Source organism: Lithobates pipiens, unplaced genomic scaffold, assembly GCF_037356315.1.
Source record: "Lithobates pipiens isolate NorthernLeopardFrog02 unplaced genomic scaffold, aLitPip1_a1.2 Scaffold_23, whole genome shotgun sequence".
Lineage (NCBI taxonomy): Eukaryota > Metazoa > Chordata > Amphibia > Anura > Ranidae > Lithobates > Lithobates pipiens.
Window position 1 is genome coordinate 276349593 of NW_027507785.1, and position 144179 is coordinate 276493771.

Here is a 144179-nt window from a genome sequence, read left to right on the forward strand (position 1 = left end):
GGCAGGTCTGGAGCATGTTACACATTTCACCCTAAATATGGATGTAACATGCTTCAAAAGGTGAACATATCTTTTAATGGGGGGGGGGGGGGGGGGTGGTAGAGATAATTTTCAGCTCTAAGCAGTTACAGCAAACTGTTTTTTTTTTTTTTTTTTTTTTTGTTTTTTTTTTTTTTCCTGTGGGATAAAGGTTTAATGTAAATAAATTAAATTAAAGTTGACCATTGTAAGTACCCCTGTCAGTAGTAAATACTTTGTTGCGTCCCCCTTAACTGCTACATCTACAGGACAGCTTGTTTTGAAAAACAGACTTACTGGCTGGATTACCAGGTAAAAATAAAGGAATGTTTTGGCTGGGACTGGGCTTTAATTTGAAGGTGTAATCGGCAGTATGTATTAGTATTTAATTTATCACTACAAAAATAGATGATATGCATAATTCTGTCATCTGTATTTGATCTATTTTAGTAGGCTAATTTTAGTAGAGTGAAGATGAGTGTCTGTCATATGTCTTCATTGTTGTGTTTTGTTCCTTCTTCAGGCTATGCAAACTCCTGCTGACGGGGTGTCAACCCCCAAAAGTAAGTCAGCATCGCGCAGCAGCGCCCCCTACCAGAGCTCTAGGTACCCTCTTGGATGCCTAACTTCTGCTCGGCGACGTTTATCATACCGCCGCCTGTCCAAGAGGAGGGTACCACCAAGCACACCTTTCCAGGTAAGTTCTGTTAGCCTATAATACACACTGCAAAATCTCTTTTCTAGTGTTAGGAAGATTTTTTTTATATCTTGGTGAAAAAAAAAAATGTGCTTCCATTGACTCTTTGCAAAGAGAGAACATCGTGGAAGGAGTAAATTCCAACTTCTTCTGAAAACACTTTTTTTTTTTTCTGTCAAGGGAGCAATATTGAGAATGGAACCATGTTTCATGATACTCACAAAGTATGAGCGAAACATGTTCAAAAAGGTGAGCTAAGCCTTTAACCACTTCCCACCTGGCCACTGCACATAAACGGCCAGGTGGACGTCCAGGAACGTCCTTCAGAAGGAGACGGATCACGCGCATGCCCGCGGCATGATTCTGATGCACTCGTGTCATCTCTGATTGGCAGGAGAGCTCTGTGATTGGCCTTCCTGATCACGATGGCCGTGCCCATCACAGCCGTCATATGATGTAAAACGAAGAGCCGGTTGCTAGGCGATCGGCTCTCCTCTCCTCACACAGAAGTTATGGGCGAGGAGAGCGCATCGCTGCAGCCGGCTGGTGATCAGTGAGTATGAGCTTTTTTTTTTTTTTTTTTTTTTTTTTTTTTTACACACTGATCACCAGTGTAAAACATGTACGCAATGTAAAATGCACGTCCCCCACAGATTTAACAGTATGCACATCTGTACATGATTATCTATGTACATATTTCTGTGGTCACACAAACCAATTATTATACACTTAACGGGATTTTTTTTTACCAAAGACATGTAGCAGAATACATTTTGGCTTAAATTTATGACAAAATTTGATTTTATTGGATTTCTTTTAAAATAGAAAAAAAAATATTGTTTGTTTTTCCAAATTTTCGCTCTTCTTTTTTTTTTTTTTTTTTTTTCGCTTGTATCACAAAAAATGGAAACAAAAACGGAGTCGTGAAGAAATACCACCAAAAGAAAGCCTCTGTGCGAAAAAGATAAAAACTTCATTTGGGTACAGCGTAGCATGACCGCGCAATTGTCGTTGAAAGTGTGAGAGTTCTGAAAGTTGAAAATTGGTCTCGCAAGGAAGGGGGTGAAAGTGCCCAGTATTGATGTGGTTAACCACTTCATTATCATCTCTGAAAGATGGCAACCTCGTTCTGATAGGGCATTAATGGACTTCCTCCCAGAATCACAGCCCCCGTGTGCTCTGTGACTGATGTGTCCATAGGACATAGCTGATCACAGATCAGAGGAACGAGGCAACTGCAGCAGCCCCTTACCATTTGATCAGCTGTGTCCAGTTACAGCTGATCACATGTAAACGGACTTGCTGGTTATCAGCATTCCTTTCCTCACACGCGGTGTCTGTGTGAGGAAAGGAGTACTGATTACCGGTAAGGCTGTCATACACAGATAATCGGGGCACTGATTATGATTGCCACCTTATCAGCGCACATTGGTAATGAAGAAAAATTACTTATTTGCAAACTTTTATAACAAACAAACAAAAAAATCGTTATTTTTTGCTAAACAAAAAAAAAAAAAAAACCCCAGTGTTGATTAAATACCCCCAACAAAAAGCTCTGTTTCTAAAAAAAAAAAAAAAAAAAAATTATTATTTCATATGGGTACAGTGTTGCATGACTGCACAATTCATTCAACGTGTGAGAACGTTGAAAGTTTGGCCTGGGCAGGAAGGGGGTGAAAGTGCCCAGTATTGAAGTGAAGGAATACCAGAATTATTCAATAATCAATATTAAAGCGGAGGTCCACCCTAAAGTGGACCTTCCGTTGATTGGAATCCTCCCCCCCCTCCGGCGCCACAATTGGCACCTTTCAGGGGGGAGGGGGGTGCAGGTACCTGTACAGTACAGGTATCTGCACCCACTTCCTGGATAGAGCTCTGCGGAAAGGGGCGTAGATTACGCCCCTTTCCGAAAGTCCCCCGCTGCCTGCTGGGAAACACACAGATCCCAGAGGCAGCGGGTCCATCCTCATTGCGCGGCTCGCGCATGCGCAGTAGGGAACCGGGAAATGAAGCCGAAAGGCTCCACTTCCTGATTCCCATACCCAAGATGGTGGCGGCAGCACCCGAGAGACGATCGAGAGATCGGCTTCGGGTGCCGACATCGCGGGCGCGCTGGACAGGCAAGTGTCACTATTTTAAAAGTCAGCAGCTGCGGACTCCCGCTTTAATGTGTTTAATGAAGTTCTAGCTACTTATCTTAACAAACGTTTCTTTAAAATAAAAAAAATTGGTTATTTTTTTGTGTTTTCCTACAAGACTTCTTTTGTATTGTCCGTTTCAGGAAACCCTTGATCAACAGAAGGGAGCTTTGTTGCTCCAAAAACAATGGACTCTTTACAGTGTGACACCGATGCATAATTTTTCATATAACAAGCTAAAGGAATACTCCAAGCACTTATCTGCCACCATTGCAGCTGAAAAGCAGAAGGGTGTTGCTGTTGATCCGGGGTCAGACTTTAACCTCAAAGCCAGCTTTTCCTGTCTGCCTGGACTCAGGGGGAAAGAGAAGGATCCAACCGCAATATTAGTTCAGGTGAATATGTCTGCACTGCACTATTCTTGTAAACTATTTCTGGGCAAAATGAAAAAATAAAATCAAAATCATCTGCAATATGGCGCGTTTCACCATGTTTTTGCTCTGCTGCACGTAAAGCAAAATACCTAAGGCCCCTTTCACACTGGGGCGGTGCAGGCGACGGCGATAAAGCTGCGCTATTTTTAACGGTATTCTGCTGCTAGCAGGACCGTTTTTAACCCCCGCTAGCGGACAGAAAAGGGTTGAAAGTGCCACTGCAAAGACTATTAATATTATACATGAAGGATTGGATAGTTGCTATGGTAATTTTAACAGATTTTTGTTTCACCATTTTGATTATGTCCCTATAAAAGGATCCATATAGTTTTTATTTGTATTTTCACTTTCTGGCTCCTTTTGGGGTCATTGCCATTATTGCCACTTATTTTTAGTCATAAAACCTAGATATTGCAGGCAGTGCCCTGACAAGGTCATCCAGTGCACAGGGCAAAGATGCCAAACTGCACCCCTCCCCCTTCCTTCAGGGTTAGGATCAGGGTGCCTACATCCCTGCAATAAGCCATTGCCCACCCCTTGTCCCAGCCCCGATTACAGGTATTGGTACCACTTGTAAACACCATAATTTTGATTATTTTACGCTACCTTTGGGATATATTTGAGTCGTGTTATTTAAAGAGGTAGCACTTCACTCCTTTTTTATATTTATAACAGAAAGATATATGCTGATCTGCCAAAAACCCAGAATAGGTCTTCCCTCAATGTGCATTCTACAGAACACTGCAAGCAAACGGGCAAGTTTGTTTTATTCCAGAAGAGAGGTGCCATGTTGTAAATTCCTCCCTGCTCATAAGCATTTTCATTTTGCCTTTAGTTCTGCTTTTGACAGATTTTAAAGCAAGCCATCCCAGTTCCTAGCTGCTTGGGATCTTTGCAAATGAATGACTTCACATTACAACAAAGAATGTAAAGTTGGGCTTTAGTCAGTTTCTAACAGCTGGAGCATCTGTTGTTTGTTTGCATTGGAGAGGTGAAGTCGCCCAAGATTCTGGTGCTTCTTAGGAAATTTAAAGAGACGTTTCTGCACACTGCCTTTTGGCTACAGTTTTGAAGGAGGGATTGGATTTTGATTGCTTTTACTGCTTGTTCAGAATATGTAAGTTTTTACTTTAACGCTTAAGGACCACCCCACATACACATACTGTGGCAGGGCGGCCCTTAAGCACAAAATCACGTACCTGTTTCCGATCCTCGGCTCTGGGGTGCGCTCGCAGTGATCGGCTCCCGCTGTGTCCAATCAGTTGGTCTGGTGGCCGCGATGGCCACTGGGACACGCCAATCATTCACCGGGGAGGCAGAACGGCGGTCTGCCTATGTAAACAAGGCAGACTGCCGTACTGAGGGCGAAAGCTGGAGATCTTGTGTTTCTGCTAAGCTGAAACACTGATCTGTTTTTCTTCAGTCACACCGTTCCCCACACAGTTAGAAAGCACTCCCTAGGAGCACACTTTGCTTGCCCCGATGTTAACCCCTTCCCTGCCAGTGTAATTTTTACAGTGACTGCATATTTTTTTTCTTTATTTTTAATAGCACTGATCATTGTATTGGTGTCACTGGTCTCCAAAAAGTGTCACTTGGTGTCAGAATGTTGCAGTCCCTCTAAAAATCACTGATAGCTGCCATTAGTAGTAAAAACAAAAATATGTAGCAGAATACATATTGGCCTGAATTGATAAAGCGATTTGAGTATAAAAAAAATTATTGCATATGTTTTTTTTTTTTTTACAGAAAGTAAAGACCCCCTTTTTTTTTTTTTTTTTATAGTGCAAAAATAAAAACAAGAGGTGATCAAATACCACCAAAAGAAAGCTCTATTTGTGGGGGGGAAAAGGACATCAATTTTATTTGGGTGCAGTGTTGCAACTGCTCAATTGTCAATTAATTGTCAGTTGCATATGCAGATGATCTCTTATTGTATATAACCAACCCTATAATAACCATACCAAACTTCATAAAAGAGTTGGATAGATTTGGAGAACTGAGTAACTTTAAAGTTGACTATGATAATTCCGAACTGATGAACATCACGCTGGAGGAAAATATGCAAATAGTCTTACAAAAGGATTTCCCATTTAAATGGAAACAAGATGCGATTAAATACTTGGGAATATATATTTCAAGAGATTTGAAGCTCTTGCAAGATATGAATTATAATGTGGCAGTTCATAAGGTAAAAAAAACTTTTAGGAAAATATGATAAAGTAACTTATTCATGGCTTGGAAAAATAAGTATTGTAAAGATGGAGATATTACCAATTTTATGTTGTATATTTTTCAAACAGTACCTATTATACCATCAAGCAAGATTATGAAAGATCTAAGAAAAATGGTAGAAAGTTTCGTATGGTCGCATAAGACCCCTAGAGTAGGTAGAGAAGTACTAATTGGAACAAGAAAAATGGAGGATTAGCATTGCCTGACTTTTTTTTAAATGCCTTCAAGCGGCCTCATTAATAAGAATAATAGGCAACATAATGCGGAAAAATAAACAATGGGTACATTTAGAAGACGATATATTAGGGGTGAAAATAAAATATCAACCATGGATAAAACCTAATTTAAGACCAGAAGAGAAGGAGTTACCTATTTTTGTAAGAACAACATTAAAAACGTGGGACGGTATACTAAAAAAAGGGAAACTTGTCTTCTTTAATAGGCCCTATGACTCCACTATTTGCCAATCCTGAATTTGAGCCAGCTTTAAAAGTTATAAAATATCTAAAATGGAATATAGATGAGCATGAACGGGTAATACAAATTTTGGAATAGCTCCAGGAATTGGGACATGACTATAAAAACAATTTGGTTACAATATCGTCAGTTGAGAGCATTTATTGACCCAATTGAGACAATGATTAACCACTTGAGATCCGCGCTATAGCCAAATGACGGCTACAGCGCGGATCTCCTTTTCCGGGACTACGTCTATTGACGTAGTCCCGTGTACGAGCGGCCTCTGTGATCGGCGAGTCCATGAGACTCGCCTGATCACCGATCCGTGCAAGGGGTCGATCCCGACCCCCTTATCACGTGATCAGCTGTCAGCCAATGACAGCTGATCAGGTGACATAACGGAGCCGGTAATCGGCTAGTATTCCTCCTCGCGCTGACAGCGCGAGGAGAAAAAAAAAAGCCGATCACCGGCGGCCATGATCGGGACATCAGTCCCGATCATGGCCAGCAATGCAAGCGCCCACCTGCCCCCTGCCAGTGCCCACCTGCCCCCTGCAGTGCCACCCTAATAAAAAGTAAGTGCCCCCCCGTCAGTGCCACCCAGCAGTGCCCATAGTGCCACCCACAGTGCCCACAATCTGCCTCAAAGGTGCTGCACCCCAGTGCCGCCCATCAGAGCCACCTATCAGTCCCATCTATCAGTGCCACCCATCCGTGCCATCTTATCTGTGCCTATTAGTGCCGCCTTAACTATGCCCATCAATGCCCACCAGTGCAGCCCATCAGTGCCCACCAATGCAGCCTATCAGTGCCGCCTAATCAGCGCACTTCAATGAAGGAGAAAAATGACCCGTTTGCAAAATTTTATAACAAACTATTAAAACATGATTTATTTTTTTGCATCTTTTTTTGTTTGTTTAGCAAAAAATAAAACTCCGAGCTGTAACTAAATACCACCAAAAGAAAGCTCTATTTGTGGGAAAAAAATGATAAAAATTTCATTTGGGTACAGTGTTGTATGCCCGCGCAATTGTCATTCAAAGTGCATCAGCGCTGAAAGCTGAAAATTGGTCTGGGACTGAGGGGGGTTTAAGTGCCCAGTAAGCAAGTGGTTAATAGACAATTAACCATGTTTGAACAAATAGCAGTATATAAGGATAAAGCGAATAAAAAAAAATTATCTAAGATATATAACTTATCCTTCTGGAGACATTAAGAAAATAGTAGGAGTGAAAATGGGAGGAAGAAACAGGGAATGAGATGCCTGAGAAAGAATGGGAAGAGATAATTGGTAGAATACATAAATTATCCATAGCAACTAAATATCAAGAAAAGAATTATAAAATTGTAATAAGATGGTATAGGAGCCCAGTGGTAATGAATAGAATAAATAAAGGGAATTCTGAAATCTGCCGAAGATGTAAGGTAGAAAAGGGTACTTTAGAACATATATGGTATAGTTGCTGTAAGATAAGAGTATTCTGGGATAAGATAATAGGAATATATCAGAAGGTGACAGGAATAGGGTTAAAACTACATATAAATATAGTGTTATTCTCCCTCACACCGAAAACACTAAAACAGAAGGAGATGGAGTTTTTGCATTATATGACCACAGTAGCAAAGGCAGTAATAGCACGGAAATGGAAAAAAGAAACTGGTCCAACAATAGATTGGATATGTGAGATGAGTGAAGTATATTATATGGAGAAACAAATAAGAGAAGGATATGTGGAAAATCGGATTTCAAAGTACTGGAAAAAATGGCAGGAGTTCTGTACCTCAGGGAAATTGAAAGAATATATGTAAGAGAATGGATTAGGGGGTAGTTGGGTGGGTTTTTTTTGTTTTTGTTTTTTGGGGTATAAATGTTAGTATGATTGAAGATATAAGAATGGATAAATGTTGATGTTTTGTATGTTTTCAAATATAAATAAAAATAAATTTGAAACAAATATGTAGCAGAATACATATTGGTCTAAATTGATAAAGCGATTTGACTGTAAAAAATAAAAAAATTATTGGATATGTTTTTTTTTTTTTTTTTTTTTTTTTTTTTTTTTTTTTTATAGTGCAAAAATAAACCACAGAGGTGATCAAATACCACCAAAGAAAGCTCTATTTGTGGGGGGGAAAAGGACAAACACTGAGTAAATTTTATTTGGGTGCAGTGTTGCACAACTGCTCAATTGTCAGAGCCAACAGAGTGCACTATCTCAAACAATGGCCTGGTCAGGAAGTGGGTAAAACCTTCCCGAGCTGAAGTGGTTAATTACCACCCTTTAAAGCTGCATATACCTTCCCTTTACTTCACCCCTGCTACTTTCTTTAGCCTCTGGGAGCAAAGAGTAATGTTGGAAGCTTCCGGGTATGGGATGCATGTATGCAGGGCTAAGCAACAGGCTCACTTTAACATCGCCCTCCCTAGCAGTGCAGCCTTTCCTTCTCCACACCACTACTAATTCAATGTTTTTTTTTTTTTTTTTTTCTTTTTTCTTTTTTTTCTTCTCCCTACCAGATTACTGGAAAATCCCAAACTCAGCATTCCAAGGGGGGCACAGAAGAGCGGATTGTGTGGACTGGTTGGTTCTGTGGGACATACGCAGAGGAGGACATATTAGAAGTGATACCAGAGACCTTTACCTGTCTTCCACTGTTTCTTATTAACGGGTCAGAGACGTTTACCAGTATAGTGGGCACCTGGTTCCAACAGGCGTTTGACTGCTGTTTTGGTAAACTGGTAATCAGGTCACATGATCTTAGATGGTTAGCAGCTATGTGCGCAGGATATGAAGTACACGGGCATGTGCCCACCACAGAACTGGTATTCTCTGTGCCAGTCGAACCACACATGGACATCTCTTTTGCCATTCACCCGGAGGATTTTAAAACCCTGTGGAATAACATTCAAAAATCTAAGGATGAGGTGACGGTGGAGGAGGTAGAACATTTATTTCAATGTCTTTATTCACATTTCTTCAGACACTTTAAAATCCACTTATCGGCGACGCAGCTGGTAAAGGTGACTGTGGCTGTGGTCTCGGCACACTGTGACGGCAAAGTAAAGGTAAGCTCTTTGTCTTGTGAGTTGTGTAAATGTACATTTTAGTAGCTTGTGTGTGTGTGTGAGGTGTTCAAAGCACCTGTTACAGGATTTCATTTAACTTTAAAGTGATTGTAAACATTGTTTTTTAAATAACAAATATGATATTTACCTGCTCTGTGCAATGGTTTTGCACAGAGCAGCCCGATTTCTCTGTCTCGTGTCCCCTGTCAGCGCTTCTGGCCCCTCCTTCCTGCCCAGCACCCCCACAGAAAACAACAGATTCCTATGGGGGCTCCCAAGCCACTGTTCTGTGTGTCCATACACAAACAGCCACATTTTGGCCCTGCCCCCCACTCTCTCCTCATTGGCTCACTGGCTGTGATTGACAGTAGTGGGAGCCTCTCAGCCAGTGAGGGAGGGAGGAACCAGGACAGTCGAGGCTCTCATGCACATCGCTGGCTCAGTATGGGGGGGGTCTGGGAGGCCTTCATAGAATGCAAGACGTTAAAACATTGAGCTTTAACAACTACTTTAAAGCTAATGTCCAGCTTTTAGTGACGTTTTAAATAGTAAGAAAGGCAGCAGTTGTGTGCGCTGTATGAATTATTTGTAGCCTCAGTTACGAATGATTAGAAAACTCTGGACGACCGCACTCCAAAATGAAATCAATGCCTTTTTATTCATGAAACAAGGTCACACAAAAATGGATCACAGCAAAGCGACAATAACTGACGCGTTTCACACTACCAATAGTGCTTACTTATAGCTAACAAACATGAAAACATATGGCAAATAAATATAGTTCACAGCTAAACACATAGTAAATTAATTAATTTGATCAATTGACTAGGCAACATGACCCAGCCAAACAAATGACTTAAACTCTCAATGTGTGTCACCGAAAACATATAACCCAATATTTGTTCCATGCCTGTATAATAAGCAATATATGTGTGTATGGTATGGTAAATGTATAAATATATAGCAGCAAAAGCTGTCAATCCATAATTATTACGTCATTATCATAACATTAAGTAAGCCAGGGGTTGACAAATTTGTTTGGAATCTAGGAGCCAGCTTAAAAAGTTAGGCGCCAGGTCCGTGACGGCGATCCGGACCTGTCCCTGGCCTGACATGGAGACGAGTGAGGGGAAGATAGCAGTGCCGTCGCCGCCCCCCCCCCCCCCCCCCCGTCTCCAAGTCATTGCCCATAGCTCTTAGAGGGACATTTTATTTATTTTTTTTCAAATGACAATTTTGCATTTTAGTGTAAATATGAGATGTGAGGTCTCTCTGACCCCAGGTCTCATATTTAAGAGGACCTGTCATGCTTTTTCTATTACAAGGGATTTTTACATTCCTTGTAATAAGAATAAAAGTGACACAACATTTTTTTTAAAAGGACAGTGGAAAAAAAAAAAGTTAAAATAAGCAGAAAAAATAATAATTTTTAAACGCGCCCTGTCCTGCCCGCATATAAAATCGGTGTTCGAACCACACATAGGAGGTAGCGCCGTGATCGGTAGAGCGAGAGCAATAATTCTAGCCCCAGACCTCCTCTGTAACTCAAAACATGCAACCTGTAGAATTTTTTTAAACGTCGCTTATGGAGATTTTAAAGGGTAAAAGTTTGTCGCCATTCCATGAGCGGGTGCAATTTTGAAGCGTGACATGTTGGGTATCAATTTACTCGGCGTAACATTATCTTTCACAATATAAAAAATAATTGGGCTAACTTTACTGTTGTCTTATTTTTTTATTAACTAAATTATTTTTCCCAACAAAAGTGCGCTTGTAAGTCCGCTGCACAAATACGGTGTGACAGACAGTATTGCAACAACCACCATTTTATTCTCTAGGGTGTTAGAATAAAAAATATATATAATGTTTAGGGGGTTCTAAATAAAGGGAAGAAGAGGCAGGTAATATAAAACAGGCAGAGGAAGCTTCATTAGCATTGCTGGTTTGTCATACCAATGGCGACCACAAGAGGGCGCCAGATTCCATAAGGAATCATAGGACCGCAGAAGGCCTCAAAGCCGCGGCCTAAATTTTCGGCCGCCGGCGGAACAGCCCAACGCAATCACACTGGGGGGGTCCACAGAGACAGGATACCCCCAGCTGTGCTGCCCCAGGCGCGAGGTCGCTATTTCTAGTCGCCAATGCGACCTGGCGCCCGGGTTTTGTCGAGCCCTGAAGTAAGCCATATATTAGGGGTGCACAAATGGGTTTTTTGGTGCCGAAACCGATACCGAAAATGTAAAATACACTAGGCCAAAAACCGATACCGAAACATATTTAAAAAAAAAAAGACTGGGGACGTGGTACATGATACAATTTATACAATGCAGCCAGAGTGTCCCCCCTCGTAACAGCCACCTCCGTCGCCTGTTCCCGGCCGCGTGCCGTCACGTACAGCCCCTCCCCCTTGTCAGGGCACTTTGATAGACAGATCATCCGTCCAATCCTGCGGGTGATCTGTCTATCAAAGTGCCCGGACAAGGGGGAGGGGCTGTACGTGACGGCGCGCAGCTATTGAACTGAAAGCTGTGATTTTCCCGGCGCTGTGATCAAACAGGTGGTGGAGGCGGCTCTCCTGCACTATAACATGATATAGCTTTTCATGATGGGCTGCACCCTACCCAGGCCCCGCTCCATTTTCGGCTGTTTTTCTCATTCGGCAAATTGCCAAAAAGGCATTTTTGGCCGATATGTTTAGGCGGCCAAAATTTCGGTGAATCCCAAATAAATAAATTGTGTGTGTGTGTGTGTATATATATATATATATATATATATATATATATATATAGTAAATAAAATGAATCCTATTTATACATAGAGTATAGGGGTGTATATAACACAAGTGGATGGGGGCAGACAAGCCAACTTTAACATGGCAAACTACATGTAAAGGACGGAGTGAAAAACACCCGCTTCATAGCTCTCGGTGGGTGTTTTTCACTCTGTCCTTTACATGTAGTTTGCTATGTTCAAGTTCGCTTGTCTGCCCCCATCTGATCATGTTATATACATCCCTATACCTCTTTACTCTATGTATAATAGGTTTTATTTTATTGATTTACTTATATTCATTTCACTTTTTTCATCACATGCAAATATATGTGTGGCTTTTCACACTTTTGCTTTATTATCATGTACATTCCGTGATCGATCTGCACATCGCATATGATTTGTCAATCACTTTCTCCTTTTTCACCTGGTTACTATACACTACATTAATTAATGGTTGACTATATTAAGCCATCTTTTACACATATGTTAAAATGACAATTTTATTTATTTTTATTTTTTTTACTTTTTTCACTCTATTTATTCATTTTAATTTTTTTACCTTTTTAGTTGAAAGATAGATAGATATACCTAATTTCTCTTTTTGCTTATACAGGCATGCAACAAATATTGGGTTATATATTTTCAGTGACACACATTGAGAGGTCAAGTCATTTGTTTGGCTGGGTCATGTTGGTTCCTCAGTTGAATTAACTGTCTAGTCAATTGATTCATTTACTATGTGTTTAACTGTAAGCTATATTTATTTGCCATATGTTTTCATGTTTGTTAGCTATGAGTAAGCGCTCTTGGTAGTGTGAAACGCGTCAGTTATTGTTGCTTTGCTGTGATCCATTTTTGTGTGACCTTGTTTCATGAATAAAAGGCATTGATTTCATTTTGGAGTGTGGCCGTCCAGAGTTTTCTAATCATTCGTAACAAGTATATGCTGTTGCCTGCACCTGAGTTTCTCTATCCCTGGAGGAGCTGTTTCCTGGCTTCGTAGACCTGCCTGGAGCGGTGGTTTTCTCATATTTGTAGCCTCAGCTACTTACAGTAATACAGTGTGTTCCAGCAGAGGGATGAGGACTTCCCGTCCCAGTTCAAAACCTAGTCAGACTGAGTGGCACCTGGTTGGGTGAGTCGGAGAAGCAGGCTGGTGACATCACAAACTCCAACGCAGCCTATCACAGGAAGAATTGTTTTTCTTTTTCCAAAATGGATTAAATTCATTATTTTCCTTAAAATTCTACAAACAATACCCCATAATTACAACAAGAAAGAAGTTTGTTTGAAATCTTTGCAAATTTATTAAAAATAAAAAAACAAAAAATCACATGTAGATAAGTATTCACAGCCTTTGCAGTGACACTCAAAATAGAGCTCTGGTGCATCCTGTTTCCACTGATCATCCTTAAGATGTTTCTACAACTTTATTGGAGTCCTCCTGTGGTAAATTTAGTTGACTGGACATGATTTGGATAGGCACACACCTGTCTATATAACGTCCCACAGTTAACAGTGCATGTCAGGGAGCAAACCAAGCCATGAAGTCCAAGGAATTGTCTGTAGACCTCCGAGACAGGATTGCATTGAAGCACAGATCTGGGGAAGAGTACAAAAAAAATGTCTGCAGCATTGAAGGTCCCAATGAGCACAGTGGCCACGTCCATCCGTAAGTGGAAGAAGTTTTGGAGTCACAGGACTCTTCCTAAAGCAGGCCACCTGGCCAAACTGAGCGATTGGGGGAGAAGGTCCTTAGTCAGGGAGGTGACCAAGAAACTGATGGTCACTCTGAAGGAGCTCCACCATTTCTCTGTGGAGAGAGGAGAACCTTCCAGAAGAACACTCATCTCTGCAGCACTCCACCAATTAGGCCTGTATGGTAGAGTGGCCAGAAGGAAGCCGCTCCTCAGTAAAAGGCACATGACAGCCCACCTGGAGTTTGCCAAAGACACCTGAAGAACTCTCTCAGACAATGAGAAACAAAATTCTCTGGTCTGATGAAACAAAGATTGAACTCTTTGTCCTGAATGGCAAGCATTATGTCTGGAGAAAACCAGGCATCATTATCACCTGGCCAATAACATCCCTTCAGTGAAGCATGGTGGTGGCAGCATAATGCTATAGGGATGTTTTTCATTTGCAGGAACTGGGAGACTATTCAGGATCAAGGGAAAGATGAATGCAGCAATGTACAGAGACATCCTTAATGAAAACCTGGTCCTAATCTCCTCCAGAGTGCTCTGAACCTCAGACTGGGGTGAAGGTTCATCTTCCAACAGGACAACGACCCTAAGCTCACAGCCAAGATCACAAAGGAGTGGCTACGGGACAACTCTGTCAATGTCCTTAATTAGCCCAGCCAGAGCCCAGACTTGAACCCGATTGAACATCTCTGGAGAGATGTAAAAATGGCTGTGCACCGAAGCTCCCCATCCAACCTGATGGAGCTTAAAGTGAAGGGCCACCCTGAAAACCAAAAAATGTTAAAAATGAAAAAAAAATCTAAAAAAAATAAAATGAAAAAAATTTTTTTTTTTTTTACTTACCAGAAATGCCTGTTGCTAGGCACTTTATCCTAATCTTCCTCTTCCTCCTCCGCGGAGATCTTCTGTCTTCGTCGCGGCGTCTTCTGGGTAATGGGTCGCGCTGTGTTCTGGGAACTGTGTGTTCCAGAACACAGCGCGTCCCATTCAGAAAGCGCTGCGGGACTCGCGCAGTAGCTGCGGGACTCCCGCATGCGCAGTAGGAAACGGGCAGTGAAGCCGTAAGGCTCCGCTGCCTGTTTCCCTTAGAGGGAATGGCGGCGCCGAGAGCCGAGGGACGGGTCGGCCTCGGGCGGCCGACATCGCGGGCGCCCTGGACAGGTAAGTGTGTTTATTAAGTCAGCAGCTGCAGTGTTTGCAGCTGCTGACTTTTTTTTTTTTTTTTTTTTAACTGGCCCTCCGCTTTAAGAGGTCCTGCAAAGAAGAATGGGAGAAACTGCCCAAAAAAAAAAAAAGCTTGTAGCATCATACTCAGACTTGAGGCTGTAATTGGTGCCAAAGGTGATTCAACAAAGTATAATGAGCAAAGGCTGTGAATAATAATGTACATGAGATTTAGTTTTTCATTTTTAATTAGCAAAAATTAAAAACGAACTTTCACGTTGTCATTATGGGGGATTGTTTGTAGAATTTTGAGGAAAATAATGAATTTAATCTATTTTGGAATAAGGCTGTAACATAATTAATATATGGAAAAAGTGAAGTGGATGCACTATACCTCTGTTGCAGCTGTCCCTCATTGGCTCTGGCTCTAAGTCCTGAGAAGTGAGTGATCACATGACCACTCATTTTCTCAGTTCTCGATCTGCTCACAGCAGAGAGCAATGACTATCAGTCGCTGCTTTCCGCAGCACAGAGAAGGGGCATGCACAGCTGACTCCGGCTCTGGAGCTACTCTGCCTCATCAGTTGATAGCGGGCAATAGCCTGCTATCTGCTGACTCTGGGTCACAGAAGAGCAAAAGTATGTACTCTCCTGTGACCCCCTCGAGATGTATAGATAAAAAAAGCTTTGGCCAAACTTTTCTCTTCTAAAATAGAAGGTATTCAGGTGTCTCATTCCATCATAAATCCCTAAAAATAAGATGTTTGTTCCTAATTTTAGGATATTGAATGAAGCCATGCAAATTGTCAGGGCCTACTATATAGAGGGTATTGTTTCCATACGCTAAGTTGATGCAGCCTGAGACCGTATTATGCAGTTTGGAAAAAAATGGCACCATAATATATGGCTGTACCTGCCCTATAAACCAGCGGTTCTGGATTTACAGTTGGCCCAGGACCATAAAGAAATGATTGCATGGCTTTGTGGCTTTGCCCACCATTGTAAAGTTGTTCTAAAGGTAAAACATTTTTTTCCTTTGTGCATTCTCTGCTTTTAAGGTAAAAAATGTTTTGCCTATTGCTGCCATTGGCTCCTGTTGTGCTCAGTCAAGTATTCTGAACAGGGAGTGAGGGGTGGGGGGCTGCACTGTGTGTGTGTGTGTGTGTGTGTGTGTGCGCGCACGTGTGTCAATGAACACCTATAGACTGGCTCAAGATCAAGCCCGCACGTCTGCCCCTAGAGCAATCGCAGGAGGAGCCAAATTCCACCACTGGGGGACACCAGAAAAGTAGGTTTGGGGCTGTTCTGTGCAATTGAACAGAGCAGGAGAGTATAATATGTTTGTTTTTTATTTTATTTATTTTTTTAAATTGCCTTTTAAACTTGCTTTTAAATGAGGTGTAAACCAGGACTTGACAAAGAAATTGAGTCCTAGCGCCTGGACTTTTGTCAGTCCACATCTACCTCCCACCTGCTGATTGTGCTATAGCCAAAAGATGGCTATAGCACTGTCATGCAGTTCTGGGAAGGCATCTATATATAATGTGATCAGCTGTGTCCAATAACAGCGGCCCTTTATAATGTGATCAGCTTTGTCCTGCCCAGGAATCCAGCGGTGTCCTCACCGAGCCGATTTTAAATCGGGTGCTTCCGCTGCCATCTCCACTAAGGGAAACCAGCAGTGAAGCCGTTCAGCTTCACAGCCAGTTCCCTACTGCGCATGTGTGATGCTCTCTGATTGGGCTGGCTGCAGGGAAGAAAGAGGGGGGATGTGAGACCGCTTTCTTTGCTTGGTCCAAGTAAAACTGCAAATTATCATGTTGAGATCTGGACTTTGACTCCTGACTCTGTCCTTCCAAATTATTAGGTTTGAAACCATTTTTAATGTGGTTTGGTCTTAATGCTTGGATTATTGCCTTGCTGGAACACATCTTCTCCCTAGGCTCAGGTTTTCTGCCAGGATGGCTCTACAATTTACTACATTCTACCCTCTCAAGCCTTCTAGGGCCTGCTGCAGGAAGTATCTCTGTAGCATGGTGTTGCCACCACCAAGGTTATCTGAGGGGATGGTGCATTTATGATGGTTTACGTTGTATGGCCTGATTGTCAGACTGGAGGGCTGACCAATCACTTGGGAAACATTTGAGCCTCTCCAATCTTAGTTACTGAGGCCTGTTTCTCTTTCAGACAAATATGATTTCTGTTGGTGTCCCTAACTAATCTCCATCTTGCACAAACACTTTTGGTGGAAAGCTTGTTGTTGGTATGCTCTTTCCACATCCTAATCCTTAAAGTGGTTGTACACCCTGTACAACTACTTTTACCTACAGGTAAACCTATATTAAGGCTTACCTGTAGGTGCTGGATAGAGGTTTAGGAGATATTTACGAAAAAGCTGAGCGCTGATGACTATGGCCATGCACACTTTAGAAAGGGCACATTGTGCTGTTTCTAATGGGGGTCATGCCGTGACTGGTGGCTCCCGTGACTCCGGCCAGTCACAGACCCGGCGTCTGTGGCCCCTGGAAGGAAGAGGGGCAAAGATGGACACTCCCAGCTAGTGGGGACAACGGTGACATTGAGGGCTTTGGTTTCAGGTAAGTGATACATAATGGGCTACTATGCCATGCATAGTAGCCCATTATGCTTTACCTTTGCAGGGAAATAGAGGAAGTAAAATCCACCAGGGTTTATTCCTCTTTAACTGTAGTCAAATAATTAGTTAATCTGTAGATATGTACAACAAGTGTTTAACCCTTTCGTTGATTATCGTGTACGCTTAGAGATCTTCTTGTGCATATCTACATATCTGACAGAGCAGCGTGAAGGTATCTACAAATGCTTCCCTACTATCTGCCTAAACCTGATGGAATTTCCCCAAAGCTGAGTAGTAGTAGTAGTAGTAGTAGTAGTAAAGTCTCTCTGTATCTAGACCAGAGTTCCATGGAACACTGGGGTTCCTCCAGAGGTTGTTAGGGGTTCCGTGAGAAAAGAGTGATTTCTGCCTCACTGATAAGTTCCCACTGATCTTTTTATCCATCTATAAGGGGATAATTCTTCCTAATGACCACAAGTGTAAGGAGAATTCTTCCTACGGACCATTACATTAATATATCATTCGTTCTAGTTAGAATTTTTTTAGAAGGAGTTCCTTGAGACTGAAAAGTTATTACAAGGGTTCCTCTTTGTTGAAAACATTGGGGAAGGCTGATCTAGACCTAAGGCTTGGCCATACATGAATCCAGTGTTTTTTTTGTTTTTTTTATCAACCAGTAGGCTAATTGGGGAAAAAACTGAACTGAACAGACTCCTCATAAATGAGGCAGATGGAGGAATCCATCCCGCTTCACTATTCTATTCAGACAACGAGGATTCTTGGTGGCACTGATCAAACAAACATTTTCTAACAAGCCCTTTTGTGAAAAGTCAATCAGTAGATCAACTTCTTATGAACAGGAACAGGAAAAGTAATTTGCTCCCTGCTGAACGAACTGAATTTCGATCCATATGTTTTAGGGATAATCAGTGACTCGAAGAGCCCCTTGTCATACCCTCACCTTTTCTTAGAGCTGCTTGGAGTCGTCCTTTTTATCTTCATGGTTTTTAGTTCAGCTTTTCTCCAGAACCCTTCTTTTTTTTATTTTTATTTTTTTTATTTTTTGTACCCTATAGGAACTCTTTAAATTTTTATATCTGTGGAACCCCTGTAAAATTGAATACAGCATTACATTGGCATAATCTGTAAAGTTGTAGATACAATAAGCAATGTGACGTAGAGTATTTGCTACCCAAGGTTGATAATTTTTGTGCCCCCTTGCATTGTTGGTAGGTGGGTCATGCATGGTCTTTGGGAAGAATGCCACTCTTGGGCTACTTTCACACTGATGCATTTTTGCTGCGTTTTTTTTAACATGCAAAAACTGAAAAAAAATACAATCCCTTTAAACCTTTTGGGACTGTTTACACCACTGCACCGTGGGTGTGGTGCGTTTTGAAAAGTCCACGTTGAAATGAATAGAAAATGTATTTTTGCTTTATTTTTTTGAGTAGTGTCCAAGTTTCACAGGTGCTTGCTGTGTAATAGGCATATGCATATTGGAGTGTTTTTTTATGTTATTTTTTTTTTTTTTTTTTGTTTTTTTTGTTTTTCAATGGAGCAGTGTGAAACCAGCCTTAGAGACTTCTAATAGATAATTTGTGTCCATTGTAACTTATGTGACAGAGAAGATGACCGCCACTGGGTCTGCCCATTGATGGCCCAAAAATATTCAAGCACCATAAGATGGGAAAGAATCCTTAGCCGTCTCTGGTTGAGGGAGGCTGTATTAGGTTGTGCCACAATCCTGAATAACCAGGAGTTGGATCTTCCATTCACATATATTTTATTTTAAATTTGCTTGATACCCCTTGCTACACAGAGATTATCTCTTTCATTCAGGATTTATGTGCACAGATGTATAGGGACAAATACGGCAATGTCTTGTCACACAGGAACCGCCAGGGTTGTGTAAAACAATCTGTACTAACAGGCCTGGGCTGGCCATACAGCACACCGGGCATTTTCTCGGTGGGCTGGGGCCGAATGTCCTAACAAGATCAGACTGTTAATGACCAGGCCACACAGTGGGGGGTAAGCTGTGACCGCGGTCAGGGCGGGGCTTGTGCAGACCGCAGTCGCCGCTCACCTCCCGCTATGCAGCCATGCCTGTGTCTCCTCTCCCGTGTTTCCTGCCCCTCCAGTGATATCATCCTATCAGCGGAGCAGGGGGGTTGGTAAGAGCTGGAGATCTGCACAGAGAGTGGGAGTCTTTTCATATTAACAAGTGGGTAATCACCCACGTTCATATGATCCAGATCTGCAGCTCCTCCCGACCCCTGCCCTACTGATAAGATGACATTGTTGGCGGGGCTGGAGATCCTGAAGAGGACACACAGGCTGAATCCTGCCTCTGCCCTGCTAAAGGTAGGACTGTGTGGTGGAGAGAGTAAAAGGGGGCACTGTGATTAGAGAGTGGGGGGAACATGACTGCAAGGGGCGTTTTGATTAGGGGGCTGTGATTGCTAGGGGCACTGTAATGTAAAGGGGCACTAATCAATATAGTGCAGTCCCCTTTATATCCCCGTGCAGAGGGCTGACTCCTTGAATATCCTGTCACCAAACACCCCTGCAAACTGCCACCTGGTCCCTGGAAAAAATTGGCTGCTCAGGCTAAAATGCATGGGGCTTTTTTTTTTTTTTTTTTTTTTCTGTCCTAATTCAGGCCTCTGTACTAATCAATTTGAATATATGGCTGTATGCAGGTAAACGTGCATGGATGTACACCCCTGGATGCAGACAGTCATATATCTATATGCAGGTTTATGTCCCAAGCTGCATATACAATACCCACATACAGCTGTATCCTGTATTTTATTTGTACAGATGGCTGTACTTGCCATCTCTGGTTCCCTGGTGTTTAAATACAGCAGTATTATACATTCTATGTCCCAGTACACCCATGCGTATGAGCCCTTATTATTTAGCTATTTAAAATAATTGTGTATACCAGTGATGATTTATGTGTGTCCGTATTAAAGAGGGACCTACCTACGTAATCTGTTATTTTATGCGTTTTCATTGTAATTTAAAGCTGAAGTTTAGCCGTGGAATATTTTGCAGAGTTGCATTGGTCTAGGTTGGGTCAATGTAAATATCCATGTTCCGTACCTGGCTGACCCCCATGGAAGCTTGATATGGCTGTAGTAGACACCCACCGGTATTACAGTGCTTAGCGCTATGTCCCCTGCCCATGGGGTTTCTTGATTGGAACAGGCACCATTCAGAGAACCAGAATTTAGCAGTCACTGTAGTAGTGGTGTCTACTACATTGATTTCAAGCTTCCATGGGGATAGGCCAAGTAGCGCACATACATATTTGCATTGGTCCAAGATAGGCCAATATAACTGCAAAATAGTCCATACCTGGAGTCCAGTTTTATATCACTGAAGCCTGGTACACATTATGAGGTTTGTTTTTTCTGTTCAAAAGAAGTCCGGCTGATGTTGAGCAGTTGATATTCAGTCCGTATGTGGAAGGCTTTTGCAGAGATCTATTTTTACTTTGTATAGTTTCTGATGAAAAGAAATCAAATCCACTCAGATTCAATGTTACATGATCAAAAATCCTAAGAACTGCCATGGGAATGACTATTACTTCTAGTAGAGGTCTCCAAACTTTCAAAACAAAGGGCCAGTTTATTGCCCTTCACACATTAGGGGAGCAGAGCTGTAGTTGGTGGGAGTAGAAAATGCCCTGGCATCATTGGGAGTAAACACCACAGGCTGGGTGGTCAATGGGAATAAAAATTATTACATCATTGGTTTCTGTGGAAGGAATGGTGGCCCCATCATTGGTGACTGTGGAAGGAATGGTGGCCCCGTCATTGGTGACTGTGGAAGGAATGGTGGCCCCGTCATTGGTGACTGTGGAAGGAATGGTGGCCCCGTCATTGGTGACTGTGGAAGGAATGGTGGCCCCGTCATTGGTGACTGTGGAAGGAATGGTGGCCCCGTCATTGGTGACTGTGGAAGGAATGGTGGCCCCGTCATTGGTGACTGTGGAAGGAATGGTGGCCCCGTCATTGGTGACTGTGGAAGGAATGGTGGCCCCGTCATTGGTGACTGTGGAAGGAATGGTTGCCCCGTCATTGGTGACTGTGGAAGGAATGGTGGCCCCGCCATTGGTGTCTGTGGAAGGAATGGTGGCCCCGCCATTGGTGTCTGTGGAAGGAATGGTGGCCCCGCCATTGGTGTCTGTGGAAGGAATGGTGGCCCCGCCATTGGTGTCTGTGGAAGGAATGGTGGCCCCGCCATTGGTGTCTGTGGAAGGAATGGTGGCCCCGCCATTGGTGTCTGTGGAAGGAATGGTGGCCCCGCCATTGGTGTCTGTGGAAGGAATGGTGGCCCCGCCATTGGTGTCTGTGGAAGGAATGGTGGTCCCGCCATTGGTGTCTGTGGAAGGAATGGTGGCCCCGCCATTGGTGTCTGTGGAAGGAATGGTGGCCCCGCCATTGGTGTCTGTGGAAGGAATGGTGGCCCCGCCATTGGTGTCTGTGGAAGGAATGGTGGCCCCGCCATTGGTGTCTGTGGAAGGAATGGTGGCCCCGCCATTGGTGTCTGTGGAAGGAATGGTGGCCCCGCCATTGGTGTCTGTGGAAGGAATGGTGGCCCCGCCATTGGTGTCTGTGGAAGGAATGGTGGCCCCGCCATTGGTGTCTGTGGAAGGAATGGTGGCCCCGCCATTGGTGTCTGTGGAAGGAATGGTGGCCCCGCCATTGGTGTCTGTGGAAGGAATGGTGGCCCCGCCATTGGTGTCTGTGGAAGGAATGGTGGCCCCGCCATTGGTGTCTGTGGAAGGAATGGTGGCCCCGCCATTGGTGTCTGTGGAAGGAATGGTGGCCCCGCCATTGGTGTCTGTGGAAGGAATGGTGGCCCCGCCATTGGTGTCTGTGGAAGGAATGGTGGCCCCGCCATTGGTGTCTGTGGAAGGAATGGTGGCCCCGCCATTGGTGTCTGTGGAAGGAATGGTGGCCCCGCCATTGGTGTCTGTGGAAGGAATGGTGGCCCCGCCATTGGTGTCTGTGGAAGGAATGGTGGCCCCGCCATTGGTGTCTGTGGAAGGAATGGTGGCCCCGCCATTGGTGTCTGTGGAAGGAATGGTGGCCCCGCCATTGGTGTCAGTGGGAGGAATGGTGTCCCCGGGGCCAGATAAAAGCAAGCAAAGGCCCACAGATTTGAAGATCATTGACTTGTAGAACTGTGCAGTTGATTTCCACAAAATGTATTTATTATGGTCAAGACTAAAATAACTATGCAGAAAAATGCATTTCTTATAGACTATTTATTTTTATTTTCTTCTTCCTTTTTATTTTTTTTTTATAGTTCTTCAGCAAGGACCATCTTGTACGAGTGCTTGGATTTTTCACAGAGATCGCAATAAACAATATTCAGTATTAACCACAACCCAAGACTGACTTCTGTAATATATGTATAGGACTAAAGTCACACCACATGCGTGGGAATCTGCTCTACAAGCCATCCTGCACTAACCAGCCCCTCGGAGTGGAAACCGGATCTCTACAGGATTACTACACCATCTGCCCGTCTGGATCCTTCATAGGGATAGCTTAAAGCACTTTTGTGTTTTTTATAATTTTATCTGGCAGTTCCAGCATTGTCAGTTTGTCATAATTGTCAAATAAATTTTTTCTCAGTAAGTTCTTGAGTATGTATCATAAAACCAATCCAAGGGTTATGCATGGAGGTATCCGCGCTCTGATGGGACAGGTTAACATACTAAAGCAGCCAGCATTAATTTGATTACAAAATGAATTAACACGTGAGTTCATAAGCAGGGCTGCCTATGGGGTCTCACATCTTGAGTATGTATATTAGGAGTCGCATATAAAAATAAGCCATTCACCTTCACACTTAAAATTTTTACACTAAACCTTTCAACTGATCAAAGATATTAAAGCCCAACTCTAACCCCAATGTGTTTTTCCGACAGAGATGGAAAGGTTTGGAACTTCATTAGGATGTAAATTATTTTTACGTTCCCATAGAATAGATGGTATTTTTATTTTTATTCTTTTATTCTGTGTGATACGTTTAGGCAGGAAGTGAGAAAAAATATCCCTTCTGGGCCTGCAGACTGCAATATAAACCTGACAGATCTCTATAACATGAAACCAATCAGAATGGAGCAGTGCTTTTAAAAGATAACCTCTGGGAAAAACGCAGAGCTGCTAACCACCTTGTGAAAATGCTAGTTGCCTGGCTATGTTTACTCCCTGGTTTCCGCATTTCTCATTCACTGACCTAAAACAAATGTGTCTAAAGTCAGAACCACATATATATATATATGTGTGTGTGTGTGTGTGTGTGTGTGTGTACTCTGGGTTATAGGTCCAAAGTATGGAAGCAAGATGTTAATATGGCAGCCAAGAAACTGGTATTTGCATAACAACAAGTTTTCAGGAAAGCTTTGCTTTAAAGCACAACTTTTTATTATTCAGGCTGGGTTCACACCTTTTCTAATGGATACGGGTTTCCCTGCATGCAATTCACATGACGGGAGACTGACCGGCTCTCAATGGAGGCGGTTCACACATCTCCAGGGCTGCCGCAGAGCGCATTGCCCAGGGGTCCTGTGCGTCTTTTGGCTCAGTTTCCGTTCCGAATTTGGGCCTGATTTGTCACTGAAACCAAGAACAGGGACACACTGGCCCCCTGCTGTGTGCCGCATCTGAAATCCGTGTGAACCCAGCCTAACAGGAACCCAATCCTCAAGGCCACCTTCAGACAGATGAAAGGGAAAATGGGCTGCAGCATTCAAGATGCAGCTAAATAAGACCTCTACATTCCACGCTCCGCCTGCATACAAACTGGACTGATATCTGCATTGTCCAGAAATGCTGTCCCTGTTCACATGGAAGTGTTCAGATGAGTAGTAACATACAAACAGCAGTCCCTGTTATTTATTTGTATAAATCTGGCTGTGCAGTTGCTGGCCACCTCTACCCACTCACAGCATGTTGGCAGAGAAGTTGCTCACCTGTGTAAATTAACTCCAAATGTTCAGTATGTAAATATTAACTTTCTGCTCTGACATCAGGGCTGCTGATGAGGCTGTACAGCTGGCCCTCCTGTACCAGGCCCCATCCGTTCAAAAAGGGGGGCCAGGCACCTGCTGAGCAGAAGAGCTGGCTGTACTGCCTTATTGCTGACACCAATCCTCTTGTGGCTCCCCCTGCAGCGCTGCCAGCTTCTCCTCCTCTCCTTCCCTCCAGCTGCACAGCAGGGGGATTCGTTTTAAGTATCTACACTTCCACCTCTCTGAACAACCCCACCCACTGTGAACCCTCTTTAACCTGTTGCCTGGGCTCTTCTCCTTTCCTCTCCCTCCTGCTGGCAGTAGCTGAGGGCACACAGGGGGATAATTTTAGGATGGGTAACGGAGGTCTTTAAATGTCATATTTATCAGCCTCTTCCTTTCCTGAAAGACCTCTGTAAATGATTGGTACCGATCGCTCCAGTGTTCATTCATCACCAAAACATAGTAAATTGTGTTTACCATGCTTCAGATTGTGAATGAACAGGAAACCTCTAAACCAGGGATATGCAATTAGCAGACCTACAGCTGTTGCAGAACTACAAGTCCCATGAGGCATAGCAAGACTCTGACAGCCACAAGCATGACACCCAGTGGCAGAGGCATGATGGGACTTGTAGTTTTGCAACAGCTAGAAGTCCGCTAATTGCATATCCCTGCTCTAAACGCTTTGTATTCATTCATCTGTACATCTGAGGCTGTAGAAAAGAGGATGGAGTGATTTTATGTCCTCATTCCCTTTCTCTGTTCAAAAAGTGTGACATCACCAAAGCTCTCCTCCAACAGGGCAGTTAAAAAAAATATATATATAATTCTAAAAAAAAACTATTACGGGCTTGGTCACATGTGCTTTGCTCTCTAAAGAGCTGTCAGCATTTGAATCTCTCATCAGAAAACATTTGATAGGGGGTGGCCCTTTTAGGTAGGTTGTACGGGGGGTCTCATGATTTCAAACAGCAGTCTGTGTGGCACAACCTATCTTTCTCTAATGCCAACCTCTTTCAATACAATACATAAACCCAAAGAGAGGCGCACATTGCAGAAGTATGCCAGAGCTCCAGCAGCAATCCAAAATCAATAAATATTGAATGTTCCAGCTTTGGCCTAGTTGGGATGATAAAATCATGTGAAGGTATTGTACTTGCTCTGTCTAGTAATCAAGTATTTTAGGGAATTTGCTAATCTCATTCCCTGATATACAGATGACCACTAGAGGGAGAATTTACAAATTGTATGTAAAATACAATAAAACAAGGAAAGCGCGAATGGAAAAATGTGAAAGTTGTGTTAAAGCCCTTTCACACTGACGGCACGGCCGCGTTGGCTAGCTCGGGGCTTTTTAACCCCCACTAGCAGCCGAATAAAGGTTTAAACATGCCCGCTGATTTCAAGATGCCCCAAAGATGCTGCTTGCAGGACTTTTTTTTACCATCCTGCCAGCGCAGCGCCCCAGTGTGAAAACCTTCGGATTTCGCGCTGGGACTGCAGATGAGGCATTTTTACAGCCGCTATTTATAGCACAGGAAATACACCTCCAGTGTCAAAGGGGTCTTACAATTCTTTTCGGATGTTACGATGGGTTCTGACATGCATCTAAAACCTCTTTTGCTCCCTCTGCAGGTGTATAATTAATCGCTACTCTGAGATGTCATTTGGGGAATGCATATCACATTATTCAAGATTTATGACTTTGTTTTATTGAAAATGTAACTGCTGTGCAGACATGCTGAATATAAAATAATGTACAAAATAAACTGTAATAACTTGCTGTGAATGTTTATTTATGATTTTCTATAACACTTTACATTTCATCTGATCTTTATTGCAGAGCTAACGATTTTGTTGTGGTATTCTGTCTTATAAAAAGGTCAAGTGGGTTCTTGCATCTCTACATATGTTCTTCTAGTCTCTCCTGAAAAGGTTTGTCCGTCGGACCATTTTTATTGACCATCTCTGGACTCGCTCTATGCATACATTTTTGTATGTGAGATCTCCAGAACCAGGACACATCATTCTAAAAGGTCTAACTAAATTTGGACGTTTTTTTCCTCCTGCTAGTATCCCACTAGTGATAGCTATGGATCTATATAGAAGAATTAGGACCTCCTTCCTCCTGCTGGTGAGCCCTTTAATTGGGCTTTCACACGGGCTTTCCAATCAGGTCCGCCTGTCAATTTTTCAGGCAGTCCGATTCGATCCTATTTTCCATCCGTCTAGTGGATCATTCTGATCTCCCCATAGAGGAGAGCGGGACTCTGACAGGTCCGTCTCAGCACAGTGAGCAGAGACGGACCTGTCATCTGCCTGCTCACTGGGGATCAGCAGAGCAATCCCCCGCTGAGCAAAGCTGAGTCCCTCATAGGGACCGCCTGTGTAAAAGGACCCTAACTAGAAATCGTATATTGGAATCTGGTGATCCCTAATAATCTATATAAGGGAATCAGGACCTCCTGATAGTGATAACTATAGAGGTATCAGGAGCTTCTGATCAGACCTTACACCATTATTATTGACCATCTGAAAGCTTTCGCTATCAATGCATTTGTGTGTGGGAAATCCTCAAAACCAGGTCACACTATTCTAAAAGGTCCGACCTGTTGGAAGAACAACATGTAATGTAAAGTACTGCAAACTATATATAGTGTATGCATTATACCTATTTATCCAGCAGGTGGTACTGTAGTTTATATCTATGATAATGTATTTAGAGGAAGTGTTCTCTCTCGAAGTGTATGTAGTTGTATGCTCCTTGTTCCTGTTTTCTGTCCACATGATGTAAAGCCATGATAAGGATATCCTTCATGAGAGTAAAGGTGTTCTGCTGTATACAAGAAGCTTCCAGCCCATGATTGCCAATATGCTGCACAATAGGTTATGGGTCCAGGCATTGGAAAGAATTCTACAGTGAATACTGTACACAAGCTACTGAAAGATGACAAGTGGTTCAGATGTGAAATTTGCAATAGCAAAGCTGAACAAAGCCGTTTACCAGCTGTGGAAGCAACCTTAAGCTTATTAGAAGATGACCAGCTTATCCGTGTAAGAACAGAGAAAATGGCCAAAGTTGTGTGGACTTCATTACAAAAACTTTATGAGCATTCAAGTGTAAACAGCTATTTCTACTAAGAAAGCTTTACAAGATGAGACTAGTAGAAGGCCAGCAAATGTGTAACCACGTGAAAGCTATGCTAGAGCTCATAGAACAGTTACGCACCATCGGAGAGCACATCAAAGATAATCATATTGTTGCCCTGCTCCTCTGCATACTTCAAGGGACATATACTGCTCTCATTAATGCTTTAGAAACCAGACCCGAGTGGGAGCTGAAGCTCGAATATGTCAAAGGAAAATAAGTCGATGTATATGACAGAAGGAAAGAAAATACGCACACATGATAACAAAGCTCTCAAGATGTACAAAAGTACAACAAAGAAAGCAGAGCCTGTTTTCGCTGTAACAAGACCAGTCATTTAAAAAAGGACTGTTCTATCTAGAAAGCTAGAGCTAACCACAATAAAGAGTCAAAGCAGCCATAAAGGAAACTGCAAACACATCAGGGAGTGGCACCTTTAAAGTGACACAGAGTGGCAAGTCACGCGGCTGGTGCATAGACTCAGGTGTGACAAGTCACATGACTAGTGATGAGACCTTCTTCACAAACATTGATTACAGTGCAAAAGACAATGTTTTCCTAGCAAACGGGAAAAGCATCACTGCCAAAGGTAAAGGCCATGACAGGACTTCCTGAACTGCATTACACCACAGGGCAAACAGAGTATCCTTGTAAAGAAAGTGCTGTATGTTCCAGAACTAGAATGCAGCCTTCTATCAGTGAAATGTTTTGCAAACAACTGTCTCACAGTTACGTTCCAGAGTGACAAATGCACAATTCACAATAATAAGCAATTCCTTACAAAAGAAAAACTGGATGATCACCTATACATTAAAATGGTATATTTTAGAGTTTATTTTATAGCGCTGCACTATTTAACAATTATTATAGTCTATATTAGGTGTGGTGATTCACTGAGAGTGTCGCAGCAGCTGTGGAGATATAGTAATTTATTATTACTATTCGCATTTATATTTAGACTTATGCTAGTATTCGGCGCTTATTGCTTTTTTTCACAGGAACAGATATCTACTGACTTTCATTTATGATTATTCCAGTTACACAACTACTTATCTGATGAAACAGAAGAATGAAACATCACAGAATCTTCAAGAGGTGGGGAATACATAAGAAAAAAAAGCGACCGCATACCTGAAGAGACCAGGAATAGTACACCACACAACCACACCATACACTCCTGAACAAAATGGTGTAGCAGAAAGGAAAAAAATTGCACTCTTATAGAAATGGCCAGATGGATGTCAACCTACCTCACAGGTACTGGGGGGAAGCATTTATGACTGCAACTTATCTACAGAACAGACTACCCTCAAGAGCCATTAAAAGTACTCCATTCGAAATGTGGCATGGATCAAAGCCTAGCATAGGGCACATCAGAGTGTTTGGATGTAAAGCATATTCCTATATCCCAAGTGAGAAGAGATCCAAGCTGGAGAACAGAGCCATAGAGGGAATTCTAGTAGGCTACAGTGAGAAAACTAAGGGTTACAGAATCCTACACCCAAAAAGTGACAATAAGCCATAGTGTTTATTTTGATTAGCGCCCATCAACAGAAACGCAGATCCCTGAAAGCTGTGAATTTAACCACTTGCCGACCGCCGCACGACGATATACGTCGGCAGAATGGCACGGGCAGGCATATGGGCGTATATATAAGTCCCTGCCTTCCCGCGGGTGGGGGGCCCGATCGGGCCCCCCCCCGGTGCCTGCGGCGGTCAGCATTCGTTCGGGAGCGATCCGGGATGAGGGGGCGGCCATTCATTCATGGCCACCCCCTCGCGATCGCTCCCGACGAATAGAAATGCTCCGTGACATCACTTCCTCTCCTCACAGGAGAGGAAGTGATGTAATCTCTCCTCCGTGTCGGTATTTTTTGTTCCGGCACCGAGGAGAGAGGATCGGTGAGTTGCACCAACACACCACACGTACAGTAGAACATGCCAGGCACACTCACACCCCCCCCCCTTTACCCCCCGATCACCCCCCCAATTACCCCTGCCCCCCCCCCCAGTCACAGTGACACCAATTGCATATTTTTTTTTTGCATTGGTGTCATTTGTGACTAATAACTGTTAGGGCAGTTAGGGTTAGCCCCCTTTAGTTCTAATGTGCCCCCCTAACCCCCCCAATAAAGGTTTAACCCCGTGATCACCCCCCGTCGCCAGTGTCACTAAGGCTGGGTTCACATTGCAGCGGTTTATGAGAACGAATGTGATTCGCACTGCAGTGCAAATCACATCCGATCTCTGTGCGATTCGAGTTCAGCCATACAGATAGTATGGCTGAATTCGCGCCGCACCCGCCGCAAATTCGCACGGGACCCTTTTTTTGGTCCGCAGCAGAATCGGATCGCATGGGTGTTCACACCATGCGATCCGAGTTTGCAGATCGCACTGCGATATGCGAACTGATCTGGGGGTGTCATTAACATTTCACTGACACTCCCAGCAGTTCGCATAGGGCAGTGTGAACTGCCGCCGGGAGGCATGCGATGCGGGAACCCGCCGCGGATTCGTGGCGTTCCCGCATCGCTCCAGTGTGAACCCAGCCTAATAAGCGATCATTTTTCTGATCGCTGTATTAGTGTCACAGGTGACGCTAGTTAGGCAGGTAGGTATTTAGGTTCGCCGCAACTTTTTATAGCGCCAGGGACCCCCATATACTACCGCATAAAGCCCCCTGATTGCCCCCTAGTTAACCCTTTCACCAGTGATCACCATATAACTGTTACAGGTGACGCTGGTTGGTTAGTTATTTTTTTATAGTTTCAGGGCACCCGCCATTTATTACCTAATAAAGGTTTAACCCCCTGATCACCCGGCGGGTGTCATTTGTGACTGTAATAACTGTTAGGGCAGTTAGGGTTAGCCCCCTTTAGTTCTAAGGTACCCCCCTAACCTCCCCAATAAAGGTTTAACCCCGTGATCACCCCCCGTCGCCAGTGTCACTAAGGCTGGGTTCACATTGCAGCGGTTTGAGAACGGATGTGATTCGCACCGCACTGCAGTGCAAATCACATCCGATCTCTGTGCGATTCGAGTTCAGCCATACAGATAGTATGGCTGAATTCGTGTCGCACCCGCCGCAAACTCGCACGGGACCCTTTTTTTGGTCCGCAGCAGAATCGGATCGCATGGGTGTTCACACCATGCGATCCGAGTTTGCAGATCGCACTGCGATATGCGAACTGATCTGGGGGTGTCATTAACATTTCACTGACACTCCCAGCAGTTCGCATAGGCAGTGTGAACTGCCGCCGGGAGGCATGCGATGCGGGAACCCGCCGCAGATTTGTGGCGTTCCTGCATCGCTCCATTGTGAACCCAGCCTAATAAGTGATCGTTTTTCTGATCGCTGTATTAGTGTCACAGGTGACGCTAGTTAGGCAGGTAGGTATTTAGGTTCGCCGCAGCTTTTTATAGTGCCAGGGACCCCCATATACTACCGCATAAAGCCCCCTGATTGCCCCCTAGTTAACCCTTTCACCAGTGATCACCATATAACGGTTACAGGTGACGCTGGTTGGTTAGTTATTGTTTTATAGTTTCAGGGCACCCGCCATTTATTACCTAGTCTCACTAGTGTACCCCTAAATTTAGGGGTGTCTACTTTCCAAAATGGGGTCATTTGGGGGGGCGTTTGTGCCATCTTGGCATTTTATGGCCTTCAAAACTGTAACGCCCTTAGAAAGCCTGAAGGCGGTGTTTGGTTTTCGGGGCCCCGTACGCGGCTAGGCTCCCAAAAAGTCCCACATATGTGGTATCCCCGTACTCAGGAGAAGCAGCAGAATTTATTTTGGGGTGTCATTTCACATATGCCCATGGCATGCGTGAGCAATATATCATTTAGTGACAACTTTGTGAAAAAAATAAATAAAAAAAAAAAGTTTGTAATTTTCCCGCAACTTGTGGCAAAATATAAAATATTCCATGGACTCAACATGCCTCTCAGCAAATAGCTTGGGGTGTCTACTTTCCAAAATGGGGTCATTTGTGGGGGTTTTGTGCCATCTTGGCATTTTATGGCCTTCAAAACTGTAATAGGTAGTGAGGAGTGAAGTCAAATATTTACGCCCTTAGAAAACCTGAAGGCGGTTCTTGGCTTTCGGGGCCCCGTACGCGGCTAGGCTCCCAAAAAATCCCACACATGTGGTATCCCCATACTCAGGAGAAGCAGCAGAATTTATTTTGGGGTGTCATTTCACATATGCCCATGGCATGTGTGAGCAATATATCATTTAGTGACAACTTTGTGGAAAAATTTTTTAAAAAAATTAAAGTTTGTAATTTTCCCGCAACTTGTGGCAAAATATAAAATATTCCATGGACTCAACATGCCTCTCAGCAAATAGCTTGGGGTGTCTACTTTCTAAAATGGGGTCATTTGTGGGGGTTTTGTGCCATCTTGGCATTTTTTGGCCTTCAAAACTGTAATAGGTAGTGAGGAGTGAAGTCAAATATTTCCGCCCTTAGAAAACCTGAAGGCGGTTCTTGGCTTTCGGGGCCCCGTACGCGGCTAGGCTCCCAAAAAATCCCACATATGTGGTATCCCCGTACTCAGGAGAAGCAGCAGCATTTATTTTGGGGTGTCATTTCACATATGCCCATAGCATGTGTGAGCAATATATCATTTAGTGACAACTTTGTGTAAAAAAAAATAAAAAAAATTTTTTTTTTGTCATTATTCAATCGCTTGAGGCAAAAAAATAAAATATTCAATGGGCTCAACATGCCACTTATCAATTTCCTTAGGGGGTCTACTTTCCAAAATGGGGTCATTTGGGGGGGTTTTGTACTGCCCCGCCATTTTAGCACCTCAAGAAATGAGATAGGCAGTCGTAAACTAAAAGCTGCGTAAATTCCAGAAAACGTACCTTAGTTTGTAGATGTGACAACTTTTGCGCAAACCAATAAATATACAGTTATTGACTTTTTTTTTACCAAAGACATGTGGCTGAATACATTTTGGCCTAAATTTGAGTTTATTGGATTTTTCTAATAACAAAAAGTAGAAAATATCATTTTTTTTCAAAATTTGAGGTCTTTTTCCATTTATATCGCAAAAAATAAAAATCGCAGAGGCAATCAAATACCATCAAAAGAAAGCTCTATTTGTGGGAAGAAAAGGACGCAAATTTTGTTTGGGTACAACATTGCATGACCGCGCAATTACCAGTTAAAGCAGCGCAGTGCCAAATTGTAAAAAGACCTCTGGTCATTTACAAGCAAAATGGTCCGGTCTGAAAGTGGTTAATATGCTAAGCAAACCAGAAGAAAAGATTGACCAAAGCAAATTTGTGCAGGAGTCAGAACAAGAGGTGGAACACACAATGCCTAAAATCAAGTTCCCCACCAGATCCTGCTGAACTGCCTGAAGTCAGAAGATCCACTCCTACTACAAAGTGGATACAACCCCGCAAGCTGTCATACACTGTCAAAACACACAGCATACTTGAACCAACATCCTGGGAAGACATAGAAAAACTACCAAACTGTGAAGCCAATAAATGGAGAAAGGTAGCAGAAGAAGAATTAGTCACTTCAAGAAAATAAAACCTGGATACTCACAGAGATAACTCCTAACCGAAAAAATTGTAGGAAGCAAGTGGACTTTCAAATTAAAGTCAGACGCAGAAGGGAATATCCACAAATACAAAGTAAGACTAGTTGCCCAGGTTTACTCCAAGAAATTCGGTGAAGATTACAATGAAACATTTGCTCCCGTCATAAAACACTCCACCATAGCGCTTCTTATTGTTTCAGCCGCGAAGGGCATCCAAGTGAAACACCTAGACTTTAAAACTGCTTTCCTATATGGAGGAGATATTAAGGAGGATCTCTACATGGAGCAACCACCAGGGTTTGAGCAAGGAGACAACCTAGTGTGTAAACTTCAGAAGGGCATCTACGGTCTTAAGCAATCTGCAAGGATGTGGAATGAGAAAGTGAACAAAGTACTTACCAGAAATTGATTCTCAAGAAGTAAAGCAGACCCCTGTCTCTACTCCAAGAATCAAGGAGACATATACATCCTTATCTATGTTGATGATATAACCTGTTTTGAACAAGAAGGGGATTACAATCAGTTCACAAGCTGAAAGAAATGTTTGAAATCAAAGAGCTAGGGAACATTAGCTAATATCTGGGAATCCAAATAGATAGAGAAGATGGAAGTTACCTTCTCAACTGATCTCAGAAATCTTGGAACTATTCCATATGCAAGATGCAAAGGAAGTGAAAAGTCCTGTGAAACCAGGCTATCAGAAGAGCAATGAAGCAGAAAACTTGCTACCCAACAATGACATGTATCGCCAAGCAAATGGTAAGCTGCTATTTGCTTGATGAAGGAGCATGCATGCTCCTCCCCACGCCTCCAAACGGAAGTGACGTGCAACGCTGTTCTGAGTGCCTGGAAGTGCTGGGAGCCACCAGCATTAGCCGAACCACCAGCTGCCTCTCCACCTGCGAGCTGACCGCCTTCCCCTATGAGTGGATGAACCTCCATAATCATTCCAATGTGCTGACACATCTATGATCTTGTGAGTTCCTAATTGTCTACCCTGGAATAAAATGTTTTAATATTGCTGCACTTAGATTGGCGCTGCTCTTCTTTGTGTTTTGTTTCCTGCAGAGCACCTTATAGCTTGTTACAAGCCGGCAGCCATCCTCAGTCAGCACATTTGAGATCACCATTATACTTTCCTGGTGCCTCCATGGCAGTATACCTGTGACAAGCTCCGCCTTGGCTTCTCCTTCAGGACCAGTGAATATTATAAAAGAAAAGGATTAGTGCACTACCAGCATTCTCCTTTTTTTCCTCATACCTCATGGTCAGTGAATAATGGTCGAACGTCCCTTACCACTGCAGTCGGCAGCTTCTAGCTGAGTTCAAGCCTTTCCCAGGTGATGTCCCTATTCTTGGGCAGCTAAATGTGCTGATAAGATAGGGAGTCCCTTCTGTGGTCCTTTTGGGACAGCAGTTGTCTCTTAACTAAGAGCTCCTATCTGCATTTATATACTGGCATTTGCTCAAGCCTAAAGCAGAGAAGACAGTTAAATCAATTTTTCACTTAGCCTTCCATTTCTACCTCCTGTCATTTATTTGCTCTCGCTTTCCTTTCCTTGTGTTCCTCTCTCTCTTTTTTGCCTTCTTCCTCCCCCACCATCTTCTACTCCTTGTGATATTGTACTTTCATTCCTGGTTACTATAGTGGGCGTTGCGCACCTTGCGGCGGCTTTGCTAAGTCCCTCAGCGTCTTCCTGCTTGCTCTGCGCATGTGCGCACTCCAGGAGCCGGCTCGGTGGGCCAGGCTGAGTCAGACGGGCCACATAGGTCCTAGAGCCGCCGACCGTGCATACGCAGTCTGGCCTGAGGTTGTGGTTGCCATCTTGAATAGGGGCAAATTTAAAAATGTTTGCCCTTGTTTGTCAAAATCATTTTTAGAGGGTTGTATCTTCCACAGATGTCCCTCCCCTCTACATTGTTTATTACTGGGGGCTTTCAGCATGGCAGTCTGTTGTCATCTGAAGAGGTTTCCTATGCGGGGAGCTCCTGGAGTGGACCCTGTTTTTTGCCAACGGTAAATGTAATTTCTTTCCTTTTCTTTAGTCGGTTATAATGTTTCCTTGCTCCAGCTGAAGTACCAGTCGCTAACTTCTTTATCTTTCTCTAGCTGCTTTTTCTGTCTGTTTCCCTAAATAAGCAGTACGTCACCCAAACAAGACCCTCTCCAACTTTTAGGTAGGGACCATCGTCCAGGTGAGTTAAAAAAAAAAAAAAAAAGAGCATTTACATTTATGTATTTCAGCCTTGTACGCCAGAAGAAGTCTAAGCGGACAGCAAGCCGACATAAACAAACCTATGAAGGCCCCAACTAGATCAGGATACCATGCAAGCGGCAAGGGTTCTTCCATGAAAATATATAGTTCTTCACATTCACCAACTCTCAAATCCCCGAATGCCGTGCTTGTGAGGTCATCCCATTACTAGCCAATTGATCTGCAAAAGCTGTTTTAGAGTCTATGCAGCAGACAGAGAGTCAGAGGGTTAACAGGTAAGCTGTCATATTCAAAAGATGGGCAGGGGATACATAGCGGAACGAGCAACAGCAGTTCCATTGCAGCAATTGGCTCAATCTCCTCCAGAGAAGTTAATTCCTGGACCATCCTCGAGAGAATCCTCTCACCACGCAGCAAGTATCCCTCCTAGACATCTGGATGATGGGGGGCCATCTGAGATACCTCAGAAGAGCTCGAACTTCAACTTTTTACTAGTTCAGCCTTATGTCCAGGCTGTAAAGCCAGCTATTGGCTGGGAGAAAGCTGACACTACATCTGAGTAAGAGGTACAGCTGGTGGCAATCTCTGCTGTGACAACAAGAGATGGGCCGAAGATCCTTTAATAATCAAATTCTTCAAGACAGTCAAGAAGATAAGCCCACCTATTAAAACAAATCTTTCCCACTTGGGATCACTCTGGAGCCCTTATCCAAACAGCCTTTTGCCCCATCTGATTTAACATCCTTGTGGAATCTCACCTGGAAACTTTTTCTTTGTGGCGATGGGATTGGGCTGGGGAGTATCAGAACTTCAGGCTCTGGGATCAGAAGACAATAATATTATTTTTTGTATTCGGATATAGTGGAACTTCGAACGGTGCATGGATTCATCCCTGAGTTCTCCTGTTCCTGTATCTCTGAGCCTTGGGCCCTGCCAATCTTTTCAGATCTAATTTTTACCTTCACAAAGATGATATTACTTCGGTACTAAAACACTATATTCAAGCCACAACTCCCTTCTGACTTTCATCTAACCTATTTGTAATACTCCAAAAAAAAGACAGGGGCAAAGAAGCATTATCTGGGGCCCTTCGGCCATTCCAGAACGTATCCATCATGCCTAGTCATGTCTGTTAATATCAGAGCTGTACCATACCTGTTGTGGAAATTTTATGAAGATGTATTTTAATATGTATTGTCACAGTGTCTCCCAGTGTTAGTTCTCCTGCAACACGCTCTAAAGAGCTGACTGGGGCAGACTGACGCTGGTTGAGATTAGTTGGTGGAAAACTTCCTGTTGTTTGGAGAGAGGTGTTTGCGGAGTGGGGATATGTCCACCAGTGAAGGGCCCCTGTGCAATGCACAGAACGATCATCTGGGGGGAAACACATTATTGGTTTAGTGGATGTGCGCTCATGTCACCCGTATATTCCTGATTAACATATTTGAGGTGCCATGAAATACACCTGCAGATAAGCTCCCATCAGCAGGAACGGTAGTCATCTTTCGTTGGTTGTTGTATAAATTCATTTATCCTGTGTTGTTACATCCTTATTTTGTCATATCCTGTGAGGTCACATCCCATGTAGGAGGCAATTGGCAGTTTGTGGCTTCCTGTTTGTGTGTGTTTACTGGGGAAAGGGGGAGACATGGGTTAGTTTAAAGGTGCATTATACCATTATGGTGGAAAGGCACTTATTAGTGCAAGAGTATAGTGGGTTTATCCACCACAGATGGCGAGTCAGGACCTTATTGAGCGAACAGAACCTCCTTTACAACGGCAAGATGGGGGAGAACAGATCCCAGTCCAGGACATCATACTTTGTTGTCCTCAGACAAAGGGGTACGTTTTCTCTATCCGATGTTTTAAATTCTTTATTTATGGATTGCAGGTAATACAAAGATAAACTGTAAAAGACATCGATCACTCAGTTTTCCAGTTTAACAAACGTACATAGTCAACCAGCACTTTGAGGGGGGTCAGGGGAAACCGATCAGTTTGCGATAGCCGTGGCCCCAGCCTTGGCTAAACCATCACTTTTTTTTAGTCAAATGATCTGGCACCCCAGTGTTCTATCCGATGTTTTAGGTAGGTTCTGCTTTGCCAAAGAACACATTTTTCATCTTTTGGCATAAGTAAAGTAAAGGAAAACCTGAAAACATGGCCCATTGGGGGTACTTGAGGACTGAGGTTGGGAACCACTGACCTAGACACCCACTTAAAGGATGTTAAAGAGTCACACAGCGCTTGTATGTAATGCAAAGACCACTGCACATCAGACATCCAGGATCTCAAAGCTTCTCCAGCACAGGCTGGAGCCTCCAATGATGTCATATTTGATGAAACATGTAGTACGTGACCGGAAGTCGTGACGTCACCACACATGCATGCAAGTCGAACAGCATTTTGGCACCTGCCTGAGTTTGAGAGCCTGTGCTGGAGGAGTTTTGAGATGCCTGATGTTCTGTGGTCTCTGAGATTCTCCTTGGAAGCGGAAGATCCTCATGAGCGTTGGACTTTTATTTTGGTGCACTGGATGTTCTTTCTATATTTATTTAAATGTTTTTTTAATTTAGGCACAATTTGTGCACAGTTATTTTTTGTATATAACATTTATGCTTTGTATTGCATGTGTGATTCAAGGTATTTCATTTTATGAGCGCAGCTAAATTTGTTTTTCATTTTTATTGTTTTGTGTATATCTAGTAATTTTTTTGCCGCTGCTCACATTAGTATCTTTTGCTCTGCAATCTGATGTGTTTTATAAACTTCAGATATTGCGCTGATCCAGAATCTACGCTCTCTGACACAAAATAAGTGATGTCACCTCCTGTATCGCTGTGCTGCTCTTCTAGGCCACTTTTCTGGGCCACTGTAGCATCCAAATTCTGACTCCTGAATCTTGTTAAAGGAATGAAAAAGCCAACAGCTTTTATTATACAATAGTTTTTATTAACAACATCATAAACAAATCTGCTGATCCTCTGGCCAGTGAGACATTCCATGGGGCATGGGGAAGTGGGGACAAATGATTACATGGCACTGGCTGCAGCATGAAGAACAACTAACAAGTAGAGAAGTCACACCTGAGCAAGCTTTGGAGGAGATCTAAGGAAACAACCAATCAACTGACCTATCCTTGTGGAAGAACTGGTTGGGCTTTGGAGGAGGACAAGGTTTTGTAGCAGGAGCAAGATTTCGAGGGACTGTAAGAATACAGAAATATGTCCTAAAATGGGCCGTGTATTTTTTCCAATTGACTGAGCTGTTACAATCTCTATACAGTATATATATATATATATATATATATATATATATATATATATATATATATATATATATACACACACACACACAGTATCTCACAAAAGTGAGTACACCCCTCACGTTTTTGTAAATATTTTATTATATCTTTTCATGTGACAACACTGAAGAAATTACACTTTGCTACAATGTAAAGCAGCTGTTATAACAGTGTAAATTTTATGTCCCCTCAAAATAACTGAACACACAGCCATTAATGTCTAAACCGCTGGCAACAGAAGTGAGTGCACCCCTGAAGTGAAAATGTCCAAATTGGCCTCAAATTGTCTATTTTGTGCGGCCACCATTTTTTCCCAGCATTGCCTCAACCCTCTTGGGCATGGAGTTCACCAGAGCTTCACAGGATGCCGCTGCAGTCCTCTCCCACTCCTCCATGACCACATCACGGAGCTGGATAGCGACCTTGCGCTCCTCCACCTTCCATTTGAGGATGCCCCACAGATGCTTAATAGGGTTTTAGGTCTGGAAACATGCTTGGTCAGTCCATCACCTTTACCCTCAGCTTCTTTAGCAAGGCAGTGCTCACCTTGGAGGTGCGTTTGGGGTCGTTATCATGTTGGAATACTGCCCTGCGTCCCAGTCTCCGAAGAAAGGGGATCATGCCTTGCTTCAATATGTCACAGTACATGTTGGCATTCATGGTTCCCTCAATGAACTGTAGATCCCCAGTGCCGGCAGTACTCATGCAGACCCAGACCATGACACTCCCACCACCATGCTTGACTGTAGGCAAGACACACTTGTCTTTGTGTTACTCACCTGGTTGCCGTCACACACGCTTGACACCATCTGAACCAAATAGGTTTATCTTGGTCTCATCAGACCACAGGACATGGTTCCGGTTCCAGTAATCCATGTCCTTAGTCTGCTTGTCTTCAGCAAACTGTTTGCGGGCATTCTTGTGCATCATCTTTAGAAGAGGCTTCCTTCTGGGACGACACCCATTCAGACCAATTTGATGCAGTGTGCGGTGTATGGTCTGAGCACTGACAGGCTGACCCACCCACTCCTCTATCCTCTGCAGCAATGCTGGCAGCACTCATACGTCTATTTCCCAAAGACAACCTCTGGATATGATGCTGAGCACCTGCACTCAACTCCTTTGGTCGACCATAGCGAGGCCTCTTCTGAGTGGAACCTGTCCTGTTGAACCTTGACCAATGTGCTGCAGCTCAGTTTCAGGGTCTTGGCAATCTTTTTATAGCCTAGGCCATCTTTATGTAGAGCAACAATTCTTTTTTTTTTTTAGATCCTCAGAGAGTTCTTTGCCATGAGGTACCATGTTGCACTTTCAATGACCAGTATGAGAGAGTGAGAGCGATAACACCAAATTGAACACACCTGCTCCCCATTCACGCCTTAAACCTTGTAACACTAACATGACACCCAGGAGGGAAAATGGCTAATTTTCACTTAGGGGTGTACTCACTTTTGTTGCCAGCGGTTTAGACATTAATGGCTGTGTGTTAAGTTAAATTGTGGGGACAGCTAATTTACACTGTTATACACACTATATATATATATATATATATATATATATATATATATATATATTTATATATAAGCCAATTTCCGAAGCAGGGAGAGGAGCTAATCTGCAAATCGACTGACCTTACTAAACACCCATAATAATTTGTTATCTGTGCTTGTCCTAATTTAAAGTCACAAGGAGCCATATTATGTCTAGCCCCAACCACAGCTTCATCATAACTGACACATAATGCACAGGTAAGAATATTTCTACTAGTTTATGGTATTTACACCAAGCTATCCTATAACATGAGGAGAGCCCAAACCCAATTTTTTAAAATCTATAATATGAATATGACTGTTAGAACCATGTGATCCCACAATAGAATTTTCCTTAGAAAAGGTAGTTGTTTTTTCTCAGACATTGCATTGAATTTATCTTATGTGGTGCAACAGTGCTTTATGTAGTCCTTTAGGTTGGTTTATTTCACTATATGTCTAATACTGCCCTGAGTTGAACTGACAAGATGCATTCCAATAATATGTAAGTTCATCCAGCACTATGGTCGCCTTCACCAATGAAAAATGTGATAGGTGCACGTTAGAGACAGACTTTCACCTATAGTTTGAACTTTGATTGCTGTCTGTGTTTTTGTTCTGGCAGCAAATCGCAATAGCTGCAGCTCCTTTACCGCCTTTTGGATTAAAAACAACACAAGTGTTATCAATTGGATATGATCCAAGAGCGGTAGAGCTTCGAGTATACCCATTGCAACCAGTCAGGGTCCAGCCATCATCACATGACACCGTCACCTGCAATGCAAACATCAACAAGGTTAAATTTGTATTATTACAGTCAGACAAAAAGATGGCTATTGCTTATCGCTAAAAAATCTCCAGGAATTGTTGGTAACATTTTTTCTTTTTTTTTTTTAAATCTTTATTTACGGATTGCAGGCAATACAGAAACATACTGATCAAAACATGTTACTCCTCTTTCCTTGGTACCGATTAATATACATAATACAGTAAACAGATCAATTGGTAAATTAGTATGTGATAGCATTATCACTGTGAGTATCCTACGGCTACGACACCGGCTCTCCCATCCAGCTGGCTGCCCAGCGGTATATTAACGTCTGGGTCCCTCTCCAAGATAGGGCCCCGTCTGGCCGTCTCAGAGAGGTCCCCAGCGGCGCTGCACCTTGTCGCCATTGGGGAGAACCCTGGGCCGCAGCATCTGAAAAGTTGCCATTCCTCGGTAAGGAAGATGAGGAAATATTGTGGCCAAACCTTGGCAATCACAATTTTTTACTTAAGTTGAGGGGAAGGGAAAAAGTGGGGGGAGGGGAGGGGAAGGGGAAAAACGGGGAGGGGAGGGGAATGAATGGGGAAGAACAGAGCAAGAGGAAAACAAGCAGTGGGGAAGGGGTGGGGGAGCAAGGTGGACCATAGCGGTCTATGTGAGGTGGAAAGGAGGGGAGACTCCAGTGGTTCCCGCTAGCCGGGTCTTCCCTTCACTGTCCACCACGGGACTCACCGATAAGTCTTATATTCAGCAGAAAACCTGAAAAGATTCCAAGGCAACCAGCAGGCATCGTGATCCTCCTCCCTATCCCTTATGGCCGCCGTCATCTGCTCCATACGATAGATATCGCTAATCCTCGCGAACCAATGTGTTACCGCCGGTGAGGACTGTTGCTTCCACATGCTAGGAATGCATGCCCTGGCCGCGCTCAGGAGGTGTTTCAAGAGGGATTTACGGTATCTCTTCCCAGACATAGGGGTCAGGTTAAGGAAAATCGCAGCTGGGTTATCCCGAAGGTCAACCGAGGTGAGGTCATAAGTGATCTTTAGGACTTGTCTCCAAAACTGAGTTAACTGCGGGCATTCCCAAAAGATATGAATCAACGTACCCGCTTGCGTACCACATCGCCAGCACATGGGGCTGTGTCCCGGAAACATGGCAGCTAGGACCGTGGGGGTCCTGTACCAGCGAGTCAAAATTTTGTAAGTGATTTCTTGATACTTACTGCATAAGGAAGACTTGTGAGCAAAAAGGAGTGCACGGTTCTTTTGGTCTGTCGAAAATTTAACACCGAGGTCTCTCTCCCACTTTTTAATGAACGACGGGTTCCCCCTGTGAGAAATGCTCCAAGAGGATGCCATATGATTGTGATAGTGAGCCGCGTATCGGACCCTCTCCCACGCACATTTCCTCAAACTGGGTTAAGGCTCTACGGAAATGGCCACTGGGCGGCAATGATTTGAGGAAGTGTGAAAGTTGGGCCAACTTCCATCTGCCCAACGCAGTGTTCCCCAACGTCTCATAGAAGCCCGAGGGGTTGTTGGTAACATTTAAAGCTAAACCCCAGCCTCTCTTGCACAGTTATGTGCAACAGTAGCTGCAGCAAAATAGAGTCCACCTCATTTCCTGCCTGGGGAACATCCAGCATCATCTAACTGTTTCAACCACAGCCTAACTCTTCTCCCCACCCCCCTTTCATCCTTTCATTCACTGAATTTCAATCAGGGAGGGTCAGCATAATATGTGGGCATTGCCTTGGGCAGTCTGCCTAGTAATGCCCACTCTTCCAAATTGACATCCATCCATTACGGCATTTTGATATTTGACCTCCCAAGATACAGCCTACTGCTTGCATCAGGACTGAGGGCTCTTGAGAGGACTACTGAGGCAGGGGGCTGCCCGCACAAGCAGTGATCTGCCTGTCTTGCATAGATAAATACAGACCAAGAGATAATATCACTGAATCTAATAAGGGTGTGTAATGAAAGAGAAAAAAATAAAATAAATCATTAGTGTATTTATGGGGTGGGGGAGGAACCAGCGAAGGCAAAATATAAGCAAAATAAACTTCAGCTTTAAAGCTCGCAATGCTCCCCACATATGCCTAAAACGTGCACTCCCGCATTCTCTTCACTCTCTACTTCCTCTGGTGGTGAGTAAATCCTGAAAGATGCAGAAAGCAGTGCCATTTAATCACATGACATGGTGCCATTCTCTGCAGCATCATCCTGTCAAATGTGGGGGGTGGAGCCTTGACACCCTAGGCTCACATGAAGTAGGTTGATTGATACTGGGCGTCACTCAACTCTGAATAGGTGTGACACGGGATGAGTGTGAGATAGGGGGAGGATAGCATCTGAAGCTGTTTTTTTTTTTTTCATATTGAAGCACTGCTATGGGATACATATGTTTTTATTTGGCCCTAGCTGCTATTGGGCTTTAAATTATGCATAAGAAAAGTATGGAGAAATGCTACTTCTTAAAAAAATGGCAGCTGTCTGATAACCTGAACCAGAATAGGCATTAAGGAAATCTGGAGAGCCTATGTTAGTAACAATAAAATCATAGGAAACAAAGAATCTGGATATAGGCCAGGCAACTAGCATTTTCTGAAGACACCATGACAGCTTTTCTTTATTATGTAAAGTAGCATAAAACCTTCATATTATCAAAATGCTCTGTTTCGTTAAAAAAAGAATATACCATTGCAGGACGACGTCAAGTGTGACAAATGGCGTAGGGAGGAGCGGCGTGCTGACGTCACCGCGATACATGGAAGTCCCGGAATCACGGGCTGTTGCAGAGGGCCGGCTTAATTCTTTACTCTGCCTTGATGCATTTACTCTGCATATGGTGTTTTTACATAAATGTAAGTGCAATATTTTTTACCTTTTTTAAAATAATTATCGTATGGTTTTATGCTATGGAAGCTTTTTTATCATTCTCTTCTGGGAAATATCTGCCATTAACCTCCTGATTGAGCCACATATTCCTACAAAGGACTGGATATCAAGCCACAGGCGCATATGATCTCCTATAATTAAGAAATTCATAGGAGTTGGTAAGCTGTGTGGAGGTGGAAGACAGATCCTTTTCTTTCATCACTATTCTTGGGTGTCGTGTACAATACTTGCACCAAGGATATCGATTATCAATTTGAATGGACTATCAATTATTCACTATTTGATTAGTTATTTTTCACTTATTTATATATATAAGGTCACAGCATTATTTGTGTCACTTGTTTAGTTTACAGCGCGGCTTGAAATTGGAAAGATATTATCAAAATGCTCTGTTTCATTAAAAAATAATATACCATTGCAACAATGAAATCAATTACATAAAAAGAGTAGTACCTTTTCGGTAAAGCCCACAGGAGCATGCTCTTTGACTTTGCAGGCGATACTAGGCGCATGACAGCATAGAGCATGAGAGGTAATCTCATTTTTGCCAATACACACAGGATCCTTCTTACCAGTGTGGTGCACTGGCCTCACATGATCACTAAAATGTCCGTTCAGAAAGTGAGAGCTGCAACCTGTGAAAAAGAATATTAGTAGTTACTTAACTTGTACACTGGCTGGCGGAGCCCATTCAGCATAATTCCCAATGTCTCCTCCTCACAGGTGCAGTGCATAGTCTGTCATTGACATGAATATCTGTGCGCTGCTTTACTAATGTATACAGCGGTGCTATCGTAAATATGAGTACAATGTATGACTGTATTAAAATATAGAACACTGTACATACAGTAGGTACCCCCATAACACCCTCTGCATTCCTCTCCTGCACATACTTCCTGCTGCCATTCACTGCTTACTCTCCTCCTGTCCTCCTGCATATATTCCCCCCCCCCCCAGCATACCCTCCGCACTCTTCTCCTGCACATACTGCACCCCATCATGCAATCCTCATATGTACTGTGCTTCCCGCCATCATAGCCTTCGTAATTATCTCCTTGCACATCATACTATCTTCAGTCATACCTTTTGCAACACAAACTTGCAGTATTCTGTATAGTATAATTACCTCCAATGATTGTAAGTACCATCTAGTGGCCATAACGTGGGGCTTCTTTTTTAATGTCACACCACTTTTTTAAACTCAATCTTTCTAAAACTGAGCTTATAATATTTCCTCCTTCCAGGTCCCCCCCCCCCCTTTGACTTTACCATTAAGATCAACAGCACAACCATTGGTCTCTCCATACATGCCAGGGTGCTGGATGTAATCCTTGACTCTGACCTCTCCTTTAGCCCCCACATCCAATTACTGGCTAAATCCTGCCGCCTTAAACCCTGCAAAATCCCCAGCATTCGACCCTTCCTGACTAATGACATCACAAAGCAACTTATTCACTCCTTGATTATTTCCTGCCTTGACTACTGCAACTCTCTCCTTAATAGCCTACCCTTACGCAGGCTATCCCCCCTTCAGTCTATTATGAATGATGCTGCTAGACTAATACACCTCACTAATCGATCCGTGACTGCTGCCCCGCTCTGCCAATCCCTTCACTGGCTTCCCCTACCCCACCGTGTAAAATTCAAAATGCTAACCGCAACATACCACCCCAGCTACATCACCAACCTCATCTGCAGATATCGCCCAAATCGTCCCCTCCACTCCTCCCAGGACCTCCTGCTCTCTAGCTCCCTTGTTACCTCCTCCCATACTCGCCTTCAGGACTTCTCCAGAGCCTCTCCCATCCTCTGGGACTCCCTGCCCCGGTATATCCAATCAGCCCCTACCCTGTCCACCTTTAGGAGATCCCAGAAAACTCACTTATTCAGGGAAGCCCATACCACACCCACCTAACAACTGTCACCGAGCCGCCCCCATCAAATCATTCTCTGCAGCTATTAACTTTTTTACCACCACCCCCTGCCTTTAGAATGTAAGCTCTATGAGCAGGGCCCTCCTGTTCCTTCTGTATTGAACTGTACTCTGAACTGTATACCCCCTACCTTGGCAGATCAGATAACTGCAATAAAGGAGAAGGCCGATTCATAGCTGTAGCTTGTCTTGTGTGTTTACTGAGACAAGCAATGGCAAGAGAAATGCAGAGAGGGTGGGGGGACATGTCAACCTCAGCATTCCGTTCCCTGTGGACCTATGCAGCTCCTCCGGAGTTACCATGGACCTCTTGGCTGCTTCTCTGATTACTGACTGTCAGTTTAGATGGACGGCCATGTCTTGGTAGGTTTGCAGTTGTGCCATACTCTTTCCGTTTTCAGATGAAGGATTGAACAGTGCTCCATGAGATCTTCAAAGCTTGGGATATTTTTTTATAACCTAACCCTGCTTTAAACTTCTCCACAACTTTATTCCTGAACTGTCTGGTGTGTTCATTGGCCTTCATGATGCTGTTTGTTCACTAAACAACAGCTGTATTGATACTGAGATTAAATCACACACAGGGGGACTCTACTAATTATGGGACTTCTAAAGGCAATTGGTTCCACTAGATTTTAGTTAGGGGCTGAAAACAAATGCACGCCACACTTTTTCAAGGCACTGTGTGTATATGTATATATATATATATATATATATATATATTATATATATATATATATATATATATATATATATATATATAGAGTATATATATATATCACTATATATGTATGACTTTGCTTTAGATTATTAGTTAGTACCTGTTAGAACATGGTCCTCCTCCGAGCAGCTGGCGGTGGACATGGTGTTTGTACCATCAGGAATACTGGCATTAATCTGGCAGTTTGCTTTTGGCCAAACACAGCATCTTGCAATAGCATATACTCCGTCACCTCCAAATGCATTGTGGGCAATGCAGGTCTTCTTACCAGCCTTATCCTGTGTGTTAAAGAAAGACAGTCATTATGATGAGTTCTATGTATCTTCCATAACCCTGACCTGTGCAACAAATTGGAAAGCGTAGCTATCTGAATGGTGTCCGCACAACAAACAAATATCTGGCTTGTGTAATACAAAAGTCCTAAATGCAGTAATACAGTTGGTGAGATTAATGTTTACTGAATTCAGATCAGTGGATGATGAATTCTGATTAGGTGGTAGAGGATACTAAATGCACATATTGATATTCACTGTCATGGATATGGGTTATCTGAAAATGATCACATGGTGAAAAATAGCTCTAGGATATATTGGGCACGTTTTGGCATTTGGGGGAAGGGTGTTGGCATGGTTTCAGCAGCAGCACCGCTCAGCTGCTTTTTGTGGCTTTGCAGATTTTAAAGTGGTTGTAAACCTCAGACAAGAAATATGAACAAAGCATATCCCTCTATAGCAGTGATGGCGAACCTTGTCACCCCAGATGTTTTGGAACTACATTTCCCATGATGCTGAGCTACACTGCAGAGTGCATGAGCATCATGGGAAATGTAGTTCCAAAACATCTGGGGTGCCAAGGTTCGCCATCACTGCTCTATAGTGTGTACTTGTCTCTATCCAGAGCATTAAAGTGATTATAAAGTCCTGTTTTTTATTTTGAAAAATAACAAACATGTTACACTTACCTGCTCTATGCAGTTGGTTTTGCACAGAGCAGCCCAGATCCTCCTCTTCTTGGGTCCTTATGTGCTCCTGGCCCCTTCCTCCTGTTGAGTGCCCCCACAGCAAGCAGCTTGCTATGTGGGCACCCAAGCCAAATCACAGCTCCCTGTGTCCATGCAGACACGTGACCTGGCCCCGCCCCCACCCCCTCTCTCCTGATTGTCTGAATGATTTTGACTGACAGCAGCAGGAGCTAATTGCGCCACGCTGCTGTCTCAGCCAGCGGGGAAGAGAGTCCCACCCAGCTTAGACACTCCTGCAACATCGCTGGATAAGGAAGGGCTCAGGTAAGTATTGGGGGGGCTGCTGCACACAGAAGTTTTTTTTTTCTTAAAGCATAGAATGCATTAAGATAAAAAAAACCTTCGGCCTTTACAATCCCTTTAAGGCACCTTTCACACGGACGATCTGTTCAGGTCCGCCTGTCAGTTTTTTAGGCGGACCTGAGCGGACACTTCATGTGTGAAGTCTATGGAGAGACGGATGTCAGCGGTGACATGTCTGCTGACATCCGACCCTCTCCGACTCAAAAAAATGTGACGGAGGAAAAGCCTATTTTCCATCCGTCTGCAGATCCGATCGGATGGCGACGGACTCTATGGTCCATCTTCATCCGATCCCCCATAGGGGAGAGCAGCGCTCTAACAGGTCCATCCCTGCACAGTGTGCAGAGACAGACCTCTCATCTTCCTGCTCAGCGGGGATCGACGGAGCGATCCCCCACTGAGCAGAGCAGGCTCCGTACACGTCCGTGTGAAGGAGCCCTTAGTGTCATTTCTGTCTGCTGCTTCGTTCCTCTGCTATCAGCATAAATCACGTCTGACAAGTTTTTCTGATACCAAAAGAAAAAAGGTGGAGGGATCTCCAGCTGATTGACAGCTTCAGTTCTGTTCATGTGCGCTGTGTGAAGGGGGTATGTCGCTCCCCTCCAACCAGCTCCCAGAGCTCTCCTCACTGAGCTCTACAGAATGTATCTTCAGCTCTCTGCCCCTTTTTCATAACTCTCAGACAATTTTTATAAATTATGGACTTCCAATGGCTGTAGAGAAGACTGCAGATAGAATGCAGTTTAGTTTGGGTACAATTGTTATAAATTTGGACCTCAGCATCAGTCTGACTGGACTATACGATGTTCAGCCTGGCCACAAGGGGCACTGTCTCTTCTGGTGGGCAAGGAACTACAGTTTGGTTGGGCGCTTTAAGTTTACTCTCTCGGAGCCTGCCCAGTGGGAGTGTCACTCTTGCTGTGCTTGCTGGGAGAGGGTACTTAAGATGCGGATGTCACGTGGTTCGGGGTTCCGGTCCAGAAGAATGTTCTGACTTCATGGTCCTGGTCCTCCTGACTAGCTCCCAGGAAGGCTATGGCCTGGGGTGCGGATCCATCCAACTTATTGTCTCGGGGCTGGCTAGCCCAAGGCAAGGAAACTAAAGAAGGATTCGGAGGTGGTCCAGTGCCATCCCCGGTAGTTGGAGAGGCCCAGTAACTTCGTAGCTATCCGGGGGGGGGGGGGCTCTTCAGAAGAAGGTCACGTACGGGTTGGTTTCTTAGCAAGAGCCTGGGGGGGGGGGGGGGGCTGAAGTATCTAAGTGAATCCAGTCTCGTGGGTATCGCCAAGCTGGCTGAAAGATCCAGGTATCACCACAAGTTTTAGTTTCCTGAATGTTCTACAACACCGTCTGTGGCAGAGACGTATTCCTGTATGTTCTACAACAACGTCTGTGGCAGAGACTTGTTACTGAGTAAAGCACCTTATTGGCTGCTAGGCCTTGTGAGAGAGGGATTATCCAACTTGAGTGAACATCCGGTTGTGAATGGCTATTCTCTGAATTTAGTCAACGTAAGAAAGTCCTTCATTATTGACTTTGACACTAAGAGTATCTGAACTTCCTTCCTAACCTTCTGATCCTATTTTAAGAGACTGTTCGTTGTCTACATTTTTTGCAAATAAAAATCCCTTTATGCGGATCTGTCGTCAGTCTCTAAAGTTACTGGGCCATCTACCACGGGAAACCCCTAGACACACAAATCGAGGTGAAGAAGGTAACGGTAAGCCCAATCAAACCAGCAGCTCCTTCCGGGGGTTAGTGCTACATATATATCATTTTTGGGGGTTCTAAGTAAGTAGCAAACAGGCTTGGTCCTTAAGTGGTTAAACAGGAAGCAGTTGTGACACAAAGATGCTTGCAGGATCACCAGGTATTATCAAGATTTAAAATCAGGCATGCCTGTTATGCACATATACAACAGTGCACATAGCAAAGATATGTAAGCTCTTTTAAAGAGGAAGTAAACCCTGATGGGTTTACTTCCTCTTTCATTCCCTGCAAAGGCAAAGCATAATGGACTACTATGCATCGCGATGCATAGTAGTCCATTATGTGTCACTTACCTGACACAGGAGCCAGCGAAGTCACCGCTGTCCCCTGTAGTCCGGCGCATCCATCTTCTCGGTGGGTCTCGCCGCTCCGCCGCTGTCATTCGGGGAAGCTGCGATGATGTCACTCCCGCGCATGCGCGCGGGAGCCGCCACTCGCGGCATATTGCCGTTGACTGCGGCGCGCTCAGTGCGCCTGTGCGCCGCTGTCTAAGGTGCATGCGCCGTAGACAGCGGTGCCTGTCTTTCGCCAAATATACACGGTTTAGGAGATATTTCTTGGACCTACAGGTAGCCTTAATCTAGGCTTACCTGTAGGTCAAAGTGTGTTGTAAGGGTTTACAACCACTTTAAGCAGATATTTCATTCCTTTTGTTTCATCCTGTTTTATATATTGCATGTGTGTGTGTTCATACTTTACACAGCTGTCTGGAAAATGATTACGCAATGGAAATTGATAAACATCATATCATATCTATATATAAAATAAACCTATAGAGATCCTCTACTATGGATATAGCTAACAGAATTACTGCAGTGGAATCTTACCACTGGAATCTCAAATGATTTAAGGAGGTGGTATGTGATTTAGCCAACCGATGGTTATGGAACAGAACAGTGGTCTCCAAACTCCAAACTATGGCCCAGGGGCTGCATGGCTTTATCCAGCCCTTGGGGCACTATTCCTTCCACTGACAACAACAATAGGGTGATAGTTCCCCCACTGACACCAATGATGGGCACTAATCCTCCCCCTAATACCAAAGATAGGGCACTGTTTACTCCCAGTGACCCCAAGCCATTTTCTACTCTCACTGCTCACAGTTTGGCCCTCCTAAAGTCTGAAGGACAATAAACTGGCCCTTGGTTAAGAAACTTTGAAGACCCCTGGAATAGAAGATGAGGTTCAGAAACTACATGACTTAGTGTACTCTTCCCACTGAGCATGTTGAGGCTTTAAATTACTAAACCTTGAAAGTCTCAAGTTAGCCGAACCATTTCCTAATCATACCCTCTGCAGATAAAATTCCATTCCATGGATTGTTTGAATATTCTTTACACCTACCTCCACTTGCTCCCCTTTCCTTTTTCCATTTTTAGAGAAACTAGAGCAACTGAACATTTCCTCGTTCTCAGTACATTGGACAGAGGTCGTTGCTGTTCGGGCAAAGCCTGATATTTTGGACCAAGCCGTTCGACATAAGAGCTCCTCATCTAAAAAAAAGAGGTGAGAAACAGTTATATGCCTCGGTCGCTTATGATTGGTGGTGAGCAGTGATGGCTTTCAGGTGAAATAGCTCAGATGGGTTTGGATTAGGATCCGAACACTGCTGAGCTCTTCCCTGATTTCAGTTAGGCAAATGTAATCTATGGGTTAGCCTCATAGCAGTAGGGAATTAAAAATATGTGTAGTCTAATATAGCAGTACTTTAAAGTGATTGTAAAGTCATTTATTTTTAAATAACCATCATGTCACACTTACCTGCTCTGTGTAATGGTTCTGCACAAAGCAGCTCAAAGCAGCTCAAACCTCATCTTCTGGGGTCCTCCGCCAGCACTCTCGGCTCCTCCTCCCTTCCAAATGCTCCCATAGTAAGCTACTGCTATCTTCGGGGAAAGGGACGGGCTTGATCCCAAGCCAGGCTGTCTGTGCCTATTGACACACACTCAGGGCCGGTGCTACCACTAGGCGGAGTAGGCAGCCGCCTAGGGTGCACTACCACCTAGGGCGCCACCACGGCTTCCCCCCGGTGAAGCTCCAGCCCTGTGTGAGCCCGGTGCCGGGCACATCCGCTGCGTACAGACAATCCTCCAATATGTCCCGCTGAGCGCCCTGCTGTCACATCTCATCACACAAAAATATCTCACAGCGCCGCTCCAGGACTCCTTTACTCCAGCCTGTCCTTCTGGCACGGCGCTGTGTGTTTGTGTGACTCTAAAAGCAGAGGAGGGGTGGAGCTTGGTGAAGATGGGGGCTTTGATAGAGGTGCAGCATCTGTTAGCTGATCTCCCAACTGGCGGGGACACCATGGAGCAGCTGGATGGTGGTGCTGGTGGGGCTGGCAGGGACACCATGGAGCAGCTGGATGGTGGTGCTGGCAGGGACACCATGGAGCAGCTGGAGGGTGGTGCTGGTGGGGCTGGCAGGGACACCATGGAGCAGCTGGATGGTTGCACTGGCAAGGACTCCTAAGCACTACTGCCCTCCCACTGCTGAGGAGAGCCCTGATGTTATGGTCAATCAAACCATGAAGAGGTAAGGAGGAGGATGGATCCTCCCCGATCTACATCAAGCTGTGTGTGGGGGATGGGGGGGTTAGTAGTGCAGGAAGTAGGAGTCAGTGTTTGTGTCAGGTAAGTGGGTCAGGTAGGTCAGTGTAGTGGTCAGGTAGGTGGGTCACTGTACATGTCAGGTAGGTCAGTGTACGGGTCAGTGTATGGGTCAGGTAGGTAGGTCAGTGTATGTGTTAGGTAGGTCAGTGTAGTGGTCAGGTAGGTCAGTGTAGGGGGTCAGGTAGGTCAGTGTACGTGTCAGGTAGGTCAGTGTAGTAGTCAGGTAGGTGGGTCACTGTATTTGTCAGGTAGGTGGGTCAGTGTAGTGGTCGGGTAGGTCAGTGTATGAGTCAGGTAGGTCAGTGTATGTGTCAGGTAGGTGGGTCACTGTATGTGTCATGTAGGTAAGGAGGAGGATGGATCCTCCCCGATCTACATCAAGCTGTGTCTGGGGGATGGGGGGTTAGTAGTGCAGGAAGTAGGAGTCAGTGTTTGTGTCAGGCAAGTGGGTCAGGTAGGTCAGTGTAGTGGTCAGGTAGGTGGGTCACTGTATGTGTCAGGTAGGTCAGTGTAGGGGTCAGTGTATGGGTCAGGTAGGTAGGTCAGTGTAGTGGTCAGGTAGGTCAGTGTAGGGGGGTCAGGTAGGTCAATGTACGTGTCAGGTAGGTCAGTGTAGTAGTCAGGTAGGTGGGTCACTGTATTTGTCAGGTAGGTGGGTCAGTGTAGTGGTCGGGTAGGTCAGTGTATGAGTCAGGTAGGTCAGTGTATGTGTCGGGTAGGTGGGTCACTGTATGTGTCATGTAGGTAAGTGTAGAAGTCAGGTAGGTCAGTGTATGTGTCAGGTAGGTCAGTGTAGTGGTCAGGTAGGTCAGTGTAGGGGTCAGGTAGGTAGATCAGGGTATGTGTCAGGTAGGTCAGTGTAGTGGTCATGTTGGTCAGTGTATGGGTCAGGTAGGTCAGTGTAGGGGTCAAGTAGGTAAGTCAGTGTATGGGTCAGGTAGGTAGATCAGTGTATGTGTCAGGTAGGTCAGTGTAGTGGTCAGGTAGGTAGATCAGTGTATGTGTCAGGTAGGTCAGTGTAGTGGTCATGTAGGTCAGTGTAGGGGTCAAGTAGGTAAGTCAGTGTATGGGTCAGGTAGGTCAGTGTACATGTCAGGTAGGTCAGTGTACGTGTCAGGTAGGTCAGTGTAGTAGTCAGGTAGATGGGTCACTGTATGTATCAGATAGGTGGGTCAGTCTATGTGTCAGGTAGGTAAGTGTAGGGGTCAGATAGGTCAGTGTAATGGTCAGGTAGGTCACATGTGTTACAAGGGTGGGTCTAAGGGGTGGAGTCAGGGGCAAAGCCAAGGGGGCAGCAAAACAAGGTTTCACCTAGGGTGTCAAAAATCCTCGCACCTGCACACACTGCACTGCTTGGCCCCACCCCTTGCTCCTTCCTCACAGGATTTGATTGACAGCCTCCATGTCCAGTGAGAAGAGAGAGCAGTGGCAGTGCCACTGCTTTTTGGGCACAGCACTGGATTGAGATCAGGCTCAGGTAATTATTTAGGTGGGGGCTGGGGGGAAACTGACCAATGAAGGTTTTTTACCTTAATGCATGGAATGCATTGAGATAATAAAAACCTTAAGCCCTTACAACCATTGTAAGAAGGGGTACAGAAAATAAAATACATGAATGTGAAGAGTGTGAAAAAACTGAACGGCTTCTTGTTCTGGTCATTGCACAAAACACTATACCTCCAGCAGTCATAGTATGCAATGGGAATATAAAAACTTTGTGTTATCAAGAGAGAAGTTTGATTTGGCAGCTGCTGAAGATTAAAGTTCAGATGTCTCTCTCAGACTGAAAATATATATAGAACAACTTGCTTTATTTATTGGCTTTGGAGTAAATCTATTGGGGACATGAGCAGTGAATAACAATGTATACAGCAAGCTGTTACAAAGTATTTGCAAAGGTTTAAGCCAGAGTCAGGTAGCTTTTTTAAAATCTTTAAAGAGGACCTGTCACCAGGATCTCTTTACAGACTGTGGCAACGGGGTCAACATCAATCACCCCATAACATTACTGTATGTGCATTTAAAGTGGAAATTAAGCTTAACACTATTCTTAAAAATGCTCCCTCCCCATTCTATCCTACCTATCCTGTCTACTATGCGTAAAAAAGATGTGTATGCTTACCTGTTTTTAGTTCTGTTCAATCTGGTCACGTGTTTCTACAGCTCCGGCTCCCCTGGGTCATGGAGACTCGGAGTGTTCAACATTGGCTGGGAATGCTGAGTCGTGGATCAGCCATTGTATTCTGACAATGGAATTCCTCTGCTGCCAAAATACACTTATCAGCAGCTGCATCCACTGATCAATGAGAGTTTTCCCAACAGTCCCCTTCCACAGAAGTCGATCGTTAGATCATGTTCTGTTGAGCCAGAACGACCATAGATGGATTAAAATTCAGCTGGTCCCTGCTGAACCAGATAAATTCGATTCATATATTGGCAGCTTTAGCCTGTGTGTACAGGGCCATATTATAAATGTTTAATCAGCAGTCTACCTACCATAAATAATAAAGAATTAGGACTGAATGAAGAGTTCCAAGACCACAAAAATTCTGTGCATGTTTTTATAAGCCACAGAACACTAAAGTGAGCCCTGATTAAACTGGCCATAAGCCAATGGAATTTCATTCAAACATTTGTTCATTAGAGCATTCAGTAATACCATTTATGTTGTAAACAGGTAAAACATATGTAGGAGGATTTGTTTCATTTTTGCGTATCACCTCAGTCCAGGCACCTCAATGGGTATATGTAAGGGTTTACACAAAAAACAAACAAAAATATTGCGCTTGGGGCAAAACCTAAAAGCTGCAACTAAAAACCATCAAATATCAATTATGGATTAAATCAGAAAAAAAAATATATAAAGTTGCGCTGAGTATACGTGAAATCTATAGTGTAAAGAGTAATTAAATCCAATATAGAATATATATAAACATGAATCAAAAAAATACACCATGTAAGAAATTCAATCAAAAAAGTCCTTATACGAAAAAAATCCTGGATATAACTAAAGTCCCTAAGTAATAGAGAACAGGGAAATCAGTCCTTCTCAAAGGTTTGATGAAACCTTCCTGGTTTTGCCAGTATCACTTCCAAACCGGAAAAAAGTTGGACTCTTACTGCAATGGATGGACTCCAGACCAACACAGCGGGGCTCCCTGACAAGGTTACTGTTAGCAGCCTAGGAAGCAGGGACCACGTCCAGCAGCAGACAAAACTGGGCGGACAGCCAGCACTTTATACCGGCTAGGAGGGGAGACACCATTAGTCCCGAGGAGCAAGAAAAAGGAACCTGAGCTGTGGTCCCGTCCCCCACTCATGCACGCTGGTCTTGGAGGTCAAAGCAATGGGAGACTCATCTTTCGGAGGCTCTTCCTGCCCCCATGGTGTCACAAGGTTTGCTCACTGAAGAACATTCGTATATGATAACCTATCGGAGAGCTTTGCATAACTCCGGAAATTAACTGTGATTGGACGGCCACCCTGCCTATCTGCTTCGTGTCGACCGAGAGGAAAGCAGGACGATCGGCTGGTTCCAGAATCCTTCGGCCCGTGACGGTAATCTTCGGAAGATCCGAACGTACTCACGCCCTTAGTGGCGTGTGAGAACAGAGTTACGCATCTGTGATCCCTGCAGAGGGTTTGTCTGCCAGCGCTAACGAGCCCGTTGGTCCGGAGTCCATCCATTGCGGTAAGAGTCCAACTTTTTTCTGGTCTGGAAGTGATACTGGCAAAACCAGGAAGGTTTCATCAAACCTTTGAGAAGGACTGATTTCCCTGTTCTCTATTACTTAGGGACTTTAGTTATATCCAGGATTTTTTTCGTATAAGGACTTTTTTGATTGAATTTCTTACATGGTGTATTTTTTTGATTCATGTTTATATATAATCTATATTGGATTTCATTACTCTTTACACTATAGAGTTCACGTATACTCAGCACAACTTTACATATGTAAGGGTTTACAACCACTTAAAATTCTATCTGACATTGGCCAGCAGGACAAACAGTGGGGTAAACCTCCCCAGCAGAGAAAGCACACAAAAAATTCCCCAATAAAAAAAAATGGCAATCTGTTTATCCCACAGCAACCAACCTGATTCTCTGTAGTAAAAGAGAACAAAACAATTTGATTGGGGTCAAAGACAATTCTTCTCTTAAACCCGTGGACATGTGTAGCAAGGGCAACAAAGTGGGCAAGAGAGGAAGCAATGGATGCCATGATGTTTTTAGTTACAGTGCCTTACCGCTGGCTAGTTTAACAGGTAATCCAGCAACTCTGTTTGGAGTGATTAGTCTCTGGTCATCAGGGAACCAAGCTTCATTAATGGCGTTTTTAGTAGAGAAATGGATCAGCTGCTGTCGCAGTTCAGTTACAGTTAAGTTTGTTTTGCCATTTAGTATCATTGCTGCAATACCTAGAACACAAATTTACATAATGATGACCAACAAATCAATTTGGCAGAAGAAATAGAAATGATGTCAATACATAAATAAAACATCAAATGTGCACTTTGTATGCCAGAGCTATAAACTATTTTAGCCACACCTGGAGACTTAAAGGGGCTTACCACTTTTAGTAAAATATCTCACTGTCAGACCACTGGAAATTAGGAGACTGGCACACACAGTAGTTTCCCCGGAGCACTATTAGACACTAGGAGCTCTTGCCTTGAAAATGTATTGCTTTTTATAGATTTCCAAAGCTGGAAAATTGTTGACCTTCTGAGGGAAGACCTCGATTCTAGACACTGCTGCACCATTTTACTAAAGCTGGCCATACATGAGTCAAATTCCAAAATAATTTTCTTTTCGAAAATCGTAACTAATGCCTCGTACACACGATCGGAATTTCTGACAACAAAACTGCGGAATTTTGTTCGAAGGTTGTTGGCTCCAACTTGCCTTACATACACACGGTCACACAAATGTTGGCCAACAATTACGAACATAGTGACATACAAGACGTACCGTGAGCTGATAAAAAGGAAGTTCAATAGTCATGTGATATCTCCATTACGAACGCTAGTTTTACAAGACCGAGCACTTCCAACTTGTACTTGATTCCGAGCATGCGTAGACTTTTGTTGTGATGGGGTTGTGTACACACAATCGTAAAGTCCGACAACAAAAATTTGTTGGTGGAAAATTTGAGAACCTGCTAGTCAACATTTGTTGGCGGAAAGTCAAATGTTCGATGGAGCATACACACGGTCTGACTTTTCGCCAACAAGCTCACATCCAACATTTGTTGTCGGAAAATCTGATCTTGTGTACGGGGCATAAGAGTTTTCATTCGAATTTCCCACCATTAGTGGGCTGTAATAACTGACGATTTTTGTGCAGCCATCAAATTTGAGTGATCGGGCATGTCAGATTTGTTTTGAAAAATTAACGAATTTCTAATTAATGATGGGAAAATCGTGCTAGAAATATAATTGCAAATGAAATGCGCATGAGCTGTGACCTGGAAAGAAAGAAGATTCCCGGCCACAAAAATTCTTCTCTGTAGCAACATGAGGTGAAATTAAAGGCTTTGTTGGAATTTCTAAATCAATGGTGGCACCATCAGATCACAAAATGCACCAATGTTCTGATTTTCTAAAGAAAATTAGTTTGGAATTTGATCCATCTGTGGCCTGCATAATAGTGGAAAGGCCCTCAGGTTAATCTTAATGAAACTGTATATTTTGTTTGCTTTAAAAAGCACCCAAAGCATGCAGTATTATGATATCTTTTTTTTTTTTACAGACTTTAAGTTGCTCGGTCAGATTGGTATGACAATATTTATTATAATATAGTGTTAGTTATTGTTGTAGAATGGCACAGTCCTCCACAATGGGAATACCATGAAAATTAGGGTTAGGTGGCAAATATCAGGCCCAAGCCTAAAAGACACAGAGACATATTAAAAAAAAAAAAAACACAAAACAAATGCAGTAATCCAAGCTACTAGTCCGAATTTTTCTACTGATCTAAAATTCCATGAGTTACTGTAATTTGCATAAAGCCTTTGCACTTTGCATGGCCCAGTGTATTTTGTATGTGCCCATACCTGCTACATGCGCTGCTGCTTGTGAAGTTCCACTTTTAGATGTAAAGCAAGTACTGCAATCACTAGAGGCTCCTATAATATCATCTCCTGGAGCAAACAAGTCAACGCAATTTCCAAAATTTGTACCAAGCACCCCCATTGTTACTGGCTGGTCCTCATAATTAGTGGCTCCAACTGTTATAACCTGTATAAGACAAAGGTGTCCAACAATCACATTTTCTCACAGAATGAAAAATTACAAATCGATTTGTTACTCTAGAGCAGCAATCCTCATCCAGGTTCTGTGGGACCCTGGGGTTCATCCAGAGATGCTGGGGGTTCCTTGAGCTATGACTGATTTACCTCCTATTTGTAGGTGCGTGCATACTTTCAAAGCCAATGCCACTTGGCGGAGCCAGCTGCATGACGTCAAAGATATTTTTAGCTGTCTGTTAGGGTGGCATTCTGATCACCACTGTAAGTGCTGAAAGGCTTTTATATTTTAAATTTGTCCATAACAAATTTTTTGCTAGACATAGCTAAGCATAGAAGTATAAAAGTGGTCCTGGCTAATCCACGCAGTTGATTTTAGACTGTTGTAAAGCCCTTATGCAACCAACAGACATTAGAATATAGCAATAATATAGTAGTAACATATTAGAAAATGCTAGTAATGCCATGTACACACAATCAGAATTTTGGTCGGAAAAAAGCTCTGATGGTTTTCCTGACGGATTTCCGATGGGATTTCACTCAAGCTGTCTTGCATACACGCGGTCACACCAAATTCCGACCGTCAAGAATGTGGTGACGTACAACACTTATGATGGGACTAGAAAAATGAAGTTCAATAGCCAGTGGCCAGTAGCTTCCGTCTCATAGTTATATCTGAGCATGCGTGAGTTTTTGCGCGTCAGAATTGCGTACACACAAACGCATTTTTGGATAGGAACTTTTTCCGACCGAAAAATTGAGAACGTGCTCTCAATCTTTTGCTGGCCAAAATTCGGCCAGCAAAAGTCCGATGGAGCATACACACGGTCGCATTTTCCAACCAAAAGCTCTCATCTGTGTTTTGCTGGCCGAATTTCCGATTGTGTGTAAACGGCATAAGGCAATGGCCTTAGTAGGCTACTGGTTATTATGATATATTGGACAACAGTATGATAATCCTGCAAGAAAGTCCTCATTTTCTTTTCGACTAATTTATAAGCCTATTAAGGGATAAATCTTTGATTTCTAGTGAAGTAATCAAACTTCATTCTGTACCACATTACATCAGTATTTCATACCTCTGGCTCAGATGCTGGGGAATACAAACAGGCATCATCCCTATAATTCCCAGCTGCTGCAATGATCATCACACCAGATTTGATGAGTGTACGACTGGCCATATTGAGTGTTCGGCTATATCCCCCAACAAATGGGATAAGGATAATCAGGGGGCTATATGGCTGTTCAATCAACGTCTTCCTGATGTACTCCAGACCTAAAAAGCATACAGAATTCCTCATGTTGAAGTTGAATTTTTATGATAAGTGTACTGGTAGTATATTTATCATACGATACATAAGAATAAGGCTCCATTCACACTTGTACTACTCCAAAGTTGTGCAGACTTTGGAGTGCAACTTCGATGCAACTTTGGATGGGGTCAACTTGGATACGACTTTGACCAGTGATAATGGACAACTGTTGCACAACTGTTGCACTATATAACATTCAGGTACAACTCTACTTTTAAGGGTTAACATTGAAGTCTATGGCCCCCTAAGTTGCATGAAAGTCAGACTAAAGTAGTGTATGAACTACTTTGAAGCCGCTGCAACTTTAAGGCTCACACTTGTGCAACTTGTCATGAAACTTTGGACATCAAAGTCCTGCCTGGAGTTTGCTTGTTCTCCAGGCCTATGTGGGTTTTCTCCCACACGCCAAAGACATGCTGGTAGGTTATTGGATCCTGTCTTAATTGGCCCTAACATGTGTTTATATGAATGTAAGTTATGGACCTTAGATTTTAAGCTCCTTGAGGGCAGGGACTGATGTCAATGTATAATAAACATGTAAAGCGCTGCATGAATCGACAGCTCTATATCAGTAACTGTAATAATTAAACAAATAAAAAAGGTCTTATATTGGATGATATTAGGAAAATCAGACCAAGGACTTTATTTGCCTTACACCAGAAAAGCCACAATGCTTTCTGCATCTCTGGCAATACACAGTTGTCTCCCTCTTTGGAGCCTTTAGAGGTAAATTACATAGTCTAACGTTAATTCTGCATTTTAAAAATCCCACCTCTGATATCAATATTTAAATTGGAAATACATTTTGCCAGCTAACTGGATGAACTGTTTCTTGCCCACATCCCTGGTACAGACAATGAAAAAAAAAAAGGTACCTCAAAAGTTGGGATTTTAAAGAACCAAAAACAGTGAATAGAGTATTATAAAAGTACAAAGTTTATTCATGAAAAATCTGATAAAATGGATCAATAAAAACAAACACATAGCATATGACAGCATGGGAACAAACCAAAGGATAACCTATTAATCAACTGCCTATGGATGTAGGACAAAAGAAAATTCAATGCATTTCAACAGAAATAGTGGAGGTCTTCTTCAGGGTCAAAAGATTATACAGTTAGGCCGCGTACACACGGGCGGACTGTTCGCCCAACCTTGTCCGCTGAACAGTGTTTGGGCGGACAGTCCGCTCGTGTGTGGGCTTTCAGCGGACAGTTTCAGCGGACAGTTGGACGGACAAAGTCTTTCGGAAATTCCGAAAAACTGTCCGCTGAAACTGTGTTTGAGCGAACAGTCCGCCCGTGTGTGGGCCTGTCCGCTGTACTTTCGAAATGAGCGGACTGTTCCCGCTCGGAAAGTCCGCCCATTTCGAGCGCGTGTACAGGTAGGCGGGGCCCGCGAAGGAGACGTCGCAGGCTCCGCCGCCTGGAATGGGCTTAAAGGGGAACCCCAACGCCGAAAAAAATCGGCGTGGGGGTTCCCCCAAAGTCCACACCAGACCCTTGTCCGAGCACGCTACCCGGCCGGCCAGGAAAGGGGGGCGAGCGAGCGCGCCCCCCCTCCTGAGCCGTACCAGGCCGCGTGCCCTCAACATGGGGGGGTGCCTTGGGGAAGGGGGGCGGCGCGGCCCCCCCACCCCAAAGCACCTTGTCCCCATGTTGATGAGGACAAGGGCCTCTTCCCGACAACCCTGGCCGTTGGTTGTCGGGGTCTGCGGGCAGGGGGCTTATCGGAATCCGGGAGCCCCCTTTAAGAAGGGGGCCCCCGGATACCGGCCCCCCACCCTATGTGAATGAGTATGGGGTACAATGTACCCCTACCCATTCACCTGTGAAATAAAGTACAAAAAAAACACAACACAGGGAAAAAATATTTTATTGCACAGCTCCGGGGGTCTTCCGTCTTCGGGGGTCTTCTCGCCGGACTCCTCCGCTATGTGTGTGTAGCTCTTTTACTAGCGGAGGAGTCCGGCTTTCTTCCTCCCCGCCGCCGGCCTCTTCTCCCGACTTCGGGGGTCTTGTCCCCCTCTTCGGTTCTTCTGCCGGGCCACCGCGCCTTCTTCTAGCTCTTTTACAGGCGGTGGCCCGGTCTTCTGTCGCCGCTGCCTTCCGTTCTTCTGTCGCCGCCTTCGGTTCTTCTGCCGGGCCACCGCGCCTTCTTGTAGCTCTTTTACAGGCGGTGGCCCGGTCTTCTGTCGCCGCTGTCGTCGCCGCCGCCGCCGCCTTCCGTTCTTGTTCTTCTTCTTGTTCTTCTTCTTCTTCCCCAGGAGATGTTGACTCGACGAGCTCTCCGGCCGGAATGCCAGAGCCGCGCTGTGCGGTCACTTATATAGTGACAATGGGGCGGTGTCACATGGTATATGTCACATGGGTTGGTCACATGGTGACCCGCCCCCTTATGATGTCATAGTCCCCATGTGACATCAACCCATGTGACCAACCCATGTGACATATACCATGTGACACCGCCCCATTGTCACTATATAAGTGACCGCACAGCGCGGCTCTGGCATTCCGGCCGGAGAGCTCGTCGAGTCAACATCTCCTGGGGAAGAAGAACAAGAAGAAGAACAAGAACGGAAGGCAGCGACGACAGAAGACCGGGCCACCGCCTGTAAAAGAGCTAGAAGAAGGCGCGGTGGCCCGGCAGAAGAACCGAAGAGGGGGACAAGACCCCCGAAGTCGGGAGAAGAGGCCGGCGGCGGGGAGGAAGAAAGCCGGACTCCTCCGCTAGTAAAAGAGCTACACACACATAGCGGAGGAGTCCGGCGAGAAGACCCCCGAAGACGGAAGACCCCCGGAGCTGTGCAATAAAATATTTTTTCCCTGTGTTGTGTTTTTTTTTGTACTTTATTTCACAGGTGAATGGGTAGGGGTACATTGTACCCCATACTCATTCACATAGGGTGGGGGGCCGGTATCCGGGGGCCCCCTTCTTAAAGGGGGCTCCCGGATTCCGATAAGCCCCCCGCCCGCAGACCCCGACAACCAACGGCCAGGGTTGTCGGGAAGAGGCCCTTGTCCTCATCAACATGGGGACAAGGTGCTTTGGGGTGGGGGGGCCGCGCGGCCCCCCTTCCCCAAGGCACCCCCCCATGTTGAGGGCACGCGGCCTGGTACGGCTCAGGAGGGGGGGCGCGCTCGCTCGCCCCCCTTTCCTGGCCGGCCGGGTAGCGTGCTCGGACAAGGGTCTGGTGTGGACTTTGGGGGAACCCCCACGCCGATTTTTTTCGGCGTTGGGGTTCCCCTTTAAGCCCATTCCAGGCGGCGGAGCCCGCGACGTCTCCTTCGCGGGCCCCGCCTACCTGTACACGCGCTCGAAATGGGCGGATTTGCCTCCGCCTTACGTGGGCGAGTCCGTTCATTTCAAAAGTTGAAAATGCAAATTTTGAGCGGACTGTTTGCCGAAACTGTTTGACGAACAAGGTTGGGCAAACAGTCCGCGCGTGTGTACGCGGCCTTACAGATTTTTTCAAAATTAGTCCTATGTGCTGATGATTTGAGGACTGGTCATAGCTCAAGGGCAAAGGAAAAGAACGCTAAAGGTGTGCCAACAGGCAAGGAGTGCCAAATGGGGCCCCAATCTCAGACTGGAAGAACCCAAAAGGGGTCGGTCAAATGAAGGACCGGTAACTCTCGGTAGTGGCTCCAGAGATCCTAATTACACAGAGTATATGGGGGTCACTGAATGTAAGGATGGTATAATACCCAAAAGAAGGTATGAATTAGAATTATAAGTATTTTTGCTCGATGCAAAGTGCAACAAGCATCAAGACTAGGGAGAGGACCGGAGATGGAGCATTGGTTACAGGTACTGCACCAATCCAGGTAGAGACATCTTACATCAGACTGTAGCGTTCTATCATATCTTGTAATTCAGCAGTGCAATATGCGAATGACATCTCCCACAAGTTGCAAGAATATATACTGTAAATGACCCTAATAAGGTTGGTGAGTAGATATGATAATGACAGGGTTTTAAACCCCCGTCAAGAATTTCGGACATTATCAGAAGAGATATACTTACCCATTAGACTGCCACTAATTGTTCCTTTACCCTGACAATTCAAAACTCGCAGGCTGCGGAGATTGACACCTTTGGCAACACCTGCGTCTCTTCCATTTACAACTCCAGCCATATGTGTTCCATGACTTTCACATTTACTGGCCTGCAAAAAAAGTAAATAAATATCTGACATCACAGAAGCTCAGTTATTCTGTACAGGGTTCTTACTAAACCAAAATATTAGCACTCTATATCATTTAATCAAGGATTAAATCAGGCAACAAGTAAATTCATTCCCATGAGTAATGCAGTTTCTCTCTTTTGATCAGAACTACTTCTTATACAGTATGTAGTGACTTGTACACAGGGCTGCTGTTAGAAACCATAGGGGGCAAATGATTTTATACATTCCAGGAATCTTCAGGAGGGGAGGGAGGGTTCTCAAGTCAGCCTATGTTGAGCCTATGCCGAGCTAAGGGCAGATGGATTCCAAAAAGTAAATGCTACATGCATCATCTGCCCTTACTCAAAATGGCCACTGCCAGAAATGCCAGGGGGTGTTTTTCAAAATGATTTCTCAGCAAAATAAAGCATTGAGATGTCAGGGCTGGGTTCTTAGCAGCTCTCTTCTCTTTGCTCAGGCTGCTCAGCTGTCAGACAATTGTCAACACTCATTATTTCCACAGTGGCTCACCTGCTTATTACCTGCTCATCAGTCCTGACTACTTCCTGGTTTTCCTGAATCCTGAATGTACAGCGATTCAGCTCAACATCACACCAGAACCTCTCCAAGCTACCCGTATCAAGCGAGGAGCCTGTGGGACTCAGTAGAACTGCCAGGACTACATACTTATGGCAAGCATGACTTCCACTTATATCTTGTAAGTGTTTTTAATCATGTGCAATAAATAATATTGTTTTAATACCACAGTACCTGAAACGGTAATGTCCCACCCCTACCTCTTTACAAAATGGATAATGGTGGATAAGGGATTGCCATGATAACCCAATGAGCTTGGATTTAAAGAGAAGGGGGGGAGGAAAATCTCTACTTTATAATGTGCAAGTTCCGAAGAATGTTCATGTTGTATTTTACACTAGCCCGATAAAGGATAACCTCTAATGGTTCCCGTGCTTTCTTGCAATAACTTAATGCAAACCCAGAGGAATCTATCATTTGAATACAGAACGAGAACCTGTTGTAGTGTGCAGGGCAAATTTAGAGTTGGAAACTTCTAAAGTTCTCTCCACTAGAAACCCCAAAAAGATACATGACATTTGTTTCGGGGGTTCAATCTGCCATCATCTGTCCAAAATTACAATGTAATTTCTTGGGATAAAATATGGATTGCCATTGTTGTTTAGTTTTTTGTCATATCTATGAAATGCATTCTATTATAACAAAGAAGGAAATGACTGACCTGTCGGTAGAATCTGGTGCCATCTTCCTCTGGTACATTCTCAAACTCTGTGACGAGAACCTTCCCTTCAATCTCCCTGTGATTGCTTTGTATGCTGGTGTCAAGGAGATATACTTCCACCTGATCTCCTGTATCTAAACGGAAAAACATGTTCATGGAATAGTTAACGCATTCCAGTTTTCAGTGGCAGCCAGTGATCAAAATAATGACATGTTTACCTTGAATTTCTCTATAGTCCATTGGGGGACAATGCAAAACCTGTGGTAGTATATGCCCTAACTATTGGATTTTGCACTTCACAAAAAGTTGCTCCCCTATAGGCAGCACCCTTGCTCTAATCAGCTCCTCTTCACTCTAAGCTTAGTGTCTGTATCAGGTAGATGCTAAACTTCTATAGCCGTAATACTTTTTAAATAGCTTGCATTCAACCTTGCAAACTGTCCAGAAAGATGATGAAAGCACCCATGACTGCAGAGTCCGCTGACAACACAGCGTTGGAGGGGATACCTTGGCAGGTAAATCTGCCCTAATGTGCTAATTCACAGAGCATACTATTACATTATGACATAAAACTCTCGGGGAGCCATTTTTTTTAATGTGTTACTAAACCCACAACAGTAAAATCAGCCTTATCAAGCATGCTTGTTATACTCACTGTGGAACCTAAGGGGTTAATCATCTGCATTGTGTAAAAAAGCTGTTTGATACTGTTTGCTTTGATCCACCCCTTCTTCCAGAGTCCCCAATCTTTCTGCTGATAGAACAGAGTCGTGGGGGCAAGCTGCACATGCTCAGTTTGCTGTGTATTGCTAGAGTTTTTTTCCTTGGGAGGGTGCATGTGATCAGCACAGGACCAATAAGTGCTGTCCAGATAGAGGGTCAGGGGTTCTGCAGCCTCATAGGACAATCAGGTGAGAATGAAAATTCCTCTAAGCTTTACCAGACACTGATAGAAATCACAAGAATGCTCTAACTGCTTCTGAGAAAGGGTATTTAGCAGTTTATATTTACTAAAATAACTGCATTTCCATGTTCTGTGTGAGACCAGATATAGTGAATACAGGGTCCTGGGTTTAGTAACACTTTAATGCAGAGAGTTAACACTTTAAATCTTTGGGGGGGCAGATTTAAGTAAAGTTATAATTAAGATTCTTACTTGGGGGGTTGAATTGGTTTGCTACATGTGGAGTAGAGACAATCCTATCAAGGTTCCAAGGGACACTCTGGGCAAACACATAGGAGTCCTCTTCAATGTAATCAACATGCGGCAGCTTCAGAGCCTAGAACAGAAATGAATCAATGCATGTTTATCCCAACAATGTGCTATCAAAAAAAGTCTAAATAGAGCATTTACTACAATAATCTGCCCTTGGGGCCTGTAGTAGGGTCGCAAAGAATCACAGGCAGCTACAAAATATGTTATAAAACAGTTTTTACAATGTCATTTTATTTTTTTGCCATCTTTGGGCTCTTAAATATTTGTGAGTCCCAGGCCTGCAATAACACTGTAAGTAGAATGTTAACAACACAAACAGAAGAACGTCAATCCAGAAAGTTAGGATTCCTTCCTAATGACCAGAGACAATTGCTTTTGAAGATCCAAAAGAAACGTTCTCCTGTAATGCCGTGTACACACGACCGGTTTTTCCGTCAGAATAAACTCTGACGGTCTTTCGAACGGAGTTCCGATAGAGTTCCTATGGAGTTCCGCTGAAACGGACTTGCCTACACACGATCACACCAAAGACCGCGATGACGTACAACACACACGACGGGACTAGAAAAAGGAAGTTCAATAGCCAGTAGCCAATAGCTGCCCTTGCGTCGTTTTTGGTCCGTGGGAACAGCATACAGACGAATGGTTTTCCTGATAGGAATTGTTCTATTTCTAGGTCTGTCAGAATTTTTGAAAAAAAAAAGTTTGATGAAGCCCACGCACGATCGGAATATACGATGAAAAGATTCCATCGGACCTTTTCTGCCGGAAAGTCCGGTCGTGTGTATGCGGCATTAGAGCAAATTAGATCATGCTTTATAAGGGTTTTTTTGTCCTTCCTTTTGTCTAACTTTGGTTTTAAGGTTCTAAGGATGAAAATGTATTTGCTTTGTCTTTCTGTAAACTCAATCCACATTGTTTTTTTCAATCTGACTATCTCTATAACTATGAAACTATGGAACTCAGGCACTCAGCAGCCATCTTCTTTTTTCAGCAGGCTCATTACTGACAGACTATGCAGTCTAACATCAGCTCAGTATAGAAAGCAGACTTTGGTGGAAAGGACCTGGTTTTTATTTCTTGATGAAGGTTCATGTAGACGGGTGTCTTTTTCTTGCATTTCGCATGCACTCGAATTTATTTCTTTGGAAGCAGCAGGTCTATTTCGATGTGTTTGCATTGCAGGCAAAGCAGATCAGATGCCCCCTTTTGAAGCGATTTGCAGCCGAATACTTGCATTTAAGCAGCATTATATTCAAGCAGTATGTGACAGTAATTCCCATCTACCTGAGACCTAAAAAGAAGCCTTTATAAAAATGTTTTATTAGTCATAAGTGACCATTTTTTTTGTAAATTCAACCAGTTTTGAATGATTGCCTTGTGATCTGGTAAGTCCATGCCACCAATACATAAGTACAGTCCTATACAGTGGTGTATTTGGGATTTGTGCTGCCCTAGGCCTGACTAAACTCTTGCACCCCCTAATTTAAATATGACCCATCCCTTCCTGTCAAGGCCACAACCCCTTCCTGTTAAAGACCATCCCTGAAATTTTCCAATTGGGACACTAGTTCTGAGGGCTTTGGGGGGCAATGGATTCCTTTAATTTGTAGAGATTTCCTCTCACTTCCTGTTTGGCTATTGGGCAGGAAGTGAAGGGAAATCTCTGCAATGGGACAGGGATGGCAAAAAATAAACTGACATAACCCTCCTTTACTCTTTCCAAAATGAAAAAAAAGTGTTTTCTATAGTTCTACTTTAAGCACAAATTTCTGCTAAGTTTATGGAGAGGACTAAGAAAATATAACCATGCTAGTGATGCAGTAGAAAACATATATAGCACAGTGATGAAGGTATGTGGTCCAGGCATTGAGCAAAGAAACGATTGAGGCAGGAACAAATAAATCCATCTGTTTATCTTTCTCATCAGCAATCAACAGAAATAAAATGAAGATTCCATAATATGTACAACTGTAACACACAAGCAAAGGATTTCAGGAGAGTCCTTCTACCTACCTGCCAGGTATAGGTGACCATGTCAGTGTCCCTTGTGTTTGCACCATCCCTAAATTAAAAGTCCTTTGGCAGCTAGGTAAGTGCCATGCAAGTTTCACCCAAATAGTGTAGCTTTCCTTCTACCCTGGGTACCTCATGCTATATAATTTAGTCTGCTACTGTATAAACATTAACACCTACCTCCTATATAGATTACCAGTAGCTGATATCTATGGTAAGTCAAGATAATTTATGGAAACTCCTCTGCCAAATGGAAAATAAATAAGATTTCCTAATATTTAACTGCCATATGAATCATTGCAAGCTTGAAAGCCCTCAGGGGGTTTCTAGTGTATACAGTATATACTGTATATTAGATTGTAATCACCCAAAGATTTGTAGGAAAGTCTTACTACCTACCTCCTAAATGTAGCTGACCATCTCAGTCTCCCTTGCATCTCCACTATCCCTACTACCCAGATTTGAAGCCCTGTGGCAGCTAGGTAGTTGACCTGCAATTTCCAATCAACTGGTGTGATTTTCCTTTCAGCCTGGTACTTAAAGCCTGCCTGGCAGGGACTCTTTTCATGCTGCCCCCCTGAAAAGTGCCGCCCTAGGCCTGTGCCTTGTTGCCCTAGGCCAAGATACAATGTTGGTCCTAAGGGAGGTATCCTCGAAGGCTAAAGCCCGCCGGGTTGAACGAAAAAAAAAAAAAAATTGACGGCTTGCTGTACTAACACAACAAAGACAGGTTGTTGAGGTTCTGTGTTGGCCTAGGCCTGACAAGCCTAACTCTGAAAAAAATGGATTATCAAGAAACTAGTACATAATAGAAATTGTGCAGGAGGTCAAAGCCCTTTCAAGTAGTGAATTTCTTCAAACATGCACTGGTGGGGAGTCAATCACTGTCATTTAAAACACATGCACCTGAAGAATTAATTTGCCGTAGATGGTGGGTAAATGTTAGATTCACTGCTTTAAAATTATACCCCTTAAAATGAATCAATAGCCAAAACTTTTTTTTTAAAATAATTTTAGATATAATAAGGAAGGATTAGAACTTTTGTCAGTTTTTATTGCTGTCCACTGCTCGGAGATTTCTCCTCACTTCCTATCCCAAGAACAACATTTCCACCAGACAGGAAATTAAGGAAACTAACTCCCCAAACTGACCAAAGAAAAAAGTAAAAATACTTTTTTTAGTTAAGTGGGAGAATACTAAAACCCACTAAGATTTTTAATTGTGTTCTGTTTTCTTCACTTCCTGTCTGGTAAAATGTCCCCAGAACAGAAAGTGGGAGAAAATCTCTCTTGAAAGAGGTCATAACTCTTCCCTACACTAAACTAATACAGTTTTGGCTATAGATACACTTTAAAGGAAAATTAAACTCGGTCAATCTTATAAAGTTCATAAACTGGTCTTAAAGTGATTGTACACCCTTACATATACCTAGTGAACAGTGGTGGCTGGTGCTCCATTTTTTGGGGGGAGCGGCAAACAATGGTGGCAAAAGGGCCCTGCGCCCTAAGCCCACCCTTTTTTTAAGCCAATTAGAGCCTCAGTGTCAGAAACCATGAAATCAGGCTGAGACAGAAGTACAGTTAAATCACACTTAATAATAATAAAAGTAATAAGAACAAACTTAGTCAAAACATAGCCAAAGTTCAGTAATCGGAACGGATAGTCAGCCAAGCCAGAAGTCAGGGATCAATGTAGTGGAACAGCAAGCAGGATCTGGAGCCAGAAGGAATGTCAGCAAATCAAGTCTTGAACAGGATCGCAGGAGATAGTTTCTGTGATGTTGACTAAGGCCAAGGCAGAGAACCTCTGGACTGAACGGCTTAAATAGGCAGGACTGATGAGCAGGATATCATCAACAGCTGAGTATAGGAGAGATAGGAGCTGGAAATTAGCCGACAGCTGAGTGGCCAGCTCAGAGAAGGAAGGGCTGAGCCCAGCCCTGACACTCAGGTCCTAATCAGGTGCTTAAAAAAACACGCCCCATCAAATCCTGCATATAAATTAGGGGCCGGGCACATGAGTTAGGGATGCGGCGCCCCTGCGACCCTAATGGAGCAGCCACTACTGTTAGTTAAGTGACTATCCCCAGGTGATACACAGAGATTAAATAAATCCCCCTACATACTGTAGGTTGTACCTGTTTATTTGTAGTCTTCTCTTCTCTACATCTGATCAAAGTGCTGAATTTACAGCTTGTCTGAGAGTTCCAAAAAAAGTGGTTGGATAGCTAGGGTTACACTCTGCAGAGCTCAGTGAGGAGAGCTCTGAGAGCTTATTGGAGGGAAGGGACACACCCCTCTACACACAGCTCACAGGGATAGAGCTGAAGCTGTCAATCAGTTCTAGACAGAAATTACACGTAGTGCTTTTACTTGAGACAAGTACACACTATAGGTGGATATGCTTTGTTCATATTTCATCTCTGAGGGTTACAGCCACTTTAAGCTTATCATTAGTTGTATGGATTTGTTTTAGCAATAAATATTTTAAAAAGTGCTCTTTAATGATTCAGTCTTTGAAGAACATACTGAATTTCTAATAGGAGACTCTAGCAGTCGCTGCCTATGTTTTGGCTTTGTCTGAGGCCGCGTACACACGCGCGGACTGTTCGCCCAACTTTGTCCGTCCAACAGTTTCGGCAAACAGTCCGCTCAAACTTAGCATGGACGGACATGGCCACACACGACGGACGAACAGTTTGCTGAAACCGTGCGTGATGACGTGAACGGCACGTACGACGGGACGAAAAATACGACGTCCTATACACTGCATTATAGCTTTCGGCGTGAAAATCCTTTCTGAGCATGCGCGCAACTTTGTTTGATGAACAAGCCTACACACGAGCGGACTGTTCGCTGAAACAAGGTTTCAGCGGACAGTTTTACGGAATTTCCGAAAAACCTTGTCCGTCAAACTGTCCGCTGAAACTGTCCGCTGAAAGCCCACAAACGAGCGGACTGTCCGCCCAAACACTGTTCAGCGGACAAAGTTGGGCGAACAGTCCGCGCGTGTGTACGCGGCCTAAGTGAAACACCATACTAAGTTGTATGAGCTGGAGGAGGAGGGGAGAGTAATTACGATTCATTCACAGCAAAGCGGCAAAATACCTGGATGCAAGTGGTAACTCAGACTCCTAACCAATAATCCTTCAACTGATGCTACACTTCCCCTTCTAAACTGAACCATGCTTATTATTTAATAATTGTGGCCTCCCCCCATTCTCTTTGCCCGCTACCCACTAGTCTAGGGGTGTCCAAACTTTTTCTAGATTTGATGAAGTGAACATGTGTGAGGGCTGACCATTTTACCTGACATTATTTGAACCATTAAAATTTGGTCTAAGTGTGTTCGTTCGAGCACTAATACAGTGCACAACAAGAATTCTCTTGCCTTTGTGGCTGTGTGTAAGTAAAGAGATGAGCTTGGGCGTGTTATTTGGATATACCGTATTTATTGGCGTATAACATGCACCTTCACTTTAAGAGGGAAGTTTCAGGAAAGAAACTTACATTTTAAATAAAGAACTGTGAAGCAAAATAAGGGTCATTGCCCATCTTCAGTCTCACAAGTGCCATGAATGCAGCACCCCCATTGCCATGAATGCAGACTCACCATTGCCATCAGTGCAGCCTGATTGATGCCCATACATCTGCAGCTTCGGAGGGGACAGGGAGGAGGCGAGACAAGAGCCAAAACATACAGGAGAAACTCCTGTTTTCTTAGCGGCCTCTTTAATACAAAGTCCCGCCTCCTATGATGGACAGAACAGTTGTCCAATGGCAGCGCAGGAGATGGGACTTCCTACTACAGAGGCTGCCATGTAAAATGGAAATTCTCTTGTGTGTATGGCACTCATCCCACCTCCTCCCTGTCCTCTCCAAGGCAGCCAGCGTATATATATTTTGTGGCCTTGGCACTAGGAGATCGTTGGGGCCACAAAAGATATATGTGTCCTAATAACCAGGCAGGCCGTTCAAAACCAGAACGCGGGCTGCGATTGGCCCACGGGCAGGACTTTGGACATGCCTGCACTAGTCCAACCACCATCCAGCTGTCACCACTATAGGCATTTCCTTTTTCACCCAGTCTTCTGTATGAATGGCCGAGCCGGAGCCATAATGTCACTCCCGCATTTTTATGTCAACGGTGCATGTTTAGAAGATATTTACTGTACTTATAGGTAAGCCGTATTATAGACTTATGCCCCGTACACACGGGTGTAAATTTCGCCAGAAAAAGTCCAATGTGAGCTTTTGGTAGGAAATTCCGACCTTGTGTATGCTCCATCGGACCTTTGCTGCCAGAAATTCCGCCAGCAAAAGATTGAGCGCAGGTTCTCAATATTTCGGTCGGAAAAAGTTCAGATTGGAAATTACTGATCGTCTGTACCAATTCCAACATGCAAAATTCCTACGCATGCTCGGAAACAATTTGATGCATGCTCTGAAGCATTGAACTTCATTTTCTCGGCTTGTCGTAGTGTTGTACATCACCGCATTCTTGACGGTGGAAAGTTCGGGGAACTTTTGTGTGACTGTGTGTATGCAAGCCAAGCTTGAGCGGAATTCCGTCGAGAAAAACCATCCAAGATTTTTCTGACGGAAATTCCACTAGTGTGTACAGGGCATTACCTATAGGTGAGTTAACTACCACTTTAAGAAAATTTATAAAAACAGAATACATTCTGTTTTAACTTTAGACTTCAGCAAATTCAGAGAAGTAAAGTAAACACACCTTGCCCTATGTGTTTTTGGTTACAAGCCATGTACAGTTTATTGCTGTGCACTCACATGTTTGTTGTCACCACATACAAATATTGTCAAGCATACGTGACCCAAGCAATCATTGACTAGGGTAATAAATTGCAAAACTCTATGCAAATACAGAAGGAATTTGTTTCTACTACTGTAAAAGGATGCCCTAGTCTGCAGCTTTTCACAGCACCAAACTAACGGGATACAGTGCCTTGAAAAAGTATTCATACCCCTTGAAATTTTCCACATTTTGTCATGTTACAACCAAAAACGTAAATGTATTTTTTGGGATTTATATCATAGAAGTTAAATAATCAATGAATTTCAAAATTGTGCATTTGTATTCAGCCCCCCTGGGACAATGCTATGTAGAACCACCTTTTGCTGAAATTACAGCTACAAATATTTTTAGGTATGTCTCTACCAGCTTTGCACATCTAGAGAGTGAAATCTTCCAATCCAATTCCAATCTTCTTTCTTTGAAAAATAGCTCAAGCTCTGTCAGATTGGATGGAGAGTGTCTGTGAACAGCAATTTTCAAGTCTTGCCACAGACTCTCAATTGGATTTAGGTCTGGACTTTGACTGGGCCATTCTAATACATGAATATGCTTTGATCTAACCCATTCCATTATAGATCTGGCTGCAGGGTCGTTGTCCTGCTGGAAGGTGAACCTCCACCCCAGTCTCAAGTCTTTTGCATACTCTAACAGGTTTTCTTCTAAGATTGCCCTGTATTTGGCTCCATCCATCTTCCCATCAACTCTGACCAGCTTCCCTGTCCCTGCTGAAGAAAAGCATTTCCACAACATGATGCTACCACCATGTTTCACAGTGTGTTCAGGATGATGTGCATTGTTAGTTAACCACAACACATAGCGTTTTGCTTTTAGGCCAAAAAGTTCAATTTTGGTCTCATCTGACCAGAGCACCTTCTTCCACATGTTTGCTGTGTCCCCCACATGGCTTCTTACAAACTGCAAACGGGACTTCTTATGGCTTTCTTTTTTTTTAATTTCACTCTTCCATAAAGGCCAAATTTGTGGAGTGCACGACTTATGCCACGTACACACGACCGGATTTTCCGGCAGAAAAGGATCAGAAAAGAATCATTCCGTCAGATAGTACCATCGTGTGTGTGCTTCATCTGACTTTTTTCTTAAAAAATTCAGACGGACCTAGAAATAGAACATGTTTCAAATCTAAAACTGTTTGTCTGTATGCTGGTCTGACAGACACTGATAGAAGTCACACTGTACTGCTGATGAGAAAAGATATTTAGCAGTTTATATTTACAACAAGTATTGCATTTCCATGTTCTGTGTACTGTTGGGAGACCAGATATAGTGAATGCAGGGTCCTGGGTTTAGTAACACTTTAAAGCAGAGCTGTTGCTTATTAAAGTCAGCTAAAACCTTATTTAAAGCTGCAGCTAGCACATGTTGTTTAAATAAAAAGTAATTGCCACAGTCAGTATCTTATTATCCCCTTGCCCTTTGGTTTATACAAAAAGTTGAGTAAAATCCGCAACCAATGCTGACAAATAAGGTTACTCACCATCTCTAACAGATCGCTGCTCATCCTAACCACAAACCCCTGGAATAGTTCATTGAAGATATAAAGAATCTTAGTCAGATAGCTGTGCTTTGCTGCCCGGGTCTGCAGGCGACGGATCACCCTTTCTGTCTGCGACTTATGTGTGTTTTCTTTCAGCACCACAACGTATTGGCCAGACATTCTCCAGGATTCCTGTAATAAGGAAGGAAAGACAATTTGTTATAGCACTATAGGGACAGTCTAAGCCCTTGTACACATGGTCGGAGAATCCGTCGGAATGTGTCCTATCGGACCGTGCTGTCGGATATAATCCGACTGTGTGTGGTATGCATCGGACTGATTCCGTCCGAAATATCCGTCGGACCCAATTTTCCAACATGTTGGAAATATTTCCCGACCAACTGGTTCGATCGGACATACTCCGATCATGTGTAGCGAATTTTGATCTGACCAAGTGCCACGCATGCTCAGATCAAATTCCTACATCAAAGCTATTGGCTACTAGCCTGAATGTAGTCCCATCGTAACGAAATTACGTCATCACGTTCTGAAAGATCGGATTTTTCGACAACTTAGTCCGACCGTGTGTATGCAACAGTTTCAGACACAATCCGTCGGACTAAATCTGACGGACAAAATCCGACGGATTTGGTTGGCAGAATCTCCGACCGTGTGTACGTGGGCTAATGGCTAATATGTACTGTAATTGTACTGTCATTTTTCTATAGTGTGTTTATGAATGCGTATTATTTTTCACTCCACTGCTGAAAAAAACATCCAGTGTGGATGAGGCCCTTCTTTACATAACATACACTATATTGTCAAAAGTATTGGGACAACCGCCTTTACATTTTTCACCTTAATGCATTCTATGCATTAAAGAGGAAGTAAACCCCGATGAGTTTTACTTCCTCTTTTGCTCCCCGCAAGGCCTGCAAATTAAAAGCATAATGGACTAGTATACATCGCATGCTAATCCATTATATGACACTTACCTGCAAACGAAGCCTGCACTGTCCCTGTGCAGGCCGTGTCCATCTTCTCCCCTCTTCCTTCCAGGGCCATGGATTCCGGCTCTGTGACTGGCCAGAGCTGTGTGACGTCACTCCTGCGCATGTGTCAGTCACGGCAAACACTGAGGGAAGAAACGGCAAGGTGGTCCGTTTCTTCACAGCGCATTCGCCAATGACGACATTGGCGCACTACAAGTGAAATATCTCCTAAACGGCGCGCGTTTAGGAGATATTTCCACTATCTATCGGTAAGCCTTATTCTAGTCTTACCTATAGATAAAAAGTACGACAAAAGGGTTTACAACCACTTTAAGGTGAAAAACATTTTTTAATGCAGCAGTGCCCCTGAGCTCCCCTTAGACTTACCTGAGCCCCGAAATTTGCGCAATGGGAACGAGCACACCAGCTCAGACCGGTGTCTTGTTTACTGATTGGATAGATTGATAGCAGCGTAGCCATTGACTCCCGCTGCTGTCAATCAAAGCCAATGACGCAGGTGCCAGGGGATGGGGCCGAGTCCATCATTCATGTCTATGGATACAAATGCTGGACTCGGGAGCATGCCCGCAAGGTAACCTCCTTGGAAGAGCGCTTCTCCTAGGGGGTTATCTGATGCGGGAGTAGCCGTGAGACCCCCAGAAGATGAGGTTCGGGGCCACTCTGTGCAAAACAAGCTGCACAGTGGAGGTAAGTATATGTTTGTTTTTGTTTTGTTTTAAAAAAAAACCTTACAATGACTTTAACCACTTCAGCCCCGGACCATTTGGCTGGCCAAAGACCAGAGCACTTTTTGCGATTTGACACTAACAATTGACGGTCATGCACCATGGCTCCCAAACAAAATTGACATCCTTTTTTTTCCAAAAATAGAGATTTCTTTTGGCGGTATTTGATCGCCTCTGCGGTATTTATTTTTTGCGCTATAAACAAAAATAGAGTGACAATTTTGAAAAAAACACATTATTTTTTACTTTTTGCTATAATAAATATCCCCCAAAAATATATAAAAAAGCTATTTGTTCCTCAGTTTAGGCTGATATGTATTCTTCTTCATATTTTTGGTAAAAAAAATCGCAATAAGCGTTTATTGATTGGTTTGCGCAAAAGTTATAGCGTCTACAAAATAGGGGTTAGTTTTATGGCATTTTTATTAATAATTTTTTTTTTACTAGTAATGGCGGACACATCAGACAATTTTGACACATTTTTGGGGACCATTGTAATTTTTACAGTGATCAGTGCTATAAAATTGCACTGATTACTGTAAAAATTACACTGGCAGTGAAGGGGTTGACCACTAGCTGGCTAGGAAGGGGTTAAGTGTGTTCTAGGGAGTGATTCCTACTTTTAGGGGTCGTGGCTATGAGTGACACATCACCGCTCCCGATTACAGGGAGCTGTGATCAATGACAGTGTCACTAGGCAGAACGGGGAGATGCTTGTTTACATTAGCATCTCTCCGTTCTTCCTCTCTGTGAGACGATCACGGGTATCCAACTCGCGGAGCTCGCGGCAGGGTCGCGCGCACTCTGCCGGCGCGCACACGATCACACGGAGACAAATTCCTTTTGCCCAGCCGTGCCATTATGCCGACGTATATGTACATGCAGTGGTTGGTAAGTGGTTAAGGAACTCTTAGCAACCTGTGGATGAACCCCAGGGTGCCACTGAACTTTGATTAAGAATGGCTGCTCTATATCATGTTCAGGTGTCCCACGGCGGAAGTCATCAACATTTGGCAGATGTCCCCTTTTTTTGCTCCTGTGTACAGGTTCTATAACTAAATATATCCTGTCCTGCTAGATCACTTCAGCCTGACTGCTTTTGCAAGTATAGTTATGTAAAGCATTATAAATAAGTGCCTATAATGTTATATACAGTGTATTACTGTTTCAGTAATACACTCTCTAACCCTGCTCTGCACATGCTCAGTTGCTCTCTATTTTTAGGCATTGCTGAGTTTGTAGAGGTCGATCTGCTGATGGCCTTAAAGCAGAATTAAACCCTCCTATCCTTCAGGCCTCATTCACAACTCAGTGTTTTGTAGCTGGAAACTTTTTTTATTGTCATAGAGATGAATGGAAATACTCCATTCGCACGTTTTACCACACATTTTTGCGCAATTTTCTGCTCAAATTACAAAATTAAGAAATAAAATAGTAATAATATATGAACAAATAAATCTAAAATAAATACACAAATAGCTAAAAGTCATCATAATTAAATAAAATAAATGAATAATATGTAATAACACATAAATAAACAATAATTAACCCCTAATCTATAAAAATAATAATAATAAAAAACACCCCAAAAAAACAATTTTTTACATGATTATTTATGAATTTATTTATTTTGTGTAAGCCCTTGTACACACGGTTGGAGATTCCGACAACCAAATACGTCGGATGTTGTCCGACGGATTTTGTCCGAAACTGTTGCATACACACGGTATGACAAAGTTGTCGGAAAATCCGACGTGATGACGTTATTTCGTTACGATGGGACTACGTTCAAAGTTGTAAGCAAATAGCTTTGGTGTAGGAATTTGATCTGAGCATGCGTGCCACTTTGTCCGATCGGAATTCTCTACAGATGATCGCAGTATGTCCGATCGGAGCATTTTGTCGGAAAATTTTACCAACAAGTTGTAAACAGTCAGATGTAGACCACACACAGTCGGAATATCCGACAAAACAGTCCGATCGGACACATTCCATCGGAATCTCCGACCGTGTGTACAAGGGCTTGCTTAGAGTTAGAGTGTTATTTATTATTATTATTTTTGTTGTATATTTTTTTTATTAAGGGTTAAGATTATGGGTTAATTTTTTATTATTACTTAGGATTCATTTATTGAATTTTTTTATTATTTATTTATGATTATTTTTATTTATTTGTGTATTTATTTTACATTCATTTATTCATGAAGAAAAAGCAGCAAGGGAGTTGGACTTTATGTGAAGGATAGGGATGGAGGCACATGACCTTACCTGCCCATGGCTTAATTTAACGTCTCAAATTCCTCAATTCCTCCATTTGTTATTTATTCATGTATTGTTATTATTATTATTATTATTATTATTATTAATAGTAGTAGTAGTAGTAGTATAAACACCTTAAACTTAACAAAATAAAATAAAAATAATAACCCTACCCCTAATCCTAACCCTAACCCCAACTCCTAACCCTTACCCTAACAAAAATAAATAAATAAATAATAATAATAAAACAAGAAATAAAAGCTAATAGAAAAGCTAAAAAAGCAGGGTGAATAGATGAACATTATATACACCAAAACTGAAGGGGGGCCTGGGGGTACCAGATCTGATTAAGTACTACCATGCAACGCAACTGTCCCAACTGATTTGATTCCACACACAACAGTCCAAACCACTCTGGATGACAATGGAATCCTCCTTGCATCCAAACAGTCACTTAATGTGGATGAAAGGGAGAGATAGACCGACAATTCTGTACCCTACTCTATACTTCTCTTTAATTCTATGGGACAGATTGGTAGCTACATACAAATTTAAGTCCCCACACACCCCGTTAGCACCACTGTTCAATAATCCTTCATTCATCGCGGGTCTTCACCCCCAGGAATTTACGTGGTGGACCAACAAATGTCTGCTTCAAATAGAGGTGCTCTGTCGAAACAGGTCCTCCAGGAAAAGTACCAACTCCCAAATTCAGAATTATATTGCTATACTCCAGGGATATGCAATTAGTGGACCTCCTGTTGCAAAACTACAAGTCCCCTGAGGCATAGCAAGACTCTGAGAGCCACAAGCATGACACCCAGAGGCATGATGGGACTTGTAGTTTTGCAACAGCTGGAGGTCCGCTAATTGCATATCCCTGCTATACACAGATAGCCCATTACCTAGCAACATTAAATTGCACTTCGGATCTAACTACATCCACCCCAATGGAAAATGTTTGCAGCACCCTCGACAGACACACTGGTCACATATCGAAGATCTATAGTATTTTAACCTTGACTTTTCAAAAACTGTTTTACATGCAAAAATGGGAGCAAGATATAGAAATCAACTTAGAAGCAGAGGAATGGTGCAAAATGACACAAAAAGCATCTAAATCATATCAACACCTCGCTGATAGAGGAAAACTACAAAGTCTTGATGAGGTGATATATGGTCCCAACAAGGGTTGCAACCTTTGTCCTGGGGGCCTCCCCGCAATGCTGCAGAGGATGTACTATAGACGGCACCATCTTTCATACATGGTGGACAAAAAGTGCAAAGGTTTTGGATACGCACATACAATTTCATATATTCACTGACTCAAACAAATCTCACTAAGTCGCCCCTGCAGGCACTGTTGGGACGCCCAGTAGAGGGGACATCGAGGCACACGAAGCGACTCATCGCTTTCATATTTGTTGCAGCAAGAATAGCGATTACCAAATCTTGTAAATCCCCAATGATCCCTTCTCACCCGCTAAAAGCTAAAAACTATCATGGGTAATGGTGAACGAACACCTCTCTGCAATTTTAAATGATAAGATAGCTTGGTTCAATAAAATATGGGACCCCTGGATCTACCTCTATACCTCTCGGCCACATAATGAGATGGGAGTGGCTCAGGAGTTCTTCTCTCCGGGACCGGGGTGCACCCGCCCCCCCCCCCACTATCCTCTACTTTTCTTCCTACCCTTCTCTTCTTCTCTCTCTTTTCTATCAACTGGAGTTGGCCTTCAGAGGCCCACGGACCAATTGGGGCCCCTGGGCCCACTTAGAAGTTAATCTAGTTGGTCACACCTAGCAGAGGTGACAGAGGGAGAAGGGAGAAGGGGCCTCCCCTCACAGTTCTCAGAGTGACATGTTGAAGCACACTTGTGCACCATTTAGGGGAGGTTCCTTCTTCTTGTTTTCTATCTTGGGTTTAATGTTCTTGTAATGCCCGGTACAGGTCTGTCCTTACTGAATAAATCTAAAGCGGGGACAAGGATACATATAACCTCACAAAAATACAAAGCAATGTATGATGTAACCGACTCATAATCAACCTATCACCTGTACAATTACTTTGCACTAAGATGATAAATGTCGATTTTGTACTTGTTAAAACTTTCTGAATAAAAACATTGGAAAAGAAAGAAAAGCTAAAAAAGCTGAAATACCTAGCAACAAATGATGTAACAGATTATTCTCTATAGCTAATAAAAAAACACCAACGCTCAATATAAACACGCAAGTTGCAGATAAAAAAACACAGAAAAAAACTTTTAAAGACACTATGCTCAGGTGTGATGGCATCCTTACAGGAAGCTGCTTCTGTTTGATCTGCAAATGCCATGGTTCTGCACATGTGCTCAGTTGCATGTGACCCCAGCCATTTGATGGTTTCACAGTTTGATTGAGAACACAAGAAAATGTGACAGTTAACAATTCTGGCATTCCAGGAATTTAACAGTTTTTTGATTTACAATTTATGATTTACTGCTGGGGCTCTGGGCTTCAGCAAAATGGCGGTCTCCAGCAAAAGAGAAACACAGCAATTTTGGTAGCATAATTATTAATGTCAAATGTATTTTCCTTACTAAAGAACATTCTTTTTTAACAAGTTATGGTATTCTACTAGTGGGTAGTCTACAAATCACAATAAAAGTACAGTAAGAAAAATAAGGAAAGGCAAAAAATAAAGGTAATAATTTAAAGTAACTGCTTACTGAATATGCATTATATTTTTTTCTTAAAACTCAATTAATTGAAAGGGAAAATTATAAAAGAACATAGCGTCTCCCAAGCTGTGAAAAACAGGATACCTAAACTAAAGTAAAAACTTCTCTGAAATCATACTCTGTATCTTTTACTATAATTTACAAGAGGGATATCCTATGCAACCAAACCATGGAATTACATCAGTCAAGGGAAAGTGTTTCACAGCCTTTTTATCATAAATAGGTCATTATGATACTTTAAAATATCTGAGACATTTCAAGATTTTGGGTCAAGCAGCATTTTGTACCTTGTTACTCCAGAGGAAAACCCCAGGAGTCATCTTCTTCTCACTGTCAACTTGGGCATCTTCTTCCATGACAAGCCTGAGGACAATCTCTTCTTCATAGTCAGCCTCGTCCGCCACAATCTGGAGTGGTCCAAGAACCAAGCAGAAGGTCAACAACAAAAAGGAGCCAGGTAGGATCATGGCGTGACCCTGAGCAAACACCACCACCACCACCGGTACAACCTGAAAGTGATCACAGGATATCAGTAAAGGTCCCTGATTATTACACTTGACAGGTGACAGATGGACAGACAGATAATAAATAACTATAGGAAGAATAACAGTACAAAGACCTTACAGAATAAGAAAAATAGGAAAAGGGTTAGACTACTCACAAAGTTTGCTTTCTGAAGCCCCAATTTGGGTGGGGAAAAGCAGAATCACACCACCTCTTGTCTCATCGGATGATCCAGTCTGGTTACTGATTACCTGGGTTTGCTGAACCTGAATCCTAGAGTCAGATTACAAAAGAGAAAGCTTGTATGATGGAATACCACCCCCTCATACAAACAGATGCAGGACTGAGCATGCAGTGCCCCTCCACTCCCTCCAAAATTCCTGTGCAAGATCAACCTGGATGCAAACATGCTAAGCACATACACGCTAAGCGTGCCCACACACACATGCACACAATACCTCTGCCCTCTGATGGCATTGCTTCCACCCTGCTTGGGCATAGCAAGTCATTTCTGTCTGCTCCCTGCCCCTCTCAACTAATTCACTCTCCAATTATCTGCCATGCCCACTGCTCATTATTTGTGCTATTTTGGGAAACATTTTGCATATTCTCTGGAGCTAATTTTTAAATCTTAGCTTTTGATCTTAAAATGTCTCAGTTTTCAGCAGCAGTTGATTTTTTTAATTAAACACACTTTGTGTTTTCCGTTATGGACCCGAAGATTCAGCAACATTGTCTTCTTTGATATGGTCAAAGGGTAAGGTCGCCCACAACTGATTTTAAAGGGGTCAGTAAACACAATTGGACTGATTCCAACAGAAGAATACTCATGTCACATCCCCCATAATGCCTAACAAATATAGAAAGGCCATGATACACCATGAGTTACGATCTCCATCTGCTGCACATGGGGGAGACATTAGGTGTCACTTTATGGGTATACTGTTATACTCATTCCCTATATTACCAAAAGTATTGGGATGCCTGCCTTTACACATATATGAACTTTAATGGCATCCCAGTATTAAGCCCCATACACACTATCAGATTTTCTGCTGATTTTTGTCTTTGGATTTACCAAAACCATATAATATGAGGTCAAACTTTAGGAGTTTCAGTTCGGATGCAATCAGGCAGGCCCTTCTACTACATGGTTTTGGTAAATGTGAAGACAAAAACCAGCAGGAAATCTGATAGTGTGTATGGGGCTTCAGTCCATAGGGTTCAATATTGAGTTGGCCCAGCCATTGAAGCTATAACAGCATCAACTCTTCTAGGAAGGCTGTCCACAAGGTTTAGGAGTGTGTCTATGGGAATGTTTGACCATTCTTTCAGAAGCGCATTTGCGAGGTCGGGCACTGATGTTGGATGAAAACGCCTGGCTCACAGTCTCAGATCTTATTCATCCCTAAGGTGTCCTATTGGGTTGAGGTCAGGACTCCGTGCAGGCCAGTCAAGTTCCTCCACCCCAAACTCGCTCATCCACGTCTTTATAGATCTTGCTTTGTGCACTCTTTACACATGCATGAACTTTAATGGCATCCCATTCTTAGTCGGTAGGGTTCAATATTGAGTTGGCCCACCCTTTGCAGCTATAACAGCTTCAACTCTTCTGGGAAGGCTGTCCACAAGGTTTAGGAGTGTGTCTATGGGAATGTTTGACCATTCGTCCAGAAGCAGGAGAAGGGGAGACTCATCCATCTGCACTAATTAGTGCAGATAGTGGAATCTGTTAAATATCTTACGTTCAGCCCATAGACTCAGCATGACCACCCTAGGTAATTCCCACATATTATGTTGAACTTCCATGAAGAGCTTTCTAGGAAAGAAGTCCAATCCAATGAACGAAAGAGGAGGAGAAAAGTGCTAGATGATGCTGGATGTCCTCCAGCCAGTAAGTAAGGCAGGCTCTATTCCATTAGATGTGCAGTTGTCGGTTTTGGACATGATTAAATGATGTCCATGGTTCTGCCCACTGTCCTTCTAATGCCCCGTACACACGCTCAGATTTTGCTAAAGAAAATGTTCAATGGGAGCTTTTTGTCGGAAATTCCGACCGTGTGTAGGCTCCATTGGACATTTTCCATCGGAATTTCCGTCACACAGTATTTGAGATCTGGATCTCAAATTTTCCGACAACAAATTCCGAAGCACAAAGTTCCACGCATGCTCGGAATCAAGCAGAAGAGCCGCACTGGCTATTGAACTTCATTTTTCTCGGCTCGCCGTATGTGGTGTACATCACCGTGTTCTTGACGTTTGCAATTTCTGACCAACTTTGTGTGACCGTGTGTATGCAAGACAAGTTTGAGCCAACATCCGTCGGAAAAAATCCATGGATACAATTAATAATCCTCTTATTTTTGGGATATGTAATGCAAGATATGTGAATACTTTCTGTTCTAAGATAGCTTTAGTGTGCTATGCAGAAAAGGGAACTTTCACCCTTTTTGTTTGCTGATAATTGGCATGTAGATGGGTAACACGACTTATCTTGCTCTCAAGTTGGCCCCATTAAGGGTTAAATATACTGACTGTCACTTTAGCTTCCTCTCAAAAGGGTCTGGAATGCAATAGATTAGTGACTTCCTTTCTAAGTCACAAGACAAGAGCCAAGGGTCATATATTACTGGAAGATAAGACAGTGCAAGACTTAAAGAACTGTCAGCCTCATAGGAGAAATATTCAAATGGACAGTTACAGATATTAAAGAGGGAGCCCACTGGAAAAAAAAATATTAAAAGCCAGCAGCTATAAATACTACAGCTGCTGACTTTTAATAAATGGACACTCACCTGTCCCAGGGTCCAGCGATGTCAGCAGCCGAGGCTGCCGCCATTCTAGGTGAGGGAATCAGGAAGTGAAGCGTTGCGGCTTCACTTCCCGGTTCCCCACTGCGCATGCGCGAGTCACGCAGCGCAATGAGAATGGTCCACACTCGTGTGTGTCCCAGCAGACAGCGCGCTGATACAGGAAGAAACATAGACTCCCATGGGAGTCTATGCAGGAAGTGGGTGCAAATACCTGTCTTAGACAGGTATCTGCACCCCCCTCCCCCCTGAAAGGTGCCAACTGTGACACCGAAGGGGGGGGGTTCCGATGAGCGGAAGTTCCACTTTAGAAACTTTTTTATTTTGACAGTAAAAAAATACGTTTGACACCAGATTCCACGCAGAGTGGGATATTAACCATGTGATCAGCTGTGTCCAATCACAGCCGGTCACATGTAAATGCAGCAATTTGTCTCTCATCGTCTCACACTGACAGAGTGTGTGGTGAGGTGAGCCGATCAGCGGCATCTTCTCACAGGGGACACCAGGACAGGTTATAGTAAAGCCCCCAGTGCCATCAATCAGTGCCCATTAGTGATGCCAGTCAGTGCTGCCTTTCAGTGCCTGCTCATCAGTGCTGCCCATCAATGCCCATCAGTGCAGCCCATCAGTGCTCATCGGTGCCGCATATAAGTGCCATCTAGCAGTGCCCATAAGTGCCACTTCATCAGTGCCCATCAGTGAAAGAGAAATATTACTTTTTTTACATAATTTACTGACCGAAACTAAGAAAAACGTTTTTTTTTTCAAAAAATATTTTAGTAAAAAATAAAAAACCCAGCAGTGATTAAATACCACCAAAAGAAAGCTCTATTCGTGGAAGGAAAATTATTAAAAATTAATTTGGGTACAGTGTTGCATGACTGCAATTGTCCAGTATTGAAGTGGATATTTAATCATAAATAATGACTTATTTCTTTTAGGTACTGTACAATTATGATTTATTTTCTTTCCCATTAACATGTGCTAATGTACAAGGATTATTTTTTAGGCTTGATTCACACCAATGCAGGTGCATTTTGCGTTTCTCAAAACATGCTTTTCATCCATTGTCTATGGAACAAAAAAAACAAAAAAAAGTCCCTGGCCCTTTCCATAAAATGCACAGATGTGAACTACATCCATAGGAAACCATGATAAAAGGACTGTAGTGTGTTTCTGCAAAACTATAAGCGTGCAAAAAAAATGCATAGGTGTGAACCAGGCCTTAAAGTAGGACCATATCTATATGTACGGTATGTAGATATATACTATATAACATCCTCACGGAACGGCCTCAATGACTGTCACTAGCTTCCAGGTCACATGCCAAGCAGCTGTCCCGCTGCTTAGTGAACACAGGATATCACTATCTTGGCACAGCGGCCGTTCCGTGAGGACGCTAGCACAACGAAACTAGTAGAGCGGAGGCTAGGACGCTGACACCATCAAGCTGTTTTACAGAGATTAGGCTCTTGGGTTTTGGAACACAGGATCACATTATTAATAACACTATTGTTCCCTAGTGTCGGGCAGACACGTAAGAAATTTTTCCTTTCTCCTTCCCCTTAATTGCCGGTGGTTAATTCTGGAAGAAATACTGAAGGGTGGAGAGATTGAAATCAGAGTGGAGAGAGATACAGCATCCCACTATTGCATACTTGGAAATGGATCATATACAGGGGTTGGAGGAGATAATAAGGCCCCTTTCACACTGGGGCGGGAGCGGCGTCGGCGGTAAATCGGCGCTATTTTTGTGAAAGGGGCCTAACAGGCTGAGAAGTTGGAGTCCACAGAGTAGGAATAACCTAAATATTTTATTCTGTGCAATTGCTGGTCTATAATTTTACCAGCCACAACTGTTGGTGAGTCACTTTAGAACTTTTCTGATGAAAGGAGCTTATTGGACATCTGAATCTAAGAAGTGTTGGATCACGCTGTTTCAGCCTTTTGATTGAGAACTCTGATTTAAGTTTTGGAATTTTTTTAACTTTTTTTGCATGGATGCATTTTGGGAGATATCAAGCGGTTGTTTTTTGGTTTTGTTTTAAGAAAATATTTATATATATATATATATATATATATATATATATATATATATATATATATATATATATATTTTTTTTTTTTTCCTTTTTCACACATAAATATGGCATATATATGGTATTGCACAGTTTAAGATTAAGTGTACATAAATTAATTTTTTTTTTTAGTTTTATACACTTATTTTTTATATAGTTTTTGGTCATTTATAGTTTTTTGCAGGAGTTTAATTTTATTACACACACCATTGTTTATAGATTTGAGAATGTTGTTTTCAACACATTGAATGTTGCGACATCACGGATATGTATTCAGTGAATAAACACTTTCACTTTATTCAGATAATCATACAGAGAATTTGCAGTTTCACTTGATTTCAGATTATTTATTATATTATTTAAGTAATTCCAAACATAAAAGGAGGGGTAGATTGTTTAAGTAAAGGGCTGAGATATTTTTCAACCATACAAAGTCCTTTTTTAGAATTAATATATATTTGGTACAAATTTTCAACACAATTGTGGACATTCACAGGACATTGTGGACAGTTTTGTGCTGCAAACTAATTTATTATTTTTATCTACTAGTATTTTACTAGGATTGAGCAGCAACATTCTCAATTGGGATCCACAATTGTCCAGGTGGTTCTGTGGTGCTGATTCCTCTTTCTGTTTTGAGAGCTTATCATAGGTATGCTGCCGTGGAGGCACCAGGAAAAAGTTTTGCCTTTAGTTATACTTTAGACCCCTTTCACACTGAGGGCGTTTTGAAGGCGCTATAGGGTTAAAAATAGCGCCTGCAAAACGCCCTAAAACAGCTGCTCAATGCACTCCAGTGTGAAAGCCCGAGGGGTTTCACACTGGAGCGTTGCGTTGGCAGGGCGTCAGAAAAAGTCCTGCCAGCAGCTTCTTTGGAGTGGTAAAGGAGCGGTGAACTCACCGCTCCTCCACCGCTGCTCCTCATTGAAATCAATGGGGCAGCGCTGCGATACCGCCGGAAAAACACTGCTCCACCTGCGTTTTAAGGGCAGATTTAACCCCTTTTTGGCCGACAGCGGGGGTAAAACCGCACCGCTAGCGGCCGAATAGCACCACTAAAAATAGTGCCGCTTTATCGCTGACGCCCTAGGCGGCGCAGTGTGAAAGGGCTCTTAAGGTCCGAACAACTACAGAAGTCTTCTTTGGGTTTCAGCATCCAGACAAGTACTGGTGAGGCTGACTAAAAGGAACTGAAACGGCCCCAGAATAGATTGAAACCCAATCACTAAAATCTTATGATTTAACTTGCTAATGTCTATTTAAAAATAATTTTCAGTCTTTTTTATATGTCAAACTTTCATTACAATATAACCTGATGATACTACCATGAAGGTCTTTGTTTGGACGCTTCGTGTTACTGGAGGTGACAACTTTCTCCAAGTTGTGTCTCTGTTGTCACCTTGTCACATGCACAGCTGATGGAAACTTTGGCCATGGACATTGCTCAGGGATGGATCACCATAGTCATTGGGAAATCAGATGAGAACAATGAGGGGCAGCTGTTGCGGGATTGAGTGCATGTAGACAGGATGTGACTGAAAGAGGATAGATAAGATCAGCAGCACTGAAATGGGGTAAAAAAGAGTTAAAAAGGTGAAAAGGACCGGCCCACGGTGATGTGCCCGACTTTGTCCTTCTCTCTAAATTTGTGGGATAGGCTAACTACTACCCATAACTTCAAATCCGGACATGCCCCGCTAGCCCCTTTGCTTAACAACCCGGTGTTCGCCCCGGGTCTTCGCCCCCAAGAGTTTTCATGGTGGACCAACAAGGGTTTACTTCGGATAGCTGACTTGTGTGACCATAAGGGGGCTCTGTCGCGAGCGTCCCTGCAAGAAAAGTATCAGCTTCCGAGGGCAGAATTCTATCGCTATACTCAAATAGCGCACTTTTTGGCGTCACTGAGTCGCACTTCTGCACTCACCACATGCACCCCGATGGAAACTATTTGTAGGACGTACGACGGCCTCACGGGTCACATATCTCGGCTATACAATATTTTGTTCCCCCCTTCTCAGAAATTGCCATACATGGAGAGATGGGAAGGGGATATGCATGTCACTTTGACGATGGAGGAGTGGAACAAAGTAATACGAAGTGCATCAAAATCTTTCATTAACACATCTTTGATTGAAGCAAACTATAAGGTGTTGATGAGGTGGTATATGGTTCCGGCCCGTCTGGCCACCTTCGCCCCTGGGGCGTCTCCGCGGTGTTTTAGGGGCTGTAATGCGGATGGTACAATGTATCATATATGGTGGTCGTGCCCGAAGGTGCGACGGTTTTGGATACGCACATACAATTTTATATATTCTTTGACCCGAGTGAACCTCCGCAAATCGCCCCTGCACGCGCTGCTGGGACGCCCCGTAGAAGGGGCTTCAAAGCCAATGAGCAGGCTTATAACTTTTATCTTTGTGGCAGCAAGGATCTCCATAGCTAAATCGTGGAAATCACCAATTGTTCCGTTTTACTTACTTAAAGCAAAATTGTCCTGGATAATGGTGAATGAACGTTTATCGGCAATACTCGCTGACAGAATGGCTTGGTTTAATAGAGTGTGGGAACCTTGGATTAGAGATCTGGTAACTGAGTAAAGGGAGTCCTTCTGATGTGGGGCTGGGGGGTGGTCCCCGGGAACTGGAGTGCATCCTTCTTCTTCTTCTTCTTCTTTTTCTTTCTTTCTTCTTTTTGCTTTTTATTTCTTACTTCTTTATCCTTTCTTACTATAGCTACTTTCGTTCAATTGAGTGCACCTGAAAACACAAGTGCCCGTACCCCCTCTCCTTTTTCTTTTTTTTCTTTTATTATCATATATTTAGGAGGTACTGTGGCACTGAAGTCAAAAAAGGGAGGATTGGATAATGAGGGCTCAGATGCTGCTCTCTGGACCCCTAATAGGAGCAAGATGCAGGATAACTACTTGGAGGGGTTGGGCCTGTAACCCTTTGAAATACCCTTGCTGCTTCACACATGTACAACCGTTTCTTTCCTCCTCCCTTTTTATAGTTGAATTGTTCCGTATTATTTTCTTGTGCTTTTATGCATCGACAATGTCAGATACTGAATTTGTAATTTCTTCTGTTGAAAATTGAATAAAAATATTGTAAAAAAAAAAAAAAAAAGGTGAAAAGAGTAATGTAACAGTAAAAATAGGGCATGGCGGTTGTTTGAAACCCTATGCTTTAGCAAATGAAATATTTCCCCGGTGTCACCTTTAATCATTAAGAATCACAGTACAGCCTTCTTAAATCAGACATTATCTGCAAATTTTACTTTCAAATGTACCCTTGTGGTGAGCCCCTGATCACTGCAAGGGTAAAATGTCTAGTCGGGGGTGATGAACAGGCTGTATTAACTACCTCTGCTCCACTCGGCTCTGGTGCTGTCTCCTTCTCCCAGCCGCTCCAGGCTGTGGCTGGTTCCTTGGTTTCTTCATGTACAATGCAGGGAAATGAATACTACATTGTATGTGGAGGAAGCATGGACTGAATGTCGGGTGGCATTGGTCAGTTCAATAGAAACTGGCTGACATTTGGCCCGTGTGTACTGCAGCCGGTCCAACAGAAGCCAGCTGTTTGGATGGCTTCTGTTGAAGGGACATGACCGATTGGTGTATTCTGGCAGCGGCATCCCCCTGAACACATAGCACAGCAGGAGAAATCGCTGTACTAACATTGCATAGCTAGTACAGCAGCTTCGACCTGAGCTGACAGTTTTTTTTTTGTTCAGCAAGGTAGGTTGAATGAAAAAAAAACTAGTAGTGTGTACCAGGCTTTAGAGAGGAGGCTTTGCAGGACCAGTCACACAGATGGAGGGAGACTGCTAGAGTGCAGAACAAGATAAGTAATACTCCTTATTCCAGCACCCCTGATGATCCCATTTGTTACATGTTACACCCGAAAGACGGTGGCATAAGAAAAAAATGTTCCTCCTTTTCTTTCGATTTTCCTTGTTACTGTGGTCGAAAACACTTGTCAATTTGACCCCACCAACTATTCAAAACGTAAAGAACCTTTTGAAATTCTAACAGTGTAGTCCCAGCTGTAAATACATTGTAAGTAGGTGCAAACTGAAACTAAAGTGTGTACATGAGCTGATCTTCTCTGCAGTGATCTCTAGTGGCCATTTGTGTGTACTTGAATAGGCAGCAAGTACTTAAAGTGGAGTTCCACTTGTTTATTAGTTTATTAACCACTTGCTTACTGGGCACTTAAACACCATTCTGCCCAGACCAATTTTCAGCTTTCGGTGCTCTCACACTTTGAATGACAATTACTCAGTCATGCAACACTGTACCCAAATGAATTTTTTGTCCTTTTTTTCCCCACAAATAGAGCTTTCTTTTGGTGGTATTTGATCACCTCTGGGGTTTTTATTTTTTGCGCTATAAATGAAAAAAGACCGAAAATTTTGAAAAAAAAAACGCATATTTCTTTGTTTCTGTGACATAATTTTGCAAATTATTAATTTTTCTTCATAAATTTTGGCCACAATTTATACTGCTACATATCTTTGGTAAAAATAACCCAAATTAGTGGATATTATTTGGTCTTTGTGAAAGTTAGAGAGTCTACAAGCTGTGGTGCGAATCGCACAAAATTGATCACATCTGATGTACTGGTGGCCTATCTCACTTCTTGTGACCCGAACAAGTCAGGAAAGTACAAATACCCCCCAAATGACCCCTTTTTGGAAAGTAGACATTCCAAGGTATTTAGTAAGAGGCATAGTGAGCTTTTTGATGTTGTCATATTTTTCCCACAATTCTTTGCAAAATTAAGATTTTTCATTTTTTTTTCTCCACAAAATTGTCATTGTAATAGGTTATTTCTCTCACATGGCATGTGTATACCACAAATGACACCCCCCAAAAAATTCTGCTACTCCTCCTGAGTATTACAATACCACATGTGTGGGACTTTTTCACAGCCTGGCCACATAGAGAGGCCCAACACGCAGGTAGCGCCATCATGTGTTCTAGGAACATAAATTACACATCTAACTTGTTGACTATTTATTACACTTTTGAAGCACCAGGACAATGACACGTGACACTGATGACAGATGGCACTGATACGTGGCAATTATGACACTTATACGTGGCACTGATGACACGTGGCACTGATGACAGATGGCACTAATATGTGGCACTGATGACAGATGGCACTAATATGTGGCACTGATGACAGGTGGCACTAATATGTGGCACTGATGACACGTGGCACTAATACGTGGCACTGAAGACACGTGGCACTAATACGTGGCACTGATGACAGATGGCACTAATACGTGCCACCGATGACAGATGGCACTGATAAGTGGCATTGATGACACGTGACACTGACGACAGATGGCACTGATAAGTGGCATTGATGACACGTGACACTGACAACAGATGGCACGTGACACTGACAAGTGGCACTGATGACAAATGGCACTGATACGTGGCACTGATGACAGATGGCACTAATACGTGGCACTGATGACAGATGGCACTATGTGGCACTGATGACACGTGGCACTGATGACAGATGGCACTTATACGTGGCACTGATGACAGATGGCACTGGTGACAAATGGCACTGGGGGCAGGTGGCACTGGGGGCAGGTGGCACTGGGGGCAGGTAGCACTGGGGTGGATGGCACTGGGGGCAGGTAGCACTAGGGTGGATGGCACTGGGGGCAGGTAGCACTGGGGTGGATGGCACTGGGGCGGATGGCACTGGGGCAGGATGGCACTGGGGCAGGATGGCACTGCTGGGGGAGGATGGATGGCACTGCTGGGGGAGAATGGCACTTTTTTTTTTACTTTTTTTTTTTTTTTTTCACAGATCGAAGCAGAACGGCTGCCGCTGCAGCCGTTCATCTCTCCCCTCTCACACTCTGTGTGAGGAGGGAGAGCGGCGCTGAGAGATGATCTCATATGTTTACATATGAGATCATCTCCCATTGGACACGCCGATCACGCTGTAAACAGCCGCTGTGATTGGCTGTTTACAGCGATCTGTGTTTGCCTGTCCCTGGGGGACACGGCGAACACAGAACTTCCGCGATGCGTGCCCGCGGTGGCGCGCATTGCGGAAGTAAACAATAGGACGTCCAGGGACGGCCACCCGGACGAACGCGCCTGCTCTACGGCCGCCATTCGGCTATAGGGTGGGCGCGAGGTGGTTAAAAGTCAGCAGCTACAAAAAGTTTAGCTGCTGACTTTTAATAAACAGACTCTTACCTGTCCCACAGTCCAGCGATGCGGGCACCCGGAGCCTCGCTCCTTTCCCCCTCCTCTCCACGGCGCCATCATAGTAACTGTGGGCACCAGGCCGTGAAAGCTAAGACCCCTTTCACACCAGGGCGTTTTGCAGGCGCTATAGCATTAGAAATAGCGACTGCAATCCCTAAAAAGCTGCACAATTGTCTGTAGTGTGAAAATCCGAGGGCTTTCACACTACAGCGGTGCGCTGGCAGGACGTCAGGGAAAAGTCCTGCCAGCAGCTTCTTTGGAGCAGTGAAGGAGCGGCGTGTTTACCGCTCCTCCACCGCTGTTCCCCATTGAAATCAATGTGGCAGCGCTGTAATACCGCTGGCAAAACGCTGCTATTGCTGCATATTGCTGGTAGTTTTAACCCTTTCTCGGCCGCTAGCGAGGGTAAAATGCGCCCCAAATCCGGTGGTAAAACGCAGCTAAAAATAGCGGTGTTTTACCGCCGACGCTATGGGCGGTGTGGTGTTAAAGGGGTCTTATGGCTTCATGGCCAGGCGCACACTGCGCATGCGCGAGTCATGCTGCACTCTGCTATTGGTAAAGCAATCTTCTGGCACCTGTGACGTGTCTCAGAAGATTGCTGATAGGGTGAGAGGAGGGGTCGCCTAGGCGCCCAAAAAGAGGAAGGAGGAAGTGGGACAGGAAGTCCCTTTAAAATGAAGGTACCCACCCCCCCCAAAAAAAATTACATGCCAAATGTGGCATGTAAGGGGGCAAGGAGTGCTTAAAGCGGAAGTTCCACTTTTGGGTAGATCTCTGCTTTAACCACTTTAAGATTGCTGCTGTTGTTTGACGACGGCAGAATGGCACTGCTGCACATAGAATGCATTAAGGTGAAAAAATGTTTCCCTTTACAACCCCTTTAATGTTATAAATACAAATGCAAAACTCCGGTGGGTGTAACAACATGTCCACTTTACCCCTTCTTAGTGTATCCTTACTGTGGACGAGTGTGGGTGTAGCAAGATGGCGGAGACGGAATGTCACTTCTGTAGCAAACTGCGATGGGTCACCGAATATGTCCTTACAGCGGCTCTCGGGTCCTCTCGCAGTCCCGAGCGGAGCCGATAGTAGCTGAGTGTACTCGGCTCGGCTCACTGTCACGCCCAATCCCTGTGTTATGTCCATCATAGGGCGGGACTGGGTGTGACTGTAAGCGGAGCCGAGCTGAGTACACTCGGCTATGTATTCTTAGCTGGGCCCGTGGGGCCCCCTAATGGGTGGGGCCCATGGGCTTGAGCCCAGTCAAGCCCAATGGTAAGTCCTGCCCTGCCTCTCTGCTCCTCCACGCTCATTGGAGCACTGAGCTGTGGAGGGATGGGGAGCGGTCGTCTTAGCGGCTCTCTGAGAGGCTGAGAGCTGGCGGATCAAGACTTGGGAAATCGGGATGAAGCGGTGCGTCGACTGATGGCAGTGACGTCAGTGGAGAGCGGACTTCAGTCCGCTTTCTGCTGAAATGGTGTCACAAGTGCAAAACGAATTGCACTCCTGCGACCCAGAGAAGAAGCCCAGCTTAAAAAGCTCAGGCTGGACGTCACCATTTAAAGTGATATTAAACCTAAAACCAAAAATGTAATATCAGTATTATTATTAACCACTTACACCCAGAAGAATTTACCCCCAAGTGGCAAGTGCTTAAAATAATCAGCGTTGTTTGAGAAAGTTAACTTCCACCTAAAGTCTGTTGTTTTTTTAACAGAAGAAGCTGTCCTGCAGATGTAGCAGTTACAAAGTTAAGACAAACCATTTACCACTGACAGTGTGCTTATAATAATCAGCTTTGGTTTATTTATGTATAACCTGTTGCTGTAACTGCTTATAAAATGTTAGCTGGAGTTTGACTTGAATTAGTGTATCTTTTTCAATATATTCCATTTCTAGGTTAATACTGTTTTAATTAAGTTGGTTGGTAATTAAAAATAAAACGCCACTGCACACAGAAATCAAACCCATCACATTTCCCAGGTTTGAACATAAATGATCAGTTGCCATAGAAACGCCATGCCTGTTCTAGATAAGTATTTGAAAGGAATTGTGGAAATAATTGAAAGAAATTATAACATCGATCCATGTATGACCGGCTTAAAGCTCTGGCTGAAAAGTGCCGCTAAAACAGCGCTAAAGAGCCGCAAAAGCAACTGTCGCTTTAGCGCTAACGACCGGCGCTGCCATTGTGAAAGTATCCTAATAGAGGGAGAGTTTGAGGCCTGTGAAATATGTAAAATTCCACGTTAGGTGTAATCTAAGTGCATTCTCAGTTCTGTCCTTCCTTTGTTTTTCTGAAAACACCATAGAAATTCCATGCCGTGATAGAAATGTTTACACTAAAATCGCAGACTGGTCAACTCATTTCTCATATTTTACTTCCTGTTTAGGTCTGAAGGAAAAAAACATAAGCGAGCGTACGAATCTCACCTAGTATTAATAAAACATTCCTCAATATGTTTTTTTCTAATATGTGGCCAAGCACATTTTGAACTATGGAACCCTGCTAATTCTGGACTGCTCAGTGCCGCTTCCCTGAACTTCTGGTTGGGGAGTGAGCAATGAGCAGCTCACAGAAAGGTCACATTACCACTTTTATTGGGACTACATGTCTTATTGTCCCATCTAAACAAAGTACTTGCATGACATTTCTTAATTTGGCCCTCTACGGATTGAATTTCAGCAAATTCCTGCGATGTTAGCTTAAAATAGTTTGGGTGGCCCTGTCAACATTACACCTAAATCAATTTCTCTATTGACTGCTGCCTTTTTAATCTGATACAGGGACTATTTGGGAAATTCTGACACCCATGGCTATCAGAAAACAGCAGCTGGTGTTCTATCGATTTGTGCCCAGCTGAGTTGCCATTCAGCTGGAGTGACATCACCATAGCGCATGCACACATCATAGGAGGGTCTTTTCGAGATACCATTTTTCACGCAATTTAATGCTATGCAAACAGTGGAGGGATACCGTTAGGTTGCTTTTACACTGAGGCGCTTTGCCGGTGCTAAAGTGCTAAAAATAACGCCTGCAAAGCACCCTGAAACAGCCGCTGCTGTGTCTGCAGTGTGAATTTCCCCCGAGGGCTGTTTGCAGGGTGGTCAAAAAAGTCCTGCAAGCCACATCTTTGGAGCGCTGTAGGAGCAGTGTATTGAAAGGGATTGTAAAGGGAATTTTTTTATTTTTTTAAAATAACAAACATGTCATACTTACCTCCACTGTGCAGCTCGTTTTGCACAGAGTGTCCCCGAACCTGCTCTTCTGGGGTCCCTCGGCGGCTGTCTCTGCTTCCTCCCGCAGATGCTTCTCACGTTCATGTGAGCTACCTCGCATGGTGAGAAGCATCTGCGGGCGCACTCCCGTGATACAGCCGGCGGCTATAGCCGCTCGCTGTATCACACGGCCCTGCCCCCGGCGCTCCCCGTCAGTGGATGTGATTGACAGCAGCGCGAGCCAATGGCTGCCCTGCTTTCCATCCATCCACTCCAGCCAATCAGCGGCCAGGCTGAACGGTGGAAAGGACGTCGGGGGACGAGCGCGGGATTTTCGAGGGGTCAGGTAAGTAAAACGGGGGGGCTGGGGGCGCCGGGACTGTGAGATGTTTTTTCACCTTAATGCATAGAATGCATTAAGGTGAAAAAACATTTACCTTTACAACCCCTTTAACGCTCCTAAAGTGCCCCTTCCCATTGAAAACAATGGGGCAGCGCTGCAAACCCACCTGCAAAGTGCCACTGCAGCGGCGCTTTGCGGGCGGTTTAACCCTTTTTCGGCCACTAGCAGGAGTTAAAACTGCCGCACTAGCGGCCGCATTACGGTGCTAAAACTAAGGTAAATATATCGCCACTTTACCGCCATCGCCTGCAAACGCCCCAGTGTGAAAGTAGCCTAAATGTCGGATTGTGCCTTGCTGTAAACCCACGGCGCAACATGGAGCACAATTTGACAAATACGGTGTCCCTCCAGTGTTTGCATAGCATTAAATTGTGCCTGAAAAATTGTATCTCCCGTGGAAAAAAGGCTCCTACGATGTGCGCATGCGCTATGGTGACGTCAGTCTAGCTAATTGCCAACTCAGCTGCATTGCCCTTCCGTTCTGCGCATGCACGGGCACTTTTTGGGCACAAATCAACAGAACACCAGAACTGCAAATATGTCCATCCACACTGTTTAGCATAGATGGGGGAACCAAGTAATTTCTCTTGTTCAGCCCGTGGAACTTTTAGTGCAGTGATGGCGAACCTTGGCACCTCAAATGTTTTGGAATTACATTTCCCATGATGCTCATGCACTCTGCAGTGTAGTGGCGCATCATGGGAATGAATGCTTTTTTAGGCTATTTAATCTCCAGGTTGAATGTTTTTTATTTATACAGAATAGGGTTAATCAGAAAAATAGCACACTGTGGTCACTAGATGGGGCTGACAATCATAGTTAATAAATATTTTCTATAATCATCAGCCCCATCTTCTGGCCATAATGCAGTATTTTCCAGTTTCACTCTAATTTGTGTGAATTAATAACATTCGACCTGGAGAGAAACGAGCCCAGTAAACTTTAGTTTTGTCGATATTCACACAGAACTAAAGTACATGCAGTTTCGCAGGACAAACAGCTCTGCAATATCTTTATAATTACATCCCATAGAGTCCCTGAAGATGCTGGCAATCAGCTTCCTTGGAGGAGGAGCAGGGGAGTACCTCAAAGTGATATTGAACCTTCATGTCTTAAGCATTTTCTGCAGCTGATTTAAACACTTGTTGAGTATGCAGCTTCTTTACCAGTTAATCATTCTATATTCCAATTTAGGCTGGTGCCATGACTGCTGCCCCAGGTTTCCTGTTTCAGGGTGGCTCCTTTCACTTGCAGCATCCTATGGAGCAATCCTTGAATGCAGGATCTAGAGCTGTGTCTCCCCACACTGTACGTGTAGGTGGGGTGCAGCGTGGTGTGGCGGCAATAACACATATTCCAAGTGCGATGAAAGAGCTTGTATTTAACCACTTGCTTACTGGGCACTTAAACCCCCCTCCTGTCCAGACCAATTTTCAGCTTTCAGTGCTGATGCACTTTAAATGTACCCAAATTAATTTTTTTTCAAACAAATAGAGCTTTTTTTTGGTGGTATTTGATCACCACGGGGGGGGTTTATGTTAAAAAAAAATGTAAAAAGACCAATTTTTTTTCAAATTTGTTATATATATATTTTTTATATTTTGTTATAAAATTTTGCAAACAGTTAATTGTTCTCCTTCATTGATGTACGCTGATGAACCGGCAGTGATGGGCACCGATAGGTGGCAGTGATGGGCACTGATGGGTGACAGTGATGGGCACTGATGGGTGGCAATAAGGGGGAATGATCAGCACTGGTTGGTTACACTGCTAGGCAGCACTGCTAGGTGGCACCACTGGTGGGCATTGATAGGCACTTGTGGGCATTGATAGGTGGTACTGCTGGGCAGTGGCACTGTGGGCAGGTGGCAATGGCAGGGGTACTGGTGGCACAGATGAGGCAGAATTGCCTCTTGGGGATCGATGTCCCCTGCACATAGGCCGGTGATCGGCTTTTTTTTCTCCTCACGCTGTCAGCGTGAGGAGGAAAAAAGCCGATTACCAAGCTTTTGTTTACATCGTGTGATCAGCTGTCATTGGCTGACAGCTGATCACGTGGTAATGGGCCGGGATCGGCCCTTTACTCGGATCTGTGATCACCTGAGTCTCAGTGACTCAGTGATCACAGCGCACCACGCGCGCCCTGCAGGGGGTACATCCAAAGGGGAGATCGTCATATGGGGAGTCCTCCCGGAAATTCAGATCCGCGATGTGCCCCTCATTCAGCTATTGCGTGTAGAGAACAGAATGGTTCTTAAAAGGTTAAACAGCGTGTAGAGAACAGAATGCAGCCAAACTGTCAGGCTGTATTCACACCTGAGCGCATCGTCTTTGAGTGTTTTTTCATGCGTTTTGGCGCGTTTTTTATTAGCCAATAGAGAAAACTATTATATGTTGCATCATTTGTTGCTAGGAATTTCAGCATTTTTAGCTTTTCCATTAGCTTTTATTTCTTATTTTATAATTATTAATTTATTATAATGTTTTTTCGTTAGGGTAAGAGGTTTGAGTTAAATTTTGGTTAGGGTTAGGATTAGGAGTTGGGGTTAGGGTTATTTATTATTTTATTTATTTTTATTTTATTTATTATTATTATATGAATAATAATAATAGAACAAATAAATGTAAAATAAATACACAAATAAATAACAATCATTAATAAAATATAAATACATTCAATAAATTAATACTAAGTAACAATAAATGATTAACCCTTAACTTTAACCCTTACCCCTTAAAAAATTAAATAATAAATAGCTAAACACCCTAACCAGGGCTTTTTTTCTCAGAGAATAGGTGCAGGAACTGCCCTTTCTGAGTCACTTCTTATCTCTGCCCATTACCCACCTCTGAGCACCGTTCCTTGGTTTCATCCCCTACCCACCTCTCAGTACTGCCCCTTTTAGAGAGTACAGAGCCAAGTATAATTGTGTGGTGCTAAGTAATTTGTATGAAATTTGTTAATGATAACAAGAAAAGTAGTAAAATAGATTCGGCACAGCCAGCAGTAGATTCACTCAGAAACAATAGACCCTCCTAGCAACAATGGACCCCTACAACAAAATACCACCCAGCAGCAACAACAGATCTCCCAACAGCCAGCATCAATAGACTATCCAGCAGCCAGCAACAATAGACCCCCTCCATCAATAGTAGATCTCTTCTAGCAATAATTGACCCACCAGCAATGATAGACCGCCACTCAAAAATAGATCTGCTCCAGCAACAATAGACCATCCAGCCCACCCCAGCACCCCTTCCCATTACATACATTCACTGCTGACGGTGCCGGAGTTCCCTCTGAAAAAATTATTATTATTATTATTACTGTATTTTTTTCAAGTTTGGGTGTTTATTGTTATATTATTATTAATAATAATAATAATAATAATAATAATAGTAATAATAATAATAATAAATGTAATATTTTTTAAGGTTAGAAGTTAATTATTATTTATTAATGTAATATTACATTTTGATAATTTATTTTAATTATTTGTGATGATTTTTAGTTGTGTATTTATTTTACATTTATTTATTCATATATTACAATTTTATTTTTCCTATTTTTCATTTGAGCAGAAAATCGCGCAAAAAGGCCCAAATACGCACATAAACGCATGAATGGCACATTTTCATTTATTTCTATGAGAATAAAAAAGTGCCAAAAACACACAAATGCCAGATTTGAGCGACAAAAAAAGCTCCAGAACTTGTTTGAGCTTTAGGCGACATGGAGTGGAGATGTGAACCATCTCTATAGAGAATAATAGATTTTTTTTCTCCTCCAGCATTTTTGAGCTTCAGGCTTCAAGCAGATAATCACACAGGTGTGAATGCCGCCTCAGTGTCAGAAGTTGCAAGCCCTATGCTTTCCCTCATCAGGAACCTTTCCCTGGCACTGGTTCTGTCCCTACCAGGCAGGCTACCTGTGCTTACTTTACCCACTTGCAAAATGCTCCACAAACCTGGGAGCCAGGGCCTTAAAAGGACTCTGCCTGACCCAAGATGGCTGCTAGAGTCACATGGGGTGGCAGTGAGCCAGGAAACCATGGAGAAACCATGTTCCGCTTGACTGGAGAAAGTAGACTGGACCTGTCTACATGTGCATCAATAGAAACATGCAATCTTCTAGCCTAGGATGACTAGAATCGAGACTGCACTGTCCACTGTCAATTGTATCCTGTAAAAACTGGAAGTTCAGGGTAGCGGTACTGAAAGAGAAAGAACCAGCAGCATTTAAAGTTGTATTCCGCAAGTGCTGGGGTAAGAGTTTGAACACATTGTTTACTGGAGAATGTTTTTGTTACTGCACACAATGAGGGTTTAATACTACTTTAGTGTCATCGGCTTCTGGCTTGTATATGGGTGTCATTGCACACAGAGATGGGAGGTCCGGCTGTAGTCCCTGTTGGAGATGAACATGCAGTGGTGGCTACGGAAGAGCTCCATTGGACCCTGCAAGCTGGTGTAACCAGTCCAAAATTGGAAACAGAGAGACAGGGTTTTAGATACAGAATGCCAAGCAATGTCAGCCTTCAAAGGGAAAGCACTCAGTGCTCAGGTCTGAATCACCATTTTTTTAATTTTTTTTGATAAGAGGGCTTAATAACATTTTCAGACGTTGCCCCAAGCTGTAATTATGAGCAAAGACATAAAATCTAAATTTAATTCTGTACGGTTGCAGAAAATTACCATGAAGGCAGAGGAATGAACGACTGATGAGTTATGTGTTTTTCGACAAAAATACCCACATTTTATTGAAGATGTAGCAGTGATTATTTATTAAAAAGATTATAAAGTAAAATAAAATTCTCAGCTGTAAAGTCTTGTCAACGCAGAAACAACTGCATTGGAGTTAAACAGGCAGACAGACGTCAGCAGAGAAATCAGTCCGGAGAGCCGGAACTTGGCTATTTTATCCTTGGGCTCACAATCTGTTCACAAATATTCATCTTAATGAGCTCCTGTACTTACAGAATTATAATGGCTCCCACTGGTGACCTACTTTTGAAAATGCTATTAAACCTGGTTGCTTCTGGCTTCAATATTGTGAGCTTGTGACCAGAATGATGTTATTACAGATTAGAAGGCGCTCAGACACAATCTGATCACCCTCAGGGCATCCAGACTTCAAAACATTGTAGAGCACTCCATCAACCTGCAAAATCTAGTATGACCACCTAGGAAATCTGGCTAGTGCAAATAGTCTTAGCAAACTTCTGAAGACAGAATCGTGTATTTTGTACTTCTTTACTAGCTACAAGGCTACAAACATAGAGTAAAGCTGGCCATGGATGGATGGAAATTTGAACAGTTCAGCAGGGACTAGCCTAGCGGCACTAGGGTCGTCGGTTCAAATCCCAACCACGGCACTACATGCCTGGAGCCTGTGTGGGTTTCCTCTGGGTACTCTGGTTTCCTCCCACAATCCAAAGACTTTCTAGTAGGTTAATTAGCTCTTATCTAAATTTACCCCAGTATGAATGTGAGTTAGGGACCTTTGATTATAAGCTCCTTTAAGGGCAGGGACTGATGTGAATGTACAGTAAAATATGTATTTGTAATGTGCTGTGTAAATTGTTGGTGCTATTTACAGTATGTACCTGTAATAAATAAATTGGACAGAATCAATTGTTACATCGACTTCTGTTGAACAGGCCTGTTGGAAAACTTTTGTCGGTCAGTAGCTGCAGGTGCTGATCAGTGTATTCTGGCAGCAGAGAAGTCCCTCTGTCAGAATACAAAGCTGCGGGGGTCCTCTATTCACCTTGATTGTGTGGATGGAGGAATCTTCTTTTTTTTTTTTTTTTTTATCAGCCCCCTGGCTGATAAAAAAACTAAACAAAAAACTGAGTTATCTATGGGCCACTTAAAGTGGTTGTAAACCATTAATCCCTTAGGCTTAATGTACATGGGATGTTTTTATAACCTTTCCTGAACGTTTTAACTTGACAGATAGTAACCCACTTTTAAAACGTCAGTTTTGCCGCGTTTACATGCCGCGTTTAGTCGCATGTGCTTTTAGAAGCGTTTGAAATATTTTTTTTTTTCAAAATAGCCAAAAGCGAAAAATGCCTGTAAACGAAACACAAGTTACCGCATTTAGTCGCATTTAGAAGCGTTTGGTGCTCGAAATACCTCTAAGCTCAGCGTCTGAACTCATTTTTTTGCTTTCCAAAAAAGGCTTCTAAACTCAACTGCCTAAAAACGACATTAAACAAATCTGTGTACATGTGCACATAAGATAACATTGGATGAGTTCAGCTGAAAAAAAGCACCCAACTGCCTCTGAACGTCCGTTTACCAGCAGCAGTGTACATGAGGCCTTAAGAATCTCACGCTCACAGCTCATTGGCCCAGCAATGACAGCTATCTTCTGCCTGAACTTGGATTTGGACCAAACACAAGCTCGAACCCAAGCTTATCACTAGTAGCCAGAGACCACGTGGACAACACTGCCTAGGCTTTTTTTAAGCCAATGAGTGATACACAAATATTGTAAAAATTTAACCAATTTTTATTTAATTTCTAATGAAAATATTAATTAAAACCAAGAATCTCATTTGTTCTGATCAACAACATCGTTTACATATTCCATGTTACAATAGATGCATCAATCTCGACATGTTTCGCCAAAAGTTTTCGGCTTCTTCAGGAGGTTATGCATCAATTTGAACTGTATGAGAGACTATCTACAATCTACTGTGTATTAATCAGCACCTTTAAAATCCCCATGCTTTTGTACTAGATATTTACAATGTGGTATGTGGCGGTAGAGATATAAATCCTACTCCATCCAGGACTGGTTATGACGAACAATTTTATGCCAATGATAATGTGATTTGGCATTGCTGATGAGCCCCATGGATTAATATGAAGGGTCAATTGTAATGAGTGCCACTTTTATATTTAGAAATAATATTTCCTTTATTTTCCTGCTGTAGCTTTAATCTTTTAACATTGGCAGCCAATTCTCTAGTCCCTTCACCTTCAACATCCCATCCAACCTAGCATGAAGGGCAGTGCCTGGTCAATTCCATGTTTATTATGAACACAGGTTTAATGAGAGACTGTTTATAGATTATCTCAGATCAAAACACTCCCTATCAGAGCGGCTCCATGTGTTCCTCCCACAACAGACGTTCATTCAACCACAGAGAACCACATAATACACATTAAATCCTGGTCTCATCAATAGCAGATAAAAGCACAACTTTTGACATGTCCCAGCTGATAAGGGACTAGAAAATTATTATACAACACTAAGGTCCTCATGAATGAAACAGAATTCCCATAACCTACTTTCACTTGTATAATTTATTCTTTCTTATCACATTCGTAATATATTAACAAACTGTCATGTGACCATTTGACATGGATGAGATGCTACAGTACACAGGTGACATAATGCCATGATGTTACTAAAGCGGCATGTTGTCCTCAACTGGCCGTATGCTTTAGAATCTGATTGGGCAACCTCCTTTATAGTGCCCAATCTCATACCAAGCTAATCTGAAGACCCAACTCTAGGCTGCTTTTAAGGCCTAATTTAAAAAGAAAAATCAGCACAAGGGGCGGTACTTACATTTAATGAGAATTGTCCCTTGTTCTGGTGTTGATTAACTACGGTGCTACCAGGGGCCTGGCACAGGCACTCGTCAAGAGCGTTGACTTTGCCCAACATTTTCAACTCTCTGCTCCATTCACAGAAGCTGTACCACAGCTTCCATGAATGAAAAGTGATGTATGAATGAAGGACCTTTCATTCATCTGCCCGTTCTCCATTCATAGAGGGCTTTTCATTAATGCAAGCTATAGTACAGCTTCTATTAATGGGGGGAGGGGGTGGAAAGGGTGGGCATAGTTGCCACTCTTGACAGGTGCCTATGACCAGTGCTTGTTGTAACCTCTGCAACACCAGCTGCAGGGGTATTGGTTGACCAGAGGACTGCAGATTTCAATTAGGATAGCTAGCACAGCACAAGGGACACTTCTATTTAAATATAAGTATGGTCCCTTGTGCTGATTTAAAAAAAAAAAATGACCTAAACTTATAAATGTACTCATGTGGTGGGGTCTGCATGGGTAAATACTTGTTTGGCCAGTGAGGGAAGAAAGAAGTACAAATACTTACCTTATTGCATACTCCCGCAGGCCTAATCTTCTTTGTGCAACCAGTCCCCTAAAGCTGCTTTATTTTACTGTCCAACCAGTAAAAGCTCTCTGATGTAATACTGACATATAATCACACACATAGGTTGGACTTGATAGACTTGTGTCTTTTTTCAACCTCACCCACTATGTCATTATGCATTGTAGGGTAGGATGAAGAATGAAGAAGGCCTCCTACCATAGCTAGGCCCAGGACCTGGGGTTTTCTTTCCCTTCAGATCCACAGGAGACTGATACCTAAAGTCGACCTTAGGGAGCTTCACAAGAATCATGCCTCGTACACACGGTCGGACATTCTGACCACAAAATCCGTCAGATTTTTTCAGATGGATTTTGTCCTAAACTGGTGTTGCATACACACGGTCAGACATAGTTGTTGGAAAATCCGATCGTTCGGAACGTGATGACGTTCGTTTGTTGCGACGGGACTACGTTGAAGCTAGTAGCCAATAGCTTTGGTCTCATAATTTGATCTGTCATGCGTGGCACTTTGTCCGATCGGAATTCTCTACAAACGATCGGAAAAAGTCAGATTTTTTTGTCAGAAAATTTGAGATCCTGCTCTCAAATTTTTTTACGTCAGAACTTCCAACGGAAAAAGTCAGATAGAGATCACACAGGATCGGATTTTACGACATTATAATCGGAATTTCTGACCGTGTGTACAAGGCATTAATCCAAATGACTGAACACTACCTGGGACTCCCCTAGGGCTAAACAGGAATTGTGGTGATTAACTACAAATGTTTTGTAAATTTATTTTAACTGCTGTGGTGCTTATTGCTAAATAAAGACATGCAATTTCAAAATTATATAGTTATGAGCTGGCCTATAAATAATTTCTTCATTACAAACACAAAAACATGATCACATTAATGGAATATAAGGGAAGAAGAGAGGGTTTTTCCATTCACTCCCTGGAATTTTCTACTTATTTAAAAATTTGTGCATCTAAATTTAAACTGGTTGGAACCCAAACTGTAGTGCTTTGACACCCGGGACCCACCAAAAGATAATCTGGAAGCCTTGGTAGCTGTTTTGCCTTGCCTTGGTATGGAGGGGTAAAATTCCATCACAGTATGTGGGCTTCACCCCCCCCAACCGTACACGCTTATATTCTAAGCTTGATGAAAGCTAGTGTTCCACAAAAAATGTGTGATTACATGCTGATGCTTATAATCTGAATATTTATAAAATATTCTGTGTGCCTCCAAGGCAAGGAACAGTCTTCCAAGAGGTTTTGGTGACACAACGTGTATTAAAATCACATTAATAAATTTTGCATATTAAAATCACATGGATGTGTCTCGACCTGCGAAATGTCATAATTACCATATAGGGCCATTCTGCATGTAAACGTTTAATTACTTGTTAAAACATTACTAAAATAATATTAGATTAATGTATGAAAACATTAGTCTTCTCAGGTTGACTACATTTTCCCCCTTTTCCATTAAATTATATTTTGTTTTTGTTGATTTTTAAGTAGGTAAGTAGATTCCATTCATAATTATAAAGGTCCTTCAGTTCTGGTGTTCTGTATTTTAAGGAAAACCTCACACAAAACAAACAACCAAAAATAAAAAAACAGCGTGGCGTTCCCCCCCCCCCTTAAATTCCATACCTCTACACGTGCCCCTTAATCATTCACATGGAAGGGGCTGGTATCTAGGTGCCCCCTTATTGTTAAAAAAAGCAAAAAACTGTGTGGCGTCCCAACCCCCCCCTTAAAATCCATATTCCTTACATGTACCCCTTATTCATTCACATGGAAGGGGCTTGTAACTAGGTGCCCCCTTATTGTTAAGAAAAAAAAAAAAAAGTGTGGTGACCCCCCTTTAAATTCCATACCCCTACATGTACCTCTTAATCATTCACATGAAGGGGGCTGGTATCTAGGTACCCCCTTATTGTTAATGCTTCCACAACCACCAGGCTAGGGTTCTGAAGAAAATACCCTTGCCCTCATCTACAGTACATGGGAAAAGGTGCTTGCAAGGCACTATGATGAGGGCATGTCGGTGTGGTATTGTTCAAAAGGGGGCAGGAACAGCACATTCCCCCTTTGCTGGCCAGGCAGACTGCATGCACAGCTAAGTGTCCTAATACCAATCCCAAAAAGTCTGGTATAGAATTTAAAGGGACCCCATACCTTTCTTTTTCCTTTGCAAGAGGTACCCCTTAAAATCCATATAGACCTAAATGGCCTTGTGTGAATTATGGGGGGAACCTAATGTCATTTTCTTTTTTTTTTATTCAGTTATTCTAACTAGCCACTTTGTTTACATGGCACTCATTTATAATGAATTGCGATTTCTCTGACTAACCAATCAGATATTCAATTCAGCTGTCCATTGTTACATTGGCCAAATTTATCTTAATGTGTCCTGTTTGTAGTAAACTACAATCTGATTATCTCATGACAACTGGCAGTTGTTACGGAATAACAAAGTGGGGTGAGGTTTTTGTTTCCTTTATAGAGCCTGGGCAGCAAAGTTTTTTACTGCATTATTACCATGTTTTGGAATGTCTAAAACTTTATAAACGTATACTTTATAAAAGTAAAAGTGTTAGTTTAACACTGGACTGTTCTGGTTCAGATTCTGACACAACTGGACAAAAAGATCCCATGTTTTCATTATCAATCCTTTAGATACATGCTTTCATTTTTGTAACCTTTACTTTAAAAGAGACAGCTGGATTCTGCCTTGTTTCTATAGACAATACAGACTGTTCCCTCAGTTTTATACTCCATGTCGTGTTGTTTATCTCAACACGGAATCAGGAATCATGCTAAAGCTAGTGTTCAAAATCAGAATCAAACCCCTTCATTAGATTTTCAGTTTTATCTTTCATTCCATAATAAAGGTCATCTGCTTCATGGTGTTGTGCAGCTCCCTGAGTAAGGGAGGCTTCCCTTGCTCCTTCTTCACCGGTGTTATCATCATTGTGGTTGGAAATAAGTAGGCCTGCTTGATCCATGTGTGGGTGTGTGGCTTCACAAAATGGTGCATCTATCATCACTAGTCCATCACACGCAGGACCATCTATAAGATGAAATCCATCTCCACAGAGAGGACCTCCAAACTGCACAGCGACATCATGCTTCTGTGGCTGCCAGTCCTCACAGCTATGAAGAGAAGATGCACTACTTCCTGTGCTTGTCTTATCCGATGTTGTCACCGTGGTCTCTTCTTTTAGACAGGCAAGAGGGGCAGACATGCTGAACAAATGCAAAGCAAGACCTGGTTATTAAAGTCCATCTCTTTTTGACCTATAGCTTTATTGTTATCGAATTTGATTAACTAGGAGATCAAGTTGTAAAATTATGCAAAACTTTGTTTTTTCATGCTGTTATCCACATACCAGATTAGGATTTGCATGCCAGTATTAAAGTACTTCACTATATTGTACAGGTCTTTCTGATAATATTGCACCAGGAGAATGAAACTAAGTATCTGCTCCACTCAGGGCTGAATTCTTTTTACTAGACCACGCAGACCATGGCCTAGGGCACCATGACCATGAGGGGCCATATACAGTAGCTGCCCAGGCCACTTTAAGGGTTGTGCTGGCCACTGCTACTTTTAGGCCTAGCCAGTTAGGCAATACTCCCATTCCACCCTTTCTCTGTTTCTACAACTTACTGCTACTTGCCCACTTAGACTCTCACTACAGCTCCAGTTACTCCTATTCCCAAAACCAGCATGCTGGGGAGTGGAGCACAAAATATGTTCTGTTTGAGCAATAGCATTGAGATGGAAAGAAAAGCATGGTGTGACAGGGCCAGATGATCATGTCTCTCTAAAAATGGTGCTGGTTATATCAGCATGGTACTGATTGTGTCTCTGCAAATTTCTGGTTGTGTCATATTATTTGGGCAATTGTTTTTTTTTTTTTTTTTTTACAGTTAACAAATATTTATTTCACTGCGTCCATGATTGTTTGTTAATGTTGATATGAAGCAGTTTTGTGTCTTGTGGGTGAACATGTTGGGGATAACAGTGTCCACAATAGTTGCTTAGGGTACAAGGGATGCCACAAAGTATGGAGGAAAAAGTATAAATCTGGCCCTGGCTCTACTTCTACTAGTTTTATTCTAATGGTAACCACTGTAAGCAAATACAATTTAAGATTTGTAGATTTAATAGGCTTTGTAGTATCCACTATGGCTTCATTCATATGGGTGCTATGGCTCATACAGAATGAATGAGTGCCTTGTCTATGTGAGTGGGAGATGCCAGGTGCTGCGTGGAGTCTATGGTTCTCTATGGGGATGCAACGACTTGTTTGAATTCCAGCTGCATAATCGTTCACACTGTACAGGCCACAGCTCCCACGTGAATAAGGCCTAATTGTAAATGTTCATCTGGTTCTGGCTGTCATATGAAATGCTGTAGGTAAATGGAATGCAGGATCTGTAAAACCTACAGACACATTCCTCTATGTCTGTTTACCAAATCTGAGCGCTTTTCATTAAGCAGAGTGGAAAAACACACAAATACTTACTCACCAATTGGCTTCTACAACTGCATGTTCTTCTTTACCAATTGAATTCCTGTGTACTTCCACCTTGGCCTGCAACTTTGACTGTGAAATATCTACCAGCACAGGCTGTGGAAAAGGTATTGACTGGTTTCCTTGAGGTTTGCCAAGTTCCTCCACCTTAATCTGAATTTGTTCATAAGAAGGCAAGGTGGCCTCATAGCGCTGTGCCTCTTCCTTGCTTGTGTAAGCTGTGGTACACCTGTTCATGAAGGGAAATTGTAATCATTCATTAGAAGTTTTTTATTATAATAAAAAAAATACCGAATAATTTTTTTTTTTAAAGTCAAGTAATATAATAAGTACAAACACAAGGGTAGAAAAAGGGAACGTTGGAGCGGACTTTATGGGTACCAGAAAAGGAATACAATATAGTATTAGAAAATGTATTTATTGAAAATAGATATAAAAAATTGACAATATAACATTAAAAACCACTGGTATTGGCTTCCAGTAAAATAAGCCACACATAGTAAGTGTACTTGTCCCTATTATTGCTTGAATATGGCAGGTTGATGTTTTCGCTTTCGCTTCCTGAGGACCTAATTCCTGACAACAAGAAAGGAGAAATAATCATATTTCTTTCATATTTATTTGATATGTATATTTGTGCCCACTATCCATATTTGAAATATGATTATTTCTCCTTTCTTGTTGTCAGGCATTAGGTCCTGAGGAAGCGAAAGCAAAACGTCTACCTGCAGTATTCAAGCAGTAATAGGGATAAGTAAGTTTACTACGTGTGGCTTATTTTAATGGAAGCCAATACCAGTGGTTTTTAATGTTATATTGCCAATTGTTTTAAATCTATATTCAATAAATTAATTTTCTAATATTATGTTTTATTCCTTTTCTGGTACCTATAAAGTCCACTCCAATGTTCCTTTTTTCTAGTAAATTTCTATGGATGTGGTACCCCCTTGGCCCTTTCTTTATATACAAACACAAGGGATATCTTTAATTATGTTGGCTGTACCTGATTTTCACTTGAGAAAGTCAGATCCTCTTTGCAGACAAAATCAATTAAATTAGATCAACAGTCAAATCCCCAAAATAAGTATTTTTTGTGATCTAGGGTCAAGCAGGATCCCCTTATTTAGACAGATAATGATCTAAGAGATGTAGGTGACCCAGGAGAGCCCAAAACGGTAAATTATGCTTCTTCAGGTATTATTACAATAAAGTCAGATTAAGGAACATTTTGGTGATGATCACTGTAACTGCAATAGTTTAAAGTGTCATGAGTTTTTCGTTCATGGCTCAAATGTTTACTATTGTGATGCTCTGATTGCCCCACAGCTATCACATGGTACAGGGTGCTGTGATTGGCCCGGGTACCACTGGTGACCAATCAAAGAACACACACAGTGGTAAACAAAAATGTTGAGAATGGATTCTATACATGATTCCCATTTACTATGTGGCATGTGATAACTGCTGAGTCTATGTGTTTCGCAATGCAATTCACACAGTTCATGGCTGCTGGGAAGTGCCTCAGTACTCTTCCCAATATTCTAATGCAAGCATTGGGCTGGCTCTCGGGTGGAGTAATGCAAATATAAAAATGGCTTGATGGGTGAAGGTGAGTTTGGAGGAGTGGGCAATCCTAGGCAAGTTGAATATTCATAAAGCCTGCCATAGGTAACACCCAGATATGATGCTAAAATCCAATGATTGAAAGGGGTGGGCCAGGGACAGTAAGGCTGGGGAGGGAAGGGTTAGTTGATGATGTACATCCTTTCCAGCCAGGAAATGGGAAATGAGGCAGGCTCTATCTGACTGTGACACTGTAAGAAGTCCACTGAGAGCAGTGAAATCAAAGTAATTTCAATACAGGAGATGAAGCTGTACAACTGTGAAAGACTCAAGGTCTGTCTGGAGTTCAGCTTTGCCAATACATCAGTGAGCCAAGAGTTCCACCAACATAACTATACTGTCAAAAGTATTGGGACACATGCCTTTACACTCACATGAACTTTGATGGCATCAAAAGTCCGTAGGGTTCAATATTGAGTTGGCCCATCCTTGGCCCATCCTTTGCAGCTATAACAGGTCAGGCACTGATGTTAGACGAGAAGGCCTGGCTCGCAGTCTCCACTCAAATTCATCCCAAAGGTTTTCTATTGGGTTGAGGTCAGTCAATTTCCTCCACCCCAAATTCACTCATCCATGTCTTTATGGACCTTGCCTTGTGTTAGAGAAATTAGATTCTTATTTTATAATCATTTAATGAATGCTTGCATGTGATTGTTTAGAAGTAGTAGAATTTCATATTAACCAATATATATTATTCCGTAGATATAGAAAGTCTTAATTTTTAGATGTTGAACTTTAGGTGACCTCTCTGCTTCATGCTGATATTTTTACTGGGTGAAAGTTCATTAGAATAGATTCAAGTTATATAGAATTGTTTAGAGTTCTTGAATGCATATATATCACAGAGATAAGATAAGAACATCTTATACAGGTGGTTTAGAAATAATTATGTGGAATATGGGAAAGTTATGTACAGTATATTAATTAAGTATGACAGGGTCAAACAAAGGTTTGCTTGAGCCCTCATTAAAACTGTTAAAATACATTGAATGGAATAACACTGGTGTGTGTGTCATATTATATATATATGTTTGTTTATTTATTATGTTTATAATACAGTTTGTGAAACAAATATGTCTATGCATGCACATAGAATTGTACATAACACATTTGGTGGGGTTATTGAAAGTTTATTCTCCCAAAGTCGTAAATCTGTCTTATCAGGACAAGGAGGGTTTGATTTAACACAGCTGGGTGCCATACTGTCTATACACAGGTATTTTTAATTGGATAAAACCAGTTATAAATCACTTTAATGAACATATAGGAATTCTGGGAATGAATACGTTTGTCTGGTTGTAGAACAGGTGTCAGATTTATCGTTAGTTACCTTGACGTAGATCTTAGCCAACAATCATATCTAGGAGAGATGGCTAAGATAAGGCTTGTAAAAGGGTATATAAATGCAAGCTCTACAATTGTTAGACAGACAAGTCAGATAGGAGCTAAGAAGGCTGAACTCTATGTATGCTGCCCTATTGCATGGGTCATAGAGGTCAGAACCAGTGGGCAATTATCTGTTCAGACAGGCATCTATCAGGCTGACTGTTTGTCTATGCAGCCCTATTGCAAGGGTGACAAACAGTCAGAACCAATAGGCAATATCTGTCCTTTTGTTGTAACTTGTCTCCTCGTATGAGTCAAATAAAGAAAACTTCTTAACTTGATCCAGAGTGTGGTCTCAGGTGAATTTCGCTCACACTTTGTGCATTGGTGCGCAATCATTTTGGAGCAGGAAGGGGCTATCCCCAAACTGTTCCCACACCCGATAACCCGATAAAACACATTTGGGATGAATTAGAGTGGAGATTGGCCTTCTCGTCCATATCAGTGCCTGACCTCACAAATGCTTTTCTGGAAGAATGGTCAAACATTCCCATAGACACACTCCTAAACCTTGAGGACTGCTTTCCCAGAAAAGTTGAAGCTGTTTTCAGCTGCAAAGGGTAGGCCAACTCAATATTGCACCCTACGGACTAAGACTGGGATGCCATTAAATTTCATGTGGGTGTAAAGGCAGGTGTTCCCATATGTTTGACAATATAGTGTATATTAATGACATGGATTTGACTGTAAAGCCCTTAAATGGAAACTTTTAATAATTACCTTTCCATACCCATTTTGACCAGAACTGGAAACTGACCTCATGGAACAGATTATGGTAGTTTGAGGGCCAGGTATGGTGTAGGGAACACAGGTTTACCTTAAAGTCCAGTTCTGGGAAACTTGAAAAGTTCTTCCTTGCAAAGGGTTGCACCAACACGGCAAGGGTTAACTGCTCTAGGGAGCTCCTCCGCTAGACGGTTCCCCTAAATGTCTTCTCCCCCATGCTCCACCTTTCTAAAGCCCTGACATCAAAACCAATACAGGGTCTATAGCCCTCCATTGGACATGAAGTCACTGAGGTACAGTCCACCACCAGAGCATGAAGGAGTGCAGCTTGCCGGAGGGGCAGAGGACAGAGCAAGTAAAATGTTTTTACTCTCGCCGAGACCTAAACTAGCAGTTAATCCTTGCAGTGTGGGTGTAGCCCCACTGCAAGTGGAAATTTTCAGATTTCCCGGAGTTGGCTTTACATGTACAAGTGTACAGTCATTGAAATCTGCTTTGGATAAACACAAGTCTGTTTAGAGGAGTAAAAATTCATGGACAGGCAAGGTATCTGCTATCATCAAGCTGTGTTTCTATATATGCAAGACCTTTCCACTACCTTATGCCTGGTCATAAATGTCCTTATTTTTGTTCATGTTTAATATGATGTACTTGTAGATAAACCTAGCATACTTTTAATTTTACAGATCCCAGTAATGTTTGACCTTGAATTAAAATGTGATGAGTGATGAATCGTAATATTCTATACTAACTGAGTAATTAGGTGACACAGAACGCAATAACAATGTGCAAAGTGCAGTAACCACTAGCAGCTGAATGTCAGAACAATTAAGAAAAAGCTAGGTGGTTGCTATGCATATTTCATTTTATCCTATTCCTTAAAGCGATATTAAACCCAAAAGCAAACTTTTGTTATATTGCAGTTTACCAATTCTTAGATGTGATGGCTGCATTAGTCTTCTTTTTTAGGCTTTTTTTCTTCTATTTGTTTTTCAAAAGAACAAGCCCTAGGTGAAAACAAAGGGAAAAAAAAAACGAATGCAGCCACCACATGCAATAATTGGTAAGCTGCAATATATTACATTTTAGGTTTTGGGTTTAATATCACTTTAAATAATAAAGTAAAAGCAATGAAACTAATTAGACATACCACTGCTTGGTTGGAGTTGAAAGATCGGACTTCTCTGCCAAAGGTACAGCTTCCATATCCACAGGAGTAAAGGTGATCTGTAAGAACGCAAAATATAATACAAGTGTATGTATGTATATTGTATATCCGTTCATTTCTATATGAGGCTCAATAATTCAATTTACTGGAGGCAAATCCACTTTGCACTGAAAGTGCACTTGGAAGTAAAGTTGCTGTAGATCCGAGGGGGACATGCAAGGAAAATAAAAAACAGCATTTTAGCTTGCACATGATTGGATGATAAAATCAGCAGAGCTTCCCTTCATTTCAGATCTAACCCTCAGATTTAGAGCGACTTCACTTCCAAGTGCACTTTCAGTGCAAAGTGGGTTTACCTTTCGTAAATAACCCCCATATCTGATATGCTTGAAAGCCTTTTCTCATAGAATGTCCTTGCTAATTTTTTTAAGAAGTAGGTCACCTGGTCTTTCTTCAACCCTACCAAAAGGCATGGTTTGGGATTGGCACGTAGAATGTGATATCATATGTGCATAAACATAATACAAGTACAAATGAAAAAATATGCCAGACTAGAAGTATCCTTTGCATATTATATAGCAAGTCTAATAATAGTATACACTACCTTAAATTTGCAACCAATGTGTTTGATTAAAGTGGAAATAAAGACACAAATCCTTGCCTATGCTCCAGTAGTCTGATGCCTACAAGAGTCCTTGCTGGTGTTGGCATATTCTCCCTGGCTTATTCCAGGTGCCAGTCTTCAATAATGTTGATTACAAGAGAGTCATTGATATTGGCACACTGATACTGTGCCAAGAAATGGAAACAGAGCTGCGCATGCATCCTGGGGAGAATTGTGAGCAGGCAGGTAGGTATATGTTATTGCAGAATAGATATAATGCATGCCTCAGCAATAAACAACCTGCCTGTTTGCAATTTTTTTGCATTCGGTTCATATTTAAAGCCCAACTTGGGGAAATCTGGAAATTCTCCCTTTCAGCAGGGCGGCTCATGTAGATTTGGGATAGCGTAAAAGCACTTTTTCTTTTCGATCCTCTGCTTCTCCAGCAGACGGTGCCACCTCCCACCCTGACAGTGGACTGTCCTTCAGCATCCTCACATCCAGTTCAGGGCCATGGATCCTGCACCGTCTTGATGACATCGGGTCCTAGACAGTTAGGGCATGGGGAAGAACACACTGGGGGACCAATCTAGCACCTCGGAGGAGTGGAGGATTGGATAAGTAAATCTAATCTAGACTAGTGGGGCTGTACCTGCACTGCAAGGATTAACTGTTCAGTTAGGATTTTGTCATTTTCTGAAGTTTGGGCTACTTCAGGCAACTAAAAATGTATCCCTTGCAGTGGGACTGCGTTTTGTCTAATAAGAGACTAAACAGTCTTACTTACCTGATCCTCTGCTCCCTCCCACGATGGCACTCCCTCATGCTTCGGTGGTGGACTGTCCCTCAACATCATCACTTCCAGTGCAGGACTATTGACCCTGCTTTGATCTTGATGACTTCAGGACCCTAGACAGTCGGACCATGGGGGAGAAGAGGCTGTGAGGACCAGCCTGACAGCAAAGAGGAGTAGAGGATTGGCAAGCAAATCTTTTTTTTTTTTCCCCTAGACCAAAACAAGTATTTACCCTAGCACTGCAAGGGATTATTTTTTTAGTTGCCTAGAGATGTCTCAGTCTGCATGGGATGGAAAGACGCAGACAAGCCACAACATGTAATCTCCAGCTGCTTGCAAAGAACAGAGAAGGGGGATTGCTGGGACCTGCAGTCCTGCCTGAAGACACCAGTTCTGGAAATCTGCCATTGTAGACTCTGCTTTGTATGGACTCTTGCCTGTGCAGGTACGCTGGGGCAGCCACAAGCCTGACTTAGGGATTTGTTTTGAAACTGTTATGAGATAAAGGGGACTTCCAGTTATGGCGCCGTATGTAGAAGGTAGAGAGACCGGCAGCTCTGCTCAGCCAGTAAAGAGAATCCAGCTTACTAAGCCCAGGGACTTCTCTCCCCCCGCCAGACAACCTCCACAGATCCCCTGTGCTGCCGTGGATGGAGCGGTATTTGTCGCAGCCACGATCCCACTCTGGTTCCCGCTCGAGAGGCACCTCTCCCTCCCTTCAAGTGCATCAGGGAGAGCTAAAATGGCCACGGCAGCCCCTGCATCTCCTCTCACACAGACCGCGCTCTAGCTTCAGCACACCGACAATCCCAGTGAGGGGAATGACAGAATGACGGCGATCTACACAGTGCACACATGGATGCCAGTGAGACAGGCAAACAGGACTCTCCAGCCTCATATGAAAAAATAGCCCAAGCTGTGGCAGCCCTGCTGTCCCCCAATATCACAGCCACAGTGGACAGAGCGGTCTCCGCAGTCATCATGCAGATCCGCAAGAAGCTTGGTGACCACGCTCAGAGGATAACGGAGGCTGAACAATGCATATCCTCACTAGAAAATAACCAATATAGCATGAATGAGACTTTGGAAACATTTACTCAAGCCCAGCAGCTTTTGCATGAACAAATGGAAGATTTGGAGAATCGCTCCAGAAGGAAAAACCTCCGGATAATAGGACTCCCTGAGTCTTTTAAACATGGCTCACTCCTGGATATCTGCACCTCTGCCCTCTCAGAAGCCCTCAGATTGCACCACAGATGCACTGTGGAAAGGGCTCATCGGATCGGAGCCCCATCGAATGAACAAAATCGCTCTAGGCCAATTATTGGAAAATATCTAAATTATGCGGACCACACAGACATTTAGCATAGCTTTCGGAAGTCGCGCTCCGTGCTTATAGAAGGTCACAAACTCATCATATTTGCAGATTATTCTGCTGAAGTATCCCACAAATGTAGGGAGTTCCAACCTGTGTGTGCAGAATTATTCAAATGCAACGTCCGCTTCACGTTAGCCTACCCAGCAGTCCTTTGCTTACAAGCCCCGGATGGGGAACAGCTTACATTCCATTCTTCTTAAAAGGCAACGGCTTTTCTACACACACTCTCATCACCAGCTAAGCACCTGTCTTCTGATACATATGCAGACAGAGTGAAAAGTGGGCCCAGGGAGCAAAGAAGCCCCAGGAAGGATCCGCCAAAACGTCTAAAGTATACCTCCTCACAGGATCAGTTCACCCATCGCTGAGCTCAACCAAAAGTAAGCCCACCACCAGTGGCAGTGACAGATGTATCCTTTCACTAGCACCCTGTGCTGCTAGGACCCAATCGCTTCTAGGTATTTACGCAGACAGCAATCCTAGAAAAGCTTCACGCTACTCCTCAGTTACGTTTTTCTCATTGTTCTATGTTGTGTATCTGTTTAGATGTTTTGATTTCCTAATCTTGCATTAGCAATCTTCTCTATGTCCACTATGCGTTATGGCCTCTTAGCTCACCCAATAGAGATATCCTGCAAGCCAGTGGATGGTGGAGCTCCTCTCCCAGATACACCTTACTCTCTGGGGAGGGACGTCTCACCCTTATAACACAATTCTCTGGCCTGTGGACTAGCGGTCTGTAAGGAGGTCCAATGAGCATACAGAAAAAAGTGAAGTCTCAAAAATGTTTACACCTTAAGCCTACTCTATTTTGCTTTTCTTTCCTTCTCTACATCTGTCTACCCCACTCTCACAAGAAGGGATGGTTCCCCCGATCAAGGATTTGGAAAATTGCAACGACCGGCCAGCCACCTTTGGCAGATTGCACCGCACAGGTATTATACACACTCAACCCCATACAATATCTCCAACCAACCTAATCCATGACCAGCATTCGCATAACATCCTGGAATGTTAAGGGGTTATGCTCCCCTATTAAGAGAATGAAGTTCCTTAGACACTTAAGTAGATTAAAATCTGATAAAGCTCTACTCCAGGAGACACACTTAGAGGAAAGGGACTTTTTCCGAATGCAAAGACTATGGGTGGGCAGGGTAATAGGGTCAGCCTCTAGAGGCCGCAAAGCAGGTACTTTCATTCTCCTACACAAAAAACTGACATGCGACATAGTATCAGTTGACAGCGACGAGGAAGGAAGACTGATATCAATCCACCTTAAATTCCCTTCCAGAGAAATCAGGATAACCAACATCTTTGCACCTAACTCCCCAGATAAATCATACTTCACCAATTTCAAAACTCAATTAGCGTCTGAGTCCAACCTCCCCCATCTAGTAGGAGGAGGAGGCTACTTTAATACAGTAGTCAACAACTCTGAAGACAGATCCAGTTCCCGGTTTTATTCAACAACGTCAGTACGAGATCCATTCACCAACCTCTACCACATGGTGGATGCTCTCCACTTAATAGATACGTAGAGAATTCAACACCCCCTAGATAAGGAATTCACGTTTTTCTCCCCAGTCCATAACTCATTTGCCCAGCTAGACTATTTTCTATGCACCCCCTCCATGCTTCACATGGTCAGGGACTCCCATGTCCATGATATGGCCATTTCTGACCACTCCCCCATCTCAATCCTGCTGCACAGCCTCCAAACCCGAACTAAATTTAGACAATAGCGATTCCCTTCCCACATGAACCAAAATGAAAGCTTTCAGTCCATGCTGAAACAGGCCTGGCAGGAATATACACATAACAATAGCTCTCACGCAGACAATCCCAATCTATTTTGGGAAACAGGCAAAGCATTCCTCCGAGGAAGGATAATATCCTTCGTATCGGCCCATAAGAAGACAACTCACAAAACATACCTAGAGACCAGTCATAGCCTACGTACTGCCCAGAAACAACTCACTGAGCATAAAACTCCAGAAAACAGAAAGGCGTGGCAAGAAGACAAGGACCGCTTTGACATCTGGACACATTGCCTGGAACGTTTGAAAATGTCTCATACCCAACTACAACTCCACAAATTTGGCACTAAGGCAGGGAAACTACTTTCCAGACTCTCAAAAGGCCCATACCTCCCCACACACATTGCCGCCTTACACAATCCAGACGGCACTCTCTCTTCTTCCCCTAAGGACATTAACAAGACTCTAGAAACATTCTACGCTGACCTTTATGCTTAGGAACCGATAGATCCCTGCGAAGCGTCAAAATTGCTTGAATCCTCACCTCTTCCAAAGATCACACCCGAATTACTGACAACTTTAAACTCCCCAATTTTAGAGGAAGAAATCTTAGCATCCATTAAAAGTCTGGCATGTGGTAAAGCCCTGTGCCCCGACGGCTACACTTCTGAATTTTTTAAATTATTAAAAGAGGATATCACCCCCTCCCTGTCATCGGTATACAACAAAATATGGGAGGGCGGTCCATACCTCCCGACAGGCCATCAAGCAAACATAAAACGAATCGCCAAAAAGAGAAAAGACCCACAGTAGTAAGGGTCTTACTGCCCAATCTCACTGCTAAACATAGACTCCAAAATACTCTCTAAAATCATAGCACACATCATGCCTTTCCTTATCCACCATGCACAATCGGGATTCACCAAAGGTAGGTCAGCCTCAGTTAATCTAAGGAAAGTCCTTGTTGCCCTAGAATATGCAAAACAACATCCCCAAGAAGACGTGGCGATCATTAGAAGCCGAAAAGGCATTTGATAATGTCAGCTTCCAATTTCTATCCTTGCAAAAATTTGGGTTGTCAGGCCCCTTCTATCATTTTATACACAACCTCTACTCTGCACAGATGGCCACAGTAACAGTTGCTGGTGTCCAATCCAATCCTTTTAGGCTACACAAGGGAACAAGGCAGGGCTGCCCCCTCTCCCCCCTGTTATTTAATCTGGCTACCGAGCCTCTCTCACGTCATCTTAGTTCCACGTCATGCCTCCACGGCATACCTCTGAGATCAAATGACTTGAGAGTTTCCCTTTTCGCAGATGATATCCTGATATTTACTACTTCCCCCAAACAGATATACCCGCCATTCAATCAATCTTCACATCTTTCCACAAATGTTCTGGCCTGAAAATAAATTTCACCAAAGTGAAGTTTGCCCTCTAGGTACACATAACCCAAGAATATGGTCATCTTTCTCTCCTTTTTATATCAACTAGAAACACATCATGTACTGAGGCATTAAAATAGGAAAGGAACCATCCTCTCTCTACTATCTTAACTATCCTCCTCTGATATCTAAGATTTTAGGTGAATTGGAGGCGTGATGTGCACAAAATGGTTCGCTCGCCTGCTATATCCTTTACAAACTTTACCGCTACTATTAAAGCACAAAGATATACAAACCCTAAATAAGGCAATTACCTCCTTCATATGGAATAAGAGAAAACCCAGAATGGCACTAACCAAACATTTTCTCCCAAAGAGCGAAGGGGGGGCCAACATGCCAAACATTAGAGTTCATAATCTAGCTTGTCTCCTGAGAGCAGGAATGGACTGGATTACACAAGCATCAAAATGATCCAATCACGGTTTGGAATCAGACATGGCATACCCAATAAATCTTTCCGCCCTCCTTCATAGCTTGCTGCAACGGATCCCAAATAATATAAAACAAAATCTGCTGTTCAGGGACACAATAATAGCATGGAGAGAAGCGAGGAAAAGAATGGGACTTTCTCCCTATCTCTCCAGATTCCTCCCAATCCAGGGTAACCCCATGTTCCCACTAGGTCTCCAGTATGAGCCCTTCTCTAAATGGAGAGACAAAGGTTTGATCAATGCTCACTCTCTATACCATGAAGCAAATGGCTCTCTCAAACCCTTCCACCTCGTTGCGAAAGAGTACGACCTTCCTACCAACCACTTTTTACATGTGTCGCAATACTCATGTTTCATCGCCAAGACCTGTCCGAAGAATAACATCAGATTCAAACAATCGTTTCTAGACAAGCTAATAACCGATCAGAGATACTCCATTTCTGATATCTACCACCCTCTCAACGGAAAGTTCACCAAACCCATACAAAATTCCTCCATCACATCATGGTCAATAGACTTACCGGGCCTAGTTAACATAGATAATATCATAACGGGATATAACGTCACAAGAAGCATTATACCAAAGGAGTCTTGGAGGGAAACTCAATTCAAGCTGATGCACAGGGCTTACTACCCATTCTCTGAGACACCCCACCACGTTGGGGCATGCTTTCCCATGGTGCTCACTACATAAACCCTTTCTAATCCACGCTTATGGTTGTGTCCACAGATAGTTACATTCTGGTCCGCAACCCTTAACCTTATCCAAAAAGTGACAAATTTCACTCCGGAGAAAGACCCCATGCTTTTACTATTTGGATACCTCCCCAAAAATCAACACGACAGCAGCCTCTCTCAAACCACTGCCTCTGGAAAACCTTCAATGGATTCTCCTGACCCTCCTCATTGCTCAGAGGACTATACTTAATCACTGGATCTCCACCTCTCCTCCGACCATTTCTGAAATTGTAAAATCTCTCAAAACTTTACTGTTCCAAGAAAAATTAGATGCCTTACTCCACAAAAACTGGTTCAATACCAAACTCAAAAAACAATGGTCTGCTTTTGTGGATCGCTGTCTGACATCACCAGAAAAAGCTATTTTCATGGCACCTCAGGTTTCCTTCTAAACAGGGAACCTTGAGTCAAGGGCAAATCCATCAGAGTGCTGAGTGATCATACACACCTTCCATTGCCCCATAAAGAAAATCTGTGAGTTTGTGGTGATCAGATGCCAGAAACAGTTATAAATGAACGTTATACCAGAATTGGCACTTTAGCCTTTGTCTCTTTTTAGCTTTTCATGTTTGCAATGTCTGAATCCACATGTCCATTGTATGCGATTTTACCAATGCCCTTCTCCCCAAGGTCGGGACGGGGGACATCGGGAAGGGCGAGTCCTCAGACGCCCCTCCTCTATTTCCCTTCTCCCCTCCTCTCCACATCCCCCCACAACTCGTATGTACCCTTTCTCCTAGTTCTAGTCTTTGGCTCTCCCCCTACTCTTTCTTTCCCCAAACTCTTCTTATCTCATCCTCTTAATAGTGTAAAGTTTAGTAGAAATCTCTTGTACATAGCCTGTCTGCAACTATTTCATGACATTGTTTGTAAACTATTATATGTTAAAATATAATAAACTATATTTGAAACTGTTATGCTGAGAGATTCCTGTAAATCTTTTGAAATTTGTCCTTACCTGGTCTGAAGTTACTCTAGGGGTGTAATCCAAGTAATCGGCACATATAGTCCAGAGATCGGGTCACTAAGCACATTGGCGTATGAAGATTATGATAAAAGAGTTAATACATTGCAACGGCAGTCTCCCATTGCAACGGCAGCAGATCAGCACCGCAGAGGTCCTCCACTTGTGCACAGGTACAGAAGAGGAAGAGTTTAACTGAGTGCATGCATGGAGTCCAGTTTATTTGTTCAAGTGTACACGAGTAAAGGTACTCCATGTGCAGGCGAGTGACCCATTCTACAGTGCCCAGCGTACTGTAGCCACCTACAAGGAGAGTAAAGTGAAGCCTAGTCTAATATAGCAAAATCTTCCATTAAAATAACATCTATGGAATCTGCTATAAAGTTCTAATGCGCTAGTATGGGGCCCCTGATATATTCCAAGTTTACCCAGCATACAGTGACAAGTGCTTCTGAGGATGTGGACACAGTGGAGATATTTTCCACAGGTGGTGGTTTTGCCCCAAACTAATCTTTCTCTGAGTCTTTTGGAGTACTACATACATTTATTCATATACAAGTAGTTATCCCAAAGAATCCATGAAAAGCCTGAGTCCAATAATCGAATGAACAAAAATGAACAAAGCTTCTTTTTTTTTTTTTTTTTTAGCAGTGAAACAAACTTTATCGAAAGCATAGTGCACATTCAGGGATTAAACGGGGGAGTACTCTTCTTAATAGCACTGGGAAAACTTTCCATTATCCTAAATGACTTTCAAATCAGATATCTGAAAATCTGGAATCCAAAATGCTCTACTGATACCTAACCAAACAAGCCAGGTCTCCTGCAGTTAAAGAGACCTGTAAGCTTCCCATAAGATTACATGTGCAGTTCATGTATTTTTTGTTTTTAATTTACTTGCCATCAGTGTGTAGACTTCCAAAAGCTCTGATGGCCACCACCATGGAGGGAAAGGAACGACTTTACTTTAAACTATGGAAGCAATAAGTCTGGATTTAAATGTAAGGGGCATCAGACAACCGTTTATTTCAGAGTTTTTTAAGGCATACGTTTGGCCTTTAAGAGAGAGATATTAAAACAATTAAATTTCACTGGATTTGATAAATGTTGCTGTAAATTTGTGATTGTGTACCAAAGAAAAAAGGATGGGATTGAGTGTCTGAAATAGTATGAAATATAAATGAATGCCTGGTTCTTATTAGAAAGGAGTATATTTTTCTTGAAGTTTTAATTTCCCCAAACATTCTGTAAAAATCAGGAGATTTGACTAAATTTCACTATTTTGGTGAAATACCTTGGAGTCAACAGACAGGGAAAATGAATGTGGTTTCTGGACGTTTTTAAGGGAGCAATGGGCTGTAAACTGCCCCGGAGGGATACAGAAACTCCTTTCAACTACTCTTGACCTTGTGCCAAAACATATTGTCCCTCATTTCCGGTAGCCTTTTTTTTTTTTCAATAAAAAAACAGTGTGACAGTACACACTTAAAGATTAAATTCACATTACAAAACTAGACATGATGGGCAATATCTGAAATCAAGTAAACTTCCCAAAATGTACCAAAAGGAACCGTCAAAATAAAGGAAAAAAAAAACTGATTTTTTTTATTATACTTTTTTCAAGCAAATGTCAGAAGCTGAAAATAATTTTCTGCTTCAAATAAAATTAGCAAATGACGAAATCAGCAAATGTATGGCTAAATCAATTTTATCAAAATAACTGCACTCATCCCTAGAGCTGATGGATAGAGTTTGAATGTTTAATATGAAATGCGTTCAAAACAATAAGTTATAAAATATATTGGAGATAAAATTTCAAGGAAAATGAGATGATAAACATGAAGGGGGTAAAACTGACTTTTAAAGTGGTTGTAAACCCTTACAACACACTTTGACCTACAAGTAAGCCTAGATTAAGTCGTAGACAGCGGCTCGCAGGCGCACTGAGCGCGGCACCGTCAACGGCGAATATGCCACGCGTGGCGGCTCCCGTGCGCATGCGCGGCTTCGCCGAATGACAGAGGCGGATCGGCGAGACCCACCGAGAAGATGGATGAGCCGGAACAGGGGACAGCGGAGACATCGCTGGCTCCTGTGTCAGGTAAGTGACACATAATGGGCTACTATGCGATGCATAGTAGTCCATTATGCTTTACCTTTGCAGGGAATGAAAGAGGAAGTAAACTCATCAGGGTTTACTTTCTCTTCAATTTGTCCAGAAAATGACAAAAAGCTGCATTTGAATTTCTGTGAATCGGATTAAATTTGAGTCATGGGGTGGCTCTGTCAACACCACCCTGCTCAAAAAACTTTGTGGAAATGGGCTGAAAAAAGTCAGTCGAACAGTTCAACAGCCAACCAGCTACAATCACCGTTCGAGTATTCTGGCAGCTGCAGGTTCAAATACAATACCCAGCAACCAGGGGTTCGTTTATCCATGCCGTTTAGCATGGATGGGGGAATCTATAGATTTGTTTGCATATATAGCCATCTTAACAGTCTAGTTACACTTTAGTGTGATATTTATGCTTCATCTGCAGCCCAAGGAACAGAAAAAAAAGTACATAGTAAAAATGTACATTTAAATAACTTTCTAGAGAAGCATTTCTATCTATGTATGATTATGGGTACTTCAGTTTTACATCACCCTTATGGGCAAATCATTAGAACTTTCCCTCTACATGCCGCCACCGATGGTATGATTGGCGTTGGACTAAACTGTGTTTTATTGCTTGGCTAATACACAATTGGGTTGATTTACTAAAAAAGTAGTGCCAGTTAGCAGGGTGAATATTCACTCTGCGCAGTGTATGGTCATGAATTTTACTAAATTAGGTGAAATTATGTTCACTTCAATTGCTTAATCATTTGCAATCCAAATAAAAAACAGAGATTGGATGATTGGGTTGAACAAAGGTTTACATTATTCATTAAGCAAAGTGAACAGCCTTCCTTTAGTAAATCAATCCCAATACTTCTTCGCATATAACAAAAACTACAACATTGTACCATCTTTTAAAATAGTCAGTATGATTTGCTGATCCTGTGAAAATGATCTCTTATTTGCATTGGTAAGGGCAATGCTATAATGCAACCCTTCTCAACCAGCGTCCATGGAACCCTAGGGTTCCTCCAGCAATTGTTGGGTTGGGTTCCTCCAGCAATTGTTGGGTTGGGTTCCTCCTGCAAATTGATGAGGGTTTCTTGAGCTGTGGTTGACCTCTCATCTAATGGTGCCTACATAGTTCTGGGGCCAATGCCACCTGTTAGAGCCATCTGCCTGACACCAATGATCTTTTTACCTGTCTGTAATGGGGGGATTCTGACCACTGATCAGTGACCATCAATGTAAGGGGCATTTTCCCACTGACCTCTGAAGAACTGGTTTTAGTAAGGGTTCCTGGAGACCTGAAAACTATTTTAGGAGTTCCTCCAGGGATAAAACAAAAAGTTGAGAAAGGCTGCTATAATGTGAGAAGTTTCTTCAATGTTTGACTAAAAAACAGACTATATTGCTAAGAATTCTTCATTATACCCCAACATTCACTAGCTGTTATGGCTCCAAATCCTAATCTGTACATCTATGTGCGAAATAAATAAATAATACAAAAAAAAAAATATATATATATATATATATATATATATATATATATATTTTTTTTTTTTTTTTTGTATTATTTATTATATTATATATATATACAGTCTGCAGGCATATTATATATATATATATAAAACAGACAATTTTGCAAGCTCAGTAAAAAGTCTCCTACCTTAGGGTAGCACTGACAGATGCTCCATGTGATTCCAATAAATATGAGTAAGACCCCTATAATGCAGAAAGTGATGTATATGTTAGGCTTATCCACACTCATAATGAACATGCCAATCATGATCATGAAAAATCCCAGTACAATGAGCCCATAGCGAAAAGTTTTATCCTCAGCCATGTCCGTCACATTAAAGGAAAAAAAGAAGTTATCCAGGTATGAAAGAGGGTCTCTTTACTCAGACAGGCTTCAGGTGAAAGCTCCTGTCACTCTGACAGTCCGCACACAGCCAATACCTCTCCCAACCTGGCTTAGCCCAGTCCTGCCCAAAGTTGATCAAGCCAGTTCTAAAAGGAGTGAAATGAATGCAAATGGTTTGCTGAGATTTCCACTCCAGTGATGCCGCACTGAACACCTCAGTGATTACCTTCCCTGGAGGTATAAATAACCTGGAATATCCACACCTTTACCTGTTGTGTTTATGAAAGAAACATTTGGAAGAGGTATGTGCTGCAATGCATGATTATTGCACGTACACTTTACAATGCTTTACTATCAGATTGCTTGGAATTTTTCATCCGCTATAAAAACATATCATGGTAGTTGTGTATACATGTATACCTAATAAAAAATCTAACATTCTGTTGTAAAAAATGTGTTCATCCTTTACGTAGATTGGGTACCTGTCATACCTACTGTACAGAATAGAACATATATTGTGTGATCTTTATCAGTATTTATTAGGGCTGTTACTGATTAAAATTTTCATGTTCGATTAGTCGATTTTTTAATTGATTAATCGACTAATTTCGATTAATTATAACGCACATACAGGCCCAACTACTTTTAGCTGATTTAGCACCGCTGCTATGGCAACGGCCGAAGCCGGACATAGCAGGGCATGGCTAGGATGTCACACGTCATAAACTCAGCCTCACCGTTCCCATAATCTCAGCCTCACCATGCCCATAATAGCAGCCTCACCATGCCCATAATCACAGCCTTGCCGTGCCCATAATGCAGTCCCACCATGCTCATAATCGCAGCCTCACCGCTCCCATAATGCAGTCTCACCGTGCCCATAATCGTAGCCTCACCGTGCCCATAATGCTGTCTCACCGTGCCCATAATTGCAGCCTCGCCATGCCTATAATCGCAGCCTCACCGTGCCCATAATGCTGTCTCACCGTGCCCATAATTGCAGCCTCGCCATGCCTATAATCGCAACCTCACCGTGCCCATAATGCTGTCTCACCGTGCCCATAATTCTGTCTCACTATGCCCATAATGCTCTCTCACCACGCCCATAATCACAGCCTTGCCGTGCCCATAATCGCAGCCTCACCGTGCCTATAATGGCAGCCTCGTCGTGCCCTTAATGCAGTCTTACCGTGTCCATAATCGCAGCCTCACTGTAGTCAGTGCCTGTATTACACAGTCTGCAGGCATCTCCCGCTGTGTGTCTATGAGCTGAGTGTGAAAACTTTGGCCGCACTGTCAGAAAAGTCCCGCCCTCCTCCTAGATCAGCTCGTGTGATAGACAGAACGTCTATCACACGAGCTGATCTAGGAGGAGGGCGGGACTTTTCTGACAGCGCGGCCAAAGTTTTCACACTCAGCTCGGAGACACACAGCGGGAGATGCCCACAGACTGTGTATGACATATAGTGGAGGAGGAGGGGAAGGGAGCAGAGCGCTGCACTGCAGCCACAGCTTGGCCCAAAGCGGCCCCAGAGCAGGCAGCCTAACAATCGAAAGAATTTTGATCGATCTAAAAAATGTAATATTTATTAATATTTATGGTATTGGTACAAATAAAATACTGTCTGCGATGCTTAAAGCAGAGCTCCAGCCAAAAATAACACACACAGGGGTGTAGGCGGCACAGTGGTGTAGTGGATAGCACTCTCGCCTAGAAGTAAAAAGGGTCACTGGTTTGAATCCCAACCACGACACGACCTGCTTGGAGTTTGCATGTTCTCCCTGTGCCTGTGTGGGTTTCCTCCCACACTCCAAAGACATGCAGGTAAGTTAATTGGCTTCTGTCCAAAATTGGCCCTAGTATATGAATGGGGACCTTCGATTGTGGGCTTCTTGAGGGCAGGGACCGATGTGAGTGTGCAATGTACAGGGATAGGGACAATTGTAGACACTCACTCAGGTTGAACTGGATGGACTGGTGTCTTTATTCAACCTTGCTAACTATAAAACCAAAAAAGGCCATTAAAAAGATAAAATAGCAAAACTATGATTTGCCAGGTGGCAAGTTAATCAAACTTCAGTGTGCATGCACAGGAGATGGACCATTAGTACCTAGTTTTGGATGGACTGGGGATAGAATGTTTTTGATCAGGGTTGCTGATAAGGGAGTACCCCCAGTCTTCCTGTACAAGGTCCAGGCCTGTTCAACAAGGTGGCAGGGTGGCTGAAAGCAGAAGGAAGGGAAATCTGTACAGGAGAGTGATCGCTGCAACGATCCTGTAGTCCACCCCTTGCAGCAGCTGAAAGCTGGCTTCTCCTCCCTTCCTTCCTGATATCTTTCAGTTGCTGCAGAGGGGAACTACAAGTGATCACTTACTGCAAATGCTGCCACCATTGCACCAATAACCCTCCTGTACAGATTCCCCTTCCTTCTGCTAACCCCCCCCCAGTCCTCCCTTTCCCCCCGAAGCACTGTCGGCTTCCCCTCCTCTCTCGAGCACAGGGGATTGGTGCCAGGATGGAGAGCATGGTGGGGCAGGTAAATATGTTATATTTACCGGCCCTTCCTTTTCTGAATGAGTACAGTTAGCGATCAGTAACAATCACTCTATTCACTCATAACTAAAACATAGTAAACTATGCTCCGCAGAACTCTTCATGTTCATTCATTCAGCGTAGCTGAGGCTGCAGAGCTAGAGATTTAGGACAGTGTCCTTAATCCCTTTCTCTTTCTCAAACGTGAGACATCAGGGATCTGTTTAGCCCCCCAACAGGGCTGTTAAAAAAAATAAAAAATGTAATTGTAAAAAAATAATTAAAAAATAAATTTGTAAAAAAAATACATAAAAAGTACATAATTAAGGGATGAGTCACACAGGTTCTCTGGTCCATACAGTTTGAATAAGCAGTGTGTTTTTGTGACTAGAGCCACCTTTTACTGTATGTTCAAACATAGCCGAGGGTTTTCATTGCACAGGTGTGCTGGTGCGAGTAAGTGGCCCTGAATGCACACTGGCACTCTGGCACTGTGATTGGGAGGAGCCGTGATTACAACCCTCCCGCGCATGGCATGGTAACGGCAACGGCACACGTACGTGCCATTGCTTCAGTGCGCATGTGCCGATGACGTCTGCACGTGCAAATACAGGGGATATCTCCTAAACCGCTTTAGGAGATATCCTGGGTAGCTACAGGTAAGACTTATTACAGGCTTACCTGTAGCAAAAGGTGGATTGTAAGGGTTTACAACCACTTTAAATTTGGATGGGGTAAAAGAGAATTATGGGATGCCCAGAATCAATAGCAGAAATCAATATAAAGATAAATTGAAAGTTTGGAACCCCTATTTACATTTTCTAGAGCTCCAGCCTCCTCCAGTACAAATGTTTATTTGCAGACCTTTCCTCTCTCTCCTGTACAATACTTGGTTCCTGGCACAGCTAGCACATGGTAGGCCAAACTCTAACACAGTCAGACTTTATAAACTGCCATTTGATGACAGGGACCGTGGGCCCCTTTGGTGTAGCAACCAATGGTGAGAGGAAAGTCTTTAGTGCTAGCTTTATTAAGGTGGACTACTGATCACAGTCAGTCCTGCACAGGCTCTGACAACCCTCCTGGATGCAGCCACCCGACTTCTCTGCCAGTAACATCACAGTCTCTCCCGCTGGCTCTACATCCATCTCAGACTGCCTCCCAGTCTGCTCCAGCATGCCTCTCCCAGCTCGCCTGACTGTGCCTGTCACTCACGACACCTGATGGATCCCTCCTGAAGATTTGACCAGCAGTGTTCCACGCTATCTTCTCCTGCTCCTGTTCAGGACACCCCTTGAGTTGTGTAGGGTTCCTTCACAGCTCTGAGCCCCTGGCCCAAGGTCACCCCCCCAAATTGGGGGGTACCCTCCAATGTCCCGACAGCCTAACACTCCATCTCCAGTTCTTCCATCCGAACAACTCATCCCAAGCTGGGCTGACTCTAGGTATTTAAGGAGACCTGCTGCCCCCTGCCAATCCAGGTTGGGGATTGGTCAGGGCTCCTTAGAACACCTTTCTTCCACTCCTTCCTTCTAGAAGCAGAAGGGAGGTAACCGAAAGGTGAAACTAGCTGTGAGTCACCAGCCACCTTTAAGCCACTCCCAGCCACAGATCAAAAGAAACAGGCCTAGGTTTCAGCTAGGCCTGCCTACATTTACCTGCACTGACAAAAAAAATCTCAACTATAGCACCTACCTAAGTAGAGGGTGCTACATTATAAATACCTTTTTTTGCTTTTTTATAAGTGATCACATATCCTCTTTTGTCAACTGCATAAAGAGCTCAGAGAGCTAGTGGAGAAGAAACAGCAGCACACTGAACTTCCCAGTGAATGGCTGTGTGGGAGGGTGTCAGCACAAGTCTGATCATTGCAGGAGAGCAGGCTGAGTTCCCAGCACAGCTAGAAAACTCACAACATTGTGCTTGTATACCTAGTGTGGTCAGTTTTTAATAGGAATGCAGAGAGGTTGGCAGGAACACCAGGGTTTCACACAAAGTAAGGAATACAAAGAGAATGGAATATTTTTCTCACAACTACATGGTACAGCAGGCACATGTCAGCAATATATATTAGCTTAACATATTCTTTAACTTAATAAGGGTTTACCCATTCCCTGCTCTATCCATAATTAAAACATGTTTGGGTTATACTTTAAGCAAAAGGAACTGACATTTAACTGATCTGACTATACTAAAGTTAAATCTGGATGGCTGCCATGGGTTACTACAAATTGCACTGCAGCAAAGTTTTATTACAAACCTCTGGAGTTTACTAAAAAATTAACACAGGGTTACAGAAATCCTCATAGCTTTCCAAGCTTCCTTGTCTTGACCTTCAACCATTCATTATCTTGGCAATTAGATCAGGCTGACTGGATTTAAAAATGACCTCTGTCATGTTAATGGAAATATCTACAGATCTAAACCTCATTTCAGTATTTCAGTAAAATGGAGTAAGAGGCACCTCTGTGCTTTCGGCTGTAAAGAGTACATATGAATTTAGACCTGTCGTTCATCACCATGTAATACGATGTGTATGTATCTCAGTCACATGTGCAAGCTTTGCTAAAACATATCAATTTAGCGTTACCCCTGCAGGAGCCACTTGGTAATTTGGGTTCTCTGTTTTGCACCTCGACTCCAAGAACAACCTCAGCCCCTCTGACACACCTAGTTGAATGAAAGTTACTACACGCACTTACTGCATGCACAGAACACTAGTATAGATATCTATAACTTGGTTGTGAATTAGCAGCAGGAATTCAATGACTCAATGGGGGTTATTTAATAAAGGCAAATCCAGTGGCGTAACTAGAACCTTCAGGGCCCCGATGCAAGAAACCATGGAGGGCCCCCCTGACCTCCAGCCAGGGCTCTTCTGACTGATCCCGGGGGCAGCAGGACCTGGATAGGAGGGGGAACAAATCCTCTCCATTTTCCTCCTGCAGTTACTTAATTCCTATCAGAGGGAGAGGAGGAGAAGCAGACTTTTAGTGGCTACAGGAGAAAAATTGAGGGGATGTGTTCCTCTAAATGCCCCCCTCCCCCATCTAGGTGTTCAGGGGCAACATGTGCGCTATCACAATTGTGAACCCTGTAGTTACGCCCCTGGGATGAGTGCCAGTGGTGGTGGTGGGGGATGGGATTAGTGGCAGCAGTGGTGTTTGAGGAGGGATAGGATCAGTGGCATCGGTGGTGGGGGATGGGATGAGTGGCAGTGGTGAGGGAGAGATGGGATGAGTGGCAGCGGTGGGGAGGATGGGAAGAGTGGCAGCGGTGGGGAGGATGGGAAGAGTGGCAGCAGTGTTGGTTGGGTGGGGATGGGATCAGTAGTAGCGGTGGTGGGGAATGGGATGAGTGGCAGCATGAGTGGCAGCGGTGAGGGTGATGGGATCAGTGGCAAGGGTTGTGGTTGGGGGGTGGGATCAGTGATGGGGGGGTTGAATGGGATGAGTGGCAGATGTGGTGGTGGGAATGGGATCAGTGGCAAGGGTGATGGTTGGAGGGGGATGGGATGGGATGAGTGGCAGTGGTGGTGGGAAGATGGGATCCGTGGTGAGGGTGATGGTTGGAGGGGGGTGGGATGGGATGAGTGGCAGTGGTGGTGGGAAGATGGGATCCGTGGTGAGGGTGATGGTTGGGGGGGTGGGATGGGATGAGTGGTGGGGAGGGGAATGGTATCAGTGGCAAGGATGGTCGTTGCTGGATGGTCATGGTGGGGTGGATCAGTGGCAGCAGTGGTTGTGGTGGTGTGGGGGGTATAAATGGTGGTGGTGTGGGGGAGGGGGAATCAGTGGCAGTAGTGGTGGTGTGGTGGGTATCAGTGGCAGTAGTGGTGGTGTGTGGGTGTATCAGTGGCAGTAGTGGTGGTGTGTGGGGGTATCAGTGGCAGTAATGGTGGTGTGTGGGGGTATCAGTAGCAGTAATGGTGGTGTGTGGGTGGTATCAGTGGCAGTAAAGGTGGTGTGTGGGTGGTATCAGTGGCAGTAGTGATGGTGTGTGGGTGGTATCAGTGGCAGTTGTGGTGGTGTGGGGGGTATCAGTGGCAGTTGTGGTGGTGTGCGGGGGTATCAGTGGCAGTTGTGGTGGTGTGCGGGGGTATCAGTGGCAGTTGTGGTGGTGTGCGGGGGTATCAGTGGCAGTTGTGGTGGTGTGGGGGTATTAGTGACAGTAGTGCTGGTGTGGGGGGTATCAGTGGCAGTGTGCGGGGGTATCAGCGGCAGTTGTGGTGGTGTGCGGGGGTATCCGTGGCAGTTGTGGTGGTGTGCAGGGGTATCAGTGGCAGTTGTGGTGGTGTGCGGGGGTATCAGTGGCAGTTGTGGTGGTGTGCGGGGGTATCAGTGGCAGTTGTGGTGGTGTGGGGGTATTAGTGACAGTAGTGCTGGTGTGGGGGGTATCAGTGGCAGTGTGCGGGGGTATCAGCGGCAGTTGTGGTGGTGTGCGGGGGTATCAGTGGCAGTTGTGGTGGTGTGGGGGTATTAGTGACAATAGTGCTGGTGTGGGGGGTATCAGTGGCAGTTGTGGTGGTGTGGGGGGTATCAGTGGCAGCAGTGGTGTGGAGGGGGGATCAAGAGATGGGTGCCACTCACTTGTAGATCACTTGGTTCCCCCTGCTTGCTCGGTCTTGCTTGGGTGAGCAGGGAGGCTGGGCGGGGCCTGTGATTGAAGGTGTGGACGGAGAAGATGGGCGGAGCAAGCGGGGACAGAGAATTTGGGCGGAGACTGTGCGGGCAGAGGGAATGGGCGGAGAGGATGGGCAAAGCGGGCGGGGACTGTCCCCAAAGAGTGCGGGAGCAGAGGATGGGCGGGGAGGATGGGCGGAGCAGTCGGAAAGGATGGGCGGAGCTTACCGGGACTCCGCGTAAATGACTATCTCCCGGGCGGCGGCGGGCCCCCTTACAGTGGCGGAGCTCAAGGGCCCAGTCGCAAATGCGACTGGTGCGACCCTGATAATTCCGCCACTGGGCAAATCCACTGTGCACTGCAACTGCACTTGGAAGTGCAGTCGCTGTAGATCTGAGGGGGGGCATGCAAGTAAAATAAAAAAAATGCATTTTTGCTTGCACATGATTGGATGATAGAAATCAGCAGAGCTTCCCCTCATTTCAGATCTTCCCATCACATCTACAGCGACTGCACTTCCAAGTGCACTTCCTAGTGCACAGTGGATTTGCCCTTAGTAAATAAAGCCATCTGCATTGGTACAGGTTAGATGGTATGTTCAGAAACAGTCCACTAGACAGTATAATCACTATGCCACGGTAACTTAAAGGGGTTGTAAAGTAAAAATTTTTATTTTTTTAAAATAACAAACATGTCATACTTACCTCCACTGTGCAGCTCGTTTTGCACAGAGTGGCCCCGAACCTGCTCTTCTGGGGTCCCTCGGCGGCTGTCTCAGCTTCCTCCCGCAGGTGCTTCTCACGTTAATGCGAGCTCCCTCGCATTGGTGAGAAGCACTGCGGGCGCGCTCCCGTGATACAGCCGGCGGCTATAGCCGCTCGCTGTATCACAAGGCCCCGCCCCCGGCGCGCTGCGTCATTGGATGTGATTGACAGCAGCGCGAGCCAATGGCTGCGCTGCTTTCAATCCATCCACTCCAGCCAATCAGCGGCCAGGCTGAGCGGCGAAGAGGACGGCGGGGGCGAGCGCGGGATTTTCGAGGGGTCAGGTAAGTAAAATGGGGGGACTGGGGGCGCCGGCAGTGTGAGATGTTTTTTCACCTTAATGCATAGAATGCATTAAGGTGAAAAAACATTTACCTTTACAACCCCTTTAAAATAGTTCTACACCACTAGACTGGGATTAACTCATGATTTAATTAACAGTGCATATAAGAATTAACTGCAATGTGAATAATACTATAACTAGTCTAGAGTCCACTCTCTAGGAGTATAGCAAAGGCATGGTACAATGTCCCCTGAGAGGTACCTCTTAGCATAAACAATAGGCGACGGTCTCTCTGTAACATCCACAAAGGGGACAGTCTTTAGTCCTAAATCTTCAGCCAGCTAGCATTGGGGCCCAGTTGTTCTGTTGGTGCACATGAGAATAGTCTCAGTCCAGCTTGCAGGCAGCAATACAGCTACTAGATGGCTGTATGAGCTCAGTCTCTCTAGCAGCAGATGGTAAATACTCAAAGCAGCAGGTCACCCATCTGAGCGATATTGCAGCTCACCACTCAGTCACACACAATGATTAGGCCATTCTCTGCTCTGTACTCAGATGGCTCTGGCTGTCTGCACCCGGAACTAAGTATTCTGGATCCCACTCAGGCCTCCGATTGTGCAGAGGTGCTGATGTACACTGGTCAATGATGTGCACTCTCTGGTTTCCTTCACAGCAAGAGGAAGCTGTGTCTTGTACCGCCTGAGAAAATTTAGCCCTTTTCCCTCTTCCTGGCAATCTCCCTCTGGGAAATGCAATCCAAAAGCTCTGGATTACAGTAGCGCCTCTGTCACTCTCTTTTATTAACACATTTTGTGACATAAACCTATATTCAGCCTGAGAAAACAAAAAAATAGGGACATATTAATCATACATAACAGAATTTAACGGGGTTGTAAAGGTAAATGTTGTTTCACCTTAATGCATTCTATGCATTAAGGTGAAAAAACATCTGACAGTGCCTGCGCCCCGAGGCCCCCCCCCCCTGTTTTACTTACCTCAGCCCTCGAAAATCCCGCGCTCGCCTCCGCCGTTCTTCTTCACCACTCAGCCTGGCCGCTGAGTGGCTGGAGTGGATGGATGGAAAGCAGCGCAGCCATTGGCTCGAGCTGCTGTCAATCACATCCACTGACGCTGAGCGCCAGGGGGCAGGGTTGTGTGATACAGCGAGCGGCTATAGCCGCCGGCTGTATCACGGGAGCGTGCCCGCAGATGCTTCTCACCATGCGAGGGAGCTCGCATGAACGTGAGAAGTGCCTGCGGGAGGAAGCAGAGACAGCCGCCGAGGGACCCCAGAAGAGCAGGTTCGGGGCCACTCTGTGCAAAACGAGCTGCACAGTGGAGGTAAGTATAACATGTTTGTTATTTAACCACTTAAGGACCGCCGTATTGCCATTATACGTCATCAGAATGGCACAGGCAGGCACAAGCACGTAGATGTACGTGCCTGCCTTCCAGCGGGTGGGGGGTCCGATCGGACCCCCTCCCGCTGGATACGGCGGTCCGTTTCCCTCCGCGAGCGATCCGTGATGAGGGGATGGCCGTTGGTTTCTGGCCACCCCCTCTCGATCGCTCCTGGCCAATGACGAACTTCCTCCCACTGTGTATTGTTTACACAGGAAGGAGGAAGTGATGTCATTCTCCTCGGGGCGGTCTTTTTGACCGGACTACGAGGAGAAGACTAAAAGTAAGTGCACCAAAACACTACACTGACACATAGGTACACATAGGTACACAAACCCCCCCCCCCGATCCCCCCCGATCCCCCCCCGATCGCCCCCCGATCCCCCCCGCCCCCCCTCCCCCCCCCAGTCACAGTGTCACTGATTGCATTGATCATTTCTTTACTGATCAATGCATTCAGTGTCAGTTGTAAAAGTAAAAACTGTCAGGGCAGTTAGTGTTAGGTCCAGGGTAGACCCCTATCACCCCCCAATAAAGATTTAACCCCCTGATTGCCCCTAGAGTTAACCCTTTCACCCCCTTTTGCCAGTGTCACTAAGCGATAATTTTTCTGATCGCTGCATCAGTGTCGCTAGTGTCGCTAGGTAGCTAGTTATTTTTTTAGGTTCACCGCCAGGTTTTTATATCGCTAGGTACCCCGATATACTACCCAATAATGGTTTTAACATCCTGATTGCCCCTAGTTAACCGTTTCACCCCCTTTTTCCACTGTCACTAAGCGATCATTTTTCTGATCGCTGCATCAGTGTCGCTACTGTCGCTAGGTAGCTAGTTATTTTTTTAGGTTCACCGCCAGGTTTTTATAGCGCTAGGTACCCCGATATACTACCCAATAATGGTTTTAACATCCTGATTGCCCCTAGTTAACCCTTTCACCCCCTTTTGCCACTGTCACTAAGCGATAATTTTTCTGATCGCGGCATTAGTGTCGCTACTGTCGCTAGGTAGCTAGTTATTTTTTTAGGTTCACCGCCAGGTTTTTATATCGCTAGGTACCCCGATATACTACCCAATAATGGTTTTAACATCCTGATTGCCCCTAGTTAACCCTTTCACCCCCTTTTGCCAGTGTCACTAAGCGATCATTTTTCTGATCGCTGCATCAGTGTCGCTAGTGTCGCTAGGTAGCTAGTTATTTTTTTAGGTTCACCGCCAGGTTTTTTTTTTTCAAATAACAATTTTATTTTTCATGGTCGTAAAACAGAGATATCAGTGCAGGCATACAGCAAAAACAGCAAGGCTCCCAAAATCTGGAGGGCCCATTACAGGGATACAGCATATAGTAACTTGGTATAGGGCGGTATAGCAAAAACAGGCGGTTCGACCAGGGGGTGCAGAGCGGGACGAGAGACACAGAAAGTCAAGCGGCCGCACAATAAACCACGAAGCCGCCCAGGGTCTACTGCTCAGCTCGTATGCCACACGGGAAACAGGACAAAGACCATCAACAACATACACAAAAAAAAAAAAAAAGGACGGAGAAAAGAAGAAGAGAGTGAGACAAGGAAGAAGAAACGGAAAAAGAAAAGGAGCTAGAGCGCCAGCGGTCTACATCACCACATCCAAACCGGTTCGCCATCAATCCTCCAGCAGCCGCCATCTCCCCCAGACCAGGTCATGCTCCTCCAGCTTATCCCTCAGTCTGGCTGTCATCTTCTCCATAAGCTCAACATCTTTGATCCTGGTGTATAAAGCCTCCCTTGACAGGGGCACCGGGCATTTCCAGTTTAAGGCTATCAAGCAACGGGCCGCTGTTAGGACGTGCCTGAGGAGCTTCCGACTAGGCCTGGCCAGTGTGGGCTGGGACAGGCCTAATAAAAACAATTTAGGGGAGTGGGGTACTGGGACGTCAAACAAGCGCTGGAGCAGCCTGCGGACCATTAGCCAGTACGGGGCGATCAAGGAACAGGCCCAGTAAATGTGGAACAGGGAGCCCCGCTCCTTCAGGCATCTCCAGCAGCGGTCCGAGGTGGAGGGGTATATTTTGTGGAGGATATCCGGGGTCTGATACCAGAAATAAATAATTTTGTAGGAGTTCTCCTTGTACAATGTGCACATAGAGGACTTGGCTGCCTGGCCCCACACCCCCTGCCAAGTCTCGAGGGAGAGCTCCTCACCCAACTCCCTCTCCCAGCGTCTCATATAGGAATGTTTACCCTTCGTTAGGAAATGATATGTGTTAACAATGCGATATATGTCCGAGATCAGGCCTCTGCGATGTCTGCCTTCCAGAATTATCTGTTCGAAAGGGGAGGGCGGGGAGAGACGCAGGCGGGGGGCTTTAGACTGCACAAAATGTCGAATTTGTAAATAGCTGTAGAACAATTCTTTGGGTAGGTCGTACTTGTCCTGGAGCTCCGAGAAGGACAAAAGCTGTCTTGTTCTGGGATCTACCAGGTGCCCTAAGTGGAACAGATCGCGCGAAGCCCAGGGCCAGGACATCTGATGGGTCAGGCCAGCCGGCAGGAGCGGATTATACAGGAAGGACGTCAGTGGGGAGAACTCCGAATGGAGACTGTGCTCGCGGGAGAGCTTCCGCCAGAGCAGACGGAGGTGAGCCATCGGCCCTAGAAGCCGACCCGAGTCCATCTCAACACTCGCACCCCAGAGGAAACTGTTCGGATGTACCGGGGCTAACCAGATTCTTTCGATCTCCGACCACCTATTAAACGATCTCTGTGGGAACCAGGACGCTATGGCCCGCAGCTGAGTGGCCTGGTAATAACGAACCAAATCAGGAAACGCCAGGCCGCCGTCTGAACGTGCGGCCGTCATAACAGAACTCGGGACCCGATGTCTCCTGTAGTTCCAAACAAATTTCAGCAAGTCCCTCTGGAGTGCGCGTAACTGAGCATATGGAACCGGGATTGGCAGTGTCTGAAACAAGTAAAGAAGTTTGGGGAGGACCACCATCTTAATGGACGTAATCCGTCCCAGGAGAGAGATGTGGTGGGTCTTCCATTTACGGATCAGATCCCTAATCGTCCGAAAGAGGGGAGGGAAATTGGCTTGGTACAGGGTACGGAATGACGGTGTAAGGAGGACCCCCAAATATTTAAGGGAGGAGCTTTCCCATTTGTATGGGAACGCGGAGCGCAAATGGGTCGTCTCAGCCGTGACCATGTTTAGAGGGAGGGCCACCGATTTGGAAGAGTTAATTTTGTAGCCCGAGAGCCCTCCATAGCGGTCCAGCTCTGAGTGGAGATTGGGTAGTGAGATCCTAGGCTGAGTCAGGGTGAGGATAATATCATCCGCGAAAAGCGAAATCTTGAATTCTCTACCCCTGACCGGGATCCCACGGATATCAGGATTACTTCTAATGGCAGCCGCCAGAGGCTCCACGCACAAGGCAAAAAGAAGAGGAGAAAGCGGACATCCCTGGCGAGTGCCATTAGCAATGGAGAAGGTGGAGGATGTGGCGAAGGGGGTCCTAACTTGTGAGGAAGGTGTAGTGTAGAGGTGTTGTACCGCGCGCAGAAACGGGCCCCGAAAGCCCATACGGTGCAGCGTGGCCTCCATGAAGGGCCAACTGAGGCGGTCGAACGCCTTCTCGGCATCCAAGCTTAAGACCAAAGACGCCATGTCACCCCTGTTCGCCACGTCAATGAGGTCAATGACCTTCCTGGTGTTGTCCCCCGCCTGTCGCAGGGGGACAAAGCCCACCTGGTCCTTATGTATTAGGGAAGGGAGGATCGTATTTAAGCGGTTGGCAAGGAGCTTCGTGAAAATTTTAAGGTCAGCATTCAGCAGAGCTATAGGCCGGTAGCTAGCGCAAGAAGTCGGGTCTTTGTCAGGCTTAGGAATGAGGGAAATAAATGAGCCCAGCATGTCGGACGGGACCGGGGTTTGGCGGAGAAAGGAGTTGAACAGTTTGGTTAGATGCGGGCTCAGGAGGGGTAAGAACGTCTTGTAATACTCGTAGGGGAACCCGTCCGGTCCCGGGGACTTATGGGCTGGGAGAGCCTTCACAGTCTCGAGGAGCTCTTCCTCAGTAATAGAGGCGTTCAACTCCTGGAGGTCCGCGTCCCGCAGTCGGGGTAGCACAATGTCTTCCAAATACTGGGCAATACGGGCAGACAGGCCCGGGGTCGGGGGGTTGTGGGGGATGTCAGGCCTATTGTACAAGTCCGTGTAGAAGTCCGCGAACGCGTCCACTATCGCTTGGGGGTGGGTCAAAAGGTCTCCCCCCCTATTTTTAACTTGGGCCGGAGTGGAGGACACTGTGCGGTCTGCCAACTTCCGAGCCAACAGTGACTGTGCTTTGTTTCCCTTGTCGTAGTAGAGTTGACGTAGGCGGACCAGTGCTTTCTCTACCGACCCCAACGCCAGGTCCCGAAGCGTCTGCCTGGCCTGGACAATTTGCTTAAGAGTGGATAGGGAGGGGGATGCCGCAAGACGGGCCTCTAAGGTCGCGAGTCGTTTCTCGGCCAGTAACCCAGCGGCCCGTGCGTCTCGCTTCAAGGCCGAGGACAGGGCAATACAACTCCCCCGGATGACCGCCTTGTGGGCAGCCCAGAGGGTAGTGAGGGAGATGTCTGGCGTAGCGTTCTCTACAAAGTAGTGCCGGAGCGAAACCTCCAGCTCCGCCTTTGCTGGGACATGCTGCAGGAGATAATTGTTCAGCCTCCAGGTACTGGGCTTACGGAGGGGGAGGTCCAAGTCTAGGGTCAGAGTTATGGGGGCGTGGTCAGACCAGGTGATGGGAAGTATATGTGCAGAGCGAGCCGCCCTAAGCGTCGCGTTGTTGACAAAAAAATAATCGATACGCGAGTGTGTGCTGTGGGGGGCCGAGTAAAAAGTGTATTGGCGGTCCTGTGGGTGCAAAGCACGCCAGGCGTCAAACAGTCCCCGCCTTCTGGTGATCTGGCGGAACAGCCTAGAGTCTCTGGAGGTCCTGGCCTGGGGTGCCCGAAGGTCTACAGCCAGGCGGTCACGGAGTGCGGATTGAGCAAGGTTGAAGTCCCCCCCTATCACCAGAAGTCCGGGGGGTGTCTTGAACAGGCGGGAAAGCACCCTGGACAGAAATTGGTGTTGACGGACATTAGGGGCATAGATGACGCAGAGGGTCAGGGCCTGTGTGCGCCATAGACCGCGGAGAATGATGTAGTGGCCTCGTGGGTCCAGGTATACGGAAGTGCAAGTAAAGGGGGTACCCTGTCGAAAAAGAATTGCGACTCCTGCCCTCTTCCGTGGGTTAAAGGCCTGATAGACCTGAGGGAAATATCTGGAGGCAAATGTAAAGGAGTCACCCCGGTCAAAATGTGTTTCTTGGACCAGCACTATATCCGCCCCTGCCTGCCGGAACTCCCTAAGCGCTAGGTGGCGTTTTTTGTTGGAGTTCAGGCCGTGTACATTAAGGGACAAAATCTTAGCCATGATCAAGTAAGGGTGGGGTACAGGGCATACTTAGCTTACTGAGATGGAGGCCTGGATGCCTCGGAAGGAGCGGCGACCACTGGAGGAGAGGCGGCGACCGGGAGAACCGCTGGCAGAGCGTCATAGGTAAGACCAGGGGGGGAGAAAGCCTAGAAAGAAGAGAAAGAAGAAAAACAGTAACAGAATACAAAAAAAAAGAGAACATTATCAAACAACAGGTCCGGGGGTCCTATAGGGACACCGGATCTGTACAGTTCCTTATCGACTCCCTGACCAAAAAATCCAGGAAAAAAGAACCCGGGTCAGGGAGGCACCAACAGTCCACACCACAAAAGGAACCAACTAGTGCAAAAACCACGGGGGGGGGGGGGGGGGCAGAAACCGTCCTGGAACTCAACCGGAATCAGCCCAGGGATAGAAAAATCAGGTGTAGCTTCGGCAATCGGGGGGAGGAGAGAAAAAAAAACAAAAAAAAAGGAACCCCCCTAAGACGGGGGGGAAGCTAAAGCTGCCAAGGGGAGACGACCACTGGACTGGGCCCGTCCAAGTCACTGATGTAAAGGTGAGTTGCGAGCCGGCTCCGGTCCTCTGTGCCGCTTGGTGGAGGGAACTTTCTGCCAGATCACCGGCGGAGGTGGCGGGGAGGCAATTAGGTCCCAGTCGGGTAACGTGGGGACTGGCAGGCCCAGGGTGTCACAAAAGGGGGCCAGGTCCTCCGGGAATCGGAGGGATGCAGATTTCCCCTGGTTTCTGGCCGTAAGACAGAAGGGGAATCCCCAACGGTAAGGTATGTCCTGGTCCTGCAAGGCTCGAAGAAGGGGCATCAGCAACCGCCGTTTTTGAAGGGTTATCCAGGAGACATCCGGGTAGATCTGGATCGGAGCATTGTCGAACATAAGGTTGCGGATGGAGCGGGATTTACGCATGATGTCTTCCTTGAGGGGGAAAGAATGGATCCGGCAAATGACATCCCTCGGCTTGGAGGCAGGACCTTTGGGTCGGAGTGCGCGGTGGGCCCTGTCCATTTCTATGGGTTTGGCTGGGTCTTCCCCCAACATCCCGTTGAAGAGAGCTTGCAAGGAGGCCTGCAGATCCTCAGGGCCCTCGGCTTCGGGGAGGCCGCGGACGCGGATGTTGTTCCGCCGACCCCGGTTGTCGAGATCTTCCACATGGCGCTGCATATCACGTAGTAGGAGCCGGTGATCTGAGTTCTCCACCTGGGTGCGATGGACAGCCAGCTTTGTCTCCTGGATCTCCTCCTCAGCCATCTCGACCCGTTCCGCTAGGTGTTTGAGGCCGGCGTGCAGTGACTGGATTTCAGAGCGACAGGTAGCCTTCACATCTGCTACAAGTTGTTTAAAGTCTTCTTTTGTGGGGATGGCTGTCAAATAGGCATGCCAGGGGGGATAATCACCGTCGTGATGCCTCGGCGGGGAAAGGGGTGGTGACGGGCGACGAGGGGAACCTCCCTGTCGCGGCCTTGCTGCCAAAGATGGGGGCCAGGACGGTGGGGGATCCAGATGGTCCGACCAGGACGTGGCATGGGGAGATCCGGATAAGGGGTCCTGACGGACTTCTAGCGGAAGTGGGGAGTGAGGACGGACCACCTGAGCATAGGTAGGGTGACTGGCTACTCGGGGTCGGGGCAGGCTGGCGTCCCTGGATCGAGGCAGTCTTTGGGCCTTGGGGGGAACGGGTGGCTGCTGCATAGGTGGGGCCCCCCCTTCAGCCAGGGGGGGTGCTGCGGCTCCAGCGGGACGGGAGGGGTCCTCCGTGGCCCCCAGCAGATAGGAAGAGAAAGACCCCACTATGGCCGGGTCCGAGGCCGTCCGCAGCAAGCGGGGGAAGGCCTCAGAGCACTGAGTAGAGGAAGGGGGGGTCAGTGGGGCTGCAGCTCGCAGTCCCAGCACAGCAGAAGATGGGGTGGGAGAGGGGGAACCATCACTCACCCCTGGCTTTCCTCCAGCGTGCGGCGGCTCCTGTGGGGACCAGTGGCCATCCTGGGGGTCCGATCGGCTGCTCGCAGGCAGTGGAGGAGAGCGCCCATGCTGCGTCCCCGACGCCATCTTGAGGTCGCGGCCTACGCCGGATCGCGGCCTGTCCCCCTGCTCGGCCTGGGTGCTCCGGGATCCGCGGGGGGGTCAGCGGTGTAGTGCGGGCTGGTCACGTCCCGGAGTGGGGCCGTATGGTGCTCCACGCAGAGGTCCCTCGGGTGCAGCGGGGGAGGAGGCGAGGCCGGACCCCTCCGCAGCGTGGCTGGGTCGGCCGGCGCCATCTTGCGGCCCCCGCTCGGCGATCCTCCCGGCTGAATAAAGAAGGCCTTCAGAGAGGCCGAGGAGCCCGGGGGCGGTTGGGACGACCCCCGGGCGGAAGAGGACCTGGTGGCCCGTGATCTCCCCATGGACAGCGGCGGAGAACCCCCGATATACGCCGATGTAGTGCTGGGCTGGAGGAGAGCTCTCACTCACAGCGTCCTTCCAGCTCGGCTTCCGGACACGCCCCCCTCACCGCCAGGTTTTTATAGCGCTAGGTACCCCGATATACTACCCAATAATGCTTTTAACATCCTGATTGCCCCTAGTTAACCCTTTCACCCCCTTTTGCCAGTGTCACTATGCGATCATTTTTCTGATCGCTGCATCAGTGTCGCTACTGTCGCTAGGTAGCTAGTTATTTTTTTAGGTTCACCGCCAGGTTTTTATAGCGCTAGGTACCCCGATATACTACCCAATAATGGTTTTAACATCCTGATTGCCCCTAGTTAACCCTTTCACCCCCTTTTGCCAGTGTCACTAAGCGATCATTTTTCTGATCGCTGCATCA

General features: G+C 44.1%; 3 protein-coding genes across 4 annotated transcripts in view; 1 reads left to right on the forward strand and 2 right to left on the reverse strand.

Annotated features, from left to right (window-relative positions):
* CENPL (centromere protein L) overlaps positions 1-22946 on the forward strand; it is a 26332-nt gene extending 3386 nt beyond the window's left edge. The window contains exons 2-5 of the mRNA XM_077453254.1: positions 542-715; positions 2997-3248; positions 8500-9048; positions 22612-22946. Of these exons, the coding sequence (XP_077309380.1) occupies positions 545-715; positions 2997-3248; positions 8500-9048; positions 22612-22686 (1047 nt within the window). The 5' untranslated portion in view covers positions 542-544 and the 3' untranslated portion in view covers positions 22687-22946. The remainder of the gene's footprint in view (positions 1-541; positions 716-2996; positions 3249-8499; positions 9049-22611) is intronic.
* Positions 22947-38185: 15239 nt separating this feature from the next.
* Positions 38186-82164, reverse strand: PCSK9 (proprotein convertase subtilisin/kexin type 9). Of its 2 annotated transcripts, XM_077453255.1 has the most exons (13): positions 82036-82164; positions 81662-81883; positions 74652-74843; positions 66265-66388; positions 65109-65242; positions 63709-63850; positions 59449-59645; positions 58178-58361; positions 56370-56540; positions 50854-51002; positions 46515-46692; positions 44214-44395; positions 38186-40862 (listed from the first exon to the last, which is right to left on the reverse strand). In XM_077453255.1, the coding sequence occupies exons 2-13, from the start codon at positions 81839-81841 to the stop codon at positions 40665-40667; spliced, it is 2031 nt and encodes a 676-aa protein (XP_077309381.1). In that variant the 5' UTR covers positions 81842-81883; positions 82036-82164; the 3' UTR covers positions 38186-40664. The 2 variants fall into 2 exon arrangements, with proteins under 2 accessions (XP_077309381.1, XP_077309382.1); XM_077453256.1 differs by lacking the exon at positions 82036-82164 and having other exon boundaries at positions 81662-81968.
* Positions 82165-103940: 21776 nt separating this feature from the next.
* BSND (barttin CLCNK type accessory subunit beta) lies at positions 103941-126528 on the reverse strand. Its single transcript, XM_077453257.1, has 4 exons — positions 126117-126528; positions 114217-114293; positions 109327-109560; positions 103941-108036 (listed from the first exon to the last, which is right to left on the reverse strand). Exons 1-4 carry the CDS (start codon positions 126291-126293, stop codon positions 107613-107615), a joined length of 912 nt encoding a protein of 303 aa, XP_077309383.1. The 5' UTR covers positions 126294-126528; the 3' UTR covers positions 103941-107612.
* Between the last annotated feature and the right edge of the window lie 17651 nt (positions 126529-144179).

What these genes read in the sequence shown, in the direction of transcription:
- PCSK9 (XM_077453255.1), bottom strand. Translation starts at nt 81,841, where the DNA reads ATGATCCTACCTGGCTCCTTTTTGTTGTTGACCTTCTGCTTGGTTCTT. An exon ending in TTTTCCTCTGGAGTAACAAG is followed by an intron (nt 74,844 to 81,661) that starts GTACAAAATGCT and finishes TCCTTATTACAG; the next exon opens with GAATCCTGGAGAATGTCTGG. An exon ending in GCAGCGATCTGTTAGAGATG is followed by an intron (nt 66,389 to 74,651) that starts GTGAGTAACCTT and finishes TTTCTGTTCTAG; the next exon opens with GCTCTGAAGCTGCCGCATGT.
- BSND (XM_077453257.1), bottom strand. Translation starts at nt 126,293, where the DNA reads ATGGCTGAGGATAAAACTTTTCGCTATGGGCTCATTGTACTGGGATTT. An exon ending in TCAACTCCAACCAAGCAGTG is followed by an intron (nt 109,561 to 114,216) that starts GTATGTCTAATT and finishes CTTCATGAACAG; the next exon opens with GTGTACCACAGCTTACACAA. An exon ending in GCAGTTGTAGAAGCCAATTG is followed by an intron (nt 108,037 to 109,326) that starts GTGAGTAAGTAT and finishes GCATTTGTTCAG; the next exon opens with CATGTCTGCCCCTCTTGCCT.